The 144,179-nt window shown below is 45.7% G+C and overlaps 3 protein-coding genes across 3 annotated transcripts; all 3 read left to right on the forward strand.

Annotated features, from left to right (window-relative positions):
* The first annotated feature begins 1,763 nt into the window (after window positions 1–1,763).
* Window positions 1,764–116,863, forward strand: LOC119170327 (uncharacterized). The gene is made up of 4 exons (XM_075876901.1): window positions 1,764–1,958; window positions 57,467–57,803; window positions 110,528–110,653; window positions 112,005–116,863. The coding sequence occupies exons 1-4, from the start codon at window positions 1,952–1,954 to the stop codon at window positions 112,486–112,488; spliced, it is 954 nt and encodes a 317-aa protein (XP_075733016.1). The 5' UTR covers window positions 1,764–1,951; the 3' UTR covers window positions 112,489–116,863.
* LOC142784105 (uncharacterized) lies at window positions 75,069–78,044 on the forward strand. The gene has a single exon (XM_075882753.1). The coding sequence runs from the start codon at window positions 75,108–75,110 to the stop codon at window positions 78,042–78,044; it is 2,937 nt and encodes a 978-aa protein (XP_075738868.1). The 5' UTR covers window positions 75,069–75,107.
* Window positions 81,118–84,228, forward strand: LOC142775473 (uncharacterized). The gene has a single exon (XM_075876879.1). It carries the CDS (start codon window positions 81,251–81,253, stop codon window positions 84,176–84,178), a length of 2,928 nt encoding a protein of 975 aa, XP_075732994.1. The 5' UTR covers window positions 81,118–81,250; the 3' UTR covers window positions 84,179–84,228.
* Window positions 116,864–144,179: the final 27,316 nt, after the last annotated feature.

Consider the following 144,179-nt stretch of genomic DNA (forward strand, 5'->3'; position numbering starts at 1 on the left):
GATGGTGGTAGTTGAATTGCTATTCGCCGTGTGGAGCAATAAGACAACTGTGTTTGGAAAAGCATTTTGAGGAAAAAAACAACGGCATAATTCGCATGGTGCAGTGAAATTCACAATGACCTTTATGGCACCGCGATCGTTGGGCAGTTGTCACTCTCGTTTCGTCAGAATTACAATGTAAAGAAATATATTGCATAGGCGGGCTTTCCATCATAAAGAGGCTTTGTGCGAAGAAGCCTACAGTCAAGTGCCCTGTTGGAGAAGGTGATCATGCACGTTTTTTGTGCCACGTTTGTGTTCCACGTAGTTTCGCAAGGAGATTTTTTACCGCCAGACCATCTTCACTAAGTACATCATCCAAACTTTTGAACCTAATGACACCTAAGTATATGGTGTTACATCAGCGTTCATGCTCACTGACCATCGGTTTTTTTTTTATAAAAGGATAACCCGCAATGTGCACGAATAATAAATTGTGTCGAAGAACTCCTACCTCGGCATTATCAACGTTGTGAAACATGATCTTGGGCATAGCAGATAGTGGATGTGTTACGTTAACACATCTCAATACAACACGCTACAAAATGCAGGTAGTTGATGAACTGGGACTAATTTTTACGGGCAAATAAATTATGTCATTGCTACTTTTAAAAAAATGGCGGGTGGTTTGGCTTCACCAAGGAAATATAGCAGGTTCCTGAAGAAAGAAAAAAAACAGAGGCAAGTTTCTTCATTACATTCGAAGAAACCAATTCAAATTTGCTGTTGTTCGTATTGGGTAAACGTTGTCTTGTTCGCGGGAGTATCACTATGGTAACAAAGTACATTCAGTAATCGGAAGCCATATACAAGCCCAATGCAGGCAAGCAACTCATTTGTCTACATAGCTGCGTAAAACTTAACGCTCCCCTTCTTTCGAGTCATTCGAGAAAGCAACGAATACTTGCCTACTTCAAACTATTCTTGCAACCTCACATGAAACTGCTTAAACAAGGAGTTTTTTCCAAGTTTCTAATACAAAGGGCAGAAAAAATATTGACATGGTGAAAGTTAGACGCGAGAAGGCACTTCACGCATAGTTTGCAAGGAAGTGTTCCAGAAAGCTTGAAGATGAATTAGAGAACAAAGCAGAACTAGAAATTGATAGGTAGCTCTCACGAAAGGAGCAAGCCAGGATAGTTCCTGTTTCCGGTTTTCAGTATAGTGGGGTCGGCGTTTGAAATTGAAATTAGGCCTTGGATGAGTGAAGGCATTAGATTTAGCAGCTTTGTTTCCCCAGTGACAACCTTTTCACGTCTCAGATGAGAAAGAAACATGAGAGAAAAAAGCGAAGAAAGAGAACGAGAGATACAAGAAACCAGGAGCAGGCCCTCGTCTGAATCGGTCAACGCTGGCACTCCCGGAAAAGCCCCGTTTCCCGAACGGGACGACAGAATACCCGTTTAGCGGCGAGGAGCTCGTACGCTCTACTTTCTCAACGAGAGTGGTGAAAGACTGGGGAGAGAAGTCTCTCCCCCCCCCCCCCCCCCATTCCAGCCCCCACTTGCCACAAAACTTCTCCGACGGCGCGATGTGGCGTTGGCCGAAAGGAAAAAAAATGGGGGCGACACCTCCGGTCTTCGCGGGCCCCGGGTTGAACGAGACGGCGTGCCGGGGCTGGCTGGCGGGGGCCGAGCGCGGGACGCGCGCGCATGCGTCGCGCGTCGGTGGTGCCGTCGGCCGGCCTCCGAGAGGCGGGCGCCGCTCAATGCGGGCCGCGCCCGTCCGCCCGCCGGCCACGCGCAACGTCGTCTGCGAGCCGCAGTGGCACGCGGGATCGGCCCGGCACAGACATGCGGCGCAGGAGGACCGCGCGCCACACGAGACCACGCCACGTGCCGCCGCCGCAACACCGCGCCGCTGTCGCCTTCGACGTCACGGCCACGCTGAGGCAGCGCTGCGTGAACACGACATGTCCGGTGAGAGGGAAAAAGAGCACGCTGTCATTCATCGCGAACTTGACCTGCCGCGAGAATGCGTCCCGCGTTACATTCGGGAAATGGGGATGGGGATGTCACACGCTGAGCGGGACGTGGCTTCCTCTCACAGTGTGAGGAACAACGTTTGGTTTTTGGTGTTTTCTTCTTGCTATTAATTACGAATAATGTGGTAAGTCATTACTTATAAATTGCAAACATAATCGACAAACATCTGTACTGCAGGGTGCAAGAATTTTGAAAAAGTCAGGTAAAATTTTTTTTCCAAAAGGGGGGATGGTAGACGGGGAGCGAGGCAAACCTTACTTTCCTAATGCATGTTAGTGAGTGAGCAATTCGCGCTAAATATACGCACACAAAAAGTGAAGCGTTTAGGAGAGAGATGGTGATTAACTCTAAAAACTACCCGCCACGCCATTCGTTCGGACGTTCTTAAAGTGCGGTTGGCGTCAGTACAGCATTGATAGATCGGCAGGGGCATCGAGCTGCAGTACGCTTCAAAAAATGGGAATGATTGGGACAAATTCAGAAGATGGAATTTCGAAATTTTCAATAATAATGCTACGTGTTGAGTTTCGCGTAACTTTTTCGCAGCACTTTCTATGAAAAAGAGAGAACATGCCATCGTACTTTACTTTGGCATGTTGTCGGTATTCTTATACTCAGATTTACTCTAATAACAACACTTGCAGGGATAACATAATGAATAATCGAGATTTCTTTTTCTACACTGACTTCATCATTGGGATGAATAGATTCATTGAGTAATTAAGCGGTCCCCTCGGGGTGAGTATTTGGTCAGGGTTTTTTTCCGGGTTTCACTTGCATAAGAACTTTACTTTTTAATCAGAGCTTTGTATGAACATGTCCTAAAATTGTAGCTTCAAATACGCGTCACTTCCAAAACCGGAATGTTGGCTTAAATGAGGTCACCGCTGCTATACCTAGCGCGAAGGACAATATAAGTAAGGTGAAATGAGCAGGTAGCAGGTGTACATCATATCGTGAGATATGACAGAAGGTGCGTATGTGTAATTTCTTTAATGTGCGCTGTTATTTCAAGCATACCCATTAGCGATGTACAGGTACAACACAAAAGGTGTAGCCTCTCTAGTTTTGTACCAGTTTCTTAAGGCGGCGCAGCTTATTAGCACTACTGCAGACGACAGTAGCAGCGTCCGTTCCTTTTCCGCCCATCGAGTGTAGCAGGCAAGTTATACCGAATGCTGAGATGTTTTTGATCACTCCATAATAGACAACAACATTGCCCTCAATATCGAAGACGAAGGAAGGCGTAGACATGACACAGGCTTCGACACGACTTGGCGCCAGTTAGTTCGTATGGATCAGATATTGCAAACAGCGCCACAGATGGGCTTGTGCTGTGTCTAGGTCTTTATTCGTCCTTGCTGTTGAGTGTTTCTTTGTTAGTCTCCGTGATGCAAGTAGGAATAATGATCAAGTTCAAGCTTCCTCATCTCTCGAGAGCCGTGTAAGACAAACTTGTAATATTGTCCTCGAATGGTGCCGGACGTCTAATACACACCTGGTGTCCACGCAAGTGTAGGTTGGTAGATTTAACGGCATTGTAGCTTCGAAATTAAAAAAATTTTTGCTTGAGTTGACCCACTATTTTGCAGATAAGTTCAGGATTGGTTATAGGGGTATTTGCTTTGGCGAGTTGATAGCTATAACTGTTACGTTATTGCGTACTACTTAAAAACAATCACTTGAGATGAAAGACTAGACGGACACAAACACATTTTTTTTCAGTTGAGCTTTTAATTCAATGGAGTCTTCAACTGAGCGCTTGTGTCCGTCTGTTCCTTCATCACAAGTGATCGCCTTTTAAGCTGTGTGCTATAACGTGCTATAACGTTCAAAATTGGGCTCCTAATATACCAAAATGAAACATCTATATGACAGTACATCCATTTCAGTGAAGTGTGCGGGTTATACTTGGTGCAATCCCCTGTTTTCCGAAGACTGGAATCCAGTATAAAAGGCGGAACTCTTGTGATGACGTTATAGTTTTTAATATACGCCTACTAGTTTTGTATGAGTCGTTAGTGCGTGCAAATGCGATCACTCATCGATAAAACACAAGGTCAGTTAATCTAGCAATGATGTCTGTGGTTTCACGTGCCCAACGATCAACGGTTGTGGTATCGCACACCGGCTTTCTAGAGCTCTTCATCATCCTTCTCATATCTTTTTTCTCCCTCCTTTTCATATGTCTGTTACATATTGATATGGGGCGCGCCGTAGTGGAAGGCTGCAGAACGTGCAACGTGTAACGTGCAGCTAAATAAAGTACACGGGCTTCTAGCATTCCACCTTCAACATCAGTTAATTCGTTTTCCTCGAAATGTAGTATTATACAAATGGCTCGTCAAAATATTCAGTCACCGTTATGCGACGAAGATAACGCACACACATCACAGACAAGCGAAGCGGTACGTCTCCCACGAGTGATTGGCTTGAAAAATTCGTCCACAACACGTCGTTGGACGAATCATCTAGAGTACTAACTCAGCATGCCGTAACTTGTTCTTAGGTAAAACAAAACACCTACAACTTTCTCTTGAAGTGATCAACTACGGAAAGTCCCGCATAGCATAGCCTAAAAAGAGTAATTGTGCTAGAATGAATCACACCTTTATTCACGGAGCCATGTAAAAAAAACTTGTTCTAAGGAATTTTTTAAGTTCTGTGATGTTGAGGCTATACTCCTAAATGTCCTCACGTGGAGCGGCCCGTGGTGTTGCCCTAAGAGGTGGCATTTCTCCGGATCTTTAAATAAAGTTCTTTGCACTGTAGTGGCTTCACACGATTGCACTGCGGAAGTTCCATAAACTGCAGCATAACGGCAGAGCAGTTAAGGTCTGATGTGTTTGAACGGCGCTGGTACATTGTGACGAGCCCTTTCATTACACTATGTACACGCAACGTTTTATTCATCGCTGATGGTTGGTTCACTCACTACGAATTCGCGTCTGGCGTAATTCTGACCACTGACAAAGCACGTAAAGCACAGGCATCGACATGAACCTTTGCATTGGACGTGACCAAACTGTCTGTATCTGGAAAGTGTTATCATGATTTGGCAAGATGTCTCGTAAGGAAATAGCAGATCATGATTAAAGAGTTATAGGATGGTAACATAGCTCCTCAATAGCCTTAGGTGGCTTTGTCCAGGGCATATTGCGATAAATATTATTTTCATGGCAAGATGAAGCCGTCCGCCTTGGCACTAGAGTGGTTACGGCTCTCCGCTGTGGACCGAATAGTCACAGGTTCGACCCGGCCGCAGAAATCGCACTTCAGTGGATGTGAAATAATCAAAGCCCATGCACGGTGTCATGTAAGTGCACGTCAAAAAAACATAACATCATCAAATTTTTGGAGCCCTTCTCTACCAAGCGTTTCATAATACAATCATGGTTCTGGCCCGTAAAACCTGAAGTAATAATAAAAGGTGAAGTTTCAGGTCTACTCATGGAGTAAAAGTGATCGCATATTGTAGCCTCTCAACTTGAAGGCCTTCGCAGAGCTGGCAAGATTATTTTCAATGCAGTTAACATAGTTTTTTGCCGACGATTGCAAGTACAAGGGGGGGAAACATTGAAAGTCACGAGAACATGGTCATTTGAAGGGTTTTATGTATTTTTGTAATAAATTACAACGCCAATGTTGCACTTTTAGCCATCAAGATTCTCAAATAATCACATTTGAGGTTTAGCCATGGAAGCTTACCCCGTTGAAGTGGACTTGCGGCCTGCGAAGCTAGCTTTATAAAACAACAGTTTGGTCATGTCTGACATGAAAAGCAACATCAGCGTACAACTGTTTTAGGAACATGGCTAAAATAGCATTGCTCACAACAGTAGGTGTTCAAAAAAAGTGTTATGGCGCATCCGCGTCCAGCCTTGCGGTGTTTCCCGCCTTTTTTTTTATAGCCGTGTAGATCACGAGCAGTGCCTCAGCGTTATCGTTCCCAGCTTGACGACTCTGGGAGAACAACTTCGTTGTGCAGCGACACAAGACCAAGGTGACTTAACTGTGTATGTGTGCGTGTTTCGTCTTTCCCTGTCGTTCGCCTGCCTGTCATCTGTCCGCGCCCTGTCGTACATCTGTTCGAATTATGACGCCACCATCTTTCCACTGGCTATTCACGATAATGAAGGACATCTAGGACTCATGACGTTGCCTCCCAAAAACAGTTTCCTTCCTACATCAAGAAACTACAAGACCAAAGGCAGGACTGCGTCTCTCCGCCACCGAGGTGGTGAGTCTTATCTGCACGGATCTCTGGACAGCGCTGCTTAGATGTTGCTGCTGTTTCCTCGGCACTTGCAACTACGTCACTGAACTTCAGCCACTACGTTCGCCATCTACAGGAGGAAAAAAACCCTACAAATACGTCCCCATTCTCCATTGCTCGTAATTTTGGCAGCAGTGGTTACGCATGGCTGTGTGCAAGCATTGACCCTTGTGTTCACTCCGTCCAGGTTCGTTGCGTGTTGATACATCTTTCTGTTTTGCGTTCTTTTTTCTCCACTTACACTGCTGCCTTTTACATAGATTGTTTTATTGTGTGCTTCGTATTTTGGTTACTGCTCTTCTTTGCTTATTCTGAAAATGTCGACTTGCGTGGAATTAGCAAAGGAAGCACAGGTTCTTCGACAGGAGGTTGTAAAGATGAAAACAAGCCTTGCGTTGTTCAATTAGCTGTACAAACATGTAAAGAATGACAATGAGGCACTAACCAAGAAAACAAGAAAAACAAGGTCTCGAGAGATGAGAATAAGCAACTCAGTAAAAAGATGTGTGATCTTGAACAATATTCGCGGCTCAATAACGTTGAGCTGAACGGAATCCCTGAGACAAAGGGCGAGAACTGCCTGACAGTTGTTCAAGTTATCGGTGAGAAGATTGGTTGTCCAATTGCTTATACGGACATTGACACTGTGCATTGGGTGCCTGCAAAGAATGGAAACAACATTATTGCGCGATTTTGTTCGAGAAATAAGAAGGTTGAATTTGCCAAGAAGGCAAGGAAGGTGCGGCTGTCTACCGCAGATATTGGATTTCTTGAAAGCACAGGCCCTAAACCGGCGTATGTCAATGATCACCTCACACCCGAGTGAAAACGTCTGTTTGCGCAGGCCCTTGCCCTAAAAAAAAAAACAAATCAATGGAAGCAGCTTTGGACCGACAACTGCACAATTAAAGCCAGGAAAGCGGATGACAGTCGCGTGTTTCGAATTGCATGCGCAGAAGATCTCCGCATATTCTGTCAGATATCCTATCACTCCTCAATTTAAATCAACTTTCGTTAAACATGGCTGCATTCTCGTGCCAGTAAACATCTGAATTGCTACACAAAAAGTCACCTGCACTATCGCTACTGCATTTACACATGCGCAGTCATAGCGAACATCAGGATAATCTTGTCGCATTGCTGTCATTGCTTGATCATTCTTTTTCTGTCATATGCTTATGTGAGACTTCGATATCTCACAATGACGGTAACTTGTATTGATTGCCAGATTATTATTCTGAACACTGTAATCGAGAGTTTGGTCGTGGTGGGGGCACTGCCATACTCGTCAATTCATCCCTAACATACACACACTGCCTTGACATCATGTTCAAGAATAATTTGTGTGAATCGGTCTGGCTTGAGTTCAACCATAATGTTATACCAGTAAATAGCCGTAACACTATAATAGCTTCCATTTATAGGTCACCTTCATCATCATATTCCGACGTTTGTCTTCAGTTAAACAGCGTTCTTAACAACCTGGTGAAAGAAAACAAGAACGTTGTTTTATGTGGCAATTTTAACATAAATGTCATTGATCCTGAAAGCGCGTAGTGCCTGGATTATATGCACTGTTTATATGCTACTGGCTCTACTTCGCATATTTCCGCACCAACTAGAAGCAATATCCCAGGTTCGAATACATAATTAGATCACAGAATCTCGAATATTTCAAGTGATCACACTGCTGGTGTGCTAGACCATAGTATTACAGATCATAATCCTGTTTTTTTTTTATTTTGGGTTTTAAGAATACCAAGGCGAGTAAAATTTTCTCTAAACGCCGATTCGATTCAGATAAGATTGGGCAAATAATTAGTGCAGTCGACTGGACTTCGGTCACTCGTGAAGACTGCGCAGAAAAAGCTTTTGAGTCTTTCTGAGAAGTAATTGTCAAAAGTATAGAGGCATGCACCACTTCGACAACTGTCACGAAGTGGTATCGTTCACCCAGACATCCATGAATAACTAACTCACTGTTGAAGTCTATAAATAAAAAGAATAACCTTCACAAAAAATTAAAGTCGCTGCCTTTCAACATTGCATTAAAATCCCGCCTCCAGAAGTATTCATCGATATTATCTTCTTTATTGAAGCGTGCTAAGCGAAACTACTACCAGGATATTATTTTAAAAAATACGGGTAACACGAGACGTTGTTGGCAAACCATTAAATTTTTTTTAACAAAAATAAGTGCTTAGCAACCACAATAAAAATAAATCAAGGGAACGAAGTGTATACCGACCCAGAAAAAGTGGCCACTGCGTTTAGTGAGCACTTCTGCGCATCTGCGGAGAAGCAGCAGTCAGCATTTCATGTATCTGATATACCACGATGTGGCCATTCATTTTATCGACATTCGACATCCGAAGATGAAGAGTTTCAGGTCATCGTATCATTGAAGACCACGAGTGCTGATTTACACGGTATCGATCCTTTTAAAGTGGAACTAGTCTAAGGCATAATATCCCAACCTTTGTTACTTATTATCAACAAGCTGTTTTCTGCGGGTGTGTTTCCGAGCTGCCTTAAGGTTGGTAAAATAGCTCCCGTTTTTAAGAAGGGCGATAAGGCTTCTGCCCAGAACTACAATCCTATCTGTATCCTCTCTTTTTTTCGGTAAGTAATCGAAAAACTATTCCACCTAAGATTAATACGTTGTTAGGAAAAATTTAACCTTTTGTCTCCACAACAATTTGGATTTCATCCAGGATATTTGACTGAGCTGGCACTAATCACCTTAATTGAAGAAATTAAACAAGCTATTGACAGATGACTACTCGTGGGATCTGTTTTTGTTGATTTGACGATGGTTTTCGACACAATAAATCATCGCATACTACTTGAAAAACTGAATCTATCGGCATGTTTGGCCCTTCTCTAAGCTTTATTGAAAGCTACCTCACTAATTGGTCTCAAATGGTATACTTAAACAGTCATCTTTCATCACCCAAGCTCATTAACGTAGGTGTGCCACAGGTATCAATTTTAGGCCCATTATTGTTTTTGATGCTTATTAATGACCTGTCTACATTCTTACTAGGACCAAGCGCATACTCTACGCTGACAATACAACGATATTTACATCATCTAAATCAGTTTCTACGCTCCACATTGACGTCAACACAGATTTACATTACATAACTCTAAGGTGCCAGAGAAATCAGCTGCAGATAAATTCAACCAAAACCTTCTTTATGGTGTTTCAATCTCCGCAAATTTCACTTGATATGCCACCATCTCTTCACATCGGTAATAACGTCATAAACATTCCTCCTGAAGCACGGTTTCTTGGCGTCATCTTAGATACTGAACTAAAGTTTCATAAACATGGCGCTTCACTCATTAAAAAATTGCATTTAGAATTATTGTTATCATCAAGACACGTACGTATTTTCTACCTCACGTCATACGTTCCTTGTATTTTGCCTACATTCACAGTCATATTTCGTATTGTGTATCATCTTGGGCTAACACTTACATCACGCCTATTGAACGACCATCCATCACCATAAATGCTGAAGGTATCCTAAAAATTATAAACCAACTAAAAACATCGAGTGCCCCTGGTCCTGATAACATACCGGCAAAGCTACTAAATCCACTGAAGCTATTTCTAGCCACATTCTGCAAATCATATTTTCTCAGTCCCTCTCCGAAGGTATCATACCTGCGGACTAGAGGGTAGCCAAGGTAACCTCAGTATTCAAATCAGGTGACCGTTCTAACCCATCTAATTATCGTCCTATTTCGCTGACATGCATTGCCTGCAAATGCCTCGAGCACATTATTTATTCGCACGTTGCCCACCACCTCGATAACAACGGGTTTTTCTTCAAAAATCAGCATGGCTTCCGACCTGGTTTGTCCTGCGAAACTCAGCTCTTTGAATTCACTGCTGACCTCCACCTAAATTTAGATTCTCTATTTCAAACTGACGTCATATACATAGACTTCTCTAAAGCCTTCGATCGTGTCGCTCATCAACGACTAATAAACAAACTCTGCTGTCTGAACTTGGACCCTTTAGCCCTGTCATGGATCCGATGCTTCCTATCACACCGATCTCAGTTCACTGACATTGCCGGTCTTCACTCCACTGCTGCTCCCGTTAAATGCGGTGTCCCTCAGGGTCAGTACTCGGCCCCTTACCCATCCTCATATATGTGAACGATCTACCATCAGGAATTTCATCATCCATTCGATAATTTGCGGACGATTGCGTCCTTTATTGCCGAATAACCACCCCTGACGACCACGAAATTCTACAAAATGACCTATCCTTAATTGAAAACTGGTGTTCACTCTGGATGATGCAGACCAATGTTTCCAAATGCAAAGTCTTGCGCGTATCTCGCAAACAGTCTAACTCGGAACACGTCTGCAATTTAGACTCAACGCCCTTGGCGTATGTCGATAGTTACCGATACCTTGGCGTGCTTATTTCTAACACTCTCACGTGGTCGGATCACTTCACACACTTAGTTGCTGACGCATCAAAGAAGCTTGGTTACATCAGAAGAACGTTTCCTATCATCTCCTACAGTCCGTAAAATTGCGTACGTAACTTTCGTTCGTACGAAGCTCGAATACGCGTCGTCCATTTGGAGCCCTCACCAAACCTATCTGATTAATCTGTTGGAATCCGTACAGAATAGAGCTGCTGATTGATTGATTTGTGGGATTTAACGTCCCAAAACCACGATATGATTATGAGAGACGCCGTAGTGGAGGGCTCCGGAAATTTTGACCACCTGGGGTTCTTTAACGTGCAGAAGAGAGCTGCTCGGTTCATTATGTCCAATTACAATCACTCATCAAGCATCACTTTTATAAAGGAGTCTTTAGACTTGCAGAATCTAGCTGACAGACGTATACTTTCTCGACTTTGTTTATTTCACAAATTATACTATTATTTTCCTCACTTGCATGGTTCTCTCTTGCTTTCTCCCGCCCGCTATTCTCGCCGGCTATTTAATTCCAGAAGCGTCCAACGTCTTGTCGGTACGACCGTTGCATTCAATAAGTTATTTCTTCCTGTCGCCATCGAGGAATGGAATAACTTACCGGATGCCATCGTCTCAGAGCTTAACTCGTGCGCATTCAAACAACTACTAACAGCTCACTTAAACTTGGAAGCCCATTAAAACTCTACCACTGTCAGTGTATTTTGCGCTCTTGTATGTGTAAAATTTGTGCGCGCATGTTTTTATACTTGTATAAGTACATTTTCTGTGCGTCTGTTCTCGGATCCTGCAAAAGTATTGCTCGTGTGTTTGTACAACTTCCTATTTTTTTCCTTGATTTTGTATTTAGAAAAATGTTTCCCCCCCCCTTATGTAATGCCCCTAAGGGGCCCTTAAGGGTCAAATAATTGATGAATTATGATGATGACTGCAGCGACTGTAGAATCAAGCAGTGAGACTAATGACTTTTAGACCATTTTATTCTTCCTGCAGCTCATTGTTTTTAACGCTTAACATACTATCATTAGGACAATTATTTTACCACGGATTGTTTATAGTAGCCTATAGGCTCATCACGCATGATATTGTCATTGCATGCATTGATCATCATCATTTAACTAACAGCAATATTACCAGGTTTTCCCAGAGCAATAATCTTCTTTTACCAGCTATAAGAACGAACTACGGCAAGTTTACAACCTTGTTTTCATGCATAGCAATTCGGAATTCATTGCCCTTCGAATTAATCTCATCGCACAATATCATATTTTCACCTCGCGTAGCAAAAACATTTTCTTCGGGAATTATTGGAATCAACTGATTTGTGTATTAAACTGTTGGTAGCTTTCAACAGCTCAGTGTTACTTCTATATTAGCATTTGCCTTTCTACAACTTACGCAACTGATGAAAAAGTAGTTGCATTTGTCATGTACAGTTCTTTACTTTTGCTTTGTTTTAGTTTTATCCCCTGCTATTGACAATTTTTATGTCTCACTTTAATGGTAGTATTACAATCATGTTATGTAATGATTGTACTGTTAATGTTAATTAAGTTCATTAGTTTTGCTCACAAATTCGCACCTTTTGCTGTACTTTTTTGTAATTACCCTATTCATGTCGCCATAGAGGTCCCCCCATAAGTTTCTACGAAACGTTGGGACCTCCTCCTGTACTATTTCAACCATGTAACCGAATGGTAAATATGTAATACACTTGACTTGACACCAAAAAAAAAAAAAAGTCGGAGGCTTCGGAGCCAGTCGAACCCCTGAAAAAAAGACCCAATCGGTCCCGAAGCGTCGGGTTACTTCATAGTTCTTATATTTTAACATTTGATACATTGGATTAAAGTGGCTGAATAATTTATTTTATTCACAGTTTGGGGTGTAAGCTTAATGAGGTTTTGCTTGTGATTACTCAACCACAATAGCCTTTTGCGCGTCATATTCGGTTTGCAGTTTATACCGTAGCATCTTCTTATAAATAAAAACGCGACCTCATTCATATTCAATTGCGCAAATAATAGAACACCTGAGAGAAGACGTGTACGTGAAAAGTCAATGCATGTGAGCTAATGATCGTTTTTAAATAATTTATCCGCGCATGTGGGCTGATGACGCAGAAAGCGTCACGAGTTTCATTGTGAACAGCGTAGAATTTGTGTGGATATTGTGGGACAGTAAGCGGGGTAGAGGTAGTGCAATATGAGCGCAACCAACGTTAGTTGGGCTTATGAAGGGGGCATTCTGGCGAATGTTCTCGTGATGTAAAATGAATATGACTAAATTTTACTTTTTAATAAACCTTTTTCTGAGCGAGGACTCAAACCCATTACGGCGGAGCACGCCTTCAAACGGGCAACCTGACTGGATATTAGGAGAGGATTCTTCAAAGTTGCATATTGTTACTGTTTTTACTTGTTATGGCAGTGCGATAAATCGTGAATGCTTAATTTACATATACTTTGTAAACAGGTAAAAAAACAACGCAGGACCTGCGCGACCGCACAGAATAGCCACAGCAAAACTTAGATGAGCGGCTTTTTAGAGCCTTTTTAGCACACATTGGGTAAAAGCTACAAGCTCACTTGCAGGTTAGGCATTATTCCATAAATCAGTTTAATTTTCGTGTATTAGGAAGGCATACACTACGCCATTCTTCATCATTCTTCGCAGAAGCGTGGTATACCCATTTTACACTTGCAAAGAATCATGTATATTTTCTTCATACTGTGGCTGATGACGATGAAGAATTATGCCGAAGGGTTTTGTAGTGGGTTGAAGCATTGGACGACTCACTTGTTACGCAATTCACGTTGTGTGACGCATTGTGTGAGTATTGTAAAGAATGCCTATAGCAGTGCGCTCGCTGTCCGTCACACGGCTTATTTTCAAATTTCGAGGGCTTTTTTTTACGACATCAAAAAATATCAGCGGGAGACGTATCATACAGGAAACAATTTAGTTGGTGGTTTCTGAAAGTGCTATGCATCTCATTGTTCGCATTTGGTGTTTCCAGCCCATAATAATATGTAAGTAATTAAGAATTATTAAGTAATTATTGTGGAAAGAAATGAAAAAAATAGCCTGACTAACTACAGGCTAGTGCGAGTAGTATGCGTTCGGTTTAATTCGCCTCCTAAGTGTCTTTGACTCTCAAACACTTGGCTCAAGTTATGTGGGACGCCCTGTATACTGTGCGACTAATGTTACTCTGTGCTGGGAGAATCAGGTGTAACTGTTCTAGAGTCGTGCTGGCCTACTACAATCCGAGTTCCGTGTTATCCTACAGCAAGTCTCATAATTGCAGACTGAAACAGCCTTCCACGTAATCAGTAGCGCCTAAGGAGTGTTAAGGGAGGGTGTAAAATGTAAGCATTGAGTTATAGTGCGGTGCAAGGTGGTCTATATATCATGCGAACTTCTTCGTACAATGAATCAACACAATCAGAGAAGACTAAATACTCTCTATGAAATACGGAGTGTAATAACGAGATTGAAATAAGGAGTGTATAACGAGGAAGCTAGTACCGGTGTCACAACGGCACTTTTTATCGCGATCAAAACGATCCGAATCAGTTTTCTTGATCGTGATCACCATTAAGACCGGTGCTACCCGACCCAAGCTAATCTGGTTCCAGCCCGGGTCAGATGAAATGCCTCAGGTTGCATTGGCGTGACGTAAAACATGCCTCTCTCTGCGTACGGTATTCCTATAGAGTCCTTTATTAGCAATGTTAATCGTACAAGAACCCTTCGAAGGTCAAAAACTTTGCATACAATAGTAATTTCATAAATCCATCGTTCGATAAAATTTTCCTAGCACATACCTGTATTTCTGTGTGAGATTCTTACCCTTCGCTTTTATATCTGACGGCCCCCGCTTGTAGCCGTGCCATGGCAGCGAAGCGTCAATATCGTCGTACATGCCAGTGTTTCACTTCTGGGGCCTCAAGTGTGTTCCAGTCGCTTCTGCATGTGTAAAAGTCTCTTCATTCCACCACGAAGTGTGCGCACGGTGCAACGTAGTCGAAAGGCTTGCGAAACTAAAAATTAGTTTGCTTCGAGGTGTTCCAACAGCTTCGTCGGGGCGAGAGTTGAACTAAGCGCTGAAGGCAACGGTCGTCTGCTTGTCGTCTGCTTCTCCGGTAACTACATGTGGTCGATGCAAATCCTAAAATATGCAATACTTCAGATATTGTTCCAATTTAAACAGTTTACAATTGTTTTAACATCTAGGTATTTAAAAGTGCTTTTATTGAACTGTGCTCGATTTTCTTGTTTATTGTGTTTTCAACAAGCTCGGATAGGGGGTGCAAATGACAGCGAAATCGTGATCTCTCAGGCAGCTGTAGTAGATCGCATTGTGCTGATTGTGATAGTCTTGATCCCGATCACGCCTCATTGTGATTGAAGGTGGCCGTGTAGCAGCGCCTAATCTGGATCGTGGTTGATCCGGATCAACACTGATCGCGATTAAAAGTGTCCGTGTGACGCCGGTATTACTCATAAATGCGAACGTGTTACAGACTTTCAATAAGGACGCAAAATGACTTTTGTGACATTCCGCTTAGTATGCTTAGTAATCCTTGTGAAATCTAGCTTCGAGAAACTTTCTATTGTTGGAGATCTTTGAATTAGAAATCGCTTTCGTTTGATTTAGACGTTCCTAAGAAGCTAGCCCAGCTAGCTTTAAGCACAGATTTTTTCTGATTGTCGTCCGTTTGCAATATTTTGTAACAGTGCTACTGCTCCTCTCGTTCACTTGCAAACTTGTTGTAAATTAGTCTCAGGCTTAGATAACTCTCTTCGGTTTCGCTACATAGGTGCAGGTTTCACATAATTCTGCAACGTAAGCTTTTATATCATGCGCCTAACTCAGTTTGTCCTGCTCACGCACCCGTGCGAAAGGTGTACTCGTAGACGCCTCGTTTACGAAGAAATCGTAATAAGAAACAAATTGAGGAAGACATGAAGGAACTGTGGGATAAGAAGTCGTGAAAGAAGGAATGCCACTGGAGCCAGTGATGCTACTTGTATGAGAAATTTTCGTTTCTTGCGATAAAGTGCTGTAAGTGTCGGCAAGTCACTTTTCGCTGAGGTTCTCTGCTTATACGGCAGCATTTCTGAGCATTTTTTTTTCTTCGAGCCGTTGTCGATGACTACGGCCACAAGTAAAAAAAAGTACTGCAGTGATTTTTGCTGCAGTAAGAGGAGCCTGCCACACAAATCTTTCGAGCATATTAACCCAGCGTTATACATTCATATTCCCTGAGATCTCAGTATAGGAACGGCCACGTGTCGATTTACTGTCAATGTACTGTACTCACTTAACGACAGTATTTGTGATAATATATTGTTTCCGTGCATGTAACGCACTTGTTTGATTTCGCAACAGTATTTTGCAAGAACCTCTGTGTCTCTATTAACGCCGTAGCGTTAAAGAGCTTGTTTCGCATAAACTCCGGTATCGGCGTTGGCGTCGTTGATTTTGAGGGAGCAATCATCTTATGCGTGACCGAAAATTGAGAACATTGCAAATAAAATAAATATTAACGATTCTCGGTCAGAGCGGGGATCAAATCCACATTGTTTACGCGGCGATCGGGTGTTCTACCACGCAGCCATGCGTGTGGATGCGAATGCAGTAAAAATAACTTCCTCAGCTTGAAGATGCAGTGGAAGTGACTCATGATTTACAAACACCCGAGTCCTGTATACATGCTTCGCAATAAAGCAGGCAATTTTGCAGTAATAACGCAGTAATATAGCTTGGTACAAGCGCACGTTAACATCGAGCGTCAAAACTTTTGGTTTTCACGATGACTTCAAGGTTTAAAGCCGGTCACCTACTGCAAAGTACGCATATGTTACTGCGCGTATTCCCTTAAGGCCATGTAGAGGGTGCATGGCCAGCCAGAAAATATTTCATGCTTCAAGTGTTTGAAGTACGCACTATGAAGAGGGTATTGCTGGCGCGTTCATCTCTTAAAGGCGAAGCTTAAAGGTTCCCTAATTTTTAGTTTGCCTTGTATGAGGGGACTGGGGCCTTTCTCAAGTTAACTATTTTGCTTTTCATCCAAGCTTGCCCAAATCTTCCCGGTGTAAATAAACTTTAATTTGATTTGACTCGATACTGTAGGATGTTCAACGTGCAACTCCAACAGCTTGAATGCAAGCTTGAACTGTTAGACAAGACAATTTGTTTACTGGGCAACGTTTTCGCGGACGTGGGACACGACATTATTCTATGTTAGATGTTTCCTGTCCAAGAAGAGACGATCTGAAGAGCACGCAACGCTTTTACTTTGACTCCACTTTAGAGCTGAGATATCAACAAGACCGTGGTCAGTGACAGACATCAAACAGTGATACTGCAAGAGCTAATAATATTTCGCCCTTGTTACAAAGCTTAAGAATGTGCATAAATGGAAAGGAGAAACAACCTCATTCGCTGCACAGAGAGATCATTCATATCAGCTTGCGAATGATTGAAAAAATAGTGGCCTTTTGCCTGTCTGCTTAGTTTCGGCCTAAGTAATAACCTGTGCTTGAATAAGGTAATCAATTACGAACAGGAATGGCTCCTATACCTAGTGAGAGGAAGCAGGCAGTGTTGGCCTTAGGGGAGGGTGACAACGCATCATTTCCAAATAATGTGATTCTGGGTAGTCTTCCTGCAATCGAAATGTCGGAAGTTTGGTTGAATTTTATCCAGGTAAATTGCAGAGCTAAAGGAAGTTGGGAAAAGTGTCTGTTTCAGTTTGCCGCCAGATCGTACACATATAACCTTGTTAGGACTCTATGTAAGAATCAATGTTTACTATCGAGAATTTAGAAATTTCACGGGTAGTAAACATAAAACAGCACTAAAAATAGGTGGCTGTGTTCCTCCGACCGGCGATAGTTATGGTAAGCTACTATACTGATTGACATTCTCATAATAACCTCTATTTATATTTCGATGATCTGTCCAGTCCCACTTCAAAAGGTGCAACTGAGATGTCAAGCCTTGCCTGTCATGCATGTTTCCAGCTTTTTTCCTTGCTTTTGTGAGCTGCTGTTTTATGCTTTTCTTTTTTTATAAGTTGTTCATGCATGGTGCCCTTCCATAGTGACTGGTTAAATCAAACCCTACGCAAATTTTCTTTTTACTCCCACAGCAGCTGAGAACTTGATGTCTGTCAGTCCATTTGGTTGGGTTGCCGACGGCCACTGTCGTAATTGACGACACATAACCATCATTTTTGCCGAAGCCGGGCCACATTGTCAAACTCATCCTCCCCCTTCATCCTCTTGAACTTAAACTTGCAATGAACTAACATTTATTTCTTTTTGTTACCGTTTGTACTGAAAATCAAGAGGACATTTTTTTATATTGATCAGTCACACATATTTAGTAAGCAATTTCCAAAGGAGGCTTAATTATTTTTCACTGAATAGCATGGCAAACTTCAACCTAGTATGAGTGAGAGCGTCTGGCTTGGAAGACAGTTGCTCAGGTTTCTACACAGGCGAGATACATTTATCACGCTAACAAGTTAGCTGTTCTACAAGACGTATTGTTTGAGGCAATTCATTGTAACTCTACTGGACTAAAGTGCTTCTTTGGGCCGGTTGGTACATGATGAACAAAGCGAAAAACAGTCCATGTTTCGTGTGTTATGTATACCTCCATGTATGGATAAAGACCTTGGTTGTAAGTCAGCGCATACTCCGTCACTCTTACTGTCTTGTGCGTCACTCTGTTTCTCGCTTCGCTGTACTCCACTGGGTTGTGTTTCAAATCAAGTGGAGAGTGGGGCAGCAGATGTGCTAAGAATATATCTACAGGTGATCGACTGACAGTAAACGTTATGCTAAGCCAACATAGTGCCATCGTGAGCAGCGTACGTAACATTACACTTTATTGAGATATCAATGAAAGAAAACTTCTGAGCCCGCCCACAACGATTATGAAGGAAATCAGCTAAGTCAGTGGCCGCGCGAGCTTACGCTGTTTAATCGTCTATTCGCACTTTTGTGTGCATTGGGGCTCTTTCGGCTCCCGCTATCGTTCCTCCGAACGAACGGCATAACAATTGTTGGGGTTCAGCGTCCCAAAACGACGATATGATTCGCCATACTGAAGGCTTCAGAAATTTTGACCACCTAGAGTTCTTAACGTGGTCCTAAATTTAATTTACATGGACCTCAAGCTGTTTTGGCTCCACCGAAAATGTGGCTGCAGCGGCCGGGATTCGATTACGTGACCTGTGGGTCTGTGGTCGAGTGCTAAAACTTGAACACCATGGCGATTTGAGAGAACGACACATAGCCGCTTTACATTGAGTCCAAAGATCCGCTGCTGGCAATAGTGGTGGTGCGATCTTTTTGTCACGAGACGAAGGGGTGCAACGATTGGTGCTTGGGGAATGCCGCACCGCTGAGTACCGCGACACTTGCGAAAAGGGCATCGGCGGTAGCCATAGGGGTAGGGGCAGCGAAAAGTGTTGTTGTACGCTTTGTTTTATCCACGGGTGGTATCCACCAAAGCGTAGTAAGGTGCATCTTCGCTGCAAAGAGGAGCTAATAATGCACTCTGAGAGCGTACGATCGGTGCTTCAGATTCCCTGGCAAGTGTGTACCCACGTTGCATTTGCACTTGTGCAGATATCTGTATACTGTAGAGAGTATTGAGAGGGAAATCTGATTGATCTACGATGCTATTTTCAGCGCCACCCCCTCCCCTCCCCCCTTTACTTTTATGGTCCCCTCTCACTCCACCTCCTATTTATATTATCTTTGCAACAAATCGTCGATCGAAGGTGTTTATTAATTTAGGTTCGGTTGTGTTTTTTTTCCTTTCTTTATGTATGCAAGCATGCACAGATGTGTTGCGCATCAAGATATGCTTTATTGAAGTACAATACGCATCAAATGGCACGGATCAGAAGAGTGACGGGGTGGTGATCTGCGAAAGACCGAGATGTTCACTCTGAGTCTGCCTACCTGATAGCATTCGTCTTGGGTCTCTTTCAATCCAATACTATAGAGACCATCCCCCCTTTAAAAAGCGCTATTACACACGCTTCCTGCTCAATTTATGAGCACGTACGATGCTTCTCGTCTCCACCACGCCTTTGGATGCGGCACATTTACAGGAATACGCTCGACACGAGGTACGAAAGCGGTGCCACTAGAAAAGAAATGATGATAATTGAAAAGGGAAACATCAGGAGACAAGGGGGTTCTGAAAAAAGGCATGCATGCGTGAATCTTGGAGAGAAAAACTTACTATCCCGCTTTGAGAGTGCCAGAGATAAGGACGCTAACTGCAAGGTGGGAAACAGAGGAATAAGTTCTAGCAAAATATGAGAAATGTGCGATCGACGGCGTGGGGTGCAGTTTTTCTCTTTGAGTTGCCGCGGTAATAAAAGCACGTGAGAGGCGCGTTCAGTGTCGGACAATGATAGAATATTCGTCCTACATATTAGGCTGCAGTGGTGAAAGACACACGATCTGAAGCAGACAGACAAGCTGACTGAGCGGGCCACGCCAGTTTGCGCAGCTAACAAACGAGCGAGCGACGAAGCGCCTCGAATGGCTTTCGCCGAGTGAAAGCATAAAAAGCGAAGAAAAAAACCCCAGAAAAGTGGTGGTGGGAACAAGAATGAGGAAAAGTGTGAGAGTGTGGAGAATGTACGAAATTGCGAGTCGAGAATAATAAAGTGCCCGGCTGAGGAGAAACGAAATGATTGAGAGATGGCACCGAGCGCGAGTTTAATCTGTTTGAAACCGTTCTTCTGTCTAGCAGATTGAATCCTGGCACTCCATTCTTTCTTTATTTCGAGTCGCGGTGCACATGGAACGTGGCGCTTAGACGCTATCTCTTTCCTCAGCCTGATCCTGTTCCCATCGCTAAGAGTGGTGCCGAGACTGGAAGAAAAAATGAAGAAGCAATCTCTAGCTTCTCGTCGGATTTACTTCGGTAATTTTCGGCATTTATTACGGCCAGCAAATGACTTAGGCACGACTTAATCGGTGCGACATAAATTTGTTGCGCTTGTGTTGCCGAGTAACGCTCTCTTTCCACCTTTAGTGTTTTGATACGCGTCATCTTTCTGATTAACATTTAAACAATTCTGTCTTCTTAGTGCGACTTCTCTATTAGAGAGTTTTGTTATTTATAGTTGAATGATCTGGCAAGTCTTTTTTTGTTTTGATCCTTTCACTTCACAGCAATAATACCAATCTCATCAGCAATCACGGATAATGTACACCAGAGCTATCGTTCCCGCCCTCAGTGACGTTTTAATCTGCAAACCAACATATCCTAAGAAAGTAAAACAAGCCAGAGTTGTCGAAAATTTCTCAGTGTCGGACAGTGAAAATATATCGTTTTGCAGGTTGATCTTTTCGATCCGCTTTCAGGTTCATCGGTGCGGTAGAGCGTCTGAAATGTCAGTATGAAAGCCGTTTTCTTTTTTTTTTTTTGATCCGCAGCTTCGAACGAAAACCCGGCAATGAAAGTAGAAGATTTCTAAAGCGGCATGCTCTACGCTATAAAGTATTCGTGGCTGCAGAACACCATATCATGCTCATAGCAGAAGATAACGGGGATACACATTTACCTCCTCTCTTTACAACAGAAGGTCACCGCTATATCTATTAAGTGAATGATGTTAGAGGAGCTTGATCGGACATGGTCAGGTAACCAATGAATCCTCCGTACACATCACCTGCTCTCATGTTTAGACGTGACAGCGTTGTTTGGGTACATTACATATAAATGTTCAATAATGTACATTTGGATGTGCTATATACATTTTGATGAACTATATATACACTATGTATACACATGAGATTTTCTTTTGCAAAGTACAAAAAAGGCATTCCTCGATGAGCTGGAAGACTCATTTCTCATTAAAAATGATTGCTCTATGCTGCATAAAACTATAAAGATTATATATATACACAAGAGATGTTATCTTACAGCGTACACTATCCGCAGGACACTCCGCTTCATTGGAACAGAGAAGTGAAACGAATTCATTGATGTGCACGTTTATAGCGTTACACGTCTCTTGAAGCAGAGAACGTCGGCTGCGGTTAGAACGGATCATATTCGATGTCGGCAACGTGTGCATTGAAAGAACGCCAGTTGAGAAGAGCAAGGGTGGACTCGGTCGAGTGGTCGATGTCTTCTCGTAGGGTACGAAGGTATTGTTGCGTTGGCTTGGGCAACCTGTGAGGCTCCAGACGCTGAAACTCGCCCAGAACGTCTTTGTGTTCGTTGGAGGTGCTGTGGTAGAAGTGGCGGTCCCCGTTGGCGTTCGTCAGGTGTAACTTGTCGACGTTCGTGCAGCGACCGAGTGCCACGTACACGAGTATCTGCTGGTGCATCTTGCTGTACTTGTATATTACTACCGAAGAGTACGTTGCTCCTTGAGACCTCTGTACCATCATGGCACTGGCTTGCACGAGGAGAAACTGCTTGCGTCTGTTGAAAACGGCCATCCTGCGGTCGAGGGTGAGCGAGAATGGCGTGGTTCGATTGGTATCCAGGATGGTTCTACAACATAGCCGTTTCGCACGGCTTCGCTGGCCCGCATGTCTGGGTTCGCTTGACAGCGAGCCCTTTTCCCTTCGGCCTCCCGGCCTGAACAAAGGACGGCGTTTAGCTACGTCGTAAACCATACAGCTGAGCTACGGGTCATTAGCAACTCGAGAGTGGCGTTGCAGACTCTGAAGTTCTAACGCACGTAATATTAACGTGCAATGGATATCAAACGCCTACGTAAAAAGGCCTGCGAATTGCATCATCACACTGTTCAATAGTGGACACATGCCCACTGCGGAATACAAGGCAACGTTCAGGCAAGCTGCCACAACTAGACGCGGTTCCCTGAGAGAAATAACCGAGAAAACTTTCTCGAGAATATATGTGGCAGCACTCGCATCGGCACATGCTTTGCGCTTGCAGTCATTCCTCTGGACACATGCCAGTGAGCGGTATGGGCCTCTTTACCCAATTGATCCGTGAAACGACCTAAATATGTCGCTATAGATGTTAACAAGCAAGCCTGCACCGCACCAGAATAAATGTTGCTTATACTATGTACAACAAGAGCAGGATTGGACTGTACGACTAACCATTGTGCGTTGAATTTGATGTCCGACAGGAACGGGACCCATGTACACAAAAGCGTCTTGCGACGAAAGTTTTCGTCAGACAACACTTCAGCCAATTTTGATGCGGGACGTTGCTTTAGGAAACCCGGTTGACAAAGAGGAAAACATACATGCGAAAAGAAACTTTTGCGAATAAGACCCCCGAGACACGTTCTGCGTGAATGCAGGCGACACCTATCAAAGGGACAGTCTCTGAGTACTACCTTACAGCTTCAGCAGGACTCGTGCCGATTCGCGACTCGTACTGAGCGGCCACGATTGGAAACGGCGCTAACAGAGTTAACTTGTAAGGAGACATGTTACCACGTTGCGCATGTTGAGAAGTGGCCATATAGTTCCTTTCTTTTCGCCATGCCACACGCGCAAATGTGAGAAAAAGGTAAGTGATATCCAGAGACCATTGCTGCGTGTAGCGATGCGTGGTCGAGGTAAAAAGATGGCCAGGTATTGTTCCATCACTTCCTGACGAATGCAGACGACGCACGAAGGAGAACGGCACAAATCAGTCTTACGCATTGGAAACAAGGTGATGGTGCTATCGTAGTTTGTCCTCATCAATTCGCTCGCGACGACATAATTATCTTCAGTGAGTACAACATTATTTAGCTTGTGTGCATTTTTATCAATATTCCCTCTTCTCTAAACGCGGAGTATGTTTTGTTTATATAAGCGCTTTAGGAAATTTGTTGCGTTATTTGCGTGACTATATGAATATCATGTGCTTGTTTTCTGCGTAAGTCTTAGTGCTACCTATTCTCAAGTTAAGCTGCTGTAATCCTTCCCACAAAAAGTTTTTATTTTGCATGTGCGTATAAATACACGCACACAACCGCGCGCGCAATAGTACCGCGTGGGTAGCGTGCGCGTATGTTTTTTTGTGCGTGTACACATCATGTCCGTGTATTCGTAGCGTGCGTCTGCTCTAAATATCAACTACTGCCAACACGAAGATGCCAGTGTTCTTAAGCACGTGAGCTTATTCATTAGAAAGCTAATGACATGGATTTGTGAACGAAAAGACAGTGGTGCTCAAATTGCAATCGAAATTACGATTTGCCTTATTTGAAGATACACGGGCTGAGGCATAGCTCCATCCAGTAATCAAGTGCACGAAATACGTGTTCAGCTTTTAGCGGCGTGCACAACGGAACCCAATGGGGTACACGCAATCCGCAACATGAGTCGCAGTGTAGTTACTTCGAAAACTGATGAGGCATTGTCTATAGCAGTGTAGAAACGCAGCGCAAAAGTGCTAGCACCTTTTGAAGAGTCCCGCTAAACGTGAGCAGTTGCCTTCTTCAACCTCGGGCTCGCTAGACAAGGTCTTCAACTTGAAGTATATCTGACGCGGCTCACCGGAGAGGCTCAATGTTTGCACCCACACCGCAACTATTTCGGCTGTTTCACCAGTCAACTACTTTATGCCGATGAGTATGAGGTGGTACTTGGCCAGAACTTTCTCGCCTTCAACGAAGCAAAGCAACCTGGCCTCACAATCAAGAAACTTCAACACAGAGCCAACCAAAAGCAATCCGTTAACCCCATCAAGCGCAGCCATCTTTGTTCCGCACCACAAAAACACCGTTTACTCTCCTGCGGGTATATAATATAACACTCGCCACGTAACTAGAGTAACACGCCAACTGGGAAAGCCAGGCTCACATCTTCAGCTTTTCATTGAATCATTTCCCTTTCTGTCATTGACCAAGCTTCGGTTTTTGACTTGTACGCAAGAACCTACCTGAATTATTTACACAGTGCTCTTAAAAACATCACAGAGAATGCATTACAAAAGACAGTCTTTGTGTCAAACGTCAGAGCAAGAGTGATAACCATCGTGATTCAGTAATATTTCTTCAGTTGGCCCCGCTGTGGTGGTCTAGTGGCTAAGGTACTCGGCCGCTGACCCGCAGGTCGCGGGATCGAATCCCGGCTGCGGCGGCTGCATTTCCGATGGAGGCGGAAATGTTGTAGGCTCATGTGGTCAGATTTGGGTGCACGTTAAAGAATCCGAGGTGGTCGAAATTTCCGAAGTCCTCCATTACGGAGTCCTCCACTCTCTCGTAATCATACGGTGGTTTTGGGACGTTAAACCCCACAAATCATCAATCATTTCTTCAGTAAGCTTAACGTTGCATGTATTAATGGCGTCAAAAATCAATATTTTGTTATGTATTATACAACCAACACATACTCGCTATTACATGTTTTGTAAAATCGTGACCAGCTGAAGCTGCGGCTGCAATGCTCGCATTGTTCAGTGCTAGGTTCAACAGCAGAAACAAATTTCAATGGTGGACGCCGTCAGAATTTCACTGGAACTTGTTTCGAAGCTTTATCGCAAAACAAAACAATCGTCACTTCGCCTTCCCACAGCACCTAGAACAAATACAACAGCCATTCTTCTGATTCGGTTGTTGCGAGCAGTCATTCACACATAATGCCCATACTTCAAGTGCCCCACGAGACACAAAAAAATAATTTACGCTGGTGCAAAAGTATTTAGAGACAATGACCATCCGGGGTCGTAAAAATCAGCAGATACGCGCGCATATCAAGATATCCATCTTTTTCAGCGAAACGCTAAAACCCCACTCTTACCGACGATGCAAAGGGTGTGGAGGACCAAGGCAATCACTCTAAGAGTCCATAAACTAAAACGAGGCTGCTCTCAATCAATATTTATTAATAAATCACAGCTCAAGCTTCACTTGTACCGTAAACACTTTCGGAGGGTTTCGTCCCGAGTGAAAACAAAGAAATGTGAAAAAAAATTGCCACGATTGGAAAAAAAGCTCATCAGCCGAACACAGCAAACAGAATTATTTAAATGGGGGATCATTTTTTTAAAATGCGATAATCAATGGCGCTAAGCGGGATGGCGAGTACGAAGGAGAAGCGTGGCCCGTCCCCCTCCACGGACTGTTTGTTCTATGGCCGCGTGGCAGGGCCCGTTTTAATGAAATTGCCATTCCTGGCGAAGCCGAGAGAGGCAATAACAGATGCAATATTCGAGAGCGATGTGTCACCTCGGCCAGACAGCAAAGATTAATTGTTGGCAGGAGAGTCGTACACGGATTATAGCTCCGGAAACGAAGTGACGAGGCAGATACGGATGATTATGGGATGAAATTAAGCCGTGTCTGAAATAAGGAAAGTGATAAGATCCGATCTGAGTAAGATATTTAAATTGGTTTTCGGAGATTCCTTTCTTGCTTGTTTTGTTACTCAACCAACAAAGAGAAAAAGATATGTTGGTTCATTGTTTTCGAAATAAGTCATTGTCGGACATAAAACTGAGGTTGCTCCCTTCAAAATGTCACTGAAGAAAGAATCAATGAGCCGTAGTTTCTTCATTATGAATACTAACCACACAAACAAAAAATGTATGGCCAGATAATGAAAAAAACGAGGGATGTACTCCCACAACCCCTACTTCAATGACCCAAAAATAATTTCGCAAGAATTTTATTCCGCAGAAGCCAAAAGCACATGTTAATTCATAGCTGATAAGTTTATGCATCCGAGGAAGTTTTATGTCAGCCAGAGCTACGCCCTGTCTTTCCTTACGTCCTTTCAGATAGACACATCCAACTTACTCAACCTAGTCTGTGTTTCTCTGTACTCAAAAATCCTTTAGGTAGGACGGGGTAAAATTAGACATGGGGCAAAACGTGACATTTTGACATTGACAGCTTCTGTAGCTAATACAAAAGCTACTTTTATTTGTTTCTCTTCTTCATCGATAAGTGCAGCTCCTTGTCTACATTTTCATGAGTAAAAGCTGATTGCTCACAACAGTCACACGGAAAAAATTACGCGGCTGGTTTCAGTGTGTTCGAGACCCGTCAAAAAGTGTCGAAATTCTGCTCGGTGAGCTTTTCAGATCTGTGCATGAAGTTACTCCTACGCCAATATAGCAACGTAAATATTTATTTTGCTACTTTAGCCAACAAGCTAAATAACACCAAAAGTTTAGTTCATTTAGTGCGCGGGGACAAAGCGGAATTTTTCTGTTATTATGTCATGTGAGAGAGGCAGAACGCGATAAAGAGGCATCTAATTGCCTTAGAAAGTGTATTGATAATTTAACCATTAACTTTATCTCAGTATATATTATATTTCCTTGTTTATGACTGCTCAGACATGCGAGAAAGTATTATATAGAACTTGCTTGGAGAAAACTGACATGAAAAAGCACTGATTGTCGTTCAGGACATGACTCCCTTCATTCTCGCTGCATCGAGATGCTCTCAAGAGACGCATAAGAAAATGGCAGAATCTACAAGTGAAGCTGTTGAAATTTAACTGATGACGTAGCACGTAAAACATTTTACGCGCTACGTCTTTACTTATGTCTTACCAAAACACCCAACTTTATACTCTAGTCATTCGCTAACACGTCTTGCGATTGTGTTTTTAACGGCGTTTCTCAGTTGTTCTGGTAACAAAAAAACGAGCGCTATAAAATATGAATCTAGCACAGTTTTAAACTTGCTGCGTCACAAAGCCCACCGGACGAAGTAAAAAGTCATCAAACGCATAACAGTTCTCCACCAAACGGCGAAAACAATTGAAGAAAATACGTCAAAACATACGTGGCCTCCAATTGTTGAATAATCCAATGAAATGCAAGCGTTCAAAGAAAGACAACATTAGCACAAAGAAAGACTGGCCGTGCTTGATCTGCAAGGAGTTTCGGAGCAACACAACACCACGCTCTGTCTAGAGTCAATGCGTGGAGTCTAAGTACTGAGCTTCTTAGGCCTCCATAAGGGCCCTCGAAGTGTGCAGTTCAAGTCTTCCTACTGCAAAAACTGAAGCAATTAGTTTTTTCCACACTATCTCGTTTTGCTCCACGCATAATCTCGTTTCTGCCCGCATGCAGGTTGGGGGAAAATGAGACATCTGGGGCATTTTTTATTTCATTTTTCAAATACTCTATTGAGTGGTGGCCACATAGAAATATTTATGTAGCTCATACCTTATACCCAAAGGAAAGTTTCTGCATTGATGTTTATTGTGAAGAGTAAAATGCAAATAAATGTTCGCTATTTCAAAATTTTTGTCTCGTTTTACCCCACCCTATCCTAAATATTGCAGACCTATCACGCGCAAAATCTGAAATGATAGAAATAAAGCTGTCTGTGTAGCTGAAGTATATTGGGAATCCACAATTTCTTCATTATTGCATTGTTACTAGCTTTTTACGAAGTCGAGTCACGCACAAGGGGTCATTACTCACTGCCTGCAGTTTCAATGACTGTGCTTCGAACGTCAGATATTCGGACCAGCAGTCTGGAAATGAGCAACTGCGTCGCGCGGAAAATTTAACATGACATAGGAGCAGGATTCAGCTGCTGAATTGTGTGTCAGATTTAACTCGAATTGCTCAGCAATGGACGAACAAGAAAAATGTCAGTTCGTGCAGTGGGACACTCTTCACCTTTCGTGACACGCTCACGTAGGAGTCTAGTTCCCACGCCGTTTGCCTCTGCGTAGATAAGCAAGTTTATTTTAACGTATATGTTGTATAATGGGTCAAAGGATCAGCGCTACCACGCGGAAACGTTCGTGGCGTACAGCGTGTTTTAGGAGCAGCGGGACAGCGTTTACGCAGCCATGCCTTCACAGTGGCGTCATCCAGAGGAACATGAACGCGTTAAAAAGAAAACTGAACGAAAAAACGAAAAAGTTACAATGCTCGCCTGCATCTCCGTAAAAGTAAATAATACTGCAACTTTTTCGTAGTAATAAAGGTTATAAAAATGGTCCGCGCACCAAAAGCGAAAAATAATATGTTGCAGACACGTTTACACGGATCTTGTTAGGCCTACTAACGTCGAAAATGTGAAGTGGTCTCAAGATCAAGAAGTCCAGTAAGTTGTCCATAATATTCTGTCGTGGAAGCTGCGTGATGACAAGAGAAGCTATTTAAAATAGTCATTTGCTACATGGTAAATCCTTCAACAGCAACACCAATTCCAATTCGAAGCGATCCCCCAAAACCACCGCTAAATTTTTATGTACTGTATGTAAACAGCACAACTAGATAATGCTAAAAGCAGTAATAGTGAACGGTAACGGGTCATATAGCGTACTGCGCATGCGCATATACATCCCTCTATTCCGCTAAGCATGTTAAACTATGAATTGCGCACTCGTGCAAGAGCGCACCGAAGGGACTGTACAGTTACGAGAACCCTTGCGCTTCGCGCCTGCGCGCCGGGTCAGTACGCCGTAACAACTGTTCTGCGAAGTAGCAGTCGCGTTCGGAGTGACTGTCCAGAGGTTGCGACTGGTGCCGGAACAGCGGTCTGCGTTGGAAAGGGAATGAAAGGGGGAAGGGAGTCGCAAGGGCGCCGCTCAAGTGGGGCTCGGGGCTAATCAAGGGAAGACCTCGGCGTGCTGTTTGAAGAACAGATGACATCTCGGAACCCGTCCAGCCGAAGCGGCGCTAATGAAATGAAGCTCGGCGCTGAGGATGAAAGGCGGGGGGGGGGGGGTGGGAGGGGGGTGTTCCTTCCTCCTTCCTAGCCCCGTGGGCCCCCGCCACTTTAATTAGCCAGCCGCTGTTCCTATCCTCGGTGAGAGCACTGCTCACGACACGGGCCGGCAGTTACGCGCGAGGGCGAGCGCCAGCCAGCGCGTACACGCGCCAAAGTCCGCACCGCCGCCCGAATTAACAACGTCCCGCGCGGAACCTATCCCAATTACGTGTACATAAATCCTTTTAAATCTTTTCAATCACGTGTGTTAAAGCATTAACGAGGTATTATCCCGGCTTTGCCTCGTCCGCGCCCCTTTTCTGCAGCCAGGACCGGACCACCCGCCTTCACTACATACATCCTCTGCGAGCTTTTTTCAGACCTCTTCACCTCCTCTCTACCCTCTTCTTCCACCGGCACCTTCGCACAAAGCGTTACCGGCACCGCCAGGTCCGGCGATGTCGCATGTGCGTGCACTAACTTCGTATAGCGTCCCATACGATGTGCCAAGCGGACGCACTTGTTCTTCCATGCCCGGCCTCGCTTGTTGCTGGGTAACATTCAAAAGGCCCGCGCCATCTCGTTTTGTTTTCTTCGCGCCGCGAGTGCGCAAACTAATTACGAACGCCCGCTAATGACGTGCCCTTGTTTCGGAGGATCAGCGCTTTGCCTGATCCTAATCTGGCCGACTTTATTCTTCGTCTTCGACGGCAACCGCGCGCTGAAACGCTTGTGTGCGTGCAAGTGCAAAAGTTCAGCATTACCTTACTATACCTTTTGAACCATCAGGCAAGCCATTGTAAGTTCAGTAGCCTTCGGCCCAGTTACGTCCTGTGGAGGTTATGGTTAAGTGCGTACGTGAAACATCGCTGTAGACAGCCCGCTTCGAGACCTCGCGTATACTTTGACAAGCACTATAAAAATATTTATTCTAAACGACCCACTTAATCCGATCAGGCAATGTTCGCACTCACATTGTCAAAGCGTAAGACAATGATCTCGAAGCATGGTATAAAGGTAAAGCGTTAGCTCCGTGAAAACATTTGGCAGATCCCATGCACCTGGGAATCGACGTTATGCGAAGCATGTGGTAGTAAGGTGACTGCGTTGCAATTTTATTGTTTGACACGACATGAAGTGGCGCTAAATATATGGGCAAACGTTGCACGCACAGACATATGTTGAAGAGTGGCAGATTTTTATATAAGCAGTTATTTGCAAATGCGCAACGATGCCAACTGGAACATACGCATTTGCAACACCAGAAGCTCATATGAAGCGCTGATGCTCGCGAGGATGCTGGCCCTGAACACTGCCATGTAATTACTTCAGCTCATGGCAACTAAGCATAATTAACTTTAACCCGACGTGACGGATATATGAAAGGAGCACTTGTGTAATATTTATAAAATTGGGTAGGCAGCACTTCAACCACTATTGACGTTTCACGAAGATGAAAGTCTTTTTGAAAAGTTGTTCCGAGACCTGGCGTAGCTCTGTGATAAAATGCTTCATTGCCACGCAGAATGCTTGGGTTTGATTCCAGCTGGGACCCTGACACTTATTTTTGCATTTGTGGGGTCGACGCTACCAATTTCAAGTATTTGTTAACGCTCGCACGTTACAATTGCCCATGTGTGTTCCCGTAGTTCCTGGGTGGATACCAAGTGTCGATCACCTGTGGCACATACCCACATACCAGAAGCACATACCCACCCGTGGGTATGTGCCACTGTCTGGCGGGACGTGTTTGACGATGTACGTGACGAAATTGTGACTTTATTGAGGTCTTTAGCAGCGCATCTTATTCGTCGAACCATCTTATCCTCCCATGCTAATTTTGGTTCACGCGAAGTTAAGGGGGGGACCACGAGTGCCCCCAAACGTAAGCGGCTAGATAGATAGATAGATAGATAGATAGATAGATAGATAGATAGATAGATAGATAGATAGATAGATAGATAGATAGATAGATAGATAGATAGATAGATAGATATATAGATAGATAGATAGATAGATTCAAAGTCGCTGAAGTCCGCTAAGAACTGATTCGCATTTCAAAGTTAACCTCGATTTGACTAATTGTGTGGTGTTAGTTCAGCTTGATTTGGCTTACTGCAGTTGCTGCTATTCTGTACTGATGTAATGGGAAGAGTAAAGCCCGAGCACGTATATAAAATGAAATGCGAAGTGTACGCATCTTGTACTTCCAATGTCACCGCTGACATTATTATTGGTAGTGGTGTCATATATTCAAGTATTCTGGACACTTGTCCTTGCTTATTAGGAACGATACTGAATGCCACGAGATTGTCCTAGTGGATATTTACTATATCAAACTGCGAGCAAATGTTTATAACCAGTGCGAATAGGCAAATATGATTTCTTTGCCTATTTCCCATTAAAATACTGTGAAATACTGCAGCCGCCACCGAGAGATGGTGTTACGCCCCGTACTCTAGTTGAGTGCCTCGATGCCCGCTCCTCGGGGGCGCACGTATCGAGGCACTCTATAGTCTAGTAATGAAGGCGCTGGTGTTTTTACCTCAAAATAGCGTAGATATGGAGGAATTGATCAGGAAAATGGGCAACCAAGTGCATGGTTATTGTAAGAGCAAATACACAAACTGCAGACGTCAAACAAAGGGCAATAGAAACAGACATTCTAAATTGAATATGTCTATTGGACGGAAAGGAAACAGCCCACAGAAGTTCACAAATACAAAAGAAAGAAATCAGAAGAGAAATTTTGTGCTATAAGGCAACGCACATTGTGTCATTAAATAAAGACTAAGCTTTTATCCCAGGATAAAAAGATGTAAGAGAGCTAATGTTTACAACAGAATGAAGATGCAGTATATTGCAATAAGCTAGTGACAACTCCGAATAATATTCTTGAATTTTGTTATATTTACCAAGCGAGGACCAGCAAAACTTAAACAATGTGCGCGAAGGTAGCCCCTTTTTCAGTTTTACTTTTTTTCCCGTGCCTTCTAAGGATAAACTTGGTGCACATCTGTAGAGTTACCCAGGGATAACAAAACCATGTTCTAATCTCGCTACCTTACGATCGTCATTGATCCCTCTTTCACTCCCCAATCATCATTTGCCTGTGTAGAGTAGCAGGCCAGAACAAACTGTAGCTCAAGCAAACCTCTCTACTTTTATGCAAATAAATTATCTCTCTCTCTCTCGTTTTCACCATCAGATGTTATTTCCTGCTCGCTGTAATAACTATCTTCCCACCCTTTTTGTTTTTTCATATTGTGGGCTATTAGGATAAAGATGTATGAAATGTATGATAAAAACTTACAACGATAGTCCACTGAAATGTTTACCCTGCCTTTTGTTCTGTAACGGTTCAATCTAGGGGATATAATTTCTTCTGAACGACATAAAATAGCAACTAAGCCACCTTTTAGACGTAATAAGCTTCATGTAAGAACCAAAGTGTTGTATTTAAGCACGAATTTACTATTAACGCATACAATTGAACGAAACAATCGAACCGCTCACATAGAGGACATACGCTACCGTATGTGTAATCAACTTATTCAAAGAGGGACGTGCGTTCTTTGCAGCAGTATTACGTCTTTTTACAGAAAGTAACCCGCTATGTCTCTATTGTTGTGAACAGCCTCACCGACTTTAACTTTTCCTTTTTTTCGTTTTACCAACTGCCCTCATACTATGAAGTGAAGCGCAAATACTTAAAAAATATTTAAAAAGAAGAGAGACAGTGACAGCAAAAGACACGTCGTTCAATACCGCATTCATTTCATCGCTCTTGGCTTGCAGGTACCTCTGCGCTCTAACTGATAAATTTGCTCGCTTGAGTACAGCCGCGGCGTGCTAGGGGGAAGCGTACCTTTAATTAGACACATCCGTCGAAATAGCGACGTCGTTTCTGACTTTGTAGATGCGATACGTGTTCTATACCGAAGTAAGCGCGGCTGGCGCTAAGAGATCTTTCGCGTGATTGGGGATCTCCCTCATCTGCCTAGAACCGACTGCTCCGGTGGCTTAAGCCTTTGTAAGCCTCGACTTAGCTTTGACGATTGTATGCTCATGTGTGTATCCTTGTTCTTCATTTGATCTCCTTTCCTTTTTCGGTTTAACGAAAATTAGCAACACAAAAATGTGCGATTCATTCAGTTTGGAAGCCCTGTTTTTTTTTTATGCATTTAGCAGAGGTGGTGATTGCGTTGCCTGCGGGATTTTCGTTTATGTGTGACAGCGATAATTTTACGCCGTAAACTGTCATAAACGACAAGCCCGCGCAAATGACCATCGTAGAACTGGATAGCCCGTCTAAGCGTGCGCAGCATTGGACTTAGCGGTGAAAGGTGCGACAATGTTCGCTAATTAACGATAACGTTCATAAAAGCAGGTGGCCGAGTGAGGGTTTTCTTTTAGCCCCTAATCATCGAGGCTTAATGCATCCCACCATCTCTCAGAGAGGTGCTTGAGTGTTACTTGAACAATTTTTTTTTTGTTTTTGCCGCATAGGCTCTTCGTGATCTTTTTATTGTTTATTATTTTTTTCTTAGTTTGTGGATGGTAAAGTAGGAAAATTTATTTGGAGACTAGTGCGTTTACAACGGTTCACGTATTCTGTGCGGGGCTCGTTTGCACAAGTAGTACTGAAACATGCGCCATACTAGCCTTCGTACACGTGCATGAAATTTCACCCACGCACCCTTACGGCAGTTAGGTACACAAAGCTGCGGCTTGCGGAGCCTTAGTAGATCCTACAAGCAGTTTTGATCGCTTTAGCACATTGTTACAATAACTAAAAACCACTTGTAGACCATTGACTACTAAACAATTTATGACGTATCTTGCTATGACAGAATACCTATTTTGTATTTGTTTATCTTAACTGCGTGTAAATAACTGGGGTCTAGTGCGAACTCCGCAAGCACACTCTGATTTGCCAGAAACCCACTTTCTCTCTGAGAACTCGGTAGATTTAGAAGAAAAGTCATCATCATCAGCCTGACTACGTTCCCTGCAGGACAAAGGCCTATCCCATGTTCCACCAGTCAACTCGGTTCTGTACTTGCTGTTGGCATTTTATACCCACAAACTTCTTAATCTCATCTGCCCACCTTACCTTCTGTCTCCCCCTAACCCACCTGCCTTCTCTGGGAATCCAGTTAGTTACCATTATTGAGTACCATTTATCCAATCTACGCTTTACATGCCCAGCCTATGTTCATTTCCTCTTCTTGATTTTAACTATGATATCCTTAACTCCGGTTTGTTCACTGATCCACTCTGCTTTTTCTTGTCTCAAGGTTACACTTAGAATTTTTCTTTCCATTGCTCGCTCCATCATCCTCAATTTAACCTGAACCCTCTTTGTAAGTCTCCAGGTTTATTCTCCGTAGCTAAGCCCTGGCAAGATGCAGCTGTTGTATACCTTCCTATTGAGGGATAGTGGCAATCTACCTGTCATAATTTAGAAGTGGTTGCCAAATGTGCTCCACGCCATTTTTATTTTTCTAGTTACTTCAATCTCGTGATTCGGCTCCTCGGTTATTACCTGTCCCAAGTAGACAGTCTTTCACAACTTCAGAAGAATGACGAAAAATAGCATAGCGAAAGCCAGCCCATTACCCAAAAGTTTATTATTTATGCCCTGGTATCAACCAAGGTCCTTGAAGTAGTAACACAATGAGTGTTTTGCAAAGGTTCTGAAAGGCTGCTCTTCTAGCTTTCGCTGCGACTGTGCTGCGCCTTCCGCGCAGGCCTGCCATCTTTTGTCTTAGCCGATGTACTTATCCGGCAGTGTCTCGCTACGGAACATTTCTGTACCTAAAAATGATTGCAGTGCCTCCAAGATCGGAGGCACCACACTGAGATTTCCATAGCCCCCATGCTCGGGTCACATATAACCAAGTTACCATGTCATGAGATGCGCCTTCATCTGACGTAACAGTGACGTCAAGATTACTTCACAGTGACGTCACACACTGTGTTGGTTTCTGAGGTCATAGTGACGTCATATCGTAATACCATTAGGTGGTGAAAGTTTTTCGCACCGCTTGTCCGCGACACGTAGAGATGCCGACACCGATGGTCAAATTCCGCCGTTGAAAAGGTAATTTAGGCTTTCGCCTTAAAAAAAGATTATCTTCAAGCTGTTCAGCCTTTAGGCTCACCTTTACGAGTCGGACTGACACCCACGCTAGTGGACACCACGGGCCCTAAATACATCCTTCCCTCTGCACAGCAATATCATTTTAACGAAGGTACGTGCTGTTCGTCACATAGTTAGAACATATATGTGACTGCAGTAGAGACATCACCAAGAAAAAAAGAACTACACATATACACACGGGACCATGTTGACACAAGCCCTATAGATGAGCTAACACAAGAAAATGACGCTGCAGCGCTGAACTTGTAATAAAACCAAATGGGAACACAAGACTTGGGTAAGGAAGGAAGAGAAAAGACAGAGAAGAAAAACAAAGAAAACTACAAGGCAGAGCTCATGGAAAGCTAACATCAGCATGCTCCGGGGACATCCAATCACGCGGGCTCCTTCAATTCAGCAGCACCGCTTCTGTCTTTCTTGTCATTCTCGTTCATTTTGTAAACTTTCAAAGTGCTGCGCCCCTGCTGCGTCCACAAGCCACGTGCGACTCGACAGTCGCAATCAGCTTTTTCTACTCCATTTGCTCCGAAATGAACAACGACGCTGTTATTCGCTACCTCCCGCTCTTCTCTAAACTCATGCTCTTTTCAACTCCTTCGTTCTTCTCCACAGCCGAGTCTGGGGTATAGCCTTTAAAATTCCTTTTTTTTTTCTCCTTCGTTCATCCTCATTTTCTGCCCCCCCCCCCCCCCCCCGTGTTTGTACCTGCCTACTTGGAAAATACATCGCTCAGCAAACTGCTCTTGATAACTCCGCCTCCCCCCTCTCCTAGCTTCGGTGTTGTCAACTGCTCCAGTATTGTGTAGCACCGCTTGATTTGGAGCCGTTGCCCGAACAAAGCACAAATGCCCTCCCTTCCTAAACGTACGCTCAATGTGCCTCCTGATTTAGCGCTTGTTTGGATTAGGCCGCCCAAGTCTGATTGCCGGCGAACGCCGGCAGTGCTGTCTCTTCATTGCCGTTTGTGTATATCATAACATTTAAAAAGTATATAACAATAGAAAACAGCTCCCGCGAACGCGCCTAAAATTCTACAGCGCCGGTTGTCCTTTTCTTCTTCTTTTTCCACCAGTTATATTTAGCTTGGCGGAAATCGGTTTTTATTTCTGAAAAAAAAAAGGGGGGGGGCGGAGGTAACGAAGTGCTCACGTTGCACTTGTGTGGGGTGCAGGTTGGTTTAATTTCACGTTTTCCCGCTATACGCGGCAACTCCGAGTGCGGCAGCTAGGGGGCGCTGCTTGCAATCGAGACAAATGACGACGCCTGCGCGCGTCAGCCCCTTGGGAGTGCAAATGCGAACTGTCTCGCGTGCGCGTTGTGTGCCGTTCATTTTTTTTTCTCTCGCGGGGCTTTCATTCTTTATGGCGTGGCGCGCTGAGCTCTATATACCTGTCAGCTTACGGCTCTGCCGACGCTGTGTTTCGCAGCTGCTAATCAAGCGGAAGCATTAGTCGCGCGGCACGATCGTGCCTCGGGCGTGAATAAACTGCTTCGACGTTGCACTTTGTTCACCCGCCTTTCGAAAAGCCATTAGCTCCGAGCGACAGTAATGGATTGCCGGAAAAGATGCGCTCATATGCATAGCAGCACGAGAACGCTCCCTTCACCACTTACCTTTCCTCCCCGTTGCCCATCTTATTTATTGCGCGCTGTTCCCGCTATTTTCGTCTGTGTACCGTCTGCTCGTTACCACAACAGTCTATACGTTGCACTGGAACAGCATGGAGCCTAGCCTCTTCGCGACGTCTGCATCTGCGAACGACTCGACTCATACAATGGTTCTCCTCAGAAAGCAGGATAAGTCGTGAAATTGATAGAAGTCACGGCAACATTTGATGCATTTAAGTGGGCTTGTCGCAATGACACCAGCGACTTCGTGAGTGGGATAACTGCTATGATGCAGAAAAGCTGACTAAAAGCAACAAGAAAATCAACAACAAAAACGTTTATGTGTATTGAATGTGGCAATCAATGCTTGGCAGGTGCACTTCTCGCAAATTCAGCACATCACTGATATGCCTAAAGTTGTGGGCCAACACGCCTAACCTATGTAAACTTACACCATAAGAAAAAGAATTTGTGAGAGTGAGAGAAATAAAAGGAAACAAAAGAACGAGAGAAAAGTAGTGGCTGTTCATGTGTGTGATCTGGGCTTTCTGCTACACGTCAGGTCTCCTATATTGGGAAAAAGCGTGCACTGAAAAATAATGATAATACATAACTAAGCGGACAAAAAATTTAAAATTTACAGTGAAAACAACAATTGAAGTGTTTCTGCCTCCTTGGCATTCCCCAGAAGTCAAAAATATTGGTCAGCAAACTTCAGCTGTAACCCTAGTGTCTGTACAATTTCTACGTGTAATACGTGCCTCACGTTCGATATTAATGAACTTAAAACGCAAACAGATGAAATACCAGCACAGAGAGCAAATTTGATGACCCCAAAATAGACGTGGCCCCTTATTTCATCCCCACGTCCTCAATTCTCACACTGTTCTCCACTCCTCGTTGCTTCAACTGCGGTCCCTTCTGCCCGATTGGGTGCCACGCTTTTATTTTAAGGGATAACGTCCTGAAAGCCAACCTGCACTTGCGGTCGTGTCGCCCGCCGCAAAGCAGCGGGGGCCACGGCGCGGCGGCTTCAGCGTCGATAGATGGCGACGGATTTCCACTCACACACGCGCACACAGACCGAGCCGCTCTCCAGAGCAGGGCGCTTAAAAGTGATCGTGCCCAGGAATTATGATGGCCGCCTTATACGTTGGCCTCCCCTTCGTCAGCAGCACTTTACTTTAAAGCCTCGGCGGCGCCGTGCTTGGCCTAAAGAAGCCTCGGACGAGGCGTGTGCCGTGACAGGAAGAAAAAGAAACGTAGCGAGGCGTCGAGTAAGCAGAAATAAATGGGCGAAAAGAAAAAAAAAAGCACCAGGGAAATTGAGAGGAGTAATGCGAGACAGTAAAGGAGGGAATGTCGAGGGAGGACACAGCGCACCACCGCAAAACCCCTTGAAGCGAAGAAGTCTTGACACGGGGCCAAAGCGGATCGCAAAGGCAGGCTGAGCCGCAGTCGTCGCCGGTCGCATCTGCGACAAGAACCGCAACAGTCGAGAGGAGAGGTACCGTTCAGATTCATCTCCGCTTTCCTTTCTTTTAAAAACTTTTGCGTTCGTCGAGGAGAAAGAAGGAAAGAAAACACCAGATAACAAAAAAAATTGCAGGAAAGAAAATAGCAGAACAAGGTGGTTCCAGAGGTCGAGGGATGGGACACGACTACACCCCTCCACGCACTTCGCGTTTTAAACTTCACGAAAGCACCGCCAAGGCGCCGCTATAAATACATTTAGTGTGTACGTCTCATTCACCGCTTCGCTCTAAAGATACAAAAGGGTCGGGGCTGAAACGTAAGCCAACTCACATTTTTGTTTCCTACATAGCACGAAATAAAACTTAGACGAACAAGAAATAAGTGGCATCTCTTCCTTTTTTTTTCTGGCTCCATTTTCGAAATAAATATAGTTGTGCGTTTTTCGGGGCAAAGAGGTGAGGACGCAGCTGAGAAATGTGGTCGGCGTACACAGTGAGAGAGGGAGAGAGGAAGAGAGGGAGAGAGAGTTTTGATGAGGAGGAAAAGAAAAGCACAATTGCTCGTGAAGCTTTAAAAAAACACTAAAAATGAAGTGTTTGAGAGAAAGCTCTGAAGGTGCCGGGAATACGGGCGAAGAATAGCGCGGCGCAGCGATTCTGCAAAGACAGATTTATGGCAGGATTATACCAATATATCCCGTTCTCCTTCGGTCACCCTTTTTTTGCGAAGCGCGACTTTTGTTTTATCCAGGCTTACACTTCTTATCGTTATATGTATATTCGAGTTTGTCCTTATACCTGCACCGTGCTAGCTCGCAAAAACCATCGTCCCACGGAGGCCATAAAACAAAAGGTGAAGTTGCGGGTCGCTCGCTCTATCCAGCAGTGACGGGTGATTCACGCTTACTTCTCTCAGCTGAGGTCCGGAAACGACGTTCGTCTTCTTTCATAGGCGCCAATAGCAGTGCAGAGTCAAGGCCCCCCAAGCTGTACAGTTCCTGACACTCGACTTCCTTGAGCCGTTTCATTTATATATACGGCTACGTAGGAATATGAAGCCATAAATGGGCCGTACAATCAGAAACAAAAGCGATGAACGGGAGGGCCTAAGGACGAAAGTCAAAGCCTCGCTCTTCGCGAGGTATTGACGTCCTTTTGTCGTGAAATATAGGTTTATTATGATGCATAAAGCGATGATACATGCAAAATGTGTTTTCGGGGGGCTCAGGCATAAGGTGATTAAGAGCGTTTGTAGTTGGAAAACTTCTTTCACATTTCTCACACCGGGCTTTCTGGAGAAGAGTGTCCGAGCGTTTGCTGGCAAAATGAAAGATGAATGTTTTTACTCGACTCAAAGCAAGGGAGGGACTGTTCAAAATTACTTCATTAGGTACTACTCTCTATGAAGAATCTTTACGCTGTCCTAATAGAACTGAAAGTGAAGTCGTTTTGCAAACCAAAACTCGGTTAGGGTACATCGCATATTTCATCGTGTCTAGGAACACGGCCCAATGCGACCCTCCGTATCTAAAGTATTAGTATTCCTATTATCAACCATGTTCCTTATTACATACAGCTAAACATTGTAAGCATTAACTTTGTTTTTTAGCCACACCGAAGAAATCACAGCCATTGAATCGCGTACTCCATCACGCCGACTATGAATTCTGTTTTATGCCCTTTCATGCACTAATATATTTACTAATAAATCTTCTTAGATAGTAATATGTACTCGCTTTAAGTGAGTAGTTTTCAAGTTGTTTTTCTGTAGTACAATAAGAGTTTATAGCTACTTTCCTAGCCCGAATTTTTTTTTTCAACTAAATATGTAATAATTGCTCACTCACATCCCCCGTTACAATCTCGAAAAATACTTTCTGTTGTGGCCTTTTCATAGTGAAATTAACTTTACAGTGCGATAAATGTCTATTCTTTTTATACTCAATTTTTACGTCAGACTCTGAATTTGGAGTATTTGAAAAGTGCGCATTGCCGCATTAAGGATGTTATAAAGGTGAAGTACTCTTTACAGTAAAGTGAACAGTTTTAAATTCAGCAGTGAAACGAACTAGGCGCTACAAAAGGTTCGCAAATTTCATAAATATATAGACGAACAAGCATTATAGACGTTATGTATGGTATGATATTTAGAAAGAAATGTTACGTATAATATAACTTAAATTCTGAGCCTTGCCTCTCATGCAGAAAAGTGTGTTATATAAGATGCAGTAACCGAATATTTTTAGCGTGGTTTTCGAGCATTGTGTATGTTTCTGTTTGTTTAGTGACACAATAAAATATGACATATTTGGGCAATCAGATGACACAAACTCCGCCTCTCGACTTAGTAAAGAAATCATTTTGTCATAATATGAGTTTTAAGACTGGCAACATGATTTAGGTGAGTCGACATTTGTGCTATGTGCTTTCGTTATGTTTGGGGCACTAACTGCTTTGCAATATCATCTAACATAGAAGAGCCGGTGTCATATAACAGCGCCGACATCCCCCCCAACACCATGTCTCATTTAAAAATTTGAAGCTAGTTACAAAGAACTGACCAGGTTGGCGTGAAAGAAAGTAGAATGGGACGAAATAGGTAAAGTAAGTACGCCAAGAACAAAGTGGTATGACAGCGTGCATAGACGGAATGTGGTTGACCAACAAAGAAGCCAGAGCACCAGTAATAATAAATTGAAGTGGGCTTGAAAACGTGATAAAATTTGGTTACACAACTTAACTGTATTACTGCGACCCAAATTGCGCTAATATCAGCAGCGATATTAGATACTGATCGCTGCGGGATATCGCATATGGAAACAATGTAAGACAAATGCATTCCCATTTTGTTGGCACCTTAAAACAGTTTTAAGATAAACATTTATGACATAATGCACGTCATTCCATTGCGGCTTGATGCGCTCATTTATGCACAGAAAATAATAAAATGAAGCACCTTCGGGAGGTATTTGAAGAAAGGGAAAAGTAGTTACAAAACAAAAAAACACGCAAAAAAGTACCATATAAGATGGCTGCTGCATCGGCGTCTATGCATAAAACGCTTACGTATGCGAAGCTGCTTTTACATCACTAAGGCTTTAGCCCTGAAGCGCCGGGGTGTGCCTCGATCTAGGAGCCCGCGCGTTATACACGAGGTGGCCGAAAAAGAAAACTGACATAATAAACGAGAAAGTTTACACGAAGGTATATTTTTTAACACCGCTCCGGGGCTTACAGCAGTGCCAAAGTGTGCTGCACAGAACACTTAGAAATAAACGCCAATCTCTATAAAAGTGTGTACTATACCTTCCTTCGTTTTAGCCTTCTTTAGCATTCTGGTGGTCTCGTGTGCCCGTCCACATAGTACAAGACACAAGGGGGAAGTGGTGCACACGACTTCGCTGTGAGACTACAATGTGAACCATAACATAGAAATGAATAAGTAAATAATATTAAAAATGACAAGAAGTAACTAGATTGGTGCATGTGCAGGGAAGCGAGTTTGTCTGGAAAGCAGGACGCGTCGTATTTTGCCCATGTTCTATGTTGCAATTCTTGCCAAGGTTGCAGCGAGCAGGTTGGTGGAGTGGAAGGTGGTGGAAGGGGGAAAAGACGACGGTAGGGGGGAGGGAAGGGGAAGGGGGATCGGTGTAGTAGCAGTATATAGGCAAGAACCCAGAACGACGGGCCTGTTTCTGCGCGCCGCTGAACGACACCACGTAACGGGAGTCATTACGACGGGGCACCCCGCTTCCGGCTAATCCTTTTTCAAAAGATTTATGGATATTTAGGAGGCAGCAAGCCCCGGAGGTGTTATCGGCTTAAAGCTTGCCATTACGGCCGCGCGCTCCGTCACGGTGGTTGTTGCTATTATCGAGCGCCATCTTGCCTCGCCTCGCATCTTGTTCCTCAGTGCTTCTTGCACTACGTTCTTTTGCCATGTTAGGAGTGTCAGTCTTTTTTTTTTGCACGCTTTTTACTCTATATGTGCGTATCCTTTCTATTTATTCTTGTATGAACGATATAACACAAAAGAAAGAGGAGGAGGAAGAGGAGGAGCAGGATAGAAATAAGCGGAAGGACCGGGAGGTTAGCCAGTTGTTAAACCGGCTGGCTACCCTGTGATGGAAAAGGGAATAAGGGGAATAAAAGGTGATATCAAGAGATGTTACAAATAGAGAGAGAAGTCACAAGATAGCTAAAGACGAAAATCCAAATGAAGGAGACTCAGAGTTTGTCAATAAAGCCAGTTGTCCGCAAAAAACGTAACAGAGGGCTCGGGCAATGACCCAGAAGCCTTTGTTCCGACCAAGGTTAATGATATAGTTTATCTAAAGATTCGGCAAGCTCTTGTCTTGGCGTGTTGAATTGGCTACAATCGCAAAGATTATGGGCAATTCTCTTCGCAGCTGCAGCACTTGCACGTAGAAATACTGGCCGTTCCATTAAGAAAGAAGTATGCGTAAGATGCATTACAATAAGAAAGAAGTACCACCTTGATTTTGCGGGATGCTCCCCTTGATTATGGTCATTTTTCGGTCTCTAACCTATGGCGAAAAAATATTTCGGAAGGGGGGGGGGGGGGGGCAGGGGCTTGGTGTGCCACTCCCTGGCTACGCCCCTGTCTTCATATTACGTCCAGTTACAGTAATTGAGTCAGTTTCTGCGCCAATAAGCAGCACACAAAGGTACTTCTCTAAAACAAATGTCTAATTTTGGCATAGACGTGAAAGGCCTTAGACACCGATGTTCTTTAAACGTCTCAATTTTCTCAACTGAACGAATAAACGTCACTCTTACGCGATACAAGAGTTATTCCTCTAACAAAAGGATCACAAAGCAAAAGCAACAGACGCGTAAAACTAACTTCCCCTTCCATCAGTTTTCAAATCCTTGTCACCACTCTCCGAGCCGCAATTGATTTCTGTGAAGATTGTTTTTTTCGTCTGTTGTTCCTTTTGCGACATTTCTTTGCTTACTTTCATTCTTTCATCTGAGCAGAGCAACGCAGTGCATTCTCAAAGCTTCCGTTTTTTCCGTTACGCCGTGATTGCCTTTTCTGCAGCCGGCCGATGGCTGTCCTTGGGACTTCGTGTTTCTTTTTCAATCATCTCTCCTTTTTTAATACTGGGTGCTTTTAAGAGCTGGAGGACACATTATACGGCTTCATTCGTGGCTTTCTTTATTTAATCCATGAGCTTTTATCCGTCGCCACTCCGTGGCTGATTCGCGCGGCCAGTCAATTTGGGATGAGCCTCAATTGTGGTCGGCGCAGTGTGAGAAAAGATTGGATGCGCCGTCACGGAGCGACCGTATTTTCCTAAACACGATGTGACCACACTCGCATACATTTACACTGACAAAGGCGTAACTGTTTCGAATAAGACACAGAAGATATATTTTGGTGCAAAAATATATAGTGTTGTTATTGTACTTATTGATTCATTGTATGAGCCTTAATGACCATGGCTGGCTTTTACATAGCTTTCATGTGCGGCAATAACAGAGACACGCCTGTAATAGAGATGCTGTCGCCACACTTTTAGTAAATAATGACTTGCGTTCCTAAATGATATACTAGGCTCAACTCGACACGCGATTGCCGTCATGAAAGGCATTTGCAAAAAACTCCCTCAAATTTCTTGCCCTCTAAGCGTCAGTGGAGCAAGCAAACACAAAACGAAATCATTCTTAACACACCCAGTGGGTTAAAAAAAATTTTACAGCCGCATGCGCTTAACACATGCTGCTATTCATCGTAGTGCGGCATCAAGGCATTTCTTGCACTTGGCTCGGCAAGAAGTTATCATGCACGTCTGAAGAGCAGCTTATGACTGTTTAGGCAAATGACAAATAGACTGGCAGATGGGTGATAAAAGGAGGCCCGAAAGTTACTTAGACTTAGCCGGTGAATGTAGATAAAGAAATTGTCATTGAAAGGCGGTATATAAGATGGTGTACCTATAAAATATAACAGCGCTAGTGTGTTTCCAAGAACAAGATGCGTGAGGCTTAGTTAACCCGCATAAGATGAAAGCACGTCCACATAATCGCAAATGAGTTCCTTTTTTTTCGCCTTAGCAGTCAGTAGCCGTATTGTGATGGAAATCTCACATTTAATCCATTACCAAGTAATTTCCCGAAAGAAGTCGTACCTTTGTGAATTCTTTCGCAAAAATATGTACGGCAAAATTATGGTGGCAATGTCTTCAGGCGTCAGAGTCCTAATCGGTGCGTCCTTTATATGCAGATTGAAAATTGTTAGGGCAAGAAAGAAAGCTTATGGACTGAGATTGAAGTGAATCAAATTGAACGCACGGTCGGCTGGAGATGCTGAATTGCTTGTTGCTCACTGTTGTGTGTGATGAATAGATGAAGGAATGAATACGACGTCTTTCCCTTAGCGAGGGAAAGCTTCATTGTGAAGGATTATGCGCATATGCAAAAATTTAAAGTTTCTATCTTTCGTTACGTTCTGAAGCAGAACGATGCCGCACTAAATTGACGCAGTCTCGCGATTTGATTATGCAGTATGATTAAATCTGGTTAATTTGAAAGTTCACTCTTCCGAAGAATGATCGTTGCCTTCCATCGTAACATCTTGTTTGTACAAGTGCGTGACGTGTCGGTGTTACTAATATGACCGGCTCACAATTCTGCGACTTCTGCTAAAGCACGCACACATAATTTCATGCACGCCCTTCACGCATTCTCAGACCAGCAATCATGGTCCATGCATTCCTGTGATATCACGGGCAGGAGGAGATGAAAATGGTTGGATTATTTCTTGGTTGGTGTCTCACGACAGTGACGTGTGTCGCGACCTCTTGGCACCAGCATCATACGTGTGCGCGCCCCTTATAGCCACTCGCTAAGTCAAGAATGTGGAAATGCCGGGAGTGCGAAGTTGATGACCAAGTTGTATGCATCCGAAAATGTCGTGGTCGCAGTGGGAGGCAAGAGTGACGTTGTTCGCAAGTGAGCAAACTCTCTCAATCTGCGAGAACCAGCAGCAATGTGAATTTTCGCGTGGTTGGCTGCACAAATAAACGTTGCCAGTAAAAAGAACGAGCGCCAGAACGACCAGTTCTTGGTTACCCACACAACAGAGGCAAATATACTTACTCAGAATGGCAATTGTCGCTTGCGACATCTCTGGTACAGCTAATATTCCCTTAGTGATAGCTCATCCTGCCCCGGGCTGCGCACCTTCGAGACAGTGTTTTCACAGATAATGAAACCCGCCATCAGTTGTCTCAGGACCCGGGGCACTAATGCCGAATGGCTGGAGTGGCTCGTATTAGGTGGAACTGCACTCTTCACTTTGAAAATCAAATCTATCTGAAAGATTGCAGCTACATATCCTCACTGGAGCATTTGTGGACTAGTGAGCTTAACTATGTCCAGAAGGCTGGAGAGAGGTATGGGGCATTCGGACACAAGGAAGACCTTAGATACTCTGATGGTACCAGCCTTGGTGAAACGACGCTGAACCGATGCTCCAGCAAGGACTTCGAGTAGCACTCCACATCACAGCGAAGTTGAAGATCTCCAAACTGAGACAGCTCAGGGCTTGGCTTCGAGATTCGAAAACTACTTCCATGAACCACATAACGCGATAGCCACAGTGGTTTCACCTTGATAGACCTCGATAAAGCCTGCTACGTAGCTATGAAATAAGGGCCACGAGAAGTTGATGGTGCTGAAGACACTTTGCTAAATCACTTCTATTAAATTCTTCAAAATTATATATGCTGCGAAAGGAGTAAGCGAAAAAAAAGAAGAAAACTACCTACACATCGGGTAAGAGTGCCTCAAGCATAAATAATATGTGGAAACGGCTTGACGGCACGGCGTGTAGTTGGGAAATACTAGACATATTTGGAGTAATATCTATATTGTGAACGAACTAGAAAGAAAATATGCAACTTTCACATATAAATATTGCTCTAACTGATAAAGCCCTTATCTGATTATAAGTTTTATTACTGATAGCGAGGTCAAGTTGATGCTAACATGCTTCCTTTTAAAATTCTAATGCCCCTACGAGCGCAATGTAGATAGTATAACAAGAAATGGATGACCTGTAGGGTGGCTATTTTTCGCGTGCTAAAAATAGGGCGAACTGACGACACGTAACTGACACTACGATGTGGTATGCGCAACGTAATCATAAGCACAATGGTCTGAAGATTTTCGCATCACATACTGCATGGCAGCTCACATTACATATGAACACACAGTACCTGACTAACTTTCACGCTGTGCTCGTATGTCAAGGCGTGTTTCCAGCCCGCAACTTCGCTTGTCATACCACTTTATCATACAGGCATGTGCGATCTCAAACGGGACGCGTACTGTCAGAATGGTCTTTCAGTGGTACAATAAGGCACGGGGCCTACTTTATTTGTCCCCAGTTCTCAGCGACACGCGCAGCTGTGTTGTTATACGTAGCGGACTTACAAAATACTTTTTTGAAAGCTACAACTGTGACAGGCTTTGTCTAGACCAGGGGTCGCAGCGTGGGGAACTGCGCGGACATAACTACGACGAGAGCTGGCCTCAAACCGCCGGGACGGTCATAAATCTCTCAGAGCTGCCTCCAAAGACGGGGTGGGCGCGCGCCAAGTCCAGCGCTTTTCCATTAACCTCGCGATACCACGTTTTTACAAGAGGCTCTCTGTTGAAGCAGTCCCTATGACAGAAGTGAATCACTTTGTACGCACTCTTCACCCCTCTACGACCTCGTTCAATTTTGTCTGCGTTTGAGAACCGCTCGAAACAGTTTAGTTTGAGTTACTATATACGAGTGAGCGTATGCGCTACGAAATTCGAGATTGCTCTACTCACATCTAGAGTAGTTATAAGTGTCTAGAAAGGCGACTGTGGTGAGAGTTGCAGCAAAATGACCAAAAATTTTAAGAATCCGTCCAGTGCGAGTGGAGTTACAAAGATTTGTCGCATGCTGCAATTGTATTCTCTCTTCTCTCGTCCCGACAAAACGGCCGGAAGCTAAGCAGGGGGGGGGGGGGGGGCAGGGCAAAGAAGCTGTCGCGCCTCGTGACCTTGAGCACTTTTTCTTTTCTTTCTTCGAATGCGCGCCTTCGTCAGTGTGATCACGTGCGCGCGCATGGACAAGTAGCGGCCTTTTGCGGCTATCTCGGTAACTTGATTTTTCGGTCAGAGACGCACAGACGATTTTACGCTCACAACCAACGGGGTTGACGCCGCTGGCGAGTTTTCTGCGACACGAGCTTTTTAACGCTGTCGAGTTAATAAAGAAAATCATGATATTGTGAAGAACAATTTAAAGCTACGCACAATTCGGCCTCAACCTCCGCCGAGAGCCAGCGACAGCTCCTCCAAAGATAATGATCAGCCTGTGAAGTTATTCCGATAAGTATAACACGTTGAAACTTTAGTGCAGGCCATCTGAGAAACTTCGAGGTCCCTGTCTCAGTTCGTGCTTGAAGTTTCTACAATGTACGAACTAGCACGTCTTTTCTTCCTACTTCAGTTTTGTACAGGCGTCTTGCCTGTTACCCACTTCTGAAACCTAGGGTTGAGCCAGTGCTGCAAAAAGTGTTTTCTGTTAAAATTTGGACAATGTGTGTGTGCCTTTCAAGTCGAAACTGATCGATGATTCGCTCGTCGTAGTTACAAAGGGCTAGCAAAACAACCGTACCACGCACGTCCGCGAATTCGATGCACTTCGCAGTTTTATTCTCTATCCTAGCACTGCCTATGGCCGCACACAATTCTGCTTTTCGTTTTCGTCGAGGCACAGTGATTTTCTTATCAGTGCTCGTAGCGAAGCCGGGCTTACAACGCGCATCGCAAGGAATGCCGGGAGCCGGCGGTTTCCCCGTATAACGGTACTGTGGAAGACAGGAAACGAACGTCCCCCGCCACTTCCGCTCTTGCATGACGCAGCCGGTGAACGCGACGCTGGTTCCTAACGCCGCACACGACGGGCCTTACGCTCACTTCCGCCAATTGTCAGCGAAGGGAAGCCACGCTATACGCCTTGCGAACGCTCTAGCCTGTTCCGCCTCGCTCGTGGGTCCATAGCGCGCCGGGGATGCGGCAACGTCCCGGCGACTCCGTGCGGCGCGCATGCAGGCACTGCGCGCGGCTATCTCGGTTGCGTCCGGGCCGATTTCAGGACGGAACGCGAATATGCCAGCAGTGCGAGTCCGCAGTTTGCTTCTGCTTTCTGGTCGACGCCGCTTATGGTATCGCTTTAGTTGGCATCGTGCTTAGTTTGTGTGGGCGAAGCTCGTGCACAGAGAATGTCGGAGGAAGGAGCAACGATGGCACATTGTTGGCTGGTTTGCGCAGCGGAGAGTGGCATTGAATGGGAGCCCGGGACTGGCAACTTCTGACCAGCAAGAAACCAATGTACGAACGCGTTTCCACCATATCCGAGGCGGAAACTTCCGGCCGAAACGTCGGAAACGGAGCCCGGCTGCGCTTAGCGTCGCTCGTGCAATGCGGGTGTTTTTGGTGGAAGCATATGATGGTGCTGGGTACAAAGCTTCTCGTGTGTTGTTAGCACGCCTGACGCGGAAAGGAAGGCGGTACCCGCAAAACGCTGTCAATGGCCTTGCCCGGAAGACAGTACTGGCTTTACGGTATTCGAGGGGATCAAGCAAACAAAAGTTGAGGGGATATGGTATCTACTTTAATCGACCGTATTAGTGAGCGCTAAGACAAAAGTCAATATTGTGAACATACTGGTTAACTTCGCTTCGGTGGAGCCTCCACGATCACCTACAAAGGAAGAGCCGTAGTGTCAAGCGGTGAAGGCGACCTGAGACAAGTTTGCTCGGACAGACACCACTTTCAGCATAGCTCGGAAGAAAGTTTCAGTGTGTGTCAATTACATCGGTCTCACACGAAACGCAGCTTGTGGTGCCTCACTCCAGTCCAATAGCAAAGTGGCTGTAGATCTTCGTTGTTGATCGAGCCACTTCTAAATTCTTGTTACTCGTGAGACCTATGCACAAGTGTTAAAGCGAAGTACTTGTCGATGGGGGTGTTTATTTCCGTGCAACACGCTCGGTCCATAAACTAGATGTGCTCATGGTGGATAGTAAAAAAACACAAATAAGAAAGACTAATAAATCTTGGTGCACCAAACAGCCGAGAAAAACTGGAATGATGACGAGCAGTGTGTTGGACGAGTTACTTTTACACAAGCAAGTGATGTATGTGGCTGTTGAGTATCCACTTCAGATGGCAATTATGACTGCAACCCATATCATGAATGAAATTATCTTGAACAAGTAGTAATTTTATTCACACAGTGCTACACTGAACACGCACATGTGAGCCTTTAAACGATCATGAACTTATAAAAATAAATAAAATGCTCAATTTTTCAAAAATCCTTCAGAGGACTTCCTCATCCCAAAGGGGAGGGCTTATAAGGCACCAATGAGTCCATTTTGGACGTGCTTTCCTACGAAGACTCTGGCTCTTCTAGAAGGTTGGACACAACGCGATCAACACGTCTTTCTGTATGAGCTATGATTTTGGCCGAAGGAGAGCTCTTGCGAGACTTTACGCTGAACAAGCTGCCGCCAATTCCGTAAATGACCCGTACCGTCCATTCAATAATTTCTTATGGACCCATTGTCATGCCTCATCTACCTCCTTTACAGTCTGTCCACCGGCGCGCCTCATTTCCACAAGCCAATCGCTATCTTGTCCAGCCATCGGCTGGCTCGTTCGCGAGACGTCGAACCGCGGGCGTGGCTATAATGGCGCGCGTGCACACCTACACAAACAAGGGTCGGTCGCGCGCACGATGCGTTTTCTTTATGGCAGCCTAGTCTTCGATTCTCATTTGCCAAGAAGCCGTGGGCGGCGATGGGAAGACGCCCACTTCGTGCCGGCGCCGACATATACGACAACAAGCGAGTCGCCGTTAATTTCCATGAGTGAGCTCAAAACCAGCCGGCACGTGCCTACCATGCGACTCCTCGCCATCTCCAGTCCTCTCTCACCACCACCACTTGACTTTATTCCTTCTTTCGAGCATAACAATCCCGCGGAGAGGGAGCGTAGTCGTCAGGAGGGTGCCCTCCGCTCCTGCTACGGTCTTAATATGCTCCAGAGCCACATTCGCATGCTTCATTATTTTTTTTTCCCTTTGATTTTGACGCGTTCTTTTTTATACGCAGACACTCTTATTTCTCTTGAAGCTTGCAGGTCTAAATTTGGCCGCATCACTTATCCGGTGCGCTATCAGGACTATCGCTTTCTTCCTTGAACTTTTAATAGATTGGTAACAATGCTGTTAGTCCCGAGTGTAATAAAAAAATTAAATAAATAGATAAAAAATAAATAAAGAAAGGAAGGGAGGAGCAAGGAGGGAGAGAAGGAAGGAGGATACCAGGAGGGAGTGAGGAAAAGATGGAAGGAAGGAGGGAAAGAGAAGGGAAGGAGGAAAGGAAGGAAAAGTGTGCCAAATAAGAGGTGTTAGGCCGAAATAGGTGGCTGTCTTGGGTTTCAAACAAGGAACAAGGCGCCGAATTTGTGCGAGTAAGAAAGGTGCCAAATGAGCGCGAGCCAAGGAGAGGGTCGGACCACTTCAAATCAATCGCTCAAATTCCCTCTTTGTGTGTGTTTGTGTTTTTTTTAAAGGAATGAGAAAGCCCGGCTTCAGTGAGCTCGATATGTGAGAAAAGAACACGAGCCGTTTAAGAGAAGGAGAAACAAGGATATAAATTATAGCAACAGAAAAGGCAAAGAAAGAAAACCAATAGATATATCTATGGTGAGAGAGATATTGCTCGTGCAAGCTCGCCCCCGCGTGTAACAAGGCCTTTTTCATATCTCGCGCTGCTTAGCCCGTATACGCGCCTTCCTTCGCCCATTCCTGTGTTGCCTCTGTACGGTCGTCGTCTATTGGCCTCTCTCTCTGTGGAGGTCCGTGCTCGCCGTCTCACCATACTTGAGGGTGCGACGAGGCGCAATCATCTTAAGTAGCTTTTCTGAAATTGCGTAGAACCTCGGCTATGGTGCGTGCGCTTTACGTTTGCTGCGTCTCTTGTATTTTTGGCTTTTTTTTCTTCGTACGGGGTGGGGGGAACTACGAACAGTTGCGTGTACTAGCTGTCGCAATATCCTTTCCCCTCATCTCGACTCACTGCACCACGCCTGTTTTTTTGTTTTTTATATTTTATTCGGTATTGTTTCCGTCATTTTCCCACACACTATCCCCCTCGTTTTTTTTTCCTCTTCCGTGCGTTACGCTTATTACTGCCGGTAGTTTCTCATCATCGCGGCTTGTTGTCCTAATCTAGAGTACAAATGTCACCACGTTCGGTTGTTAAGTCGACCGACGGCAACGCAGAACAAAATTATCGTCGTTAACTGTTCGCGCTCTCTACATCCCCTTCTCCAGCCCTAAAAGACGTTTGTGCACACGCACAGACGGGCCCTACTCACTTTAACTGTACAGCGCCTGCTGCATAAGGAACGGTTCTTCACACTCGGTTAAATAGGCCATGAATAGCGACAGAGAGTCGTCTCGATGATGTCGCTGACGTCAGGTATCTGTTGCCGCTCCGTTACGGGAGAACGACTGGAGCAGACACCAAGTGGTCCCGCCTGTGTTTCCATCTTGGAAGGTTGCACAAAAGTTCGCGTCGTATTTGACACCCCTCGGCGATAACTGCAGACAGTAAACCGAAAATGAGGGGGGGGGGGGGGAGGCGCGTTTCGTACTCAGCGTCTCTTTCTCCCTCTATCCCTCTCTCGTTTTGGCTTTCTCTCTCTTCTTGGCCTTTTATTTGTCTTGTTTGTTTCATGCAAGCCTCCTTCCTAACGTCTTTAGCAGTGAGCCCCGTTATGAGAGCTTGGTCATAACGGCAGAAAAGCGTGGCCTGGTGTTATACGGCCACTGCCAACGGCGGGCAGCCGAGCGAGGCGTCAGAATCTGCTTTTTGTTTTACAGAGGGCTTTTGGCGCTGCCGCGGCAATCTGTGCGGCAGTGAAACTGAATGTTGTGAACTTGACGACCTGCCGTTAGAAGTGTCGTTGTCCACGATAAACGGCACCGCGAGGGACGCAAAAGTGCACCGCGACTAATGAATCGAATCCGTTACGCGCTGGCATTTTGAATGTAGGCTTATGTGCGTGGTCACCGTGTCTTATTTATTATCGCCGATTTTCACACGATATTTATTCCTGTCGTAAATTGCCTTTTCGAAAGTGACATTGTTTATTTGAGCTCGTTAAAAGGCGTGCAGCGAGATCTATGTTATTGCCCTTACTAGAATCATAATTTATTACCACTAGAAGAAGGACGAACACCTCTGCGTAGAAGTGTGTAATTAAGCTCGTATTAAATGATATCACCGCGTACTCCACCCATCTACAAATATCACGAAATCAGCTAACCGTACGCTCGTTCTTCACTGGCCTCTGGAGTTAGCTAATCCATAGTTTGATAACTCTGCCCAGATAAATGTCCTAACACTTCAAAGAATAAGAAAGAGAAAGACAGCACGCTGCGGCAAACAAAAGCATAGGAGAAACAAAAGCCTTCAACTGATGAACCATCTGAAACAAATTAGGGCAAGTATTGGTGACTTTTCGCAATAATCTAAAGGAAAATATCGCCAACATACGTTCACTCCCTCAATTAAAGTGTAGCTATTCTATGATTTCTCCTTCCGTAGATGGTCGTGCTGTTCGTGCTAACTTTTCATACCTTTCAAATTTATTGCAGTAGCATTATGTGGGAAAATAGAATGATTGCAAACTTCTTTCTTCCGAGCATGGGGGTTACCTACGATATATTTCACTGCAGAGCTTTTGTTGAAGCAAGGAAGAGCTAAGTCAAAGCATCTTCCCTATTCCTCAGACCCAGTGCACAGCCGCTAAAGAGTGGCGCGTTTTTAATACAATTACTAAAATTCATCCATGAAGCCCCGTCTGATATGCACGCATTAAAGGAACGGCAACGATAGCAAATGAAGTGCAGCTGTCTGGGCGACATCATCTTCAACGCCTCCTGGAAGCTGTTACATCATTAGCTTATCTCCGCTGCCACACCATCCGAAAGCGGTTAGAGTCGTTTATAAGCCTGGCAGCTCCTCCAGAAGCACCCGCTGCCTGAATATCCCGCTTGTCGTTTCTCTGCCTTCCTCCACTCGACGAATCAAGAGGCGGCACTCTTGAATTCATGAGCTTAACTGACGCGGCTGGATTCTCCCAGCGAAAGGGAGAAGTCCTTGGCTGATAAAGTCGACATGGACTTTCCCTTTCTCTCTGTCTCTCGCAGTTGCACAGAGACACATAATCAGTGTGAGAATAAAAGGAACTGTCCGGCTTATACGAGGGACTTTTCGTGCGGCATGCCAGCGCGAAGACAGGTGACGACGTGCGCCACTGACCGCCAGTCCTTATCGGCGAGATAGCGCGGAAACCGCCCGTCGGTCAGTCTCTTCCGGCTTCGAGAGAGTGATGATACAGAAACACCCTAAATATATCTAAAAAGAGAAAAAAAAAAGAAGACTAGAATGGGCGGAAACCTCCACGTCGCTCTTCTTGCGGCACAAGCAACCCCTCTATTGAGCCTCGGCAGTAGCATCATTACCAGCCCTCGCCTGTCATCGCGAGCGGGTGGTGTTGGCCCTGCCCAAAACTCGGGTCTTTACAGGAACCCAAAAACCTTCTTGCCGCTCGCGCGCCACCATAATGGTGCTACCCCGCGCTCACGCGGACACGCTATCTGCGGTTTATTCATGATTGCTCTTGGTCCGGCCGCGGCCGTCTTATCGTGCCAGCGGGCTCCACTCTTGGTCTTCATTTCCGGAGAATCGCCGCTCACCGGCTTCGGTGCCCTCATCGCCTTCCTCCTTCTTTTCTTCCTCTTTGCGTGCTTCAACGCAGCGTCCGAACCCCCCACTCTTCTCCTCCGCAGCGTAGCTTCGTCTCCTTTCCTCGTTGAAATTTAATGAACCTCCCGAACGGCGGCCTCTTCAACAGTCTCTCCTCTCTCCCCCCTTAGCGTGTTGCCGCAACCGCGATAAGGGACGTAGTCTAACGGCGAAACCGATACAAGCCGGGCGTACACTACAAAGAGTACCGGCTTCTAGCTTTACTACCATATCTGGTGCGCCTAAGCGGTGAATCGCAAGCGAAAGCACCTAACGCATGCTTTTAAGCCACTTTCAGCCTCATCCTACTCATCATCCCTGTCTTCTCTCGTTTTCCCTTTTTTTTTTTTTGCAGACATTTCTCACACACTTGCGGTAGCGAAAATGTCGTCAAGCGGTAGTGACGTACGTAGCCAGCCCTTCGTAGCACCGGGAATACACGGTCAGACGACTCACTCGCTTCATCATGTCTCCAAACAACACAAAAGAAGATGGAGAAGTGAGCGGCGCTGACTTTGTCGTCGGCGCTGCCACTCCGCGACAGCGGTGGCGTTAGTGGCGGTGCTACATTGGCTCCCTATCTCGTCCCCAGTGCTGTTCACACTCGGACGAGTGATAGATTGGTGCCTCATGAAAGAAGAGACCCAAAAAGTGCGCCGAGCGTGGCGAAAAATGTTTAGCGCCCCATGGTAGCTAACGTCGTTCGCACTAGCTCCACACTCCTATAACATCACGCCTTTCCCCTTCTCCACCCGACCGCAGCTTCTTTCCGGTATGTTGACACCGTGCCCGCCAACCTTTCTTTTGCGGTCGTTTGCGTTGCCGCCACTGACAGCCCTGTTTATTTTCTTGCATCGCACACGCCCACTTTTCCCAAATTCAAGTCATTTCTACTCAAAAATATAATAACCGTGAGGAGTACGAAACATTAGCATGAAAAATGAGAAGTATAGGTATAGCTATTTGAGCACGAAAGCAAAAGTTCCGAAACTATCTTTACCGCCCCCCTCCTCCCCCCCGGCCGTCTCGCAATAAATGTGTAGCTTATCTCAGAGTCCTTCAGAGAACATTGAGAACTTATAGTTTCACATTATGCGTGAAACCTCGAAGGTGATAAGCGTTCCCTATCAGATGATTAATGTGGTGCGCGTAAACATTGTTGAAGAAGCCTCAAGGTAATATGTATGCCAACACCGTCAGTAAATTTAACCACACGTACTGCTAATAGGGAAACGCAAATTCAAGTAATGAAATGTCTTCAGCTGTGTAGCCAAGGGTTAGTCGTGGCTGGAACAACTGCGGCCGTTTTTGAAAGAACAAGCACGATTTCTCACTTTTAATTGTTCGTAAGCAGCTGAAGTATATCAACAAAGTTATAGGGCGAGATAGTAAAAAACCTTTAAACCTTTTCCAGTGTAACTAATACAAAGCCGAGGAGTTACGCATGCGTAACTTGAGTGACTTCAGAACGCTTTTTCGCAACTGAGAGATAGGTTCAGAGTACTTTACTATCAACGACATTCAACATTCGATGAAAATGACACATTTTTCTGAAGGGTTCTTCAAAAACTGATCCGAAGAATTTCTTCAGGCCCTCAAAATGAGCGCTGAACCAACGAAGAACAAACGCATTACCATGTGAAGTCAGCGAGGTTATCTCGCTCGCCACGTAGTTTTGCGGCGCTGGATTAGCATGAGAGCTGTGAAAAGAAGCTCGTTAGCAATCCCTAGCTCTCACATATGCGAACTATCACATCGACATTGCACGTGAAGTCTGCTGTTAAGCCAAAAATGTGAAGGTATTGGTACAGGACGCAAAGAACCTGTCTTGCATTCCGTCGACATATTTTTAGAAGGTAACAAGGAAAGTCACTGAAACCGGGGTTTGAGGTAGATTCAATCGACATTTTTTTTTGAATACTTTTGATTATTTCGAACGTCTATTTTTTTGAGAACTTTTTTAAAAGTTTGTTGATACGGTAGATGCTATTAAGACGGCCGCATTGAAAATTCATGACATGTGGCATTTTCAACATTTTAGGATAAGAATTATAGTAATACATGAATTCCTTGTGAAGCTGAAAGCTATGGCTTGCTACACATTCAGCCATTCCGCCTTTCGACACGGTACCGCAGAAAGCGGCTGGCAATTAACGTTATTCGGTTTCTTGCCTAATGCATCAAATTGAACATCAAGGATGGTTCGACGAATGTTTTTTTATATAACCGACATGAATATTTCATACCAAGTATCATGAAACCACGGTATGAAATATTTGCCTGTTCCACATGGTGAATGCTTTGCTGGATTCTGAGCTTACAAATAAATTTTAAATCAAATACAAAGATCAATGGCTTCAGAAACAAAATTTTTGTTCGCTACGAGGATGAGCAATATAGTGGTTCATCGGGCTGTCTATTTATTTATTTATTTTTATTTTCTATTTACTTACTTATTCATTTATTCATTCAAATATTCTTCCAATAGCAAAGCGATCATTGCAATGTAGCTTACACAATATGCACAGAAACAATGTCCGACAACTTAAATACATTTGGATGAGCAAATAGCTGAAATGAAAGTACAAGAAAGCGCTAGCTGTCGACCTCGGCGGTACAGTGGTTACGGTGCTTGGTGGCTGACCCGAACGAAGGTCATAGGTTCGACCCCGGCCGCGGCTGTCGCATTTCAATGAAGGTGCAATGCCATAACACCGAGTGCTTAGATTTAGGTGCACATTAAAGAACATCGGATGGCCGAAATTTCCAGAGCCGTCAGCTGCCACATCAATCATGATCATGTCGTAGTTTCGGCACGTAAAACACCATATATCATTATTGTCCCCAGTATTATTATTAATCTAAATAGAATCGTTCCTAATGTTTGCAGGACCCAAGAAGATGAAGACGACTAGCTCGTCTCGACGGGGTGCCGCTGGGGGCGGAGGAGGCGGAGGGGGAGGAGCGGGGGGCAACGGCGGCGCCCCCAATCACCTGGGACCAGGCGGCGGTCCCGGGCCCCACCCAGCCATGTCCGGTTCCATGCCGGGTCCCGAGTGCGCGGGCTGTCAAAAGCCCATTCGCGAGCGGTTCCTGCTCAAGGCGCTGGACCAGCTGTGGCACGAGGACTGCCTCAAGTGTGCCTGCTGCGATTGTCGCCTCGGAGAGGTAGGCTCCACCCTCTTCACCAAGGCCAACCTCATTCTCTGCAAGAGGGACTACCTCAGGTGAGCTCTATAACAATATTTTAAGGGCAGCACGAATCTTATAGACAGGGGTAAGGACCATTGATAGTTTTGCATTAAAAATATACGTTCTTCTCCACACGTGACCAGCTCTGTGGCCTCTATTGGTTCAAGAAAACCTGCAGTCCGAAGAAGACGAACAAACGTGAATAGTGGAACCTACCTTACGTAACTGGGGCGCCTGCAAAAGCGTATATTAAACATGCATCTAATCTACTCATTCAGGACATGTGAAGGCTTGGGCACAATGTTCACGGGACCCGTAAGCACATCCATCGCACATCACTTAGGGAGAAGATTCACTGCCATCCTACACTAATTCATTTCAACCGCTGACATTTATAATAAAACGTACGTCGATGCCATCGATAGTAAAACACAGCGTTGATGCGAAGCAAGTTGGGTTCTTTAAGTGTTTCCACCACGTCGGTAATTTTGCGGTTCGTACATATATTCTGTTTACGTCATTTTCCCGTGTGTATATTTTCCCTTCAGGAAATACTCTACATTACGATGAATTTCTATTTTCTTCATGTGTAGGCCCAACAGATTGAGAAAATTGTGTCTTGTACAAATGCTCGAACTCAACCACAAAATGATGTGAAGGGGTCGCGAAATCTGTGTACCATTACCACCACACGAATACGTTGCTGGGGAGGAAAAAGATGGGATCCAAATAGTTCTCAGTGCACCTATCGATACAGAACGCACACAGACTAACCATGAAAGACCAATGCGTACGCATCATTTTCCCCTCCCGCTCGCATTATCTCCGCAGAGCACCGGACGCGATTGTAGAAACGGTACACCGGGAAATTAAGAGGCCAATACTGCCCAAGGCAGCCGCCCCTGACGGCACAATGGATTCCATGGGCAATCGAGCCCCTATCCTTTCCCAGCCGCGCGTCACTCGCTGCAGTACGCATACGGATCGAACAGTGCAACCCGTTCGCGGAGTCGGTCACGACCGCCCGTTCCTATATACACAGTGATACAGTTGGGGTCGGGATAGGATAGCGATCTGGATGGGGGCCCCGTTAGCTCGCGTTAAATGGGCTATGATGGTCGCGGGGACCCCCGCGCCTTTCTTACGGTCTCCCAGAAGCTGACCTTCTCTCCCGTTGATGTCTTAGTGAGCGCACTGCTAGGGTGAAGGTCTCGTCGAAGGAGGGAGGGAGAAAGAAATCGCCCGCGTGCGCGCGTGAGCGCGTGCGTTATCTCTTCGGTCACGCAGCCCCGGTCAGGGATAGACCCCGCGAATTAACTCGTAAGCGGGACCGCACCGACCGACTCGGGAGAGTCCAACCCCCTCCGAGTATGTGGCAGCACACCGATGGCTTCTTCCAACGTCCTAGAAAGACGCCGTCAAGGGTTACCCCCTTCCGCCCGGCGCTGAAGGCGTCGAAGATACACGGGAGCGCGAGAGGAGAGGAGAGCAAGTCGGAGTAGATGGGGTGGTTGAGACCGTGGCTTACGTCGTCGCTGCGACGCGTCCGTTCGAGTCACTGGGCCGCGGGATTGAGTTTCTCCAGTGTCTCGGTGCGTGATGCCGTTTAGTCCCCGGGTCGTAGTCCCCGCTGCATAGCTCAAGGCTGCGCTGTGGCGTTCGTCATTAGCCGGCCTCCACGCAAGACGCGAGCTTCTCCGAATGACCCCCACCTCCCCCAACACTGCAGCTCCGCGTAAGCTCTGCGCGCTATTTAAACGGGCAACCGACATTGGCCCGCTCCTCTCTGTCGAGTTTGTGGAGGTGCCCTATTTACCGATTTCCTAACGGGCATTAAGTGGGGTGGCTCCCACATTCTTCCTTCTCGACTTGGTACCGAGAACGCGTCTGCCTGCCTTGTTCCGCTGGTGGGAATGCATTTGGTGGGCGTTAATGACTTCCGAGAAATGCCCTATATAAGTGAGGCAATCTTAATTGTGTTGGAGTGTAAACACACAAATCTACTTGAGGCGCCGACTGTCTTGAGAAAACTTTGAAATGGAAAGAAAAAAAGATAGGTGAGAGGGACAGCTAAGTTCTGAAACAGAACAAAGCCATTCTCTCGAAAACGTGATGACACGCTCATTTCAGTGCAAGTATAGAAAAGCAGAAAATACACAAAAAAAGATATGCCGTTAAGTCAAAGATACGGTGAAATGACGTCGTTAGATATACTGGTGTGCTTGAAGTTGTGCAACACCATAAGTCGAGTTCTTACGGTCTTGCAGCTAAAACAAAAGTGTAAAATGACGCCAATTCCTAATAGGGCTGCCTGGCGAGCTTCTCTTGCAATTTTTCCCCCTGAGACTTTTACGTTATTCGACGCAGCAATTCACTTGGTGAAAGTGCGTGGATTTTGCAACTCATTGTCTCCGAGGAACATAATCAACATACGTAGAACCCCTGGCTTCTTATATTGTACATTGCTATATATCTAAAAACAACTCGTGTTGTTTCGTTCTAAGTAATGAGCTAAGTTCTAATTTGTTGAACGTTAGTCACTTGAGTTTTGTCGTAGACGTGCTATTTCAGTTGGAAACTAAGAGGATATTCGATTGAGAAATGTCATTACGAGTTCGGGCATCTCGGGCCGCAGAATGCGCTCTCCATACATACGTGCGCGTTAAGAAATGAGAAAGTGCGAATTTGGGAAAACAGACAAACACACACACGAAAATCGCCGTGAGAGGCAGCAGGGGGATATCAGATACGAAAGAGTGGTTGGAAACGACCGAAGCCAAACGGCGCGCATAGAGCAGAGTTCTCGGTGCTTGACGGCGTAACACGCTCCACTAGCGCACACCAGCAAGCCACCACCGGCAGCGAATCACCCCTTGCAACGCGTGTGTGTCTCCGCCGTTGCTTTCTCTTCTTGCGAATATATAGCCATCGCTACCGAGTCGTACTACTCGTGCGCATCGGGAAAAAGAAGAAGACAGCACCGGTCAGAAGTCGTTAGAAGCCATTAATGGACCATTGGAGACGTCTCCCGGAGCTCCTCCTAAACCGGCCATAAAGATAACAAGAAACAGACACGGCCGCTTTTCTAGAACAGAGAAGGGTGGCGGGCAGTCAGTCGGCTTGGAAGCCGCCGTTTCCGCTGATGCGGCCGCCGTACGCGTCGGCAAACCGCCGCGTGTGCAGCGCGCTCACGCGGCATCGAGCCTTAATGCTTCTTTGTGGGCCGCTCTTCTGCCGTGGTCTGGCCAGCCGTCTTGCGCCAGGAATGCACCGTGATCAGCAAGGGAAATCGTTTCGGCCATTACCCACGCGTGCTCTGGATAGCCGCAGCTGCCGTGGATTGAACGAAACGGCCGCGACTGCTTCTTCCTTCTTTTATTCTTGGGACCCACGTCTCTCTCTCTTTCTCTCCATCCGTTCTCGTTCTCTCCACCACCGCACGCGGCGGCAATACCGTCGTAGCCCTCACCCGCCTGCTACCCGTCAGGACGGCGGTTCATTCGTTTAACTCTTCTGGTCTATTTTTATTCGCGGCCAGCGATACGCTTTCTTTTTTCCATTACGTCTTCTTTTTGCCCTTCTGCTTCGGGAATCACACCCGCGCGCTACTGCGTGCGAGGTTCGGGGAGACCGACTCATGGGCGCACGCGCGCGTTTGGACGTTAAGACTTACGCAGTTCGGCGTTAGCTCGAACGCTCGCGGCAGTGGTCTCCGGCCATTAGGGGCCCTATACGAATCTGCGCCATTACGACCTTTCTCTCCTCGCCCGTTGCACGCTGCCCCATCTACTTGCGACGGCCACGGCTGCTAAGCAAAGCAGGAGGCAGCATCACCCGCGAGCGAAGTGGCTCGAAACGAGAAGACGAACTTTACGCCGGAAACATTTCGGGCTCGAGTACATGACTGTATAGCGGCGCGCGCGCGCTGGGTAGAAACTTCCGGCCCACTTGGTTTAACGGCGCGAAATTGGTCGTCTCGAGCGGTACTGGGGCGACTACCGGTTACAGTGGCACGAAAACGTATACGCGAAAGAAGTGCACGAAAACGGCCCCGCTACGGCCGTGCGGGTGTTATGGAGCAAAGTCGTTACACCAAATCACCCCTGGAAGCGTGATTCGGCACTTCTTGCCTCTGCGTTGGCTGTAGAATAAAAGAGCGAACGGCGATCGCAACGAGCTTTTAGAGCAGCGTGTGTTCTTAATTGGGGAGTCTGGTCTACGGCATCGATGGCGCGCGAAACAAACTCGCTTGATGTGCGGGGCGATCTTCGTTCTTATTTTATAATAATAGAGTGCGACCGTAGCTGGAGAAAGTGCAGCGCAACTTAAAATGGTGCTGTCTAGTCTGCACGTGCAACTCCTGAAGCCTAGGCTAGATAAACTTGAGTGAAAAGCTTGTAGAGCTCTAGCGCATTTATCGTTGAAACATCGATAAATATTAGTCTCACATTCATATAGCGCAAGCGTTGAGGACTTTGTAACCCATGTCGATCTGGACAGATCCAAAAGTTTAACGTCTGATCAAAGCCTACAGTGAAAAGTGCATACTATAACAAGTAAGTTGGCAAGACGTACAAAACTATTTTTGCTAATACTACGCGACGCACCCTTGATGCAGTGATTTTCATCTGAGCTTTGTAACGAGTGCTGCAGCCATTTGCCAGGTAGCTGAATATTTTATATTCGTTTGTCCGAAAGGGAGAGAAAGATTACGGTGCACCAACTATTTTTAATTATTTCATAGGTGCGGTCATCTTCATATTTCACCCAAATGATTTCTCAGATTTAGACCGAATGGCGTGAAATTAGCACGATAATCAAACTTCGAATGCATGATTTCGTATTGACTCTCGCATTCCCTGTTTAAGAAGTGTCCTAGTTAAGGCTTGTCGCATCTAAACAAATAACGAGGGAAAACTGGCTGAATATAGATAGGAACCTACTTGGTATTTGGTCATCCGTCAGCTTTCGCTAACAATGTTGTGCTTGTGCATCAGGACTGAACTTGCTGAATATAGAATCCTACATGATATTTGGTCATACGTGAGCTAACAATGCTGTGCCTGTGCAGCAGTGACTGAACTAGTAAAGAAAAGTAAGTGGAAAAGTAAAACACACAAGGCCTTCACTAACGTTAGTTGGGACACCGTTTACATTGAAAGCGTAAACGTCAACTTTCTGAAATAACAATACTCAGGATGCATCTGCAATCATTATTTGAAAAAAAAAATGTTGGGAAATAATTGCGACTACAAAAACTCAATCTTGTATCGTTATATGTTGCAATGAAAATTATGTCGCAAAATATGTTGAAAAAAATACGTTACAAAAAATGAAATATATGTTGCAATTCTGAGCCTATCGGAAGCTCGCCAGAGTAGCAGTTCCCTTCCAGGCACATGTTCCTGCCCAAATAGAAGCTCCCTCCTTCATCACCCGATAAGAAAGAAAACAGAACAGCTTATGAGGCATGGAGAATGAACGACCCCGTGGGGTCAAAGCCGCCGGGCAAGGCACAACTGGTTGTGGTAAGGCCGGGTTCAGTCGAATCCGAAACGCTAGCGATGCCACGCACTGGGGTGCCAGTGCCACGAAGGTAACCCGGTGGCATTACGGGCGTGTCGTCTTAATCGAGAATCGATGCCAGCAGCAGCAACTGCCGAACGATGCGAATCAATGTTTGTGGTTCTAGCTGGTGTAACGGTCGGCCTGTTCTTCCGCTGCTCTTACAGCACCGATGTTCCAACTGCGTCGGGTATCCACATGTGGCGCTTACCGAGCACGTCAAAGATGACTCCCTTCGATGAACACAATTGGCCCTCGCCATTGATTCTGCATCATCTTCCTCGGCGTCGTACGTGCAGCTGCCGGCGGGTGGTGATGAGCAGGCCTTCTCGCACAGAGTAAGACCTTTTGGAGGACCGTGCCTTGAATATACAAAGTAAATAAGCTATAGTATCTCATTACAAATGACATCTGCTAATTAGTATAACGGAAGTAACATCACTAGAGGTTTGCTAACACTGACAAATGCTTTTCAGGAACAAAACGCCCTATGAATTTTGCACAGTTGGACTAAAACTTAAACGCAATGGAATTTATTATTCAAAGAAAACGCCCGTTAACTGCTAGTCACATGGTGATAAAAAATCAAGGCAATTAGCAGGCTTGCAGTCTTACAACACGTGTTAGTTCCTTTTTTTTTTGGTCCCATCACTGCAGCTGCAAATATAAGCAGACTATTCCAACCAGATAAAGTACAATGCTTTACAACCTATATGCCTCAGTTAAGTTTCACCCGTTCTAACTATTTATCCCTATAATGGCTAGCAACCCCCTATGGCAACCGAAACTCCGAGAGTGCCTGGGAGAACCTTATGCTCGGCCAGCGCCCAAGATTCGCACCGCGATGTCCACTCATCCTATGCCAACGCTTAGGATGAGTGGACATCCACTCATCCTAATTTATTTGATTGATTCCTTACGAAGTATAGAGTAGATTGAGTACAGTAGAACTGCGAACAGTGGCAAATACTTACGTTAGCTGGTTGACCAAGAACCGGGTAGTCCTAAAAGAAACGTATATAGCTTATTTGTCGTCTATTTGCAAAGGCAAACTTGATTGACTTCTCTATTTCCTTATTTCTCATCTCTCTCAGTAAGGTAGAGATAACGTTCCTCTTGCCGCAGTCTTCGTGGCTGATTTGCCGCGTCGGCAAAGCGCTAATACTGCACGACAAAAATAACAAGTGTTTTACAGTATATGCAGCTAGATGAAACCCATATTTGTCCATCCTACGTACACAAAAACTCTTAGCGTGTATGTGAGTCGTTTTCGCGCAAAGAACGTATGTGTTACCTAAAGTGGGGCGAAACCCACTACTCCCCCTTGGTCAACAAAAGATAAAGGGAACGCACGCGCGGCTAACAACATTGAAAAATCCGGGACCAACTTGTCCAATAATCAAGGACGACTTTTAATAAACCGTCAGGATTGGGCAAGTGATATGAACACTTGGTCGCACACTTCAGTTTCACTTCTTATCCGAGTGGAAGGAGTGCTTGAGCACTGATGTTTTAGGGGTGAAGCCCCTGAAGCCATGGATTTGTCCATGCATGTCTGTGACCGATTCGTAACCACCCTTAGTTGTATGACTCACTCAGCAGGTGGCGCTTGTGTGGGTGACAGACAGATGGACGAACGGAAGGACAGCCAAACAGACCGACAGACATATGGACGGACGCATGGATGGATGCACGGATGGATAGACGGACGGACGCGTGGACAGGCGCATAGACGGATGCATGGATAAAGACACGGACGGATGCACAGACGCACGGACGCATGGACCGACGCACGAATGGACGCACAGACAAATGGATGGACGGAAGCACGGATGGACGGACAGACGAACAGAAGCACGGACGCTTCGCCCCACTCATCATTATTCACTCCGTGGGTATGCTGTGATTTTTTTTTGCTTCCTTGGAGGTTCTTAGAACAAAAAATGCGGCTGATCCCATGTACCTTGGGAATCGATGTTATGCGAATGTCACACATGTCCCGTTAATTAGGGAGGCGATCGCCGGGCTAATACCAAGGGCTGAAGTATTGGCCCCCCGAGCCGCACCACGAAAGCGTGGACAATTTAGAAGTGGTCCTTTTTGGCGCGCCAGCAGACGCCGGCTGTGGCCCAAAGAACAAGTCAGAGCCGAGAGTTGATAAACAAAACAAATATTATATTCTCAAAAATGGCAGATCGAAAACAACACACAAGAATGCACACTCCACAATAGTTACATACAATACGTCACCAATCAAACATCGTACTACACAGTACAATCAGCCACACTCGAAACAACGGACACAGACAACGATACGCACTACAATGCAGTCGCATGCATTGAACAACCAAGACACTTAAAGACTAAAGAGATATAAAACCTATTCAGTCCAAAGTCCTTGGAACAAAAGTCTGAATGATACTCTTCCGAGAATCACTCACTCAAAGTCCAGCGTTGTTGTCGTTCCGCGCCCTCGAAGTTTCTCTTCCAGGAAACCTCGCCGGAGTTTCTCTTCCAGGAAACCTCCCGTCTTCAATAGGCCACTCTCCAAGCTTCAAACTTCTTCGCCGGAACACGTCGGCTCCACACACGCAGCTGTCGCCAGGCGTCTTCGCTCGATAGCGGTAAACACACACTCTTGCCTGTAGCTCGAATCGTCACCCCTCAGGTGGAAATCCTCTTCATCTCCTGCTTCGTCCCTACGGACTAAACCTTCGCCGACTACCGGCGGTATACCTTCCGCGCTCTTGCGCTAACTTCCGTCTCCTCCTGATCTCTCATCTCGGCTGCTCGGTTAAATACCTTGCGCGCGACATTCCAGACGGTTCTCGTCATTTCGTCGGCGCGATACACAGCGAAGGCTGGGAAGAGGGCAAGACGGTTGGCACGCCCTCCGCGGCCGATGACTCAACTCGGTATGACCACGCCCCTTTCGTTCTGGAACTTTCGCGGGCTATCTCGGCCGCCGATGTGGGGCGAGGAGGTTCGTCGGTGAAGCCACGCTTCCGAGGGGAGAGCGCGCGCCCCGGGGAGCCTTTAGATGTTGTTTTCTTTTTTTCTTTCTTTTGACCTCGCGGCGTTTCTCCCGCCCGTTATCGCAAGAATTTGGCGGCGCGCCCATTTTTAGCGCTCGTTCTGTGACACTGCCCCCCAATTTAAGAATATTATCTCATAATATTCAAAACCACACAAACGAGCGCGAAAAGTCACCACACACTCTCACAGACTGTAACACAATCCATCGCTCATGACACTTCACATTCACGATATATCACTCAATACGATTGGACATTACATTCGATCTCACACACATGAAATATAACCTCAGGTACATGACTACAACACTTCATCACACATTCCAAACAATACAAACGTACAAAGTTCTGTCTTTACAACAATTATACAACACTATACATCACATCATCGCACAGAACACTTTGACTCACTCGACATACACTTGAGACACAGGATAACAAGAACATTAACACAACATATGTCACTCAGCCCTGCCAGACACATTCCGATTCCACCTCCGCACCTATCCTGTGTATTTCGAGCTGCGCTTGCGTCCTTTCTTGCGGTGCTCGCTCGATCTCTTCTTGTTTTTCCTTGTTCTTTTTCGGCGAGCCTTTTCCAACGGCGGTATCTGCGGCAGCGTCTCAGCCATCGTTGTCACTTCCGACCTTGCTAACGGGTCATGACGTTCGACGGGTCCTGTCTGTTTATTTACCAGCTTGTTCATATCTCTACATTTGGCCCGGCTGGCCCACTCCGTCTCCTTTGCACTGTCGGTCGGTTGAGGTCGTGCCGACGTAAGTCCAGTAGCCCGGCCCGTGAACTCGTTCAACACGATCATCTTATCATTCATAGTCCCTTGCACCGCGGCTTCACCTTGGGCTCGAGTGGGATCCGGCACGGGTTGCTCCTCCACTGTATCTCGCGGTCGTTGGGTTGGCGAGGGCTCTATCTTAAGGTCTTCTCCCAAACATTCCGGATCATTCGGTCCTCGCGCCCCGTCGATGTTTCCGATGACAAGGTCGTAAAGGGGGGTCGTCATACATAAAGCCGTAACCTTCCCGCTGAAGTATGGGGTTTCAACCTCAATCTCTGCTTCGGGAAGCATCCGAACTGTACGGTCAATTAAGCAAACCGGTTTCGTTTTGCCGGTTAACTCGCTTTCCCCTACCAAGTTTCTCCGCACGATAACAGTGGAGCTGCCGGTATCTCTTAACACCGTAATCTTTTTGCCCGCAACTTTTCCAGGCAGCGTTGGCATTCCTTTCGTAACACCGGTTGGCTGTTTTGACATTAAAGCACCCACAATAGGAATTTTCTCCCCATTCTTCAACTCTACGAATCCATCGGTGACGGCATTATTATCAGATTTCGGTGCCGCTTGCACACAAGATACCTGGTGAGTTTGACTCACTCCGTTCCGACAAGCGTCTGCTTTGTGCCCAGTCTGACCACACTTGAAACATTTTACTGCCGTAGGGCTCGTAAAGATCGTTCGACAGTTTTTCGCGCGATGACCCACTCGGTTGCACAGAAAACATCGCGGAATGCTCTCTGGTGCACGCTTCTTTTCTTCGGGAGCCAATTTCTTCGAATCATCGGGACAATCCTTCTTGACCTTGGCCAAATTAGTTCCACCTTGCGCTTCCAAGAATTGATCAGCCAATTCAAGCATTCCTTCAAGTGACTCAGCCTTCCTCTCTTTCAAGTACAGCGACAGGCTTGGGTGGCAACTAGTCAGAAATTGTTCTCTAATTAGGAGCTCTCTAAGTTCATCGTACTCCTGCGCTGTCCCGGAAAGTTCAATCTATCTGTCGAAATAATGGCAAAGTCGGGCGGCATACTGCGTAGCCGTCTCACCATCAGCTGGCTTTCCTGTCCGAAATCTGTCCCGGAATCCTTCTACGGTAAATCTAAATCGCTTCAGCAAAGCAGCTTTCACCTTTGCATAGTTGGCTGCATCGGTCGGCGTCAGCCTACCGTACACACTGAGCGCTTCACCACTCAAGCAAGTACTCAAAGCAGTTGCCCATTGATGTTCTGGCCAATTCTGGCTCTTCGCAATCGTCTCGAATCGGTGAAGGTACGCGTCAAGGTCGTCCTTCCTTTCATCAAACGCCACGAGCAGCTTGCTTGGGTTCAAGCGGAAGCCATGATCTTCCCGTTCGCTGCTTTCAACTCTAGGTTGGACGGGAGTTTCACTTCGCTGTTGCAACCGGAGCCGCTCGAGTTCCATCTCGTGCTGCCGCTGCCGTTCCCTTTCAGCCATCTCCGCTTCTCTTTCTTCTCTCGCCCTTTCGGCTGCCAATTTTTCTCTCTCCAACTCCAACTTCAATTGCTGCTCTTTTTCTTCTTTCAGCTGTCGCTCCTTTGCCTCTCTTTCTTCTCTCGCCCTCTCGGCGGCCAGCTTTTCTCTCTCCAGCTCCAACTTCAACTGCTGCTCTCTTTCTTCTTTCAGCTGTCGCTCCTTTGCCTCTCTTTCTTCTCTCGCCATTTCAGCGGCCAGCCTTTCTCTCTCTAACTCAGCTGCTTTTTCTTCCTTGGCCCTCTCAGCTGCCAACCTCTCTCGTTCCAACTCGGCTGCTTTTTCTTCCTTGGCTCTCTCAGCTGCCAACCTATCTCTCTCCACCGCCTCTTTCTCCTTCTGGCTTACCCACTTCCGTAGTTCGGCACCAGAAAGACCCATCTTCTCACCAAGAGCTACTAACTTTTCGAGATCCATGGGGTCTCGCAAATAAAGTCTTGCCGCGTGTAAAAAGTATCTGCCTAAATCAGTTTATCGAAACACTCCACTGCACTCGTTAACGAGAACACTGCACAACACACAAAATCGTTCCGATAGCAGTATCAACAACTCGAGGCTCTTTCTCACTACTTTGGACACACTGTGCACCAGAAGGTCCTGTGTCGCGGACGCCAGATTAATTGTCACACATGTCCCGTTAATTAGGGAGGCGATCGCCGGGCTAATTCCAAGGGCTGAAGTATTGGCCCCCCGAACCGCACCACGAAAGCGTGGACAATTTAGAAGTGGTCCTTTTTGGCGCGCCAGCAGACGCCGGCTGTGGCCCAAAGAACAAGTCAGAGCCGAGAGTTGATAAACAAAACAAATATTATATTCTCAAAAATGGCAGATCGAAAACAACACACAAGAATGCACACTCCACAATAGTTACATACAATACGTCACCAATCAAACATCGTACTACACAGTACAATCAGCCACACTCGAAACAACGGACACAGACAACGATACGCACTACAATGCAGTCGCATGCATTGAACAACCAAGACACTTAAAGACTAAAGAGATATAAAACTTATTCAGTCCAAAGTCCTTGGAACAAAAGTCTGAATGATACTCTTCCGAGAATCACTCACTCAAAGTCCAGCGTTGTTGTCGTTCCGCGCCCTCGAAGTTTCTCTTCCAGGAAACCTCGCCGGAGTTTCTCTTCCAGGAAACCTCCCGTCTTCAATAGGCCACTCTCCAAGCTTCAAACTTCTTCGCCGGAACACGGCGGCTCCACACACGCAGCTGTCGCCACGCGTCTTCGCTCGATAGCGGTAAACACACACTCTTGCCTGTAGCTCGAATCGTCACCCCTCAGGTGGAAATCCTCTTCATCTCCTGCTTCGTCCCTACGGACTAAACCTTCGCCGACTACCGGCGGTATACCTTCCGCGCTCTTGCGCTAACTTCCATCTCCTCCTGATCTCTCATCTCGGCTGCTCGGTTAAATACCTTGCGCGCGACATTCCAGACGGTTCTCGTCATTTCGTCGGCGCGATACACAGCGAAGGCTGGGAAGAGGGCAAGACGGTTGGCACGCCCTCCGCGGCCGATGACTCAACTCGGTATGACCACGCCCCTTTCGTTCTGGAACTTTCGCGGGCTATCTCGGCCGCCGATGTGGGGCGAGGAGGTTCGTCGGTGAAGCCACGCTTCCGAGGGGAGAGCGCGCGCCCCGGGGAGCCTTTAGATGTTGTTTTCTTTTTTTCTTTCTTTTGACCTCGCGGCGTTTCTCCCGCCCGTTATCGCAAGAATTTGGCGGCGCGCCCATTTTTAGCGCTCGTTCTGTGACAGCGAAACATGCAGAGAGAAGGTGACTCCAGCACAATACGTGATCACGCACGCCACCAATCCGTCGGTCCGTCCGTCCATCAATCTTTCTATCCGTCCATCCGTGTGTCCTATATACCATCCGTTCAACCGTGCATACGTCCCCCTGTCCGTGCGTCCATGCGTCCGTTCTTCCATCTGTCCGTTCTTTATGACAGTCGGCGACTTCAACGTAGATGTTATGGGTCTTAGAACCTATAGCTTAGCCCACTCGTCATCATTCACTTCATGGAAATTTATTTATTTTTCTTAGCGCTCCAACTTCTGTTCACCAACTTCTGTTCGCGGCGTTCCTTGGTTGATATAAACTGTCAACCACTGTTAGTGCATTGCGCTTAACTACCGCTGGTCTTAGCCCGACGTGACGGTTGCATCGTTGGAGTACGTATGTGATGTTTATGAAACTGGATAGCCATCACTTCATCCCCAATTGACGCTTTACGAACATTACGGTCTATTTGAAAAGAAGTTGCGATACCTGGCGGTGGCTCTGTGGTAGAATACTTGGTTGCTATGCAGAATGTTCGGGTTTGAATCCTGCTCGGACCTTGACACTTTTTCTTTACATTCGTCGGGTCGTTGCAGCCGATATAAGCTTTTCCTTAACGCTTTACGTGTTAAAATTACTCATGTCCGTTCTCACCGTTCCTGGGTAAATATGAAAGCACCAATAACCTGTGGCACATATCCCCATACCAGTGGCACGTACCCACTCACGGGTATGTGCCGCTGTCTGGTGAAAATGTTTGATGACGTACGCAACCCGATTGTGACATTATTTATGTCATGACCAGTGAGTCCTATTTGTCGAACCACTTTACCCTCTCATACTAATTTTGATCGTGAGAGCGCCCAGACGTAGGCGGCTAGATAGATAGACGCGATAAGTGCTTGTAATGCGCAAAGATATCTTCGCAATAAATATAAGCGGAAATCTGTTAACCGCACCATATCTGCGTAGGCAATGACTGACACATGAGAATTGGCCAACAGGTGGACTACAATAAAGGACTCTAAAAGAGAAGACAAAAAAAATGGCAGATCCAACGCACAGTGGGAATCGATGATATGCGAAGCATGAATGAGAAATGTTGATATGCCACTTTAAAATCAGCACAACGTTATGAGGTGGAGGTAAATGATGCCGTACATGACTTCCGTGTCATGATTATTATTAATGGATGTGTCGTTTACCTTCGCCATCTATTCACGTCACGTGATCCCAAATTCAGTATATGTGGAGCTAGCGAAACGACCGCGAGCACGCTATGAGCGTGGTACGTTGTCATGCTCTTACATAATACACGTGTCAGGATTATCACGTTTGCCCCGCCACAGTGGTCCAGTGGCTAAGGTACGCGGCTGCTGACCCGCAGGTCGTGGGATCAAATCCCAGCTGCGGCGGCTGCGTTCCCGATGGAGGCGGGAATGTTGTAGGCCCGTGTGCTCAGATTTGGGTGCACGTTAAAGAACCCCAGGTGATCGAAATTTCCGGAGCCCTCCACTACGGCGTCTCTCATAATCATATGGTGGTTTTGGGACGTTAAAGCCCACACGTCAATCAATTCGAATTGTCACGTTTGCACCAGTCATATATTTAATCATCCATGGCCGTAACGTAACATCAAATTTGGTATATGCGGAGCTAGCAAAACGGCCATGAGCGCATCAGGAAGAGTCCAATATACTCCAGTGTAGCGTTGACGTGCGCGCACGCTGGGCACAGCGACGCTACGTTAGCAAAACGCGGGCACTCTAAAGTCTGACGCCAGGCGCGACCAGCGTTCGTCGGCGCGGCCCCACGGCAAGCGGCGCTTTCGCACCGATGCCATAGAGTAACATTACTCTATGCCGATGCGTTACCCAGACAACACAGCGTCTCCCTCTTTTCGTGATGGAGGGACGCCGGACGCGCTGAAAAGCGCATGCGTCAAAGCAATGCAGCGTGGGGCGCGCCTGCGAGTATATGGCATGACCGGCGCCTGGCGTGGCAACGCCGGCGTGACGCGACGAAACGAACGCCGGCGAACACGCGCACCGAGTCATGTCGAAATGTATTGGCGCCTTGGCTGTGGCATGTAGTCATGTTCTCACATGTCACGCATCTCATGATTATTTCGTTTGTACCAGTCACATACCTTCGTCATCCATTGGCGTCACGTAATACCAAATTTGGCATATGTGAAGGTAGCAAAACGGCCGCGAGCACATCATGAGTGTGACATGTAGTCATGTTGTTACATGACACGCAAGTCGTGATTATGATGTTTGGATGTGTCATTTACCTATGTCGTCCGTTCGAGTCGCGTAATACCGAGTTTGGTACATATGAAGCTAGCGAAACGGTTGCGAGTGCGTCATTAGCGTAGCATGTCGTCATATTGTTACATGACACGCATCTCATGTTTATCATGTTTGCAACAGTATTATACCTTCGTCATCCATTCACGTGCCATAATACCTAATTTGGTATATGTGACGCTAGCGAAAGGGCCGCGAGCGCATCATGAGCGTGGCATGTAGTCATGTTATTACATGACAGGCATGTCATGATTTTCATGTTAGGGTCTGTCGCTTGTGTTCGGTATGCAATCATGTCATAACATACCAATCTTGCAACATGCCATATGAACGAAACCACCGCAAGAGCTGCAGTACTATCAAATGTAAATCATGACATTCATGACATACATATCATAATTTTCATCTTATGAGTAGTCAAATATGTTCTTCATACAGTCATGTTGGGCCATACCAAGTTTGGTATTGATACCATTATCAAAACGGCCAGGAGAGCTAGAAGATAGATAGATAGATAGATAGATAGATAGATAGATAGATAGATAGATAGATAGATAGATAGATAGATAGATAGATAGATAGATAGATAGATAGATAGATAGATAGATAGATAGATAGATACGCTCAAAGTCGACGAAGGTCGCTAAGAAATGCTTCGCATTTAAAAGCTGAGACCAAAATTACCGCATCAACACTGTACAAATGATTAACTAGCGAAAGCTGAAACGTGGAGCCCCAGTGCCTCGCAGGTTCACGGTTACGAAGCAGCGTAATGAGCGGTTAAATGCATGTCGCAATGCCCTAACCACAGGAGTTATTTTCGAACCACAGGCAGTCACAGACGTCATAGGCGAAACCCAAGTACTGCTAGACGAACGCGCTCCCGCAATCATCACGCAGACTCGGTTGTGCCCACAACGACGCTTGTTCGGTGCGCGTTGTTGGAAACGTTTGACACGACGAGCTAACCCAGCGGCGTCGTTTGCAAGATCCAGCCTCACCGGCGCTTGCATTTCCGTTCGTGATTTAGCGCGGCTGCCGGATCATAAATACACAATTGCTGCCGGCACTCGGCCTCCCGATCCTGTCTGTCTTTGTACCCGGACGGCACCATTGGCCCGGCGAATGTGACCTTTCTTCCATTTTCACTATCGGCGTTCTTCTAAAGTTGTTCTTGGCTTACCCATGTGGAAGCTCTCAGTAGAAACTGATGCGCATGTGCATGGTGCCACGGCTGCGATGGGTTGAACGTGGTCCTTCAAAGAGTAGAAAATGTCACGCGCGCTTAAGTACGACTTCAAGAATGACGTAACTGGTTGCCCAGCCAATAGAGACCACTCGTGACACCGATGCCGAACGTTTTTTTATTTTTCTGCCAGGCATAAACAACTTTCGCTGTAGAAAGCGAAAGACCTTGAGCTTTCTACATCGACATTACTCTCCCTGGGGGCGTCAGCAATGGGGCACTTATACAAGGGCATATATGATGCGGGGTTTAATTGTAAGAAAGAAAGAAAATGTAATGGTAATATTATCAGTACATCTAAAATAATATCAGTCATACAACTACTTACCTCACTTATATTCATTTCTTTTATTTATATTGCTTAATATTACTTGAAGCAATAGTATACAAAAAGACTCCTGCTTTATTACAAATATTTTTGCTTCCCCGTAGATTTTGTTCGCATTTCCTCCCCTTTTTCACTTTTTCTATTTCACGAATTCTACTGCCACGCGTTTTGTGGGCGATAACCGATAGTGGTTTGGGCCATTATTTCGGGAAACAACTGCAACGACAAAGGGCTGCTTGTCATGCACATCCCAGTTAAGTTAACAAGAACGTGAACGCCAGCAACACAGTTACAGTTGGAGAGAAAAAGATAATGCTATTTTCATCACTTGACCTTGACAGATGTATTGTGTACATATATACCACGATTTGAGTATATCCCATACATTTAGCCGAAAAAGCGGTGGTTGTAGTACAATAGCAGTCGCAGAAGACGAAGAAGAAGTGTGATGCTTCACGCCCCCGCACTTCAAAATTACTGCAATTTCAATTCGAGATATATGTTATTCTGTCTGGTCAAAATAGAAAAAAAAAATATTGCACTCTTACTGTATTTACGTGTGCTTATCCTCCTTCTGTTAGGATTAGGTATCATTCGAAAGGCCTAAATTTCATATCCTCAATTCTCGGTCAATCCTTCGGAGTGGGCAAGAGCCATAGTGGAGGCATCATCATCATCATTATCAACCCCGCACTGCAGCATTAAGAAGCCGAACCTCGCAGAGCGCCGCTACTTCACAGTTAGAAAAACCCCTCGACTCAACGATGAGCTCGAGTGATCCTACAGCTTCTTCACAGAAGAATGAAAGCCGCAAAACAATTGTACCACGCACAACTGCACAAGCAAGTACCACATCACCGACTTCCCCTGACAGCCATGAAGGGGTTGAAGTTTTCACTGCAACAGCTACGCAAGCAGAAGCGTTCCTCGGGGGTGGCCGGCATGATGCAAGGGAGGGGCCCCTCCAGACCTCTTCCCCAGAGATGGTTCTTCGCGCAACACTGACGGTCCCGAAAGAGCCGAAAACATTGGAAGACGCTGCTGCAGCTGGAAAAGAGCCGACACCGCGTAACGCGTCCGAACATTATGCCACAACTGACAGCATCGACAGCACCCATCAAGTCCCAGGGAACGCTGACATCCCGGAGGCAGCTTGCTATGTCACGGCACAGCCCACACCCCATTCACAGAACCCGAGCGTCTCCGAACACTCCAGCACTTTCCAGACAGCTGAAGAAATCAACGCTGTGAGGGGGCCCTGGTACGTCATGCTACAGGACAAGTCCCACAAACCAGCCGTAAAGCAGAAGCAGCCTCGCTTTGAAGACACCGCGAAAGTCGTGCAGACGGAGCTGTTTTCGTGGAGATCTCGAGACGTGACTAAACTCTTGCCTGCTCAGCAAACAGGTGAAGACGCTAACAAAATTTTGAAGCAAAGCATTGAGGAAGGAAGTCAACCACCATACAATAGTACGACTCCAACTGTTAAAATGCCAACATCAGAGCAACCTAGTGAAAATGCCGAAAACCAGCAGGCCAATGTAACGCCCGATGAAAACGCAGCGTTGAACCGTAAGGAGAAAGACTTGAGCACTCCGCCAGAGACAGAAATGGTACACCATACCAAGTCTCATTACAAGGACTGGCCAAGTCACCGATGGCAGACGATTCCCGACGCTGCCAGCACCGTTTTCTTGAATGCCAAAATGCTGGATTTGAAAGGGTGTCCACCACATCTCCCTGACGAACGCAAAAGGACATTTATACTGACGAAAGTGGCAGAGATGGCACAATCCCATGAAAAAGAGCAACCACTCTTTTGGGAGCCGCTGTATGAAACCAAAGATGCTACATCGTCAAACGTCGCACCAACAGAACAAAAACCCAGTTCCATCACTGGTCGCCAAGTCGGTGAAATTGACGTTCCTGATGACGGTGCTGGTTATATCGCTACTACAAAGCCAGGGCACAGAAAGTGCATAGATATAAAACGCACTTCAAGCGCAGATGCCATCGATGCTTCTATGGAAGCTTACTCACCTTTGTACAGTTACAATGCTTTGCTGAACTTTGACAAAGACCAGATTGAAGATCCCTTGCAGAAGACGCCGGCAGCTTCCCATGCATCTTCTCCACCCGACAACCAAGACAACTATAACGCCGCTCAGTCGACGTCAAGTGAGGGTGCTACTCCACGAAACGAGAGTCCAAGGCCATCCCGTCTCATTAAGATAAAAGAAACTTTGTCTGCCATAATAAGTGACATTACAGTAGACGTGACGCCACGACGGTACTGGATTCTGCTCACATTTTGCACGCTTTCCATGCTCAATGCGTTCCAGTGGATACAGTACTCAATCATAGCCAGCGTGATTAAAGACCATTACGGTGTCAGTGACACAGTAATATCGTGGACGTCCCTATTGTATCTCATCGGTTACATGACCTTGGCCTTCCCGTCCGCCTGGATTCTGGACAATATGGGTCTGAGGATAACGGTGCTGATTGGTGCTGTTGGAACTGCCCTTGGAGCATGCATAAAGACGTTCGCCGTCAAACCTGGTCAGTTCACCCTTGTTCTCGTCGGCCAAGCGTTCCCAGCGTTCGCCCAGGCGTTTATATTAGGGGTGCCTCCACGCCTTTCCTCAGCATGGTTCAAGTACGAGGAACTTTCGACGGCTTGCTCTATGGGTGTGCTTGGGAACAATTTGGGTATCGCCTTGGGCTTCGTCATCCCACCAAATGTCGTCCACGTCGAGAACGTGGAAACGTCTCTCCTCTACTTGTGTGGTTCTGTGGGGCTAGCGAGCTGCGTCTGCTTTGTCGTCATACTACTCGCCTTCGATGACAAGCCTAAGAAGCCACCAAGCTTTTCGGAAATGCTGAATCGCCGCAGACAGAGGAGACAATCGTTTTCAGCCGCCTTCAGCACCTTGCTAACAGACGGCAACTTTTGGCTCCTACTGCTTTCCTACGGTCTCAACACTGGGGCATTCTACTCCATTTCAACGCTGCTGAATCCAGTGATACTCGCCTACTTTCCAGGCGAGGAAACGTTTGCCGGATGGCTGGGATTGGCATTGATTGTGTCCGGCCTCGTTGGCTCGTGGCTTTGTGGCCTGATGCTGGATCAGACGGGAAAGTATAAGGAAGTCACTCTCCTAACTTACATACTTGCGACTGTCGGGCTATTCGTCTATACGTTCATTCTCTCGGCCAGGTCGCGCTTGTTATCCCTGCTTGGCTGTCTTTTCCTCGGATTTTTTATGACTGGCTATATCCCTATCGGGCTGCAGCTGGCCGCAGAGATAACTTATCCGACGCCCGAAGGAATCAGCTCCAACCTAATGAACGTGTCCGCACAAGCAATCGGATTCGTCATGATTCTCGCGTCGTCTATCATCCAAGATGCCTACGGCGACGTCGTTTCTAATCTATGCTTGTCGGCATTGCTGGTCGTGGGATGCATCATGACAGTACAGACGAAGGCAGAGCTTAGAAGACAGCAAGCTTATAAGCGGGAGGCTGCGAGGCGTTCCTTGTCTACGCTACCCAGTGTGGCGGAAAAAACTGCCGAGAATACAGCATCTTCGTCAGAAAACCAGCGTATCCAATCCCTTAGTAGCCCGTTGCGTAGCTCCCCACAAGCTGACGACACCCACTTACTTCTTAAATCTACAAATGTAGCTCATGTGAATTAAAGGTGCGTGTATGCTTTCTCGTAAAGCGCAGTGCGGTGGAGATGGATCTGTGGTGGGCCGTAGGATAGCTATGAGGTCTTGCGGCTAAAAGTGTTGACCACAGAACCCAAACACTGACACCAATTTACTACAGCGTACTCAAGCCCCACAAGCTCAACATATTGTTGTGTTGTGCTTAATCTGTTCTCTGGCTAATGCGTGTGGTTTCTTTAATACCGAAACGTATTTACCTATGGTAACTTGTTCTTCCTTGTCTTTCAGCAATTAGGGCTACACTGCATAATATAAGTCTAATGGTACTCTGGGGGCCCATTTATTCGTTTGATACAAACTTAATACAATCCAGCAATAATGAACCCAAGGGATGTGTAGGGGCCATTAGTATTAGGTTCATTAGAATATGTACGACATAGATGTGAAGATAGAAAAGTGGCCAAGGAAACAACACTATAACATAGACATTCATATTGTAGCGTAACTGGTCACTTAAAAGCAATAATTATAGTACTCTAACGAACGTGTTCAAACCACCATCAATTTCCGATATTCTCGAAGCGTTATGGTTTCAAACAAAAATTCATTATTACACCCTGAGTGATTCTATATAAAGCGGCGCAATGAAGTTCAGTTACGATGTCTCCCAGATCGTGATTACGAAATTGGGCACCGACGCACACTTGTGATTGCGAAACTGGCTTTCATACAGTATTGCACATAGTCAACCATTATTCGACCTGGGGACACACTACGGTTGGTTTGGCCGTCGGGACGTAATAGGGTAGATTTACGATGCTCAATACTTATCCTCAGACAACATCTGTACAGTACGACTAAAACATTAGCTGAATGAAGCAAATACTCCTGTCTCCAAATTAAGTCAGAGCAGCTGCACCAGTATCATTTTAATCAACAGGTGCTTTCTGTTTGAACGTGGAAGCATGTGTGGCACAATAAAATGTAGCGTTTATTTGACATAATAAGTTAATCTTTCAATGCTTCAAATATAGATTTCTCTCTCATCTCGAAGCGAAAGCCACCAGAATACTTCTTATGTTGTTCACATCAATGAAACGTTTGATTGAGGGCTGGTAGCGAATGGGGCTTCCAGTACACTAGGAATTACTGCGTCTGAAGTTACAATTTTTTGTTATGTAGTATAGCGCTATCCAATGATTCTGTCCTCAGCCATCCTTCTCATGCCAAGTGCTAAGGTCCATCAACGGCTGCTCGAATGTTGGCCTGTTTTTGCCTGTCCGACGCAAGCCTTGTTTTGCAAGTAGAAACGCTGGCCTATGTAGCAATGTAGCCCGTTTGGTGAATGGAGTTTTTTTTTTTTTTAAGACATTGACACCTGGCAGTTGTCTTAAAGCTGTGCATAGTTCACGAAGTGGTGGAAGTACGAATTGGATTACGCACAGTCACCAGACTGGTTGGTGAATTCCTGGCGGGATGGCTTCAACCAACTTCGGAGAACGGCCATCAGTCGTGCGGAAGTCAGAGTCGCGGATAAAGGAGAAAAATTAAAAATGCCGTAGAGAAAATTTTAAAATTAATTTAGAGTGGGGATGTTGGTTTCTATATGAGATGTTGCTAATAGAGTTAAATCGATTTTGAATAATTCTTTACGAATAGGGAAAATACCCTCATAATATTAGCACAGTAGTCTCATATATTCCCGTATAAAATTAAACCTGACATCACGAATGTCCTCGTTGCAATGACCTAGTGCTGACGCTCTCAGGGAAAGTAACACCCATACAAAACGCTGAAGATTAAGTTTACGAAGATCTGTTTCCGGCACCCTTTTTCTTTATTTTTTTATACAGTCGACTATCTACAAAGAAGCGTTCTGTGATGTTTTGTTTATGATCCCATTGCTCGGGGAAAGAGGGAACCCGTACCAGTGCGAATGAAAATTATTGGTGGCCTTCTGCAGCACGCATTAGTTTGAAAAAAAAAAACTTCGATTTTCTTGCGCAACACGATGGGCTATGCCAAGCAAAGCAAAAGTGCTTAATATGTGTGCTCTGTAGCATAGAACACTTGACATGATTTTCACGAATAGCAGATTTTCGCAATCATGCAGCCACACTATGTGAATATGGTTTTATAACATCCATGACTGGCCTTTTAACTGATACTGTCTTCAATGTGGCCATCGTCTAGTTTAACGCTGATGCGTTGTAGCTTGGCAGGAAGACGAAACAGGCATTAGGTACAAGCTTTGGCATATATGCGCAAAATTATGTGACGCAGGGGCGCTGTCAAAGAAGCAAAACCACAAAAAGAGTCAGTCAACATAACCACACAAGAAACAAACTTTGGGACTTTGTGTAAGACTAGAAAGAAAGCCACTCACTCTGTCTTGAATATTGCAGAGAAATCGGAAATTCGAATTTAAGATGCAAAGTTTAGGATTTTCTAATAGACATTGCCCACGCAAACGGGGCAACATCCCCCCTTCTCACCAGGTATCCACTGAAGTTCAAGAACAAATAAATGGCGAAACCATGTCTGCTATGGTATAGGTATCACTGTCTTATTAAAATTCAGTTTTACATGGCACAAACCCACTGCAAGGAATTGTCCATAATAGGACAATTCCTTGCAGTGGGTTCATAGCCTCAAGATCATAACATAAAAATGAAAACCTGATTGATAAAAAGAACAAAGTACTCTGGGCTTGCAGTTTTAGTCGTTCAAAAATATAAAAATGCATGTAAAGGGTTTGTGAATGGGCTCACAGTATATTACAGCTGCCTCAATGTGGATCACCGAATAAAAACTGATGCACCACTTTATTAGCGTACGGAAAGTGTGCAGTATATTGCCCGAATTGTGCTACCGCTTGGAGAATAAAGACTGCACAATTAAATGATCATTAGACTCCTTTCTTGAATAGGTAGGTAATTCTCTATATATTTTATATTTCCTGAAAACATTTCCTGGCAAATCTATCTTTGTGGTAACGAGCCATATTTAAAGCATCGTTATTATCATCATCATCATCATGACTCAATCACTCACCAGCTCGGGAATTAAGTGCGCAGAAAGAAAAGACAAAGAAGGTGAAGACCTGAAGCACGCGAACGTGTCAGTTCTATGCTGGTCATTCCCGCTGAGCGTCTACAACTGCTCTGTCATCCCGCCAAGGCTCCGGTGACTGCCACTTGTTTGCTAAGGCTCGACTCCCGACAAACATCGAAATGAAGTCATCGCATTCCTCTGCAAGACCTACCAATACTGACGAGGTGGCCTCTCGAGATGAGGCCAACACTTCCAGCAAGCCCGCTCCCACTTCCCGTGATGCCATTAGTCAAGCTCCCACGAAAGAGGCGCTGGGCAGTGCGACTCCACATCGGCCGGTCGATGACTGGGCGCCGCTGTACGAACTAGACAACACAAGCAGCCACTCACCCGCAAGCACTGGAAGTCAAGACAGGGTGCCGGAGGCTTCCATAAGCAGTTTGTCTAACGAGGGCACTGCAAAGCCTACAATCCTAAGGACGACTCAGTCACACGTTACCAGCCGGGAAACTCAAGATACTGCCCACGAACAAGACGCCCGCACTACAGCTTGCTATCTCGAGAAAGAACTATCATCGGTGTCCTCGGAACGGCCTGAAGCTAGTCCACCTCGTTCGTCTATGCGTGACGATTATGCAAAGCCCGCAAACACTGCTAGTTTCTCCGGCAAAGCTAAGTCAACGCAACATGTACCTCCGAGCACTTCGGACAACCCGATACCGATAATGAAGAAAGCTGCTGCATCTTCTCTGAGCTCATCAGAGAGCCCAACCAAGACTACTCCCATTGAAAGTTCCGACTCAGCCTCGAATTCAGCTCTTCCAAGTGACGATTTGCGGCAATCTAGCACGTCCCTAGAACGCGTACCGCACCTAAAGGAGACCAAGATTGACACCACCAGAGCACCGATGAAAAAAAACAAGACAACTTCGTCATTATCCAAACTCCCCTACAAATTTCCAGCGCATCAAAATTACAACGGCAAGAAGTCTGCGTCGGCCTCATTTCCGAAGGCTGCAGTGAGACCACCACCATCTCCCGACTCTCAAAAAGGGGAAGCTGGACGGAAAAAACAGGAAGAGGTAGGAAATAATATAGAAGAGCGGCATGGCGAGACCAAGAGCAAAATTTCGTCGAAGTCTTCGGCTGGCACCAAGAAGGAAGTGAAACTAGACAGTTTGAATGCGCCAATGACAAGTAGTAAACTCTCGCGCAGCCTTTTAAAGTGGAAGACACTATTTACTGAGCAAAGCGAGCAGCCCGTCTATTATCAGACGCTTACTGAGAGTGACAGAGGTACGCCGATCGAAGACAAACCTCAAAGCACGTCTGCACACGTTACTCCTAGTGCTAGTGGACTCGTCACAGGAAGTCCGCCGCCTGCAGTTGATCAAGAAACTGAACCCAAATTAGGAGATCGAACTACTAAAAAAGTTCTACTTGTGTCCGCTACCAACGACACCTCCGTCGACGTAGCACTCGCAGCGCCGGGAGGTCCTTATAGTGGTTCTAATGTCAGAGCTCTAGAGAACCAGGATAGTAGCACCTCTCCAAATGAAGATAAAGCTGCTTCACCGCTAGCCACCAATATCCAGTTCCGACCTGTCTCGCCACAATCCGAGGCTCAGAAGGGGCATTTCCAGCCGAAAGGAGCGGAAGAGCATGGCACGCCAATGCCCGGCAAGACTTCTGCGGCTGGCCGCTCTAACACGTCCATTTCGGACTCCTTCCGGGACATTCTTGTGATGGCGACGAACCGTCGGTTCTTCATGTTAGCTATTTTCTGCGTCGCTACCACGATGCCCGCATTTCAGTGGCTACAATACTCGATCGTGTCGAACATTGTTGAGCAATATTACAACGTGGGAAGCACTGCGGTGTCCTGGACAGCGATGGTTTTCTACGTCGCCTACGTTACCATGGCCCTGCCATGTACGTGGATAATGGAAAACTATGGTCTGCGCATTACTGTTCTCTGCGGAGCATGTTTCACGGCGATCGGCGCCTGTATCAAGCTGTTCAGCCTACGTCCCGATCGCTTCGCTGTAGTTATTATCGGCCAAGCATTTCCTGCGCTCACCACGGCATTCACGGCCACCGTACCCACCCGGCTTGCGTCGACCTGGTTCAAGTACGAAGAGATATCCAAGGCTAGCTCAGTGGGCATGTTGGGTGTTCAGCTGGGCAGCGCGCTTGGATTCGTCGTGCCCCCTCACGTGCTCGACAAGGCTGATGTACAAGGATCTCTCAGAGGACTCTGCATTGGAGTAGCGATTGCGAGCAGCCTAGCGTTGCTCGTGGTTATCGTGCTCTTTGACGATAAGCCTGTGCACCCACCCAGCTTCTCCGAGATGCTCAACCGTTACAATATCAACAAGAGGACAACGTTCGGGAAAGACATGCGCACGTTGATGAATGACCGCAACTTCATCTTGCTGTTGCTTTCCTACGGAATCAACACCGGCAGCTTTTATTCGATTTCGACTACGCTGAACCCTGTGATCACAAACTACTTCCCCGAAGAAGAGAGCTTCGCTGGTATACTCGGCCTCTGCATCATCTTATCTGGCTTTCTGGGATCCTGGATAGGTGGCGTCGTAGTGGACAAAACAGGGATGTTCAAAGGAGTGACACTCGCCACTTACGTTCTAACGACGGCGACGCTGATGTTGCACACGATCGTGCTACTCGAGCGATCCCACGCGCTGACCCTGATTGCGTGCACGCTTCTGGGCTTCTTCTTGACGAGCTACATGCCTCTCGGGGTGCGTTTGGGTGCCGAAATCACGTATCCCCTGAACGAAGCGTTGCCAGCGTGCCTGCTGAGCATGGCCGCACAAGGTACGAGTATCGTGCTGACGCATGTCTTCCATATCGTGCGTGAAGAATCCGGAACCTTCGCAGCTAACCTCGTGCTAGTCGGGATTCTTGTGATAGGCTGCTTCTTCACGGTTATGCTTCACGCTGAACTCAAGAGACAAGAGGCTTACAAGCGTGAGCAGCGGAAGTACTCGGAGTCCGCTCCACTTGAGCCCACTCGTGAGCGACACTCGCCCACCGAAGAGCACGAAGCGCGAAATGAGCACAGAGAGGACATTAAGTCTTAGCTATAAGCTGCCACCGGCAACCTTGGACCCTTTTTCGTGTTCAGTGAGCCATAAATAACATTTCTATGGCATTAAAACGTGATTCCTATAGTTTGTAAGAAAAGCGTTGTGGGAATTTTATATCAAATTGTGAGGCACGTAGTCAATGTGCGTTTCTTTGGTTCAGAAGTGGTTCTTGCTTGTGTACCGTTTGTTTGCAGAGAGTTCGCGCTTCCGTCTGCGCCGTTTACATTGGCTGTTGTACTCGTAACATTCGCGGTCCTCTCTAAGCCCGTTTCACATTGATGATGATGATAATGATGATGGTGATGATGATGATAATGATGACGACGACGACGACGACGACGATGATGATGATGATGATGATCTTCTCTCACTGATGGCAGTCACCTACAATGGACGATCGGTCGAGATCAGGGCGGCAGGATATTTAATAGTGGACTATAAATCTCGAAACATTCAAGAGAAATGAGGTCTAAAAATTCAAATCCTAAATAAGCATAATCGTAAACTGCCCCTGCAGATGATGATGATGCTCCTTGAAACATTGGCACCTATACCCACTCAACGTTATTGGCTAGTTTATTCGTCTTTTACTTCGGTTTCTCTCTCTTCAGCTCGAAATTACATTATGCATGCTTTCATTTGCAAATAAAACCCCTGTGGTCGCAAACCACGTTAGATCATCCCTTAACGTCAATTATGTTTCAAGATTTTGTTGTTTATAAATCCTTTCAATGAAGAGAATGAATAAATTTTCTGTGTGCTCAAATGTCACCCTCAAATTTGCTGCGTTCGTCACGCATGAGCAATATTACGGTAATATGTCAATTTATTCCCACCACCACGGCGTATATACAAAGAACGACGTTAGAGGCTGGGGCATGCTGCGAGTATATTTTTGTTCCGTTGCCACACTCGCGGTGGTAATACCCAAGCCAGGAACAGCGTGAGCTCGCATATCATTGGTTCGTCGGGAGGTAGACAGACACGGCAGCTATATCGTATTTCAAATATTTCACCAATACATCAAGCTGCCTCTCATCCATTTCTCACGCGTACGGAGGGTGGTAAGGCGGCCTGTGTGCTTGTCACGCTCTGGTGTCTTCTTTCAGGATTGCCGTAACTGGGAGACGCTGTTGACTCACCGGAATACGAAGTGACGAACGCTCGACGGTACGCGAGCCACTCGTGGGCGCACGTCGTAATTTTAAACGCCTGGAGTCGAGTGGCGTGATGGATGACTGCGAGTTTGGATACCACAGTGGGAAATGGTGTATCGTAGTGGGGATTTGGATTACGACACATTAGCATAAAATAAATGAGCGATATATGTTTCCTTCTTTTTTTTTGCTTGTTGTGAAATGCGTTGTCATGAAAAAAACATCATAGCGGAATTTACCTTTTACAGCAAAGCTGCGCATGGTTAGGCTGAATTGAAAATCATTAATGCGTGTACGCCAGAAACTGCGGCGGCTATTTGTTACGAAAGTTGGGCACGGCCCTCTACTTGCCATTGGCTTAAAAAAGGGCGCATTGAACAGGATTGAACACGAGCACCAATATTATTGGACAATCGCTATCTTTAATAGATAAGGATTTTATTAGTCCTAGTAAAGAATTAAGCCATCAAGAATAATCGAGTGTTGAACGCGAGGACCGTACGTTTCCATCAGCTTTCTAGCATAAAAATCATTACGTATGGTGCTTTGGTGGGGAGTTTTTACAGATATCTACGCAGGACTATGAAACGTCTCTTCAACCGCGTTCTTCAAAAACAATAGTTTAGTTTGTTCTGTTAATCCAAGTTAGAACAAATTTGCCATGTGAGACCACGAGAAACAGTTGATGTCAATAATTCCTTCTCTTTTTTTTTCTATAAATGGTATTTGTATATAGGCGTTAGCAGTCGTGGATATGCCCCGAAATAGAAATAGTGGTCGCTCGAAATGATGCGTTCCTTGCGGCTCATCGTTACGGCCAAGTAATTTTCGGTGAAGGTTCTGGTTGTAGAAATGAGTATCACGGATTCACATCAAGACATGGTTTGCCACTGTGCTTGCGAGCGCCCGGTCAGAGCCCCGTCGGCATCGTGACAGTCGAGCCCATTCCTCACGCCACAGTAAGCCTCTATATCGAGCTCAGAGATCACGCGTTGCGCCCTCGGATCGCGGTACTAGGCAGCCACCTCACGCGCGAGAGCTTATAGAAAGAAACGCCGTTGCGAGACGCCCATCAGTTGCCCTCCGTGCTCGGGGCATAAAGGGGCGCGTATAATGCGCCAATTAAGAAGCGGCTTCACGGAGGCCCGTCCATCTTCTCAAACAGCCGCACATAATCCAGTACGCGTAAACAGAGAAAAGAAGAATAAGAAAACACAGCTGGTTTTTCCGGTCTCTTCATCTGGGCAGCAGCTGCTTTATACGGCATGGCAATTCCTACCTCCTAACGCGGGTGCAGTTGTCACTCTGACTTTTCCGTTCATTCTGTTTTTGTTTTCTTGCGCGATATCATTACCGCCCTGCCATGGCTTAGGGTGTCACGTGTAGTGGTATGGTGGCAAGAGCGTGTTCAAGTCTGTCAGCAGGATCCGCTTAAGGGTGATGTTAGCCCACATAAAATAGACCAATTACACCTGCGGCGACTATGTTTACACTACTGCATTGTTTTGGACTTTGCAAATACCTTACTTTATTACCGTACACAATAAGCAATTGGGCTGAAAGGATTGGTAGTACAAGCAGTGTTAGGGCTGATGAGCCTAGATCTGTTGTCAGATAATTTTGATACAAAGCGAACAAGCAAGACAAATTTACTAACACACAGAAAGTCCGAATACACACACGCACGCACACACTCTCTCATTCATATACACGAGCACAAATGACGCAATCGTCTTTTGTTTTTACAAATATATCATCATCTTCATCATCAGCCCGACTACGCCCACTCCAGGACAAAGCCCTCTCACATGGTCCACCAGTCAACTCGGTCCTGTGCTTGCCGCTGCTACTTTTCACCCGCAAACCTCCTAATCTCATCGACCTACCCAAGTTTCTGTCTCTCCGTAACTGCTTGCTTTCATTGGGAATCTAGTATACTCAATGAGCAGTGGTTATCCTGCCTACGTGCTACGTGCCTGGCCCATTTACATTTCTTCTGCTTGATTTCAACTGCGATATCCTTCAGCGGGCTTTGTTCCCTGACTAACTCTGCTCTCTTCTTGTCTTTTAAGGTTACACCTATTATTTTCCTTTCCATCGCTCGCTGCGTTGCCCTGAATGTAAGCTGAAATCTCTTTGTAAGCCTGCAGGTTTCTGCTCCGTAGGTAAGTACCGGCAAGATGCAGCTGTACTTTCCTCTTCAGGGATACTGACAATCTACCAGTCATGATTTCAAAATGCTTGCCGAATGTGCTTCACCGCATTCTTACTCTTCTAGTTACTTCGATCTCGTGGTTCGGCTCCACGGTTACTACCTGGCCCAAGTAGACATACTCTATTACAACTTCAAGTGCACTGCTACCTATCTAGAAGCGCTGTACTCTTCCGACGTTATTGTACATTACATTAGTTTTCTTCAAATGAATTTTAAGACCTGCCTTTCTGCTCTCCTTGTCTAATTCCGTAATTATTCATCACAATTCGTCCCTTAACTTACTCAGCAATGCAATATCATCGGTGAAAAGCACGTTGCTAAGGTACTCTCCGTTAACTCTTACCCCTAACTCTTCCCATTCTAGGCGTCTGCAAACCTCCTCTATGCACGCGATAAATAGCGTTGGGAAGATTGTATCCCCTTGCCTTACACCCTTCCTAATTGGTGTTCTTTCGCTTTCTTTATCGAGCACTGTGGTAGCAGTTGACACTCTGTATATTTCTTTCATGATGCTCATTTACGTTTTGTAGACGCCATAACTCCGCCGTGCTTGCATTTCTACTGATATCTCTCAATAAAATGCCTTCTCGTAATCCTTGAAGGCTATGTATAGTCGTTGGCTGTGGTTTGAGCGTTTCTTTATTACCCGATTTAGAGTATAAATGTGGTAGATTGTTGAATGGCCTGTTCGAAATCCTGCTTCTTCCTTTGGTTGATTGAATTCTGATTTTGTCTTAGTTTTTTTAGCAATTACCTTTGTATATAGCTTGTATACCATGGAGAGCAAGCTGATGAACCTGTAATTCTTCAAACCCTGGTCGTCCCCTTTCTTATAGATTAAGATGATGTTAGCGTTCTTCCAAGCTTCTGGCACATTTCCCGTCAGAAGATACTTCGTAAACTAGGTGGCTAGTTTTTCTAACATAATCTGTCCGTCGTTTTGCAGGAGATCTGATGTTACCGGATCCTCACCAGCAGCTTTGCCTCTTTGCATTCCCTGTAAGGTTTTCCTGACTTCTTCTGTCATTACTGGTGCGATGTTATGTTTCTTACGTTATGGTCGTGGATGTCCCGGCTACTGTACAGATCTCTTTAAAACTCCTCCTCTTCTTTAACTATCCTATCTACATTAGTAGTTAGTTTGCCTTCCTGGTCTTTTAGTGCATACATCTGGTTTTTGCCTATCCCAAGATTCCTCTTCATTGCTTTGACGCTTCTGTCAAGTATATACTTGATACCAAAGTTTCAAAGCATTATAGCACAATTGGAAGCGTGGCACTACATTGTCTTAAGGCCTGTTTGTCAGTTCTGAAAAAAAGAAAAAAAATGGCAGCATATCCACGGAGTGAATGGTGGAGAGTGGGGCGAAGCATTCGTCCGTCCATTCGTTCTTGCTTCCGTCCGTCCATGCGTCCGTCTGTGTGACCGTCCGTGCGTCCACCCGCCCGTCCGTGCGTGCGTCTGTTCGTGCGTCCACCGCTGCGTTCGCCCATGCATCTGCCCCTGCGTCCGTTCATGCATCCATCCATGCATCTGTCTGTGTGTCCGTTCGTCCATCTATTGAACACTCCAAGTACCACCATCTCGCATTTTTTCATCATATATTCCCCATATAGAAGCACCGCCATCCAGCGGACATTCCAAGAACTAAATGAGAGGTGGCACACGCGCACTTTCTTACGGCTTGCGCTTCGGGTCTACTTCCCACCTTTAACCACCTCGAGTTCATGGTATACACTAGTTCATTGTATTCATGGCACTGCGGTTCGACGCTCGCTAAACCTTTCTAAAACTAAGGAGGTTACACCCAGCGAGTATAACGTAGCAGCCCTTTCTTGTCAGATAGTGCTCAAAGTACATACCAATGGCTGCTAATAGGGATCGCAGCGGGCGCATTAACTAAAAGCCGAATGCTCCTGTCTCTCATTCCCCATTGGCAGCCATTGGCATGTACATTAAGCACTAATATTTATTGTTCAACAACGCACAGAAAAAATCTCTCACCGCCACCACCATGGAGGTCAAAATGTTATACTTGTTACATACTACAACGGCTACGAGGGACGAAAAGCTGCCGCTATAAAGAGCTTCGCCCCTAAGAAAATACGTCTGCCAAGGAACCACCAGAATGCTGAAACGCGTGGCTTAGGGAAAAAATGGCACACTTACACAACGTAACGGTACCGACCCCAATGGCTCCGCGGCAATTCAGGGAGCGGTGATTAGAAAAAAATATATTGCCTCAGCACGTGGTCAGAATTGAAGTGCCGGCTCTATAGAAGGAAAGGGGGGGATCACTCTTAGAGCCCTAGCTCTTGCAGGTCACTGCCTGGGAAGGCCTAATAGACAAAAAAAAAGAGAAAAAATGTGTTGAGAAACAATGAAAGAAAGAGAGAGAAATAAGCGAGAGGTGGCTTTTTTTGTAGCTGATGTGTGACGCAGCGCTTTTACTGCCACGAAATGTTTGCGTAGTTTGGTATAAAAAATGCCCGAACTGTAGCGTAGAAAATAATGAACTGAAACTATCTAGTACCATGCAGCGTGTAGATAACGCCTATCAGCCATACCATTGCGGTAAAACGAGCTTGCATGTGCGAGGTTCGCTATGAGTATTTTATTTGTTACAGAGCAAGCAACTTTGCATTTTTAAAAGATGAAAATTTGTGAACATGGGGCGGCGCTGCAGCTGACGTTTTGACAAAGATCTTTAACAAGCTATATTATCCTCTTGAAGGGTTTTACCGAGTCTAACTAATACCATTGATCTCTGCAAGATCGGGGAATGGGCTAAATTAAAACACCCAATTCATGGAGGACGTGAGTTTTATAAACACATTTATTAGTCAATAACGTAAAAATAAGGGCTACCAGTCAGAGAACGTTCAATTACACCACCACTGAAGGGTAGAATAGCGTGCATTCACACATAGTTATAGATTGTCTGTCTGGTATATATGACCATGACATCATGGCTTGTCGTTCCTTCTCAATCCTGAGAGCATTCAACAATGTATTCAATACCACATCACACATTTCGCAGTTTCACCTAATTTTACCATTTATTCATTCATTCATTTATTCCATGTTGTACAAAAGAACATAAACAGCCCGCAAGTGATGCAACATCGCCGCACACTTGAACAACGGGCAAGAACGGAGAGAAAAATAAAAGTGCGTGGACATACGCCCAACGCCCGAACCACGCATGGGAGAAAGGAGGAAGCGATCGACTTGCTCGGCGATATCTTAATGAGGAGTGCTCAGCGAGCTCTTCAATGGCAGCGCTCTCCCCCTCCCGCTCCGCCATCACTCTTTGGGGCGGCCGTATCGCGGCTATCTGGCTCGTGCTAGGTACAAGCCGGAGTGCCATATTCGCGCAGCGGCCCTTGAGGGATGAGTGCCTCTGGCAGCCACCGGAATCGGCGCTGCTCCGGCATCGATCCTCGCTTATCGGAAAACCATTCTTTGCTACCCTCCCTCCCTCTATCCCGTCTGATCGTCGGTTTGCCACCGAAACCAGTCCTCGCGTGCAACCGAGAAAAGAGAAGAGCTAGTGATACGGGCAGAAGAAAAACTGCAACGCTGGTCTTGTAGCCTGGATGCTGCTCGCGTTCTCATAGCGATTTATTTTCGTACTGTTCCTTCGGGATACGTAGGCAATGCTGATGAGACAAGCTATTTAGCCTCTTGTCGCAGCAGTTTTTCTGCATCTTTACTCTGTCTCTGAAGACGGCGAAAATCCACCAGGATTTTTCGAGTGTCACTGAGCCAAGTATTGTCAGTGTGCACAGTGACAAACCATGTAAAACGGCCTAAACCGTTCTGATACCGTTGCTATTGGCTACGAGGCGTTCATGGACCCCAGCTAAGGAACGTCACGAACCGGAGCATTGCGATAGGTGGATTAAGAAAAAAAAAGGAAGTGAAATACAATCGCAGTCACAGTGAACGCTGCTGTTAAAGAATTATCGACTAAATACTTTGAGAGGTTCTTGTCTAGCGTTCTGTGTATGCGGCGGGCGTTGCACCATGTATGCAGGCTGAAAAGTTTGATAAGGGAAGCATTGATTGAGTCTATGCGTGTGTTTGGTGCGACTCGGAATAATAAATGTTCTTTACGCCTACATAAAGGTACATTACAGGGATGCCCCTATGAATGCTATACGCTGATGACGGCAGCCTTGTAGTTGTTAAAAAAAAAACTGACGAGATCAGTTGAAATCTTATCGAAGTGAAGGAAGTATGGTATACCCGTAAAGCTACGTTTTTAGTAACACAAGTAAGACTGAGCAGTAGTAAATACAAAAGTTACTATCAATAAATTCGCTACACACTTCTGAAAAATACCATTGCGAACTAGACTATAGAACAGCTAAAACGCACACAGGTGTAAATTAGGTAGCAAGTAGATAACAAAAAGTTTATTCTCTCTAATAACTGATGAATCAATTCACCACTTAACTACATGTGAGATCTCATAATTGCGACTGCCCTCGACACCGGCTTTATGTGATCATCCATCTTTCTCGGCTGAACTACTCCCAAGCCGACCCTAATGTCGCGACCCGTCACAGAATACTGTCAGCGCTCCCGTGGGAACAATCGAGACACCATAATAACTGGTAGGATAGATTACACTCGCCACACGCGTAAAAATGGCACAGGAAAATAAAAAAGAGTAATCATGACAACCAAGACTTACATGTCTCCAGGAGGCGATGGTGGAAAAACTGCGGCCGTGGTGCTGAAGTAAAATGTGTCCTACAAGGAAAAAAAAGGGCTCAATTAGTTTGCACAGCAAAAGTTATGGTGCCATCATGCATGGGAGACGACAAGGCAAGAGACGATCGGAACGGATGCACTACATAAAAAAAGGAGCCAAGGTGCAGAGAAGGACGCTATATCTCAGAGTGAGCGGGTCCTTCGGTTAATAGCGGTCTTTCTTTGCCATAGCGTCGGGAGCACTGTGCAGACCAAACTGCCAGGCAAATTACCCCTTCTTAACGACGCCTTATTATTTCAGACCACGTTCCCGAGAAATCTTTCTCTTGCTCCCTCGTGTGCGCCGTGGCATGCCGTTCGCTGTAACGTTCCACCACTCTTTCGAAGAACAGGGGAGAGTGTCCCCCCAGGAGTCGATGAGGAGACGGGTATCGCTAAAGCGAAAAAAAAAAAAAGTCGGGAATAGAAAAACAAAGATAACGGAGAAGACAATACAGAAGAGGAGTGAAAAGTAATGGCGACATTGCTGTCGTGTTGTTGTTTCTTATTATTTTTTCCTTTTTCTTCTTTGACTCTCCTATACACAATACCCAACCCTCCCCCGAGATGGATGGGGCGGTGGAGAAAAAAGCGCGGTTCGTATGTGAAATACGCCATTTGTAATAATGTCGCCGTATATGCAATACGTGGTCTCTGATTGAATTCGTTCGTCTAGGACGGGTGCTGTTTCTGGGCACCCGCCGTTTGCGACACCGGCCAGCTCCCGCCGCGTTTTAAGTCCGCATATCGTCAAGGACGGTGAGGAACTCGAGTTGGAAATAAATATTAAGCACGCACACCATCGCTGAAGTAAAGGAAATTAAGAGCGGACGTAAGATTTTATTGGGGGCAGGGGAAGGGGTCAAGAAACCGATGCGCCGAGTGGTGTAGTACAGTACCAGGGGGAGAATTGAAATTGTACATTGAAATATGAAAGAAATAAAATAAGCCTGTAAACGAGACAGAGGGGTATTCTAAGGACGACGTTTGCTTATGGGAAAATACGAAGATAACAAAGGGGATTTAGAGTCGCGCTTCCTTATGTGCCCCTCTTTCCTAGAAGTGTTCCTTGAACGACGGTATATACCACCCAGGGCAGCGTACGCAGCGCATCTACAGCTACGCGTTTCACTTTCACTTTCATATCTTGTGGGTCCCCGTTAGACGAAGGACCGCACCCTCTTTCCTTGTGCTAACGACGGGGCGTTTAATGTCCTGTCCGTGCCCCGAGCAGCAAGAGTCGAGATAGGAATGAAGCGGTCGCTGCGGAAGTTTGGACACCGTGGCACCCGAGGTTTTGCGCAGACCGAGACGGCGGAGCAGTGTAACGGTACGGGGGTCGTCTCTCGCACAATCGACGCGTGTGCGCGCGCTCTGCGCGGCCGCGCAAGTATAAAAGAACGAGCTCGTTTGCATAAAATTCTCCTAGCACATACGCGACGGCGCGTAACTTAGGGCTTTATTAGCGTTCCGCGTGGGTGCTGTTCGTTCTAGAAGGCTTGAACCGGTGGAGGTGGATCGGGCGAGCAATGTGCACGGAGCCAGAGATCGAATTCGGGTAATTTAAGAAACTGCTTTACGAGTTCATTCCATTCATTTATGTACTCGGGAAAACGGCTGCTGGATTTTTTTTATTCGGCTTCGTAGCGTCACAAGACGATCAGGGCCGAATGTCAGTGCAGCAATGTGAGGCGTTCTCTTTTAATGAACGCGTTTGCAGGGTGCGGACAAAAGTTGATGGATACAGCGATTACGAACGAAGTCTTGCGAGTCTTTCTTAAAGCGAGAACTCGGCAAGATCAGTTTAGCGTCTTGAAGAACGCGAAGCTCCAGTGAAGAGGCAATTATGCATTTCATTTACGGACGTACTGAGCTCAATAAAAAACCATATATTGAATATACAAAGGTCACAACCATAAAACGATATTACACGGTTCCAGTATGAAGGTCGCGCACACGAGTGAACGTAATGTGGACGAAACTTCCATCTACGCTAATAAATTGCTTGTGCTCATTTTCGCGAGCACTATTGCATCCCATATGATGGCGGAGTGTTAACTCGTTGTTTTTAAAGACACAGCTTCTCATTATAGCATGATCGCGAGCCTTTTACCACGTAACGCTTGTCCTCGCGAGAATGATAGCCCTATAGCCATTGACGCAGCTACATACATTTACTTCGGTGGATGGCACTAAACCGCAAGTGACGTTGACCTGACGAGACGGCTGTATCATAGCAGTACGTATGTAATGTTTATAAAATTAGATAGCCAGCTATGCAGCCTGAATTGACGTTTCACCTACATTATACGCGAATGGTGCATTTCTACGTAGCTATAGTGCTAAGACGTGGCATGGCTCTGTGGTAGAATACCTGATCACCATGAAGAATGCCTGTGTTCGATTCCTACTGGGACCTTATGGCCGTCGGCTCAACGCTGCCGATGTCAGTTTTTCGTTGCACTCTCGCTTTTAAATTATCAGTGTTTGTTGTCGCAGTTCCTGGGAGCATATAAACAGTCAATCACCTGTGGCGCGAATCCGCATAACAATGGTACATAACCACCAGTGGGTATGTGCCACCTTCTGGAAGAAAATGCTTGACGATGTACACAACGGAATTGTGGCAATATTGATGTGATGGCCAGCGGGACATATTCGTATAAGTGAAACTAGCGAAACGGTCACCAACGCATCATAAGCGTGACATGTAATCATGTTATTACATGACACGCATCTCATGATTATCATGTTTGCACCAGTCACATACCTTCGTCATCCATTCTCGTACCGTAATACCGAATTTGGTACATGTGACGCTAGCGAAACGCCCGCGAGCTCATCATGAGCTTGGCATGTAGTCTTGTTGTTACATGACACGCATATCATGATTTTCATGTTAGGGTCTGTCGCTTGTGTTCGCCATGCAATCATGGCATACCATACCAGTTTTGCAACATGTCATCTGAACAAAACTACCGCAAGAGCTGCAGGTCCATGAAATGTAAATCATGACATTCATGACACCCTTGTCATATTTTTCATGTTATGACATACCAAGTTTCGTATCGATACCATAATTGAAATGGCCAGGAGAGCTAAAAGTCGTAGGCGGATAGATAGATAGATAGATAGATAGATAGATAGATAGATAGATAGATAGATAGATAGATAGATAGATAGATAGATAGATAGATAGATAGATAGATAGATACCAAAAGTGCCCGCAGTAAGCAAAGAAATGCTTCGACTTTCATAAGCCCAACGTCAGCTTCCGCGACAGGTGAGCTTCTCACCTTTTTTCGTATACCGCAATTTAAAGGGCAACTGCAAGAATATTTTATCTTGCTAATTTGGTAACAGTTATAGTACGTGAGTAAATATATTAAACCACAAAAGAACATTTGCAAGGATGCAGGTCAGGTAACTACATATGAATGGAAGCTTGAGCAAGTCTGTATGCGTTGGTACGCGTTGGATTGAGCGAGTTGATATGAGCTTTATCAACCAAGATAAATTGCATATATTTTTCTTAGTAACTTGATTGATTGATTTGTAGGGTTTAACGTCCCAAAACCACCATTTCATTATGAGAGACGCCGTAGTGGAGGGCTCCGGAAATTTTGACCACCTGGGGTTCTTTAACGTGCACCCAAATCTGAGTACACGGGCCTACAACATTTCCGCCTCCATCGGAAATGCAGCCGCCGCAGCCTTCTTAGTAACTTCTAAGCAGTGTCTAGCAATGCGCGTAGCAAGTAAGTCCCGTCATGTCACTTCTGATGTTTTTAGACATAAATCTTGCTGTTCACTCAAGAATACATATACATTGCGAGACCGAGAAAGGTTATAGGTGAAGAGTTTTTTTGCTGCAAGTACATATAATCTGGTTACAAATCTAAAGCTTGGATATCCGCTACTGTGTTTTACTTGGTTTGAGGAAGATAATTTTACAACGTCATCTTAGTGTCTTTTGGAAAAAAAAATAACGACCCAACACCGTTCGAAGTATTTCAGTTGAGAGATACAGGTACTCTTTTTTATAAAAAAACAGATTTTTCCCGGCGTCTATGTATCGCTGGCATGCTACTCTGTATGGTGATGGGGAAGGGGACAGAAAAATATCATCAGAGAGAGAAGAGAGATATAAAATAAAAAGGTTGTGGTCTAGTGAACCTGATAAAGTTATTTACATTAGGGTATCAGGTAAATCAAGGGTTCGCTGCGTGAGATGTCGGGTAATTAGAGCCTTCCGGCAAGACCTATATCAGATAGGTAAAGTATCAATGACAGTATGACCCGATGATGTTTAGAAGGTCCACGCACAGGGCCTAATATGTTGCGCAACGTCTATTGTTCGTGGCAGATCCTGTACGTTTCTTATTCAAACAGCTGCCTCTCATCGCGGCACGAGGTGCATTCTAGTAGTATGTGCTGCACTTTCTCTATGCTGCCACAACATGGTCTTGTGGTACGCCCTATTTTGTACATATAAATGTTCATGTATGTCACGTTCAGTTGAAGACGGTGATATAAAGTGTTTAGGTGGCGAGGGAATGAGTGGGAGAGCTCCGTGCTCAGTTTCAGGTCAATACAATAGAGAAAGCTGTTGTTGTGAAGGAGCGAATTCCAAAAGCACTATTTTTCTTTGAAGCCATATCATTTCACGATGCTTCTTACCATCCTGTACTTTGGCAATGTAAATGCTATCAGCGTCGAATGAAGGGGTAATTTAGACCGTCCACGAAATCACCTGCTCACGTAGGAAGCCGTGGGTGATCACTCGCTGAACGGCCACCCGTCGGCTTCTGGGGTACTCTACTCGTCACTCTTTCGACATTACTGAACATATAGCTCATTCTGCAGCAGTCCTACTCCGAATCAAAAGGCTGTCGAATTGATTTTATACGCATTCACGTGTGTTCACGTGGCATCGGGATCATGGACGCTGATATACATATCCGCGGCGAAAAAGTCGAGTACTTAAATTTGCTCGTCAGTGTGGGACCTTACTACACTGTCTTACACAAGCAAAAACCATTGCCGCTGAATGGAAACGCGCTGTGCTTGCTTCCGTTCGCCGGCGGGGCGAAAAGAGTACGCAGAAAAAAAATAGCACAGCCTGCACGGAGTTGTGCAAAGCTGGGCCATGGCAGAATCGTTGGCCACGAACAAGTTTCTCTTTTTAATCTGTACAGAATGCGTGGTTAGTGATCGAGCACGTAGCGGTTCATGATAATGGTAATTTTCTCTCTACTATGCGTGGCGAACGTTTACTATAAGAGGAAGAAGAGGAAAAATTATTTCAAGGAAGGAAATTATTTCAAAAGAGGAGTTTAAAAGCTAACTGGGTGGTGCCCTATGTCCAGGTCTCCGCTGGCTTTTGCCGACCGGCTGGCCTGAACTAGCTCGAATTGCGTTTAAACGTCCGAGTTGGCGAGATGAGCCTCCGCCTGCTCTTTTTTGAAATCTATGTGATGGTTTAGAAATTTATCTAAATCTGCAATGGATTTTATACAGTCTCGATATATATGTTGGGTGGGGTGGGTTAAAATGAGCACGGCCCGAAACGCGAGATTTTGACTTGGCCGACCTCTGTATACAGCTAATACCACGGGTACTTTTCTTTGTTTCTCTACTTCAGCGATAGGTGCTCCTAGTCGTTAAACATTTTTTTGTTTAAAAGTTCATGATTGCTCACAGCGTTTGCGTAGGAAAAATTACGCGGCTGGTGTCGGTGTGTTCGTGACCCGTCAAAAAGGGGTGAAGTACTGCTGGGCCACAATTTTGGACCCATGAATGAAGCTACTTCGACGTCGGTACAACTCCCGTATTCATTTATTTTTACTTTATACTACTAGCTACATACCACAAGAAGTTTGGTTCATATGGTGCAAGGACCAAAGCAGAATTTTTTTTTCAGTTCGGGCGTGTGGGAGTTGCAAAACGCGACAAAAAGGCATCTAAATGCCTTAGAGAGTGTCGTATTAGGTAAACCATTGACTCATACTAAATATATATTTTATTATTTTGCTTAGGACGGTTAGGACGTACAGGGAAATAATATACAGAGCTTGATGATGGGAGAATGACGCCAAAAACCATGACTTCTGTTGAGGACAGGACTCATTCTATTCGCGCTACCTTGAAGTTGTTTCACGTTCCCAACGATGCTCTCAAAAAGCGAATGAACAAACTGAAAGAGTGTCCAAGCCAAGCCGTTTACAAAAACGTCTTCACATTGAGTTTTCGTAAGAGTATTTTTCCATACGAAAATTTTTAATATAACAAGCGATAGAAAATTCGAAATTCATCGCCTCACAAAGCCCGGCTTATGAAGTTGAAAGCAACAAATGGCCCACGCAATTCGGCATCAAAACGTTCTGGTGCAACACAGCGCCGGGTTCTGTCTGTATTCATTGCGGGGAGTGCAAGGAGTGGGCTCATGAAGACTGCGTGGGGGCCCACGGAGTGAACTTCAGGAGCTTCTACTGCAAAATCTGCAGGGATGAAATTTTTTCACACAGTCTCGTTTTGCCCCACACAGTCCAGATTTGTCCCGCAGGTTGGGCCAAAATGAGACTCCGGTGCATTTTTTATTTGTATTTTTAAAATACCTCTTTAAACTGTTGCAACATGGTCATATTCAGGCAGCACATATCATGTACGCAAAGGAAAGTTTTTGCATTGAGAGTTAATGGTAAAGAGTGAAATAAAAATAATAATCTCAAGTTTTTGTCAAATTTTACCCCACTCTACCCCATACACGTTCACTTGGGCCTTCCAAAATATGTACAGCTCCGCGGTAACTGATATAAAACCGCAAGGGCTCTTTTTTGCCACAGAAATATGGCAAACTCCACTACTCGCCACACTGATCAACTGCAAATTACCATAATAACACATGGACGGCGAACACCGATCAATATTGTTACAGCAGAGCTGTCATGTAGGGTGTTTGCGATGTACTGTAGATCTAAAATTAGCATCATCATTAATAAGCACTCACCACCAAAGCATCCTGTACAGACGGTTAACAAGAGAAGCTGCAGTTTACCTAGAAGCTCTGTTAGGACTTAGCCTTACGGGATTCATTGAAATTGGGCTAGTTTTTTGTACAGACGTAAATAATTACTCAGAAACGCCGGTGCCACGCGTGAAAGCGTCTCATGTTCACTATTTGAACAGAATGCTTGATGGCTGTTGATCACGAACAAATTCATGACGACGATAGTTCGCTATGTAGGGCACACACAAAACGTCCACCATAACAGCTATATGTTTATTGAAAAAATCGCCTTTGGTTAATAAGCTGTAAAAAAAAACATTATTTCAATTGAACAAAACGGTGATGCCAATTACGTTCTGCGGTATCGGTTACGGATATGAGGCTGTGGGCCTCACTTCAAAATTTTCATTTAGTGTGTGCCTTCTGATGAATACCAGCGCATACTTTCACTCTCCCACACACACCCACTCACACGAGGGAAAAAACACGGTCACAAACTTTTGCTGGGCATGAACCCTTCGCATGAACCATTCCGTTGCCGCTGCTTTCGCGCTGAATTGTGTGCCAATAGCAGGACCACACATCACAAGGGACATTCAGTCCTACGCTGTTTGGGAAATTTGGTTTTCTAGACATCTAGTAATAAATACGAAACGTTATTTACCCAGTTCTGCTTCTTTGTTCTCAACCCAAAAGCCACTGCGCAAAGGAAGCAAAACAGAACTATAGAGCTGAAAGTGCACTCTCGATAACAATGATCGAAGCAGCCGCCTTTGTCAATGAGTCAATCTGCTTTTTTTTTGCTTTTCCTCTCGTTCTCTCTCTGTGCTCTTCTATGGTGTGCCTAAAGGAAACAAAATAAAAGAGTGTGAGAGAAAAAGGACCCCTATAAAACAACTCCGCTCGAGAACGATCCCGTGGCCCGCGCACGTTTTATTCTCGGGGCAAGATTTGTGGGCCTTCCCTTCTAGGCGTGGCATGTACGGAAAAGGAGCTCTCGTGGCGAAAACCCCACACAGTTAGCCTCCTGCTTGCAGATAGATATATATCTACGACTCGGTCAAGGAGGAGCATTTGGTGCTACCAGCACCATTGTGCGCAAACTCGGCCGGCCGGGCCTCCGAAACGTGACACCGGGCTCGCGCGCAAGCGAGCCTGGCGACGGCGATTGGTTCCAGTCGATATCGGTCGGCGGCAATCTCCTCTCTTCGCTCGGGATTTCCACAAATTAGGCTGTTAACGTAATGGAGTGCGGTGATCTGTTCCCCACTGGAAAAGAAGAAAGGCAGCGCCGAGCGCGACCGAAACACCCTCTTCTCTCTCGCCAATCCTCTCACGACGACGAAAGCGGCCCGCGATAAAGGTCGGCTCAAATTGTGTGGCCCGCAGCGGGCACCGGCGCGCGCGTGCTATGGCGCGTTTCTCGCGGCGCCGTAATGCTTGGGTTAATTTCGCTAATCAAACCCCTGTTGCCTCAAGCTGCCTGCTGTGCTCCCGCGCGGTCTCACGCGCTTTGCCCTGTTTTGCGCGGCCTCGTCTTATTTGGTTTTATAATGCCGTTCGTCGCTCATTAGCGGTTCGGTGCGAAGGCCACTGTGTCTCGGTTCGGCATTCGGCTGTACCGCTCTTGAATTACGCCGCGTAATTTCGCTGATGGCGCCGCTCAGCGGAAGAGTTTGATGCGGGCCCTAGGTCGTTGATGTTGGATAGAGGAGTACAAAGCGCGCTGCTCTGCGCCAACAGCACCGTTAAGAAGCCTATGAAAACATTGATTTTTGTCACACGAAGTGGTTTCAGACGTATACATGTCATCTTTGCCCTATTCTGTCATTTATTTTTGTTCTTTAACACCAGAGCTGTTTAAGCTTCGTGATGCACCATGTAGTGGGAAAAAATTATCATCATCATGAACAGGCAGGTGCTGTCTTCGCCCTCTTCTTTGTCCTCGTTCTCTTCGTCTTCCGTTTTATTCTCATAACTCATGCGAATACATGTCTGGTGTGGGGTGCAATAACATTGGTGGGTGAAAGAAGCAGTACAAAAAGCTAGAGAGATTAAACACGAAAAAAAAATAAAGAAGAGAAAAAAGAAACCGAGAGAAAGAAAGAGAGAGAAGATAAAGAAAGATAGAAAGACGGAGCAATAACTGTACGCAGACAGAAGTAGAGAGAGAAAAAAAAATTGCCCGCAGCTTCCCTCGGGGGAACACTGAAAAGAATGCGGAGCATATAATTGGTTGACGGGGTGTTAAAGTGCGACTTACTTGGGTCGATGGCTAAATTGGTTAACGTGGTTGTGAAATGGGGTGTTAAATTGCGACTTACTTTGGTCGATGGCTAAATTGGTTAACGTGGTTGTAGGAGGGGGTGTTAAATGAGTGAACACGTACACACGTATGCGAAAGGGCGGCGCTGGTCGAAGGGACGTCGATCATTGTGTTTGTGGATTCGTTGGAATTCATTTCACCGCGACCTTGGACGTCGACGCGCCGTACAAACCAACCGACGAGCGGCAACTGAGCGAGCGAGCGCCGACCTTGAGTATATATACAGCTCGACGGCGCATGCACTGTCAGCTGTTGAATGTTCTCGAAGCGCGACGCCACATGCGCGTCAACTGGAGAATCAGGAGAATTGTAGATGTCGAACGTGGTGTGTAGAGGAGGAAGGGTGCACAGATGGTGGAGGAGTGAAGCACGCGCGGTGTGTAGAGGAGGAAGGGATGCACAGATGGTGGAAGAGTGGGCGACGGCGCGACGGCGCATGCGCGCGCGTCAGCTGTCGAATGTTCGAGAAGCGGTGCGGACGGCGCGGACGGCGCACTACAAGGCGCGAGTATAAGATGCTTCCGCATCTAAAACATACACGAAAAGCGATTGAAGACAGCAAGACGGAAAGAGAAAAAAACAGTAAAAAGAAAGAAAGCGAATAAAAGCAAGCCTTGTCTACGCATAATAAAGGGTAGGAAGGAGGTGGGAAAGGGAAGCTAGAGTGAGGGGCATCGTTAGAAGAAGAGGAGTGGGAGAGCCGTAGAATAGACACATACAGCCACTGTGTACAGCGCGTGAGCAGCAGGCATTATGGCATTGTAGGGTGCTCTTCGATGCTCTTCCTTCCCCTGCCACTCATCAAGGCACCTTATGATAAGACCTTGCGGCTCCACGGGGTGACACCTTCTGGCTGTTGCGGTTCTCACGAGGTTTGTGCGGAAGCATTTGTGACCCAAGAGACAGGGCTACCTGCTTGGCACGAGTAACGATGGTGAAAGATGCGCTTGCTTAAACGAATATTAGTGTTCGTCCAAGGTGCTTTCGCCATCTTGATTCCAAAATATGACGGATTCCGAATGACTACACGAGCCAAGCCTGTTGTCCAAACGTGTTCTCGTTTGTAATATTCGGTTAAACAATCGCCCTTTTCTACATTGTCAGTCGTGCAAAGCATGTCTGTGAGGTCGCGCACGCTCCTTAACACACTACATCAGAGCCGCGCACAACTATCTCATCAGAACCGCGCAGGTCTCGCCCCACTGAGAAATACCGGCTACCTGCGCCCTCTACACAGTCGTAGACGCGACTGTACATGTACTGTATAGTACATGAATGAGTAGCATTGTTTATAGCTATGTATTTTTTAGAGTATAGCATGGGCTAGAGAAACTGCGGCGATGGCGTAGTGGTTAGAGCATCCGCCTCGCATGCAAGAGGTCCGTGGTTCAAATCCCGGTACCGCGCAGTTCCCAACCGGATTTAAAAAAAAAAAATCCGCGTGTTGATGGAACTGCATTAAGAGGCCTGGGGTGCGGCCTCACTGGCAAACACCGCCGAAAACGCACTCCCTCACCAGAGAAGGATTGGCCACCCTGGTGCAGTATCTGGCCACTACCTCCCACATGCTTACGTCAAATAACTCACGGCCCTCAGTCCCCAGCAGCTGCGAAGCAACTGACCACGGCGGCGGTCAGATCTGCAACGCAGCAGAGGGTGCTAAGAATCTCTGGATCCGGACAGGCCGCCATTGGAACCTGAACTTGGCAACGTTTAATGCTAGAACCTTATCTAGTGAGGGAAGTCTAGCTGTACTATTTGAGGAGCTAGAGGGTGTTAAATGGGATATAATAGGGCTCAGTGAGGTTAGGAGGACAGATGAGGCTTATACGGTGCTACAGAATGGGCACGTCCTTTGCTACAGGGGCTTGGCAGACAGAAGAGAACTGGGAGTGGGGTTCCTAATTCACAGAAACATAGCTGGCAACATAGAGGAATACTATAGCATTAATGAAAGAGTGGTAGGTATCGTAATTAAACTGAATAAAAGATACAAGATGAAGGTAGTACAGGCTTACGCGCCTACATCCAGCCATGATGACGCTTCAGTTGAAAGCTTCTATGAAGACGTGGAATCGGCAATGAGTAAGGTAAAAACACAGTATACTATAGTGATGGGCGACTTTAATGCAAAGGTAGGGAAGAAGCAGGCTGGAGACCAGGCAGTAGGAGATTATGGCGTCGGTACTAGAAACGCCAGAGGAGAGCTACTAGTAGAATTCGCAGAACGCAATAATTTACGGATTTTGAATACCTGCTACCGAAAACGAGAAAACCGCAAGTGGACATGGAGGAGCCCTAATGGCGAAAATAAGAACGAAATAGACTTTATAATGAGTGCACACCCTGGAAACGTGCAAGATGTGGAAGTGATTGGCAAGGTACGATGCAGTGACCATAGAATGGTACGGTCTCGAATTCGCCTAGACTTGAAGAAGGAACGGCAGAAACTGATACGCAAGAAGCCAATAAATCAGCTAGCACTGAGAGGGAAAGTACAGGAATTCAGAGTGTCGCTGCAGTACAGGTACTCGGCTCTTAGTGAGGAAACCAACCTTAGCGTAGATACAATGAATGATAATCTGACGAGTATCATTACGGAGTGTGCAGTGGAAGTTGGAGGCAGGGTAGTTAGACAGGACACTGGCAAGCTTTCCCAGGAAACGAAGAACCTAATTAAGAAGCGTCAAATCATGAAAGTGTCAAGTACAACAGACAAAATAGAACTGGCAGAGCTTTCGAAGTTGATTAATAGACGTAAAGTATGCGATGTAAGAAGGTATAACATGGAGAGAATTGAACGCGCTCTGAAAAACGGAAGAAGTGTCAAAGCATTGAAGAGGAAACTTGGGATAGGCAAAAGTCGGATGTATGCACTAAGGGACAAAGAAGGCAAAATAACTACCAATATGGATAGGATAGTTAAAATAGCGGAGGAGTTTTACAGAGATCTGTACAGTAGCCGAGACAACCATGACCTTAATACTATAGAAACTAGCAGTAACCCAGATTACAGCCCACCAGTAATGATAGAAGAAGTCAGAAAAGCTTTGGAGAGCATGCAAAGGGGCAAGGCTGCTGGTGAGGATCAGGTAACATCAGATCTGCTGAAAGATGGAGGACAGATTGTGTTAGAAAAACTAGCCACCCTGTTTACGAGGTGTCTCCTGACGGGAAGGGTACCAGAGTCTTGGAAGAACGCTAACATCATCTTAATACATAAGAAAGGAGATGACAAGGACTTGAAGAATTACAGGCCGATCAGCTTGCTCTCTGTAGTATATAAGCTATTTACAAAGGTAATTGCTAACAGAGTAAAGAAAACATTAGAATTCAATCAACCAAAGGAACAAGCAGGATTTCGAACAGGCTACTCAACAATTGACCACATTCATACTATCAGTCAGGTAATAGAGAAATGCTCAGAGTATAACCAACCCCTATACATAGTCTTCATAGATTACGAGAAGGCGTTTGATTCAGTAGAAATATCAGCCGTCATGCAAACACTGCGGAATCAGGGCGTAGATGAAGTATATATAAACATTCTGGAAGAAATCTACAGGGGATCAACTGCTACCATAGTGCTTCATAAAGAAAGCAACAGAATACCAATCAAGAAGGGTGTAAGGCAGGGGGACACAATTTCCCCAATGCTATTTACCGCGTGCTTACAGGAGGTTTTCAGAAGCCTAGAATGGGAACAGTTAGGGATAAGAGTCAATGGAGAATACCTTAGTAACCTGCGCTTCGCCGATGACATTGCATTGCTGAGTAACTCGGGGGACGAATTGCAACTAATGATTACGGAGTTAGACAAGGAGAGCAGAAAGGTGGGTCTTAAAATTAATCTGCAGAAAACGAAAGTAATGTACAACAACCTCGGCAAGGAGCAGCGCTTCGAGATAGGTAATAGTGCACTTGAAGTTGTGAAAGACTATGTCTACTTAGGGCAGGTAATAACCGCAGAGCCGAACCACGAGATTGAAGTAACTAGAAGAATAAGAATGGGGTGGAGCACATTCGGCAAGCACTCTCAAATTATGACAGGTAGTTTGCCACTATCCCTCAAGAGGAAGGTATATAACAGCTGTATCTTGCCGGTACTTAGCTACGGAGCAGAAACCTGGAGACTTACAAAGAGGGTTCAGCTTAAATTGAGGACGACGCAGCGAGCAATGGAAAGAAAAATGGTAGGTGGAACCTTAAGAGACAAGAAGAGAGCAGAGTGGATTAGGGAACAAACGGGGGTTAAGGATATCATAGCTGAAATCAAGAAGAAGAAATGGACATGGGCAGGGCATGTAGCGCGTAGACAGGATAACCGCTGGTCGTTAAGGGTAACTAGCTGGATTCCCAGAGAAGGAAAGCGGGCTAGGGGGAGACAGAAGGTTAGGTGGGCAGATGAGATTAAGAAGTTTGCGGGTATAAATTGGCAGCAGCAAGCACAGGACCGGGTTAACTGGCGGAACATGGGAGAGGCCTTTGTCCTGCAGTGGACGTAGTCAGGCTGATGATGATGATGATGGGCTAGAGATGTGTAGTACACGGATGTGCGGGAAAGAGAAGTGAAGGCGAGGAAGAGGGAAAACAGGAAGGAACGCCATTAGCCTCGCTGATTTCTCAGTCGGCCACTACTGCGTATCTGCCCACTCCACCTTTTTCTAATTTTGCATTTTATCGCACTACACAGAAGCACATACAAGTTATTTGAGCATAGTGTTTAATATGTTTCAGGAGAATTTCATATAACGATTCCACCACAGATATTTAACAAATTCTATTATTTCTCCCCCCCCCCTTTTTTTTCTTTCTTTTCTTTTTTTTAACATTGCGCCAAATTAATTTCACAGTCAAAACTCAGTATTCATATTCCCCTAATCTAGAAAATCTATAGTTATTTACTTGCATTAACCACCGGCTTCTTGGCCAATCCCCCTTAGTGGGTGAGAGCCACAAAAGAAAGGAACAAGCAAGCAAGCAATGTCTGCCATGAACGCAGTTGCATTGATCTGCCTTCTTCGAATAGTTGGGCATGTGATTCTTGTTTAAAAAAGTTGTGCTAAAGGCGCAGTGGTCGACCATTGGTAAAAACATTGCTTAGTGCAACGCCTAATGAAACTCTGATAGGACGCATGGCTATGATAAGGCCGCCCTATAATCAATGTTGGCAATTAGGTAATAAAAACAATACATTCAATTATCGCTGATATACGACGTATACAGCTCTCAGCCTCTGGCGTGACTAAGCAAATCTGTAACCGTAGCATTGTCTATTCCTTCCTTAACTGCACTACTTCAATACTGACATATGAGCCATCGCTTTAATGACTGCAGGTTTACGACCTGAAAACAAATTCTGCCGAGCCCTCCTTAGAAAGATTAACTGACGATTATTTATATGACCGTAATCAAGGCCACAAAAGAAAACTTTTTTTCTTTTCTTATCAGTAGGGCACACATGCGCGTGTTTATGTGTCCAATCCTATACGAAAACGTAAAACTACCCCTGTCATACATCGTTGATGCTTGAGATATTGGTACCCTATGCATGCAAACATGTCACTTTATAGAGGAATCATTGCGATGATGAATTATTGACGACCTAGATGTCTTCCATTTTCTAATCATTCTATACGGTAGTCAAGCAGCTGAGAGAATCTGGTTTGACCGCGGACAAACATAGTTAAATATAATACCAGAGTAAAAGGCCCAACATTTTAATGTAACGTGCAAGTGACACTCCATGTCATGCGAATCCTAGGAACGTTCCCAACTAACTTTTCTAGAATATTATCAGATACCTTTATTTTTAGGAGCGTTACGCAGAAATACACGCACCTATTAAATGGTACAGCGCCTGTGAAATGTTACTGTGCAGCAAGACGTTCAGTTAAATTACTAATACAGTCCTTACGTCACACTGATTGATTGATTGGTTGATATGTAGGGTTTACCGTCCCAAAACCACTAATCATTATAAAAGATGCCGTAGTGGAGGGCTCTGGAAATTCCGACCACCTAAGGTTCTTTAACATGCACCCAAATCTGAGCACACGGGCCTACAACATTTCCGCCTCCATCGAAAATGCAGCCGCCCAGCCGGGATTCGATCCCGCTACCTGCGGGTCAGCAGCAGAGTACTTTAGCCACTAGACTGCCGCGGCGGGGCTCGTTATGTCACAACTTGTGACTTAATGAAAATATGTTGTGTCATGCGCAAACTCTTCAGTGTTGTTAGCTTCACTAAGTAGGGAGACTAACGAAGTGCTTGAGAAGCTGTGCTCTCTTATCACGCTGGCAAAGACTCAAAGAGTCTATTCTGAGCACTTCTCCAGCTTTTTAAAACCTTTTTTCTGCTTCTACGACACGCAAATTAAACGTATGCGTAATGATTTCTCAAACAAAAGTAACTCGAATATGCGCACTTACAATTAAATTTAGTGCCCGTACTCAAAAAGTAACGATCAGACTTCGTTAAGCAACAGAAAGCAAAAATATTCACAGAACAAGATATGGGACAAAAAAAAAAAAGAAATGAAAACATAGGGCGCATTAGCGTGTCGCAACATCGCGAATGTTATGACCATATTTGATAACAAAAAAAAATCAAGAAGACAACTAGAAGCCCACGGGTGCTTTAAAGGCGTTTCGCAACTCACATCGCATTCATAAAAAAAAAAAACGTCCAAAGTGCGCTTTGGAGATTGGAGATATTTGTTGCATGCCGCTTATGATAATTAAAGAGGTGCTCCACAAAAGAAATAAAGATATAAACAGCGATGATACTAAAAAGTCAAGCTCAATTTAATCAATGTAGAATCAGCGCAAACCGCACTTCTTTCCATCGAGAAAGGACGAGCCGTGGCACGGTGCGCGCGATATAGAGAGGCGTTTAGACAGAAATATACGCCGTCATTATATTTCCTTTTCTTTTCTTTACATCGAAACATTCTCGAAAGCTTTCCTGCGATAATTTCGCTTATCTTTTCTTCTCAAATCAAACAAGTTTTCTTGTTTGTCCGCTGCCTAATTATTAAATGTGGCGCGCGTGTTCATTTGCTTCTTGAGTGGACCATCCTTACATTTTTCTGTTCACCCAACTATATCATAATTTTTTATGTCCATATTTTTTTTTCTCGCCAGCAACGAATGGTCACAGCGCTACGCCGGGGCTTGCATTAGCGAAACGATTTCGACTTATCGCGAAATCTAATTAAACAGGGCACTCATTTATTATTGCCGTTTTGCATACATACTTGGGGCCTGTTTCGTGCCCGCGGCACTGCGGTGGATCGTTCTCGCTGGTTCCTTTGTCATTTTTTTTTTTGCTTTGGACAGAATGTTAGGAAAGAGGGGTGGGTGTACGTAGCCCCATCTCATTTTTGTCCCGGAGCCGATCGTAGAAACCACGAGATAATTTGATTCTCATTAATGCCTGTTTGTCTCGGTCCATGTGGCGAGTTTCTTTCGTTAACACGTTTGATTTCATGGAAGTGCCCCGCTCTTTGTGCTCATTACCTTCTCCGCCCCCTTTTTTTAATACATTTCGACTATACAGCGAACACGCAATTATAAAACAGGCTATTTTACTTTACATTACATCCTCGAGTCCCGGATGTTTGAGATTGAATCTAGCTCGTCGAAGAAGAATAATGCGGGAAAAGTGTGCAACTCAACCCCTACCCCCTCCCCCGAAGACACCCGTAGAAATCTTCTCCCTATACGTACAAGAATGCACTTACAATCTCTCCTTCACTTATCACTTATCGTCGTACTAAAATATATTTCTCATTTTTAGTTACTATAGCGTTCTATGTACACCGAACAATGTTACATGGTCGAATTCGTTAAAAACAAGTGCATAATCAGGTTGAGAGGGGGGGGGGATATTTTGCGGCTACGCCTTTCGTACAATTTCGCATTGCTCTCTCAGGCCATTGTATTGAAAACACGTCGAGCAATTCAGTTCCCATTTGCAGCATCTAACTTCATATATGATGAATTAATATGGAGCCACCGAAATATACATTTGCTGGCACAGTGCTATTTGTGTTCTATACTTGTCTCTGTAGTTCACTCCTGAGTTGCTGCTATAGTTGCTTCGTTTCAGTGATATGATCGCGTCTAACGAGAACCCTGGGCAAGTATGACGTGTGTGACGCAGTGACCGTGACCTCCCGGTATTTAGGACCGTAGTTGTATAATTGCGTAAGGAGAACACATTTAGGTCGCCTCAGTGAAAATTGGGCCTGGCCCTTTTCTCTTCGAAAGCTCCTCCTTGGCATCAGCCACACTATTTCAATACTGTTTGGAATACCCAATTCAGAATACTGCCTACCGTGACAACGGTAACTACGGCATTCGTAACTTCAAAATTTCCCATAAAATGACAAATCTACTAATTCTTTTATTTTATCTGTTACCTCACAGGAAACTTTGCACTTACCGATAGTGGTTTACTATGGTGTGTTTGAACAGTCTCTATAAATAGAGGCGAAAATAACTATGTAGGGCAAGAAACCCACTTGGCTGAATCACAAACGTAAGGGACGTGAGGGAAGACATCACCGGCAGTGTGGCAAACACGAATGCTGCATTTTTAAGGCGGAGTTGCAGAGAAGTTCTGCAACAGATAACTCTGACTCAGCGTATAATCTTGCTGGAAATTTCACTCTGTATGAACAAGATAGTTAACATTGCAAACTGGTAAAATATGTCATCGCCATGATACAATCTTGAAGTTGAGTACAAAACTTTGAGTACACTATAGGTCACTCTTAACACTGTACACCTATGCCCTTTGTAACTTCTCTGCGAGAGTACCCTGACTTCAATCTTTAATTCGCTAACATCGCACCTCTTGTCTGCACAGGTTATTCGGCACCACCGGGCTATGCTCAGCGTGCAACAAGACCATCCCAGCCTTCGAGATGGTCATGAGAGCACGCGGCAACGTCTATCACCTGGAGTGCTTTGCCTGCCAGCAGTGCAACCACAGGTAAGAGAACCATACTGCACACACACCCACACACACACATGAGGAAATGCTAGTGATGTAGTCTGGGGGGGGGGGGGGGGCTGCCCATAGGGCCGGAATTAGCCAAAGTCTCGGGGAGATGTCGAGGAGAGTAGCCGAGGCTGATTACAAGAACATTTATTTACACTATTTGCACAGTGATGGTAGCGTTGCTACACGGTGGAAGCTCTCAATGGAAGCTTGATGGGAGCTTCTGGGAGCTTGTCCGTAGCGTCTGGGCGCTCGCATTTTAGGCCTTGCTCTTTCCCTGCAGGGAAAACAATTGAGTCTAGGACAGTCCAGTGAAATTGTCACCTTCATCTCCACCCTCAAAAGAGGAAAATTAAACCCTGCCTACTTCCCAACCCAGGAAAGAGGGAAGAGGCATGCCCAGTTCATCCCATGGCGAGGGAGAAACACTACGCACGACACAAAACAGCGCGACGATGCTGGGTCGTACATGCAGATCAACTGTGTGGATAGGTGCAGAGGTGACTCATCAATGGGTCCTGCAGCACCGGGCAGGCCACGGCTTGTGAAAAACGGTCGCCATGAAGGCACCACGGAGTGCATGAGAAACGTACTTGACGACCGCTTCCAAGCTCTTGGCTAATCGTTCGGCGCGTCTCGTAGGACGTTGAACAAAGCAAGCAGCCTCAACCGCCAACAGCACTTGCTAGGACGTCAGTCGGTCTGGCGTGTTCAAAGGATTTTCGATGAACGTGCCGACTACGCTCGGGAATTCCAAATACTGCTGTCGTGTTGTCGTTGCCTTTGGCGCATCCCTAGGAGCGCTGACCCGGAAGAAGTCATGGTACGGTTTGCTGCAATGTCTCACGCGTCCAAGTGGCGCCAAGCCACGGAGGCCGATCATAACAATCGTTTTATAATTTCCTCCATAACATGACAGCCCAATGCCATGAAATGTTTCGGGTGGACATGCACAGTACATGCAACACAACACTTGAAGCTACTTTAGGCACTGTGAATCCACTTTATGCAGTCGACATTGTAACACAAGTAATACATGTGTAGCTCCTATAGTTCTGAATGAACTAGTCATACGGTATACCCTCGTAGGTAACGATGCCGTCTAAAATGCTGCTACTGTTTGTGATTTTCTCAAGTCACTTCCTTTTAAACAGGAACGCGGATGTGCTTCATAGGGCTAAGACAACAGTGGCGGTCGTAGAATTGCTGAATAAATAGAATTCATTGTGTCTGTTGGGAATCATGCATGCATTTATTATATTTGCTGCGCTAATTGCCGGGTGGATATAAAATCAAGTTGTAATACAGAGGAGGTGAACGCCACACGAATGCATATGCGCAGGTTCTGCGTGGGCGACCGCTTCTACCTACACGAGAATCGCATCCTCTGCGAGTACGACTACGAGGAGCGAATGATCTTCGCTAACATGCCGTACTTCGGCGGTGCCGGTGGCGCTGGCACCGGAGGAATGCCGGGGCCAGGGGCCAGCGGACCAATGGGTCTCAACCATCACCACGGCCCACCGCCACCCGGAATGACGTCGGCCTCGGGAGGTGGTCTCGGGGGCCAGCCCAAGCGATTGCCAGGACAGACACCGCCTGTGCCCGTGCCCCCGATGGCTGGACCCGGTGCACAGGGAGCACCCCCTGGCCCGTCCGGAGTGGCGCCTCCGGGGTCTCTGCCAAACGGCACGGCAGGTCACCACATGACGGACGGTGCGGACCATCTCTCGGGTGGTGTCCACACCGTGGGACACCCTTCGGCGCACAGTGGTCCCTTCGGGAACCAGCCACCCGGCACAGAGTCCATGCTGGAAGCCAAGTGAAACCAGACTATGCCGCCGTTGTCAAGGCTGGGATCCTTCAAGATAGCACCGCCTCGATCTACTAGCCTGGTGTAATGGAGGCGTTTTCATTGGTGAAACGATCGTTCATTCCTGTCAAACGGTGCCACCGTAATGAAGAGAACTTCGGGATAAAAGTCTAGGCTAGGCATCGGTTGGTTTTCTCGGATAAGTGTGAAACATTTGCGTTTTAAATAGCAAAAAAAAAAGAATCGTTTTATGATACAAACCCCGATACACACATTACTATTGCGAGTTTTCACGTTTGAAGATGAGGGTGTCTGATTGGAACACTGCATTTGGGTTTATTCTTTTTCTCTCATTCTTTCTTTCTATCTTTCTTTTGTCGCCAGTAGCACGTTTTGAGTAAATGCATGTAATGTTTCAAGACTAGCATAGAGTAAAAAAAAAAAAACGGAAAGAACACTATCGCGTTCAACAGTACTTGCTGCACAAGAGCTGAGAATGGAGCTCACGGAGCAGGTGGCCGCCAATATGTGAGACTCCTGGAAAAATTAAAATGCTGAAGATACCAGCAGTCCACCGATGCGTATACCCCGCTCACGTTATTGTGCGTTTGTATCTTGGACTAATTTGGTGATAGGATCGGACTACGTGAGTCAGCAATCTTGTCATTTGAGCGAATACCCGCTGTGACTGCCTCATTAATAATGATTCATTTCCCTTTGTTTATTGGGCCTCAATATATCGTTGCATAGTAGATGATTACGTTAACTGATAGCGGGACACGGTGCGTTAGTTCACGTGAGCCGATCACTGTAGTCATCGGCTATTATCTCGCTCAATAATTGCTCCCGCTAAACTGCAAAATGGAAAAAAAAAACTAGCGATTGTTCCATAATCGAATACAACTGATGAGTGAAGGTTAGTAGAAGCGGGACGCAAACAATTCTGCGCCTGGTCTCACCGCTGGCTTTTATGAATGGCGATAGGTTGGGGAGCGGGTAGGGAGAGCGTCTGTAACGCTCGGTGGCGGGAACGACTGAGCAAGTGAGCGTGCGGCGCGCGCAGCGCAGGGCGAGCCAGCCCAGGAAGCAGATCTACCACTGAGTGGAACCCCGAAAATGCCCCGCGTTTGAAGGCAACAGGGCGAAGCGATGGTTTCGCACGTTCGCTGGTATGAGGGGAGAGGGCATAGTAAAAGAAGGAAGGAGAGGGGTTCAGGTGAGAAATGGGGCAAGCGGTAATGCAGCGGGGAGCTTCGACGACGACGGCGGCGACTGTGGGCAGCGGGCTTAAAAACCTTCCCTTTAAACCCAAAAAACAAAAAAAAACGAATAAAGAGGCACGGCAGCGTTGGGGCATGAGGAAGCATGTTATACTAAAGGCGAGTAATGTCGTGCGAGTTCGCGCAGTAAGGTAATATTGCCGCTTCGACGAGAAGCAGCAGCTGATCCATAAGCAGGACGAGGAGGTATGCGCATTGCAGGACACACAATACCCTTTTCTTCATTGATTTCGTGAGCATGTTTCGTAAAAATATCTCGCGTTTGCGCAGCCATCTCGGACACTAGCACCCCCCGCCACATCACGCGTTGCATTTGTGCGCGCGAGTACATATGATTAGGCGATAATTCTGGGAAGAAAGTATGACGTGTGCAATTGTCACTTTATGACATTACTCCAGCAGAATCAGAATCTCCGGTTAGCAGTGTTGCGATCAAACAAGCAGTAGGTGCAGCACTGTGTTCTTTCACGCGCTAAACAAGCGCCGTTGAAACAGTAGTTCAGTGTGCAAATTTGCTAACGCCGTTTTGGTACGCAATCATCCGCGCTATGGCTTAAAACAGTCAATTTGTTGTAGAGTGTAAAGTCGCCCCCTTAAGCAAGCAAGATGATGTAGGAACTGAAGCAACTGAAACATGAAATTGCGTGTTGGTGTATTTTGCAGTAATGCATTTGTGCACTTACTCATATGTGTATACGTGCGTTCCTTATAGCTTATTCGGTTCAAAGGTCCAGAAAAGGCTAAAACATGAAATTCAGAAAAAAAGGCAGACTACAGCTTTGGTTCTAATAGATGTCGAAGCCTTTGTACGAACATCAATCTCTAATCAATATCATCACGTATTTGTTTGTAGGCTTTTTTTTCGCATTGAAAGAAAAAAGACAAACTTTCGCTGTTGAAGCCGTTTGCGTTCTTCGCACATGTGAAAGATTACTGGACTCTGCCAGCACTATAAAAAATGACACATGCACTTTACCAACAATGGGCGCAGTACTGAGCCATTTCTGTTACGCTTGTGGGAAAAAATAATCTCATTTTTTCTGAGGAAGGTGACGGGTATTCTTTATTTTAGGAATTATATTTTTTCCCCGAAAGATGGTTGACGATGGATGCCAACGCCGTAACTTTTTGACAAAAGTCATTCTTCTCAAAAACATTTGGTTCGGTGATGCGTGTTTGCTCACTTTTGGCGACAGGTACTTTTATATATATATATATCGCCGAAAAAGTTCACGCAGGTGAATGCCGTAAGAACAGTCTTAACTGTGACGAATGCAATAGGCTGAGTGGGAAATGAGATTTGATTGATATGTGGGGTTTCACGTCCGAAAAGCACCATATGATTATGAGAGACGCTGTAGTGGAGGGCTCCGAAAATTTGGACTATATGGGGTTCTTTAACGTATACCAAAATCTGAGCACATGGGCCTATGCCATTTTCGCCTCCATCGAAAATGCAGCCGCCACAGCCGAGATTCAATCCCGCAACCTGCGGGTCAGCAGCCGAGTATTTTAGCCACTAGACCACCGCGGTGGGGCGAGTGGTGAATGAGACTGCATAATGAGGTGCTGCCTTTGTCAATGAAATTGTGTTTAGAAAAAAATATTTAACGATTTCGTGTACTTCGAACTCAACTATGGGAGAGCACTGAGCCATCCCGCTAAAACTTCACGGGTAATTTAAACCATGCATTTATGGCACACATATTGAAGGGTGTACGAGGCGTCTAGTCAACAATAAACATTCTCTACAGCACCATGACTTTCACAGTCATGCTGTAGTTGCGGGTGTTGCTTGAATACAGGGGACAATTGTTTTTTTAAAGCATATTGACGCCACCAGCAAGCTTCTTAACGTTTCCTTTTTTTTTCTTTTGCCATTTAAACATAGTAATGCCACAATTTCTTTTTTGTTTCTTTACGTAACCGCACAAACGTAGCCAGCCTATATTCCTATGACGTCTGAACAAACTGTGAGGAATGTTTTACGTCATCAACTGGATGAATTACTCAATGCCCATAGCATGGTAGCAAATCGGGCACACATCGCTCCCTCCTTTCCGTTTTCTCCTCGACAAGCGCACAGATAAACATTATTGACCGCCGTACTTGTTTTAGGACATCACAGAGTTGGATTTTGCCACTCATCTTTTTGTGTTTTTTCAATAAATACTGCCCCATCCCAATATTGTAAGCTTACCACTGATACACGCTCACTCATTAGCATAAATTGGGAATAACACTCCCACTTCTTGGTGTAGTCAAATGAGACGCTCTAGTCGCTTTATTGAAAGACTGTTATGTTCATATTATTTTCTTTATTGCGTTCATCATAAAAGGTGTAACCTCCGAAAATATGCCTTTTCTGTGCTTGTGAACAAGGGAAGAAAATGTTCCGGCCATCACGAGAGCATACACGCTGGCTTGCGGCATTGATTTCATCACTGTTGCATTTTGTTTCGCGATGTCGAGCTGGGCGCATGGCAAGGCGCGTTCTTTGATATTAAATTACACTGGCCATTGGAGTAGGGGATCATAACACCGAAGTATAGCATATGGTTAAGCGAATTGTAACGTCATGATGGTCAACGCAGAAAAAAGATTACAAGTAACTGAGGAATTTGTTTCTGAGGCATTGTTGTACTTCTTCTTTAAATCACACTGAAGAAGCTACCGGTGGATCGCCTCGTTGAGTATGTAAATAAGCAACACGCACATATTCTTGTTTTGTTATACCGTTGTTGCATTCACGCGAATACAGTCAAAACCATCGTTCGTTCTCAGCGGTAACGTTGGTATCAAACTTAACGCGTGAATATATATCGTGTTCAGCACGTTTTACCTGTCGTCAACAGCTAGTCCCTTATACAGTTCTGTTTTCTCCTCGTTCTAGCCTTCGTCTAGTCAAACGAGTGCTCATTCGCGAACATCAGGTGGCTTATCTGCTACCACGCCTCCACTAAAAGGCAAGAAAAAAATGCCCCACGGTAAGCAACACTAATCAAAACGTACTTCCGCGTTTTACCACTGTAATTAAGCCCACCCCTGTAAAATAAAGAAACATGTAGTTCTATAAACCGGTAAATAAACTCGTTTCATAAAATCTGACTCAATGCGTCCTGTGTGTTCTTTCTTTTCTTTTTGCGATCAAAGTTGTTCCTACGATATTCTGTGTGCCGAATAGTCCTTTTATGCTGGCTTTTCATGTGATGGCGCACACGCAGTGTAAATCGATACTTGTCCATTAGCGTAACCTTATACGCCAAGTTATTGTTGTCTCGTCACGTAGGTATTGTTCTTCTCTGAAAGGAGTTCCTTGCTTCCTAAAGAAGGCCTATAGGCTTCTAATTACATGGTCACTATTCTTCTCTATCGTGCATAAAAAAGTAGAGCGCGTAGAACGGAACGATGTTGTTTAATAATGTCCCATGTGATTAGTGTATACAGGAAAGCTCGGAATCACGAACCATAGTTACCTGCTTCCCGTTAATAAAACAAATATATTTTTCCTAACTTATTTGGCTTTTGAGGTTTAGCGCAGTCATATCGTTATGAGAACTTATGACCTTCGCTTGAGAAGAAACAGTAAGGGTACCATAATCAGTGATTTCCACCAAAGAGAAAAGAAAATCACATATTATAAAACGTTTGAAAAGAGATATTGCTATGTCTGAATGAATACTTGCCGCAACAAAATCAACTTTATGACACTACTTACGTTTACACCGCGATCTTCAGAACAGCTACTTAGCTGCGGTCGTCTAAAACAAGAGTGAAGAATGAGCAAGTGAACGGGAACGGAAGAAAAATAGAGGTACGTTTCTCTTTCTTTTTCGTCATCTAACTTCGTACATCTGTTGTCCACAGATGCGATGAGAGATAGTCTTGTTTTTATTGCAAGCACCTACAGTGATAAGCAACTTTTGGTTTTCAGAATGCCTCAAACAAAGAAGCATTCAAAAACAGGAAACTAAACTGTAAACACGTATTTACGCGGGTTTACTTAGAAAAACCCCTGGAGCTCCAATCAGTCGTAACTGTCGCTTTAGGAGAGATTGCCCTAATATTGCTGTGACGCAGAAACGATGTGGGCTCCTATATGATCGTTAAGACATCTCATCCAGGGTGCAAGTAGAGCCTACAGCCGGTGCAGCTTGCAATGAAAATGGAAGCTTCCTTCGACCCTGCATCTTGCGAACTCTTTGTTGTTATTTTTATTTCATGTAAGCCCTGTCTTTCTCATAGACAAAACAACATGAGAGTACATCAGCTGTGACATTGTATACGTTTGCGACTCTTCTAAAAAGAGAGAGCGCTGCTTGCCGATTAATTGCACACTTCGAGCACTGGCTCCTTCTGTCTCGCAATCATAGCACTACTCGGACTACTCGATTTGTTCAGCGGCAGTTATGATCGCAAGAGAGCATCCAATTCGAACATACATCACCACTGACAATTTGAGAGCCCACATAAGACACCTCTGCCGAGTTCCTGGTCACCATGTTGCAGTGTTGCCACTTCAAAGACCACACGCGATGTTTTCAAAGATTATTTCTGCACATAGAGAATGCCTTCCTTTTGGCTTCACTCCAGCAACAAGACCAGCGTCACCCCCGTGGTGCCTACAACAACCACAGGTGTGCCTCACTATTCCGGGAATAACGAACAAGAGCCATCATTCAACAGTGGTCCTACGACAGGTGACATTGTCGCTACTCAACAAAAAATACGGCCAGAGGACCCACATTTACACCGATGGATCGGTCTCGGCTGACAGCTCCACAGGTGCTGTTGTCATCCCGGCGTACCAGGTCACTATAAAGCTCAAACTGTCGCATAGGACAACATCCACAGCAGCGGAGCTTGCCGCCTTACGTGCTGCTATACTTTATATCGCGGAAGCCCGACCTCAAAAATGGGCTGTGTTCTGCGACTCCAAGGCATCCCTTCAGAGCTTGCAATCAGCTTTACGACAGAGGGAGCATCAACAACTAGTGAATGAAATAAGAGAAGTGATTCACGAAGTTTTATCAAAAGGACATGACTTGGTGTTCCAGTGGTTACCGGGACATTGTGGTATTGTCGGTAATGAACTTGCTGATAATGCTGCCCGATCCGCCCACGCGGACGCCCAGACAACCCCAATTCCATTGTCGAGAACCGACGCTGCAAGGGGCCTTCACTCGTTCGCTAACACCATGTCGGAAACTTGGCTGAGTGACCCCAGTGTCAGGAACCGCCGCCTACACAAATTGGACCCATCGAGAAAGCTTAAAGTTCTATCGGACCTCTCCCGCCAGGATGCAACTTTACTGTGCCGCCTGTGGTTAGGAGTAGCTTTTACAAAGGCGTACTCTTTTCGCATAGGAATGGCGGATAGCTCCCGATGTGAATCGTGCGACACTGACGAGACAATAGAACATCTACTGTGTTCATGTGAACGTTTTGCGAGCGAACGCAACTTTCTACGCGAAACGTTAGAGACAATAGACAGTAGACCTTTTTCCGAAGAGAAGATACTTGGCTCATGGCTCTACGCGTCGCTGGCCAGCAAAGCGACGCGGGCATTGCTAAGTTTTCTAAAGACGACCGGACTACGCGACTGCTTATAAGCGTGCAATGGACAAGGTCACTTCTACACACACGTTGCCCTTCACTTCTCTCTCTCTTCTCCTTTAATCTCCTCACCCCTTCCCCCCAGTGCAGGGTAGCAAACCGGACGTGCGTCTGGTTGACCTCCCTGCCTTTCATTTCTTCCCTTCCTCCTCCTCCTCCTCCTCCTCCTCCTTGTTCAGCGGGGCACGTGACACTGCACAAAGAGACATTCTTTTCGAAAAACATAAATACCTTGAAATGGATGTCCACCATAACTGTATACTCCGCACTAGAAGCGAAAGTTGGCCTAGTTGGTGGCTCATGCTTGGATGAAAAAACAGCCCAAACATTTAGACAAACACTGAAGAAGAGACGACAAAGCCCTGAGTTCAGCGCCGTCAAGGCGCTGAACTTTAGGAGCGGAAAGATGACTGAAAGAAATAAGAGCGAAATGTGGATTCATCGATGAACGATAAGCTCCACAAAAAGCAGGGTGAAACAAAGTTATATAAGATATTGTAAATATGTGGCTGACAGAACAGCCGACTCCGACTCGATAAATCAGGCGGACGTTTCCTAGCGTCCGCATAAGCCCATAACGTAAACATTGCTTCGCCTTCTCCTTCCAAAAAGCTCCCGCGCTCACTGGCATGCCGGCGCAAAGCTGGTCTTTTCTTCTCTCAGGCTGAATGCGGCAAACTCAACAATATCCTCAACCAAAGATAATCATCATCGTCATCGACATCGTCATCGTCGTCGTCGTCGTCATCATAACTACGCCCATTGCTGAGAAAAAGCCTTTTCCATGTTCGGCCAACCAACCGGGCCCTGGGATTTCTGCTACCACGTTATACCTGGATGCTTCTTAACCTCATCTGCCCACTTAATTTTCTGTCTCCCGCTTACACCTTTGCCTTCTTTTGGAATTCAGTCAGTTACCCTTAATGACTAGTGGTTATTCTGCCTACGCAATACTTGCCCTGCCCGTGTCCTATTCTCCTTCTTGATTTCCAACTATGATATCCTTAACCACGTTTGTTCCTGACCCACTCTACTCTATTCTTGTCTCTTAAGGCTACTCCTGTGATTTCCCTTTACACAGCTCGCTGCGTCATCCTCAACGTAAGCTGAACCTTCTTTGTAAGCCTCCAGGTTTCTGCTCAGTAGGTAAGTACCGGTAAGATGCAGCTGTTCCATTCTCTTGAGGTATAGGGGTAAACTACCATTCAAGGTTGATTAGTAATTATTTCTGACATATTTGCGAGACCCACTGACTTGGTTATGGCGTTTCTTTGCTGAACTACGGCCATCTCGGTCGAGGTGGCCTCCTTTCGATGCACGCCAAAGGATAGATTTAGGCGCACGTTCAAGACCAAATTTTCGCAGCCCTCCAGCAAACCACGTCTCATATATTTATCGTAGATTTAGGATGTATGATACCGACAATTATTGTTCCGGTTGGAAGTGCACACAAAGCATTACAATCTACTGTACACAAAGCCAGGCTTACCGACACGGATGCAAGAAAAGGTAAACAAAGAACGTAAACATTGACGATTCTTTTTGTTTTTCTCCCGTGCCAGTGTCACACGCCAATTTCTAATAATAATAATAATAATAATAATAATAATAATAATAATAATAATAATAATAATAATAATAATAATAATAATAATAATAATAATAATAATAATTGGGCTTTACGTCCAAACCCATGATAACAATATGAACGCCGTACTGGAGGGCTTCGGAAGTGTTGATACCGGCTGTTTCTTAACGTGCCCGGACATCGCACTACACACATGCCTCTACCATTTCGCCTCCACTGAAATACGACCGCCATAGCTGGGATCGAGCTTGCGACCTTCGGGTCAGCATCCGAGCACTTCAGCCACTGTTCCACCGAAGCGGACAACTGTTTCTAACGCTGTATCCCTGTAAGATGTTTCATCTTGCCGTACTTTTAAGCTTCGTTACCATACGGTAGACACAGAAGTCCATCGACGTTTATTTGTAAGAGAAAGCTCGATAAAGTGGAGAAAGAAGAAAAAGAAAAGAGGAGGAGAAAAGAAAACGAAAAAAAAGAAGTTCCGCAAATCCCACGTACGTTCCAAATTGATGTTATGCGAAACATGTGCAAGCAACCTGACTGTGTTTTAGTTTTTTATATTAAGTGCAACGTTACGAAGCTGCGCTAAAGATATGCACAAATTTATGAACAGGCACACGTTATTGAGCCGCATAAGTTTTATACAGCACCGTGATTAATAGTAACACAAGAATCGGAAAACGGATGTAAATCGCTGCTGCTCGCGAGGATCGTAGCCCTAGAGGATCCTACACAAATAAACTTAAGTGGATAATCCACGACTCTAAATGATGTTAACCCGACGTGACGGCTGTATTGTAGGAGTACATATGTAATGTTTATGAAATTTGAAAGCTAGCACTCCAACCACAATTAGCACGTCCCGAACGTTATATCTATTTCAAAGGTAGTTCCGAGACCTGACCTGGCTCAGTGGTAGAATACTTGATTGGCACGCAGAATGCTAGGGTTTGAATACTGCTGAGACAATGACATTTTTTCTTTGCATTCGCCCTGCCAACGCTAGGGACGTCCGCTTTTTCTTAACAACCAGGTGTTAAAATTACCCGTGTGTGTTCTCGCCGTTCCTGTGTAGACAGAAACCCTCCAACACCTGTGGCACATACCCGCCCCCACGTGTGTGCCACTGATTTTTGCAAAGTGTTTAGCGACGTACGCGACGGGATATTGACATTATTCATGCCATGACCAATGAGTCCTATACGTCAAACCATTTTCCCCTTCCGTACTAATTCTGCTGTATACCTCAATTTAAGGGGCTGACGTATGCGGATAGATAGATAGATAGATAGATAGATAGATAGATAGATAGATAGATAGATAGATAGATAGATAGATAAATAGATAGATAGATAGATAGATAGATAGATAGATAGATAGATAGATAGATAGATAGATAGATAGATAGATAGATAGATAGATAGATAGATAGATAGATAGATAGATAGATAGATAGATAGATAGATAGATAGATGCTCAAAGAGGTTACAGTATGCAAAGAAATGCTTCGCTTTTAAAACCGCCAGGCCTGCGCGGAATGCGCCACGCTGACACAGCGAAAGGTGGAAGAGTGGTCTTTCTGAAGGTTTTTTTTTTAAGACTATGGGTAGCTGCTCCAAACACACTTGCAGAGTACACACAACGTCATAAATCAATTGTGTATAGTAGGCAGGCATTCACTACATGCTACCATTCATCATTCTTCGAAAAAGCCTGGTACCCGCTGCACACTCGCAAATAATTTTTTTTAGTTATTTTTATGCGGTGACTGACCGCAATGAATAATTTTGCCAGAAGCTTTTATGATCCGCACAATCCTCCACAGTGGGTATGTGCCACAGTTAATAGGTGGACAAGATTAAGCTTTTCTAATGGGTTGGAGCATTTGACGACCCATTCATTGCGCAAATCCCATTGTGTGACATTCAATTGTCGATTTATTTATTTCTGGGGTCTACCCTCCAGAAAACACCAAATGGTTATGAGAGACGCTGTAGTGGAGGGCTTCGGAAATTTCGACCACCTGGGGTTCTTTAACGTGGACCCATATCTGAGCACGCGGGTCTACAGCATTTTTGCCTCCATCTAAAATGCAGGCGCCGCCGCCGCCGGGATTCTTCGCCTGCGAGTCAGCAGCCAGGCACCTTAGCAACTAGACCACCATGGCGGGGCGAAACTTTGTTGCTCCTTTGCTGATCTTAAACTCTTTACCACCAATATTGACGCAATTCCTTTGCGGACATCAAGCGTGTCTATGGCCAGTTTGCAAATGAGTTTGCAGCACCGGCGTGGCTCAGTGGTAGAATACTGGCCTGGCACTTAGAGTACCAGGGTTTAAAACCCATTTTTTGTTTTTTATTTAGAAAGTTTTTTTCCTTATTTCGTGTGATAGTGGAAGCGGACAACTATGCGCACGCGACACTTGTGATATCCCAGCAGCTTTCGCTGCAAAAAGAAGGGAAAGAGCAACGTTTTTATTTTTTGTTTCAGTTTATTTTATATTCTTGTATTGTTACACAACCGAGTAAAGCTAGTTTACCGTTTTTCGTCACGCATTTTTTTTTCGCTCAGTCCTTAGATAACGACATGTTTATTACGTATACGCGCACGTTGCATCTGCGCCTTTTTTGTTGCTTGCTTTAACGTTTCCCTCCTGCTGCAGTTTCTTCCCTTTAAAACGGCAGAACGAGCTTAAGCCCCGGTGACTGTTTGCGCAAAAGATACCCATTTTTCAAATCAGGGCATTAAATTAAACGTCGTTTCGTTTCGAGAGAATTCAAAAGGCCCCCCCCCCCTTTTTTTTTACGGAGCCTCGAGCCAAATTAGTTTCGGGCGAAATGAACAGCGAGCCTCGATGCTATATTTTTTTCGTTGCAGACGAAGATATTTGGGCCCAAAATGCACGCAAGACAGGAAAACAAGAACGCAAGGGGAATTGGAATAAGAAAGAAAGGGGGAGGGGTGAGAAAAAATATACGCGTGTATAATAAACGCTTTTATTCTCTTCGAAAAATCTGGGAAGGAGGCACAGAAAAGACGGCGACGACAACGCAAAGTGAAGCCGTCAGGGGCACGAGTGCTCTTTGCATGGCAATCGGACAAAGGAAATAAAGTGGGAAGGCGACGCCGAGGAACGATCGAAAGGGTGAGGAAGCGAGAAAACGAGAGGCAAATAAATGAAACGAAGAAATTAACACGCACCGAGTAGAAAGAAGAGCAAACGCGCAGCTACAAGGAGTACGTTAAGAACACCCGAAACGACAACGCCGCCGGAGTTGATGTCTTTTCTTAAACGAGGCTTGATAGAAAATTACTGCCTCCTATTTTGCTTCATCTTCTGGTATTGTTCCACCCCACCTCCCTATCCTCCTTTTTTTTTGTTGCCTACTGCTCATCCAGTCCATCTTAAGCAAACCCTCTTCATCCACTTCTCGTCCCTCATCCAGCGCCTCTCTTTTCCTCTCATCGCATTTTTTAATTTTTATTTGTTCAATTTTTTCCATCTTCCTGTTGCCCCCTTAACGATAGCCAGAAAAAGATCTCCTTGCGTTCTCTGTTTGTATACTGGCGATTCGCCGCACTCATCCACCGTTTTAATGCGGCTTTGCTTCGCGTCGCGACGACGTCTCTTTGTCCTGGAGCGGGCGCGTGCTTTGTAATGCGATTGGAATAATAAATCGGGGGAATTGGGACCATGCGTCAACGGCTGCGCAAGAATGGCCTGCTACTCCTCCTCCCCATTAACCTCTCTCTCTCTCTCTCATTCGTTTCACTACGGTATTACACTTCGTTTTACGTCGACTATATTCTCCACACTCTTTCCACGTCTTATTACAACCGCTTTTCCACTCGCGTATTCCTTCCCCCGGTATTTTAGTGGCGCAAATTTTCTGTTATTGTCTTCAGTCGCTAATATTCATTTGCAGCTCCGACTCACAGTGCTTGGTCGGAGACAGTTATTAATGGCAGAAAAAAAGAAGCGAGGTGGCCTGTGTTGTTTCTTTATTGTTTCGTTTTGTGCCGATCGCCTCGTGTCTGGTGTTCAGCAGAAATAGCGAGAAACGACGGCGCGCTTTATTAAACTCGAAAATGTTGGAAATGTTTCTCTTACCTTTTCGTTCGTGGCCGTGCTACGTTATGGCATGCACTCGATTTTACTCTCTCTTTTTTTTGTTTATTTTTGTTTTTTACTAACGAATGAGCAATATCGCTGGAAAGATCGCGACGCACTGATAGCACTTTTACGTTCGCTAGAAGCGCTTCATCTTGAACGCGCTCGAACAAAGTAGAAGCAGTGGCTTTTCAAAAAAAAAAAAGGCAAAAAGTACAATGCTTCATGAATACGTTTTCTTCCTTTAAAGTTTCTTTCAATTTATTTTTTTTTCCTTTCTGGGCGTATTCAGCTGGTATCCGTGCTTTCTATGTCGGGAAGGAAATCTTGCTCGGTGTCAGTAATAGCATATTAAATAAAGTGCGGGGGATTGAGAAAATGGAAGAGATTATGCGGTCTGTCCTTGTCGGAGAATACTATGTAAATATGGGCCGCATTAGGGACGAAATGCGCGGCAAATTCGTTATTGCCAAACTTTATTGTATAAACATTGGTGCACGCAATCGACCGAGGTTATTAATGGGATGCCCTAAGAAAACAATCATTAAAAAAGATGAATTGGAGGAGCGTACAGCAGCCTCGCGCGAGAACTGTCCAATGAAAGACTCGCCGTGATTAAATTTAGTGCGTAGTTGAGCTACATTTCCGGAGCCGACTCGACTCGCTCGGTGGGACGTAATATAAGCGTTGCTTGTGTTGGTTTTTTTTTTGTGTGTGTGTGTGTGTGTGTGTGTGTGTGTGTGTGTGTGTGTGTGTGTGTGTGTGTGTGCGTGTGTGTGTGTGCGTGTGTGTGTGTGTGTGTGCGTGTGTGTGTGTGTGTGTGTTCTTTTTTTTTGTTGTCTTAATCTCTTCTTTTGTGTGTATTGTTATGCGTTAGAGTTTCGGGAATTCACTTTGATACCTTTAGCGAGTGCGTCACAGCAGCAAGTATGCGCACGTAGTAAGCTTAAGTTCCTCGTTACAGCATATACTTGTCCTTAGTAAGAACCTCAGTAATTTGTGAGGTCTTAACAAAGAAACGTTCTCGTGCCCCTCGACAAAAATAAGTCTCTTGGATGGCGAGGATGCTATTCACTTATTATTTTTAAGTGGTTATTATGCACGTCTCTTGAGTGACCGTCTCTCTGTTTCGTTTAAAAAAAAGATTAGTTTGCTTAAGTTAGGAAAAAAAGAAAATTTGGCATATCTGACTTACCATGAGAGAAGGAAGAGGAAATGAAGTGCATGTGAACGTATGTTATTCAAATCATCCGGAAGCATGGGGACTGTGGTGCAATTTTTTGTTAAGCGAAACATTACCAAGTATCCGTAACGATACCCACATATGATGAATGCACAAACCTATATTAAACAGCCGCACATGTTTTATATAAGACGTTGTTTACTAGTGCCTAGCAATGTCAACAGCAAAAAGAATCGACACCACAAGCGGTAAAATCACACATATTGCTTGTGCTTGCGAGGATGGTAGCCCGGGATAGTGTAACGTAGACCAACTTACGTGAAATGCGCTTAAGTATGCAAATGACGTTAACCCGACGTGACGCCTGGAAAAATAGAAGATGTACAACGTTTATAAACTGATGCATATAACCAGCACTGCAACAACATTTGACTTTCCACTTACGTTATGCCCAAATATGGTCTTTTTCCAAAGCTGTTTAGGAGACCTGACACGGCTCAGTGGTAGAATACTTAAACTCCATGGGATGCAACGGACGGACGAATTAATGGATGGACGAATAGATGGAAAGAAATGCCCAAAGTTTTCCTGCAGTTCACTAAGAAATAATTTTCATTTTCCAACAGCGGAACCAAACTGAGCATTATACTTGTATTGTACAAAAAGCACGGGGCATCCTCTCTAGCGCTATTTAGTGGGTGCACTAAATAGCGCTATTTAGTGTCCACAATCTCGTGCATAGCTCGTGGATTCTGCCAGTGTTAGGAGTTCCTCATTTGGACCACGTTTTACAGCGAAAGCTGTTGTGAGGTCACAACTCAGGTCACGCGCGGTGCCGTAATGGTCCGCCGCCGCCGCCGGTGTCCGTAACAGCTTCGCTCGAAGTAAGAAAAAAAAACCTAGTACCAAAGACAAAGTGGGGCTCAAACTCGGGTCCGCTGCTGGCCAGCCCAGTATTCTACCACTGCGCTACGCCGGTGCTTGTGACTTGTTCGCCAACTTGCCTTAGGCTGGCTTGTTGTCGGAAAAGGAACCGCGTTATTATGAGTGTTAAAGCGTTTTAGAACAGCGAAAGAACAACTAGGCGTCACGCAATGCGAATAGCGTAATGAGTGGGTCGTCCAATGACACAACCCACTAGAAAAGATTATTCTTTCTCACCTGTTAACTGTGGCGCATACCCACTTAAAGCATAATTACTCATCGTCGTCAGCCGCTGCACGAACAACTGGCACAAAATTTCTTGCAAGTGTTTAGCGGATACCGCACTTCTCAGAAGCTGAATACAGAGAAGATAAATGAAGCCACATGGTCTCCTTGTAACGGCGTGTTATTTTCCAAAGTTGTTGCAAAGTTCAGAGAAAACATGGTTAAGCATATTTACAGGAATTCCTGCGAAAGAAGAACAACGAAAGAATGCACAAGTCGCTAGAAGGACTACCAGCATCGTGATCGTTTTTCAGCGTTGCTGGACAAAAAGGCATATCCATGTTCAGAGTGTTTCAGATGGAAAAATGCTGGTTATAAAATAGCTGAGTACTTTTGGGATAAACTACTGCAGCTACGAACATTATGAATGGTAAGCCCTCTGTCGCACCGGAAAAAAAATGTGTCGAAAAAAATTAGTTGTAGGTTCCGTTAAAATGATTTGCCCTTTTGTGAGCTGTAGAAAATTTTAGTGTGTGACTGGATTTTAGTATGTGACTGAGTTCTGGGGGAATAGCGCATAAAAATATTGAATGGAAGAGTTGATATGTTACGCACATTCACCAGCGTCCTAACCGCAAATCAACATGCGCTCAATAAACACTGCGAGATACTTTAAGGCCTCACACCAACCTTCACATTATACGAGGAATGGCTGCCCTGCGGACCAACCGACGTCTTTAGTGTCTAAAACGCGAAAACCGTTATAACACGTATTGTTACACACAAGGATGTATAAGCAAGTATCCGGTAAGGCAAATATGTAGAGTGGCACGACATTTGCGAGGAAAGCTACGCGGAATAAATACGATTAGTGATGGTGTAAGCCAGCAGAACCCGTTGCGATGAAGTAATTCACACTCCTACGTGGAAGCATCGCTGTCATCTAGCAAAATATACTGCCACTCGGCTGGCAACCCGACCCTCAAAATGCGGAGCAACTGCGCTTAAACTGCGTCGTACCAGCGACCCCGCCGTTCAGTTGTTAGTTAAACACAGGAGACAGGAGAAGCACAGAGGAACTTTCCCCCTACTCTATAGCGCGCTTGGATCGTGCGCGCCTCGCCAACCTGCGCTGTCTCCAAAACTAAATTATTACCAACAGCAGCCGCGTGGAGTCGCTTTCTCTGTGACGGCTGCGCTGACTCGCCGAAGAGGAATCACTGTTTGCTCACACAAAGCGAGCGTCCGAGCACAAATGGGATTAGCGCGAAAGCGCGCTCTGTTCATTTGAATAAATTTTACAACACGTGTGTGCACGCGCGCAACTGCATGCCGTCCAGTCGTTCCCATTTGGGAAAGCTTGTACGGGGCAAGTTTTTTTTTTTTTTTGCCTCCCTCCTACGATGCATGCTTTACGCTCATGGCAGGACATGCAGCGCCACGCCCTCTTCTGGCGACCGGTGTTGATTACAACCGCTCAAGACTGGTGAGCCAGCCGCGAACCGTACAGATGTGCCCGCCAGTTGACACAAGCGCCATGCATCATAGGGGAGCGACATTCGTGTATATTGCACCTTTTCGGGGGCTCTCCGTATTTCCCCCGATTTCGTTATCGCTCTTTTACTACTTCTACCTCTGTTTTGCCCTTCCTAAGAGATTTCTGTGACTAGCTATATGCGCCTACTGTTGTAATCAAGTTTGGAGAATCGTTTGTGTTTCCAGGGTTTGATTATGTACTGTCCCCTCATGAAGCGCCCCTGCTCTTCATAATCTCACCATCTTCGCAACTTAATTCTGCATTTAGCGCCTATCATAAGCAACTGTTCTTTCCGAAGCTCTTGTTTTTTTTTGTTTTTGTGTTTTTTTCTGTGCAAGAAATGAAGTCATTATACTGGTAGCATTCTCAAAACGCATTCACATTCCTGTACTCCGTAAATCCTGGCTTAACGTATTCCTCATAAAACATTGCCAATCACGTGGTGGGCTGTAGTTTTGTTATTGTAACTCAAGTAAGAAATATTTGATGACAACTTCATTTTATAAGTTTTCATCCCAATGAAAACTTATATACACGATGATCACATGCATGCACCCCAATATCGCCTTGCATGTAATGTCTTAAACATACACACTTTATTAAAAAATATTTATTGACAGCCAGAACAAATCTCTACGAGAGAAAAACGAGTTGCTATAACCCGCTATGTTACTTTTTGACATTGTGTGCTGTTTCAGTATGAATTTTGGAGCGGTCAGCACACCTTTGTTGACTGTTCGTCACAGTTCAGGGGACGAGAGCCGTCTATATATACAAGGATGGTTCTCATGCCTTACCTTCAACAGCTTTCTTTCTGAATTCATGACTTTTAGGGGCGAAACTTTTTATAGCGGCACCCGTTCGTCCCTCATAGCCGTCGTAGTGAGTAACAAGTATAACATTTTGGCCTCCAAGGTGGTGCCGGTGAGAGATTTCTTGTGTGCGTTGTTGGACAATAAAAAATAGTGCTCAATGTACATGCCAATGGTTGCTAATGGGGAATGAGAGACAGGAGCATTCAACTTTTAGTTAATGAGCACGCTGCAAACACCATTAGCAGCCATTGGCATGTACATTGAGCACTAACTGACGAGAAAGGGTTGCTACGTTATACTCGCCGGGTGTAACCTCCTTAGTTTTAGAAAGGTTTAGCGAGTGTTGAGCCGCAGTGCCATGAATACAATGAACCAGTATATACCATGAACTCGAGGTGGTTAAAGGTGGGAAGTAGATACGAAGCGCAAGCCGTAAGAAAGTAAAAGCCGAATTCTCCTGTCTCTCATTTCCCAATAACACCCATTGGCATGTACATTGAGCACTATCTGGTGGTGGTGGTTCCGGTTGTAAGGGAGAGCAAAAAGGCACCTAATTTCTATCTGCCTGAGTGGCGACACGGCACAGTGCCTTATAGGGGTGGGGGGAAGGAGGGATAAAAAGAGTAGAAGGAAAACAGATGAAGAAATAGAGACGCAAGCAACAGAAAATACAAGAAGATAGGAAAGTGGGGATCCGGTCGAAGCAGTCCAACGGCGGGGCATCACAATGCGAGAGCTGCACGACGTCAGGAGACCGCGGGAGCTACGCTGGCGTCAGAGATCGCGAGAGCACGATCGTCCAGCTTGAAATCCTCCGAGAGAATCCGAGCACTATCTGACAGGAAAAGGATGCTACGTTATACTCGCTGGGCGTAACCTCCTTGGTTTTAGAAAGGTTTAGCGAGCGTTGGGCTGCTGTGCCATGAATACAGTGAACTAGTATATACCATGAACTCGAGGTGGTTAAAGGTGGGAAGTAGACCCGAAGCGCAAGCCGTAAGAAAGTGTGCGTGTGCCACCTCTCGTTTAGTTCTTGGAATGTCCGCTGGATGGCGGTGCTTCTATATGGGGAATATATGATGGGAATATATGATGAAAAGATGCGAGATGGTGGTACTTGGAGCGTTGAATAGATGGACGAACGGACACACAGACAGATGCATGGATGGACGCATGAACGGACGCAGGGGCGGATGCGTGGACGAACGCAGGGACGGACGCACGAACAGACGCACGCACGGACGGGCAGATGGACGCATGGACGGTCACAGAGACGGACGCATGGACGGACGAAATCAAGAACGAATGGACGGAGGAATGCTTCGCCCCACTCTTTATCATTCTCTCCGTGGATATGCTGCCAATTTTTTAAAGTCCCAATACTATATACGAAAATGAGGGACGCCGTAGTGCAGGGCTCCGAAAATTTTGAACATCTGGTGTGTTTTACCGTGAACTGAAATCGCACAGTACACGGGCCTCTGCCGCTTCGCTTCCACCGAATCGCGACCGCCGCGGCCGGGACGAAACACGCGACCCTAGCTGGGGTTCACAGCCGAGCAGCGTAACCACTACACCACCGCGGTGGACTTCGATAACATTCTTTCCGCAAATAATTTGAAGAATTCGGCTTTCAAGCCGTGTCGGAGTAATTTATCTCACGCCACACGCGTTTTCTCATTATTTATTTATTTGTTTATTTATTTATTTATTTATTTATTTGCGTACACGAATCCACAAAGACATAGAAAAAAGTGTGAGAGAGCAAGCTGGCACGACTGCAATGAGACATGACCTTTGTGAAAAAGTTAACAAGGAATAGCCCACTACTTGGCACTTGCCGACTCCGTATATGCATCGACTATATTTCTGAAACTTGGTAGAACGATTATCATGGTTCTAATTACTATACAAACATTATCAATACGTCCTCCTTTAGACACATCTGTAAAGCGAAATGATTTGATCACTTTTGTGCACATTATTGTCCTTTCGATTCGCTCCAGCTGCCACGTCGTTTCTTTTGTTGTAGTTATCCGGAAAGAAATTGTGCAATGAAGGTCGTGGTTGCTCACTGCGTCAAAAAAGAAAAAAAAAATGTTTTTGTGTGTCCAAAGCCCGATATGAATACGAGATGCGCTCTTGTGGGGAACCCCGGATTGATTTTACACTTTTGGCTTTTGTTGACGCATATAAGCACGTAGAAGAGCATTCTTTTGCTCTATCACCATCACAAAATAATCACTATGACCAGGAATACAACGCACTTCGTGGAGCTTAGCATGGCTACAACTATGCCGATGAGCTACCACGATTGCTTTACTTTGAGGCCCAACCTGTATAGCTGATGCTGGTGATAGGTAATCCGCTAACTGTACGGCGAAAGATTAATCTATTTTTCAAGAGCAACACTAAGGCAAGAAAACAAGGATTATGACGAGATTTCTTAACACAGGTGAGCACGGCCGGTCCACACAGTCTCACCAATGAACCACTCTCTCAAAGATCGACGCTCCGCTCTTGTTCGGGTAAGCGAGCCAGCTATTTACAGAGGGTTGTATGCTACGTGGTTGTTCCGAGAAAGCTGTTGTTTCAGCTGCTGCTGCTACCCCGCTTTCGGCTTAGCGGGCGCTGGCTGCAGCGCCACTCAGAGACGGCAAGACAAAAGCAAGGAACAAAAGGTGGGCGCCGAGCGGGGTGGGTCGAGCGGCGTCGACGAAATTGCGTCGCATTGAGACAACACAATGACCTCGGTGTGGCAGCTTACGCACTGGGCACAAGGCACAACCCCTCGGCCGCCGCACCACCCTCCTTTTCCTCCAAGCCTCCTAGTGCGCTAGCACCACGCCACCCGCGATCTTTTGGCCTTAATTATTTGCCTTTGTGATCGCGCGTACAACTGATCCGGTCGCTTTCTCTTTCATTCCGAAGAAACACTATACAGGGGTCCCAAGATGCAAGATGGCCGCCGCGGGTGGAGGTGCACCATGCTTCGTGCGTTTCGGGTTGACAACGACCGGGTGAATAATTGACACTTTGCTCGCGAGGACTGGTCCTTACGACTCAGTGCGTCGCAGTGCTGGCGTAGGTGGTCTAAATGTCACACAGTAAGCTTTCCCTGCAATTATCTCTCTCTCTCTCGCAAAGCAGTTACTTCTGCACTTTTCTGAACAGCGCGTCAACAACGAACAGCGAAACAAAGCTTCTTTCTCGCACACAAATAGGCGTCAAGCCGGGAGATCGAAGGGCGCAAAGAGCCCTGTAATCAGTCAATGCTATAAAAGTGTGGATCACACCTTAAATAAGCACTCACAAAAGATATCGAAAGCGAGGTAATTAATGAGATATATTTATCCAAAGACATACATAACGTCTACGGCACATCAAGGGTAAATATAGCCTCGAACATATTTAAGATCATTGTCAAAGTGCATGCTGCGCGACTGAGCGAGATACGGAGCCTCTCGCTATGCCGACGTCAACGCGGCGGGATTATAAATAAATCTACGTCACGAGTTTGTGTTGGCTGGTTGCTGGCACGTGTCTTGCGCTTAAGCTACCTGTGATTTCTTCCTCCGTGCCTGCGGCATTGCGTGTGCTGGCTGTTAGTGCGGTGCCCACTCGCACATTCTCTCACGCGCGCCGGCGCATCACAGTTCTGCGTGCCATTGTCACGTGGCCAGCTGTGTTTACTGGAAGAGCCCTTGCCCAGCTCGGTGTTCTTTAAAACCAAAACAGCGACTGGGGGCTTTAGAAACGTCTCCAAATAAATAACCATCATGTATTCGCACAAACGATGTTTGCAGCCGTGATAAGTGGGTCATAAGCTACCTATTGGAAAAAATGAAAAATAAAAATAACATGGTACAACATTTTTGTTCAGTGCTCCTTTAATCTTTTCAGTGGCTACCTATGAAGAACTAACTGTCTGTAAATGCCTCAAATTGACACAGCATGACCTTAAAGCCCTCAATATTTTATTGTAACAAACATAAATGTATAGTTGATTCACTTATGCACTTTGTTGCAGTTAATCAAAATTAACCTTTGACTAAACATCTACTTATCCCCAAGACAAGAATATTGTGTTCCTCATTGTATCTAGCTCTTTTTTAGCCCCTACTCGACACAACATGCATGTCGCGTGCTGCTGGTGCCGACAGAGCAACGACAACGAAAAAGTGGATGCCGCTGCGAGGCGGCTCGCACCAGCCAGCAAATAAAACAGTTGGTTTTTTGTCATTTTGTCATTCGATGCAGCAGCATAATTTTTCCGCTACACTGGTGACTCCGGACCATGGAATAACATTCCAGGAGATTCCACCGGACACTTACTCTGAGCGAATAAATCCTGACTCGCCTAGCACCATGGTGCGATTAGTAAATGGAAACGTGGCGCCCTGCACCCTGTTACCCCTGAATTTCCCCTATTTTAATTGGTCAGAAAGCTCAGCCATCTGGCTCCTCAAGATGGAGGCAGTTTTTTTTTCTGTGCGACATCGTCTCGCAGCAGGACAGGTTTGCCATCACGGTAGCCATGCTTCTTCCTGCTCTGCGATGAGTCGTGCCTCCTCCTGGGCCAGACGCATACGACCAACTACCAAGTTTCGTACGAGACCTGCCGCTACCGGGAGTGCCACATCACTTGCTCCCTGCTGCACTAAACCTTAGTTTTGAACCTCAGACTGCCACAATCTCAATGCCCGAGCAAACCGACTCATGTTGCCTGATCCCACCAGGTGTTGGCGCTACGACATCAACCAGTTCACAGGTGACCACACACCCATTGCACGACATTGTTTTTGATGACCCACCGAATATGACCCTGAGCACCTTATATATGCCACAAATAAATCTTTTCCGCGCCAACTGGTTTGCCCACCCCACCTGTCGTTACCGGCACCAGCGTTCATCTACCAGAGCAACTCGGTAAAGTAGCCGTGGCATCCCCATGTAATGTTCCGACGCCAGCGGCCACTTAAGATCTCGCGGAAGCTACTCATCCCTCGCTGTCAAGTAAGCAAAATGCTCTGTCCTCAGACGCCGCTATTCTATTGCCACTGGCCTCACAAAACCTCTCCACCACGCGTGAGAACGGCATAAACGTCGGATGCCTCAAATGCCTAAAATAAGCTCCTTCCAGAAAGATTGCTTTAGGAGCCAATCATTGGCCCACCATGTCGCACGTGTGCTCAGGCAGCTTCGACATCATCTGATGCATCCCTGTTCACACAAAAGCTCGACGCAGCCATAATGCTCTCCAGAATCGAGGAACACCAAACAGTACCATCAGCCGCTGCCGCGATGCTCCAGTCCACTGGCCAAGAACGACGTGGGTAAAGTGCAGCCGTGTTTCGTTCTCAGAGTAAACTATGTTCTTGGCTGGTATTCGATCGCACGACAGATGTAAATACTAGCTACGTTCCACTGCCGTGTGCTCGCATCGATCCACACCCTGATGCCCGTTCATGTGCCCATCCAAAGGCTCAACCCGACAAAGCTTTGACGCAGCATCCCGCCCAGCTTTAAAGGCAGCTATCGAACCTGGGCGATGGAAGAGCTTCAATTCACTACTCCTGACGGAACACACCCGTGCGATACCCACGCTTTGCGACACTCACAGCCCCAACCTCTGGAAGGAAACTGCCAACCCCTTTCTTTCGCCAATCTGCTCTTCGACAAAGACTGTTGTAATGGACACTTTTTGACTGCGACTCCGTCTATACGGTGAATGCCCTGTCGCGTGCTGCTGGTGCCAACACAGAAACGACAACGAAGTATATGCGGGCGCGAGGCGGCACGCCCGAGCCGTCGTATAAAACAGTTGGTTTTTGTCATTCAATGTAGGGGGGGGGGGGGTGAAAAGCATTTATTTACAAAAGAGAGGTCTAGGACCTTTTAAGGGGTTCCTACAGACTGAGTGAAGTTTTTATTCCCGGACCCCATTGGTTAAATCCACCGTCTTGGCTTTATGGACCAGGGCCTGCTGGGCGTGAAGGCCTGAGCAGCCGAGTATAGAGCCGCCTTCAAGTCCTCTCCCCTAGGGTTTGGGTTAGGAGAAAGGACTGTGTTATCTTGGCAGGCCCACACAATGTGGTAGGTGTCCGCCACCTCCCCACAGTGTTGGCACTGTCCTGTGACCATTGGGTCAAAATGTTTCACTCTGGCAGGAAGCTGCATCATTCTTCCCTCTACCTTCTGCTGTAAGCAAAATCAAGTGGTGTACACAATTGGTGTACAAAGTGCCTGAAAGGGTTAACCGAGTCGCAGCTGTGCATTGGCTGTGTAAAGTGCTGGATTATGACCATACAGGCTTTGGACGACAACGGAAGTTGAGAACCCCTGACATTGCATTTTAATAACTGTTTACTTTTCAACTTTAACCTCCGAAAGTCGGGAACCAAAGGCACGCCGTTATAAGAACCTCGTCATCTCTTCATTTGAATCTTTCCATCCAAATGCGACGCTTGCGTTCCTTCGGGCTTGACCAACAGAGGTAGCGCTGTAGTGAAGTGTCACTCGTCGCGATCCGCTGGAGAATCGTGGGCACGCCTTAGCTCACAACGTAGCACGTTTCTTCGCTTACCGCTGACAATGCTCCGTGAAACACGGTCACTACCGACTGCACACCCTGCGAGCTATTATACGGAGCTTGCATGTATAAGGGCGTTTGCGTGAACTCACACCGCCAAACGGGCAGCCTTAAATTTTTTTTCTGAGCCATAGCTCGAGCACAAGGTCATCATGCGGCTGATTCGGGGCCACTTCAAATGCATTAATTACCGCAGGAGCAACAAGTAAGGCGGCTAAGAATCTTAATAAACCAGACGAGAAACAGGCCCCAACTCCGAAGTGACTGCGACTCTAAAATGAGTCTTCACTGTCAATTTATCGATCGACGTGTAACATTGGGAGCACTCAGCGTCAAACGGGTCAGCGAAAGCTGCACAAGACGAATATTGCGCTGACAGGCCGACTTTTTAAAGTTTTCTTTTCTTTCATCCACTCCCAGAATTCATAAAGAGCTTAATTTTGGCATACGAAATCGCTTAATAATCGTGTGCGCAGCTTTCCCCCCACTGAATTATGTTTTAATAAAAGCTTAGAGGGGAAACGCGCGCCGGCTTTTTAAGGTATCCTCTTGCTGGGCTCCCAATTGAGGCCCGATCACTTCGTTTTTAATTAAGCGTTCACTACGAGGTTGTGGAGTCCAAAGGAGATGTCGGTCCTATAGCTCTTACGGCAGTCCATGCCTTTTCTTATTGCTTTTAAAATCTCTACAGAATCGAGATTGGAATGAGGCGTGTGCCTCTAAAAGGTTCCGTCTCGTAGGCAAGTTGTTCTTAACTGATGTAATCCTCAGTCCACACCAACCATCTTTTTTTTTAACACAAACAAAAGGTAGGATTCAGATGAGCATTGACATTGTGTGCACATCGTTGTAAAAAAAGTTTCATTAACGTCAAAAATTGTTAGCGGATAACTTTTGTAGGAATTATACAACAAAACAAACAAGCCGTAGAATGAGATAAGCGCTAAGCTAAACACATTTTTTTTTTTCACGATAGCGTGAGCGAGTGCAAACGTAACGGGTCGACGGAGCAAGCGCAAAAAAAAAGCAAGAAAAAGCTTGTCTTTATTCCTCGTATCTTTCAACTGGCGAAAATTACCATATTGCGAATTCGTCTTCAAGTTTCCACCCGCTCAGCGAAAAACTGTGCCGCCATATAATATTCGACGATCAACGATTTTGCCTTCCCGACCCGAAACCGTGGCCCTCGGTGTTCTAGCTTTCCCTATTTGCATCTCACTCCTTACTACCACCCTCACCCTCTCTCTTCTATCTCGCCAGCATGCTCTGCTGCTGCGTCCCTCTCAACCCTTCCTTTTTCCCTGGTGGCACAGCTGAGTGCAGTAGTTGGCTTCGGCTTCGCCCTGCATGACTTCCCTCTTTGGCAAAGCGGCACGTTTGTCATTATTAAATCTGCTTCCTGATTTCGCAGTCTCACAGGGACGAGACTCCTCCTTTCCCGAGTGCCTAGCACGTTGTTTTTTCTTTATACGTATTCATTTTTCTCGAATGCGCGCAAAAGTATGCTGCCGAATGGCTTACTTCGCGAGTTTTGCAGAAACATAACACGCAAAGCGTCCTGACTAATGGCTACCCTTTGTTTCTTCGGTTCATGTCTAACTTTCTTTTGCGACTACACGCGCTACAGAGGCAGACGGAAGGCTTCGCTAATACTTAACTCTTCGGCTCTCTTGCCCCCTTTCTTTAAAAACGATAATCTTTCTTGCAGACCTTCGACATCAAAATTCTGTTGTCTGTCTGTTTGTTTGTCTGTTTGTCCGCTGTAACAGTACACCCAACGGCACCAAACGATACCCCAAATGGCCAACCCCATCCGCAGCGTCCACTAATTATTGCTCAATTTCCGGCATTCATACTTGTGCGATTGTCAATTAACAAGCAATTATTTCGCATATCTGAGGCACCATTCCAACACATCGATATTTTGTATGTGTGTTTTTACACTAGAGAAGGCCCACATAAGTAATTCTAAGGACCGTAGCGTTTATCATGATGCGCTTACAGTGCAACGCGATGCTCAAAAAGGCTCTGTTTCCAACGCTTTGCTAAGGTGACACGGTGGTGGCATCTGCCCGTCGCTTTGCGTTCTACATCTTATCGCCTCCCAGACGGGCGCGCATCTTTCTCCGAGGGCGCGCACACCTTCCTTCGTTTTCGACGATAACTGCCAGATAGCGCTCTTGTCTAACGTGCCCCGATGCGCTTGCTCGCCTTCATTACACAGATCGAGACTCTCCAACGCAGAGCTTCCAGAATACTATTCAACGGTTTTCTCGCGCAGGACATGAAATAAACGTTTTGTTGACTCTCTCCATATGTAAGATTATCGTCTTTCAACGACATTTGCAGTGAACCATGTAGATACGGGGTCATTTTTTTTTATTATTAACCGAATAGTTCGTAGGCGTATCATTAGACGTAATGTATTTTTTCAGTGCCCACCGACGTAATGATAGACTTTCCCAATTAGCTCAACCACTGTACGAGAGCACGATCATTGTTATTCTAGGAATGTTCTTCTCTTGATGAAGCAGCATTATTTTCATTCGAGTTATCAGTAAGTTCATCTCACTATATCCGCCATTCGATCTATGGCGTGAGATTGATCATTCATTCTGTAGAATATCCTAATTATTGGGCGTTAGGTGGGCCCAAATCTTTTTCACAGCTTAGGAGGTTCGCATAGTGTGCTTCAGCTATGACATAAAAGGGATCGTGAGTGTGCAACTAAGCGCAGCACTCAGCAAGAGACAGACGAGGACCTGTGTGTGTGTGTTTAGTTGAGCCCTCTAAATGGTTTTCACGTCAAAGCACCAACTCACCGAACAAGCAACTTTTTTTTCGCTTCATCTGTAATGCAAAGTTTGTCCTGCACAATTCACCTCCAAGCTGACTTAAAGGTAAATTGGAGGTAAATTGGAGGACTTTGAGGTAAATGCCCCATCCTGGGCCCTTTATTTCATATCTTCTTCGACAGGGACAGCAGGAAAAGTCTTTTCAGCTTTTACTGAACGTGCAAGTAATTCAATTTACATAAACCAAGGTACTCACTTTCAAATTTTAACGTCACTGTACGCGTACGTGTACAGTACTGATGGATTGATGATGATGATGATGAACCTTCAGCTTTGCTGGCACTCGCCTACAAAGGGGGATCGGCCCTGATGGATTGAAACCGAACACTCGTAGCCCGTGGCCGTTGGTGCATATGCCGCCGCTCGTGTGTGCTCGCGGAACGAGGGTGTTGCATCGTGAGTGCAAGAACAGCTACGGAGCGGCCTTACTCTATCCGGTCTAGTCGGCCAGTAGTTCACCATGTGCACACTGCCAGCATGGCGCTGCAAGGCTGGCGCGCTTTTGCATCCATGCATGCCGAATTCAGTGGATGGTGTGAACCATTCGTATTGTGGCGCAAGCGCACGGCGCTCTCAATTGGCACCTTTCGACGATGGGGCACGTAGGCTGCACAAGTAAGAAAGTGGATACCGCTAAGATGTCGTGTCTGAAATGCGCTCGTAGACATAAATGGCCACGCAAAAGAATATAAAGTTTGTCAAGATTTTTGTCACGACACAAAAGAAAAGCAGCAGCCACGGGCCTGTTTCAATGCAGCATCGAAACAATGACAGTATTTTGTTGTTTCGCCCCGAGCAGCCAATAGTGCCTGCGGCTACTCTGCATGGCGAGTATAGAGCTGTCGACCACGCAAGAACGAGCCAGCTTCTGCTTTTTAATGAACAATTGGCTACCGTTTGCACTAACGACACTACCCCGCCGCGGTGGTCTAGTGGCTAAGGTACTCGGCTGCTGACCCGCAGGTCGCGGGATCGAATCCCGGCTGCGGCGGCTGCATTTTTGATGGAGGTGGAAATGGTGTAGGTCCGTGTGCTCAGATTTGGGTGCACGTTAAAGAACCCCAGGAAGTCAAAATTTCCGGAGCGCTCCACAACGGCGTCTTTCATAATCATATGGTGGTTTTGGGACGTGAAACCCCACATATCAATCAATGCACTAACAACACTAATACAGGATATTATTTCCATGTTGCATCAAGGGAAGCCTGGCCCTCATTTTCTTTCTTGTCGAGGCAGAAACCAGAAGTAATCTTTCCATGATTTTGTGCCATGTCTACGAACATGGCACAAGTATCATGTCTACTAACGCACGCGAGCTGCGATCTCTAACTGAATCCTATGTTTTGCTGGCTGAGCATGCGTACTACTTCGCCTAAGCACGCAGAACGAGAGGGTCGTCTTCTGGCGTACCAATAAAAGTGGTGCGCAGTGGCGAGCTAGTGCAGTCGACATGCGAATGTGCGTGAACCTTGCAGCGCCACACTGGCAGTGTACCCATGGTGAACTACAGGCCGACGATTTGGCGAGCGGAAGGAGTAATCCTGCTCCGTAGGTGTTCTCTCCCTCGCTCCATACCACAATGCAACACATTGGTTACACACGCCCCCACGAGCGGTGGCACATGTGCCATCGGCCCCCGCTCTGAGGGTCCTGTTTCAATCCGTGAGTACTGTACCTGCATGTCGTATTCCTATGACCGTATACTGGGTGTCAAATAGCACCCAAAGTAACTATGACAATCTCAGTACCATGGAAACGTTGGTGTTTTTTACTTCAAGGACACACATTATAAAGTGAGTGATATGACAGTGACATCCCCTGCAGGATTGTTAGATTAAATAGAAAAAAAAACAATTCGTTAGGAAACATGATTTGTCCAACAATATCGCAACTTCTTTTTCCACAAAAAGACAGTGAAGCATAAAAGATGCACAAAGACAACTAAATTTTCACTCGGCGTTTAAATAGAGATACCGAGCTTCATCGAGAGACGATGTCGATAACTCGCCGCCTCCGCCGGCAATTCACTAACAGCGGTCGGGGACGAGCTCCACCCTCCCGTGCCATCCTGTCGTGTCTCGTCGCGACACTTGGCTACGTACCTCTTATAGAAAATAAGGGGAGGCCACCGCCCTGTTGCCCCAATTAGGGTACCACACGAAGGTGGTGGTTCGCCTCGTCGCGATGAAACGATCGTGTCGCTTTAACGACGTCGCGTCACGCTCGAAGCTCTTCTTGCTCGCGGAAGTCCGGGCATCGCCCCACGTCTAACTTGTGCGGCTTGCTTTCCTTTCGTTTCTTTTTTTTTCTATTTGAACTCTCTATCGAAGTTTTCATCCCAACGACGAAAATCAAGGTGGGGCTCTTTCTGATAAGGTCGTACTTCAAGCCCGAGCTGCGCTGCGAATTATCGCCCCGTCTGGACGTTCCCTCACCAAAAATGGGGGTGCTTGCGAGTGAGACTACAAGAAAGAACAATGCCGCACAAGTGCCTCTTGCAATTCAGTTTCCTTCGTGAATACCGAGGACACGCGCTCGTAAAACGGGGCACGCGTAAGTCGCATGCCGTAAGCAGAGTGGCAGAGAAGAGTTTGGTGAAAGGTGCGAGTGACAGCATTACATAGTTGCGCAACGTGAGGACTGGCGAAGAAAACGCAGTTTCTGCATCTAAACAGTCGTGCCTGCGAAGGAAGTACATTGTCTCGTAAACTCCAACTAGCTTAACCGCCACAATTGCTCAGTTTGCTTTCTTTAGTTTTTTTCTCTTCTTGCAAGTTTGACATGGTTCCATTGATAATATTCGAATGCATTGCATAAGATGATAGACTTCTCTATTGAACCTAGAGGGGCCAAATTAATTATTTTTTTCTCTGTGACAAGCGTCATCACCGAACGCGTTCTTTTCGGGAGTTAAATCAAACAATTTATAGAGTTCTTCAAGTTTATCTGTTTGCTCAACGCTGAGTGAGGCATCTGCACTACATTCACGGTGTACGCCACTTATAACCTTGGTGTAATAGCGCTGTATCAAAGTTTATTTAAAATATACATTTAAATATTATTGGGCCACTAGGCACCCACGAGAACTTCCTGGTCGGCAATGCCCACATGCAGACTCCGTCCAGCAGACACAGTTTGTGGTCCGAGCCATTGGCCTTGATGGGAAGAAAAGGGCTGGTGCAAAGGCGCGGTTGTTCACAAAAATCTGAAGTCATGTGGTCAATGACTGAAGCATACAGCGGCAGCACGATAAGCGAAAGGCAGAGTCGACGCACCTTCACAAGCAGACACAGACAATCCCGATGCCGCTCCGTGAAATGTGTTCACACTTGTCCAACTAATCTTTCCCGCGAAGAAGAATGACCCAAAAATAACCATTCAGCGTGAGACATAAAGAGAGAGAGAGAAAGGAAAAGAGTACATGTGTAGGGATACAGGTAGTGTCAGCAGAGTGCGCGCGTCAAGTTTAGCACCGTCAGCGGCCGAGGTGCTTTTCCTTCGCGAAAAGCCGTGGACCCAGGGCGGCGCGTGCATTCACTACGGCCGCTCTCCGGCGACCGTTTGTTCTCGGGGAGCAGCAACATGCGTTCTCAATTGGGGCTTCGGCGCCGGCAACGAGCGAGACCCTCGCGCCGGCTCGGCTCGGCTCCGGGATGGATCGGAGGGGGACCTCGAGTCGAAGCGCTACAAGATACGCTCGTTTCCTTTAATGTGCTTCCGCTGTAGCTCGGTGCGACCTGGAAGTGGTTTCGAAAGGCATGTTACCGTCAGATCGGTCTCCGGAGGCCTTTACTTCGCGCGCTGCTTTTCTTCACTGCGCTCCGCACTTCGCGTGCCCTGTAGGCTGCGTACACCCTTCCCCTCCATTCACTATGGAACGCCCGATTTTTTTTTCGTGTGCTTACTATTACATCACGCTTTTCTCGGGCTCCCAGTATATAGAGACTGTTTCTCCAGCCATTTGGACGTTGACGGCTGAAGACGCCCGCGAGAAAGCATGACTCCTCTCCGAGAGCCACTATACCAGGCCCTAACGCTGAGCGAAACGGGCGCTTTGCTTGTCTGCTGCCCACCTGTCTTTCTCCTGCGAAGTCTCGGAGTTTCAATTAAATTAACTCATCAGAGAGAGTGAGCAAGAACTGAGGAAAGAGAACCCCATGAAAGATTACATTGTTATAGGAAAGTCCTCAGTTATTTACAGAGTTTGGCACATAACCTTTAAAAGGGAGTCATTCGGGTAGAAAGGCGTACATAGTTCACGTTACCCATTCGACGCGACGACGCGAAAATGTGGCTGAGAGAGATATAACGTATTCACGACACCGAAGTATTGCTTTTAGCCTTCGGGTGATGCAGTGATGGTTCGCATATTAGGATGAGATGGTAGGAAGGCAGGCAGCAACAAAAGGGAGAAGGAAGGGAGGTTAACCAGAAAGACATCTGGTTGGCTACCCTACAATGGGAGATTAGGGAAGGTGACAAGAAAGATGACAAAGAGGGAAGAAAAAAAAAAGGAGCGGCAGACAGTAAATTTACTGCAGCGTGTAGAACTCCACCACAAGTCAGAGGCGTTCACAAAAACCCGTCGTCCTCAAAAAACACCAGAGGGCTTTCACTGCCTCGTGGGTTGTCGTGGGATGTGGATGGTGCTGTAATAGTACGTACACAGAAAGAGGCCGATCATCCAGTCACTGAAATGGCAGCGTACTTGTCTCTCTGAGGCAAATTGAGGACAGTGGCAGCGCAGTTCACATGACAGCGGGAACAGTGGGAAGTAGAACTATGCGGGAGATCACTGTAGTGAAGAACCAGTGAAAGGGCAACGAGCTGTGCATGTGCCACGAGTTACATGTTTGGTTCTATAAAATATTCTCATAAGACACTTATGACACACATCCAGTAATCTCGTATGATCATACGAGAACACGATTTGTTCAGGTGTGTTTTTATACGATATATTGGATAAGTATCATACGTG

The sequence above is a fragment of the Rhipicephalus microplus genome, chromosome 2 (assembly GCF_043290135.1).
Source record: "Rhipicephalus microplus isolate Deutch F79 chromosome 2, USDA_Rmic, whole genome shotgun sequence".
NCBI lineage: Eukaryota > Metazoa > Arthropoda > Arachnida > Ixodida > Ixodidae > Rhipicephalus > Rhipicephalus microplus.

Bases quoted from the DNA above. Each gene is read 5' to 3' on its own strand.
- LOC119170327 (XM_075876901.1), top strand. The intron at 57,804-110,527 runs GTGAGCTCTATA...TTGTCTGCACAG, and splicing joins TGCAAGAGGGACTACCTCAG to GTTATTCGGCACCACCGGGC. The intron at 110,654-112,004 runs GTAAGAGAACCA...GCATATGCGCAG, and splicing joins TGCCAGCAGTGCAACCACAG to GTTCTGCGTGGGCGACCGCT.
- LOC142784105 (XM_075882753.1), top strand. From the start codon at position 75,108: ATGAGCTCGAGTGATCCTACAGCTTCTTCACAGAAGAATGAAAGCCGC.
- LOC142775473 (XM_075876879.1), top strand. From the start codon at position 81,251: ATGAAGTCATCGCATTCCTCTGCAAGACCTACCAATACTGACGAGGTG.